Here is a 135,683-nt window from a genome sequence, read left to right as displayed (position 1 = left end):
GGATTCAGACATCTTGGATGCCTGGTGCAATTCAAAATAAGAGGGCTCAGGCTTACTTGGTTGCACAGGATGAGAACACATGGACTCATCAAGTCAAGTGAAACCAATCCAGGATCAGCGCACGTGATTCTGTAGAGACCTCTGCCATCGATCACAGAATCACAGAGTCACCATGACAGCCAGAGTGGCGTCGTTCTCTCCACTGGAGGAGGAAGTTCTCATGGAAGTAGATGAGAAGCCCGGACCTCTCCAGCCTCCTGTGATGATGATGCTCCCACCCACCCCGTTGCTCCTCTGCACCATTCATCCCACACTCCCACACCCATCGCACGTGTGCACCCCTGTGGTCAGGGGTAGAACAGAGTGTTGTTAACATGTCTGTACTCAGTCAGCAAGAGACACATATTTAACATATGAAGTAACAAAGGAACAGACTCCCCCCCGCCTTTCATCTACAGTTGGTGTGAGGGCCGCAGGGGACCGTCTACTGAGGAAGTCCTACATCACATGCATCACACATACAAAGGCGGCTACACCAAAAATTTCCATCACACAGGAAATCCCTTTATGAAAGCAATGGTAGCATTTCATTGTAGGTCATGACGCTGCCCCTGAGTTTATCTTCAGGACATTTTACTTAATCCATATGATGGCCTGGATTCTATTTACCCTGCACAAACACAAATTGACATTGTAGTCCCATGGACGAAGCCCGACCATACTATTGGGTTAGAATTAGAGTTAGGGTTAGGGTACTGGAACCAGAGTGTCCAAGAGAGATCTCCCATTGTTTTCAGCGTTCGGGATCTGATGAGAAAATAAACATCTGACAACCCTTTTCGGTCATGTCACCCAGGCATGTTGCCTCGCTTGCTGTGCTGGTTTTCAGTTTGACATTTTGATGGCACTGATGGGTTAGCATGAATCATATAACTGGTGAAGATAGACAATACAGAGTGGTCTCATCCGTTTTCTGCCAAAACCACTGCTGGACAATCAGTGGCGGACCTGACGAAGTCTCGTGATATTTCATGAAAATCTTGAACGGTCTCTCACAAGAATGATCTGCCCCAATCTCCCCTGTCCTGTTCCTGTCATTTCCTCTGTCATGCAAAAGCATCAGTCAGTTTCCAATATGCAGACATTTTATTACTGTAAGTCAGTTAAGCTGTCACCAAAAAAAGTGTGAAATTCAGACCACTGTATGAACGACACCATACAGACTCACAACACTTTATTTTTGTCAAAAAATAAATGAGTACATCCAAGTATGATTGATGTGTTTAACCAGTCTGCTTATCAGACAGCAGTTTCCAATATTTACACATAAAAAAATAAACATTATCTTTCTTGGAGGTGCTTTGACTGTCCCAATACCAACAAACCCCACTCCCATCCAATATATGTTTTATAGATAACTCTTATCTAATAGTTGTAAATAATCTAAGAGCATAATGTGTTTAAATTATTGAAATTACCGATCAGAAATATTTAAATTCTGAGAGTAGGTCTAGTTGAATGTGATTAAAAATGTGTAGTAAGCAGAAGAATAGTTTCCATTTGTGGGACTTCTGACTGAAAAAAGGGATGACATTGAATAAATCCTGGAATTCAGCCTGTTCTGGGGCAGATTAAATCTCCACTGTAACTTATGTCAAAACATATCCCAACTTCCCCTATCCCATTTTTGTGCAACTGGATCATGGATCCGTTCATCCAGGATAACCAAGACATCCCGGCTTAATCCTTTATCTTAGTTTTGTGCAGCAGGCCCCAGGAAAAGTTGCAGGGCAACACAAGCAGCGCACTCATCACAAGGTAGCTTTATAGAGAGAAATCAAACAATTTCACATGAGCGTGGAAAAGCTCACTTTTCACAGCAGAATGAGTCTGAGAGCTGAAGACATCCCAGAGACTTCTCAGAACCAAAACACTGCCACAGCTAACCATAAATACAACACGGCAATACACCTACAGCCAAACCTGTGCTCTTTCTCCTCTCTTGTTCTTTCTTCCTCTAACCTCTAACCAGTAAGCATAGATGTTTCCACTCCTGATCCTCCAGAGGTCTGTCCTCCATGTTCAAGATGTCTCCCTGTCTCAGCACACCTCAATCTAACGTTGTTGTCATGAACCTTGTGAATGAATCCAGTAAGGAGCCTCTCATTGCATTGTGTTTCAACTGGGAGGGACCTAAATCGTTCAGGGCGGTGGTTCTTGAACAGTTTGACACATGTGCTCTATAGAGCAAACATATGTGTTCCTGGTATACCCATCATTTACTGATAGCTCCATACAGATGCTTTAAAGATCTTTATCAAACCAGCAGGAGCCTTTGCCTTAAGGGCAATGCTGTGGTCAGACAGCGCCCTCCTCTGGCGACATATGACGGTAATCATCACTCAGTCAGATGTTAAATCTAAGTCATACGTCAAATATTAACATTCACACCCAAGTGTTGTTGAAGACTGTCAAAAAGAATGAATGTGTCCATCATATTTTTTTTAAAGCTACATGAGATTCAGATCATTTTCCAACCTGTGTAGGAATTCTGTAACTACATCTTCATTTACAAATCACCAGGTGGGGATGTTCTGCAGAAGCAGACTCAGGGGTGGAAAGCCTGATTTCACATTGTAAAGCCCTGAGCAGCCAGACTCCATCATGTACAGAGCTGTTTGCCCCATGTTGCTCCAGCAGAACACTTGGTTCTTAGAGAGCGAGGTTCCTCAGTTCTCTAAAAGTAGAAAACTGGGGGCAGATCTTTCAGCTCTCAGGCTCCTCTCATGTGGAACCGGCCCCCAGTTTCATTTAAGGAGGCTGACACGGTCTCTACTGTTCAGGTTCAGCAGAAGACTTTTCTATAAAACTTAATAAAGCACTCTGGACCATGTTCTGGCGACGCTGCTGTAGGTTTGGACTGCTGGGACGCTCCTTTCTCGCTCTCCATGTTTCATGATTACATGCCACTGACATCCTGTCTTTCTGTGTTGTTCGAGGCGTGTTGGGTTGTTGTGGCACTGTGTGTTGTTGTTGTTGTGTAGCTGCGGTGAAGTGTGCTGTTCTTGTGTTGAAGTGTGTCAGTGGATAATCTGTAGATCAGCTGGTGTCTCTGACCCAGATCAGAAGAGACTCCAACATCTGTGAGATGGATTATCTCTTTCTCTGTAACACGCACTCACACACACACACACACACACACACACACACACACACACACACACAAAGGCAAGCACAGACAGACAGCAGACACACGCACGCACACATTAGCGCGCGCACACACGCACACACAATCGTATCGGCGTTTGGCGTCAGAAACTGTCCGTTGAACTGCGGGGCCTCGGGGGGGCGCTGTGGAGCTGCTGGGGAGCCGCTGAGCCAGCAGGGAGTCCCGCTGGGGGGAGGAGTAACCGGACACCGGCTGTCGGGACGGCTGCTGTCCGCTCAGAGAGCAGCGGAGCCCGGCGACTGACAGCAGCAGCGGGACGGACGGGACGGCCACAGCGAGCACTGCCTGCAGCGGAGCGGCGGAGGCTCCGGTCCTCCCGGCGGGACTTCCACCGGCTCCTCGTCCGCTGCGGCTCGACCCGCTCCGGCCGCAGCGCCCGAGCTGTCCGGACGGGGAACGGAGTTCCGTGAAAGTGCCAGAAGTACCGGCGGGCCCGGTCCGGCAGCGGCGGCATGAAGAAGAACTGCTCGGGGAAGCGGGTGAGTGTCCGCGGCACCGGGCGGCGGCGGCTCGGGACGGCCGCTTTGTCCCGTTATACCGGGAGCGCGAGGACAAAAGGATTAGAGCCGCTCTTATTCTGAAGGAAGCAACAGGCACCGAAGTAGCGCTTCTGTTTTTCACAATAAAAGCCTCGTAAAAGTGATGGAAAGTGAAGCGACTTAACAGGCAGAGTCGGTGTCTCTTTACAGCGGATTAATGGGGTTACATAACACTCACCTGACACCTGAACGCACCACTGACTGGACACCCGGCACAGGGACACCTGAACGCACCACAGATTGGTCACCTGAACGCACCACAGACTGGACACCCAGCCCAGACACCAGAGATCACACTCATAACATCAATTCAGAGCCAGTCAGAATCAGTATGTCTTTATTGTCATTGTATCAAAAGAGTGAAATTGAAGTGCAATACTTGTGCAGTTAACTGTAAACGGTAGCAGAAAACTGTAAAAGTTGTACAATTGTGAAAGCAAAAAAACCCCAAAAAACACAAGTTGACAACAAACGAGGTCAACGTTCAATGGCTTTATACAGTTATTGGAAAGAGTGAAAATTAGATTTTCGTCATTTAGTAAAACAGTAAAACAACGCAACAAAAAGGCTTCAGAGATTACAACAGAATTGAAGTAATCTCATTCAATATCCAAAATCCTCAAGAACCTCTGGAAACCAGCTGAAACCTCCATGTGGTCCCTGTTGAGACTGTGAACATCATCTGTAGAAACACTCTCAGACCCCTACCTATCGACGGGTTTTGATTGACGGCCCTGCGGTTCTGATTTCAGGGTGCCATGGACGCGGCGCCTCAGATCGTCACCCCTGATAAGGTGGGCTGGATCAGGAAGTTCTGTGGGAAGGGGATCTTCAGGGAGATCTGGAAGAACCGGTTTGTGGTTCTGAGAGGAGACCAGCTATTTGTCTGCCAGAAGGAGGTGAGTTGCGGGGGGGGGGTTGTCAGTTTACACAGAAACATGAAAATCATGTAAATTTCATGTAGCTCCACTACTGGGTGCTGCTGTTTGTTGTTGTTATGAAACCACACACACATGAAAGAAGAGAACAACTCACTGTAAACAGTAACAATTGTATGAACATTCGTATGGAGAGAAGATTAAGTTGGTTTGCTATTACAATTACATTCAATATAAAACTTTTCAGTCCCAGGAGAATGTGAATTGGGAGTCATTCCAGTGTGGAAGCTGATGTTGTTCTTCAATTTTCGGCGTCTCCGAGCACTGTTGTCATGTAAACAGACGCACAACACACACTGAAAGTTTTCCGTTTTCGCTTGAAATCATTGCTGCGTAAACGAGTCCTGGGACACATCCTCTGCAGCGTCACTGGCTCGCTAGCCTCATCAATAACCTCTCCGGCTACGAAGGAGCAGCACAGACTAACGTCCTGTTACGACATCCACCAATGAACAATTGATCATGGGTGTTCACACTCGTTGGCCCTTTCACGACATTGGGGCTGGACTCTCGTGGTCCTTGCTGTTGGGGTGGTGGTGGAGGCCGTCACGGTGACGGCCCCTGGTGGCGATGCCTCGGTGCCTCTGCCTCCCCACCATCGCTGGCGTGCTCCTGCGCCGCACAGGGGGGACATCTGTGGTGGGGCGGGCTGGTTCTGCGCCATAATCCACCCCAGGGCGAAGAGTGAGATAACAGGGCTTGGCGAGTGACTGCTGCATCTGCGTGGGTGGGTGAGGGGGTGGAGGGTAGAGGTGGCTGGACATGGAGTGTGTGCAGGAGGATCAGGGAGGTTTGACTGGCTGCAGTATATGAAGTAAAGCACATTCACTATTAATTACAGTATACAGGAAAATAATAAATAGTAAGTAAATACCTAAAATAGGTTCAGATTGAGGTGTAAAACTACTCCAGGTCTTTTCCTGGACCGTTCTTCAGTCTCTTGATTCTGAGCCTGCAGAGGGGAGACTGATGGGAACACTCTGTGCAGGGTGTGTGTGATCAGACCTAAAAACACTCAGCAGGATGTGTGTGGTCAGAGCTAAAAGCGGTTTGTGCAGTGTGTGTGTGTGTGTGTGTGTGTGATTCGATCTGATCTGTTCAGCTCTCTTCATTACTCTGACAGAGTGGAATTCATCCGGAGATGAGTGTAGATGCTGCAGCCCTCCACTTCTTCTCCACTGATCTCCTGGCTGCGTGTGTTGTTCCCGTGTCTCTTGAGGTCAACGACAAACTTCTTTTTCTTGTGGAGCAAGTTATTCAGACACTTTGTATGTCTGATTTGTGTTGTAAATGGGATTGCGGTCATGTGTGGACACTGTGAGTACAAGAATGGACAGAGTGGGCAGAAGACACAGCTCTGAGGTGTGCCGGTGCTGAGGATGGCCAAGTCTCACATGCTCTGGTCTGTTGGAGAGGAAGTCCTGTCTATGTGCAGAGGTGATGATCGAGCTATAGCGGTCCGGTGGGGACAGAGGTCTTGATGCGAGTCATCACTCGTCACCAAAAGACTCGTGATTAATGCTGTTAATGCAACGGGTTGATAATCGCTCAAGCATGTGACTGCAAAGCACTTTGGGATGGAGTCATTGGTCGCAGCTGGAACTGTGGTCTCCTTCAGTGGTTTAAATCCTGCAAGTACAGAAAGAGAGAAGGCAAAAGGTTTGATTACAGCAAATAGCATATTATAGGCAGTGAAACAGAAACGCTGTAGAGGGCTGAGGAACATTAAATAGGAAGTTGGTAAAGAGGTTGGCTCTGTTTCTAAGCTCTGTTTCTTCATTTTGACGCATGACTACTGTGGATCCACATGACTTTGAGTGTGTTTGTGTACACCACAGTTGTATAAATGTAGGTGCATTTATACATGAACTGTATTTATAATTGTAAATATCTAACCATACAATATGAGTCGAAACATTTAGAAAAACCCATTTTTTTTCAATTTACAATCATTAAGTTTAATGCCTCATTGCACTCTGAATTCAAATTGTAGACCAAACAAACAAACAAACAATGTCACTTAAAACAAAATCATGTCATCAATTTATAGCCCAAAATGCCCACCTTGGGCAGATACAGCAGCTGGACACACTTGTGGCTTTATTCATAGAAATCAAATATTTTTCAAATAGTCCTTCATGCTCTGCTGCAGGTGTGTCTCTCGTCGGTCGCTTTGCTTTCACTCTTCTGTCCCGTTCATCCTAAAGCAGCTCAGTGGGTTTTAAGCCTGGAGACTTTTTGGCTTTGTGTAGTTCTGCCATCGCTTGGATTTATGTTCTGGGTCATTATCTTGCTGCAGGATGAAACCCAGAGCAGCTGGGCTCGTAGCGGAGGGTGTTACACGGCGCTGCAGAATGTTCTGGTTTTCGTTTTGCTTCATGGAGCCTCTCACTCTATCGTCACTGACCCTGGATCCGGAACAACAGGCCCAGTTCAACACACTTCCTCCTCCGTGTTGGACAGTTGATGTTACACACTGAGGAGGCGTCCTTTCTTCTACTAAACGGAGAACCTTCTTCCAGTCTTCAGTAGTGTATTGATGGTATTTCATGGCCCAGGCGAGCCTCTTTGTCTTGTTCTGACATCTTAGCAATGGCTTCCTTTCCACCTGCAGCTCAAAGTCTTCTCTTCACAGTTGAAACTGAGACTTTCTCACTTGGACCAGTGTCTGTCTGTTGCCTACCTCACAGCTACCTTTTAATGAGTCTTCTGATTCTGTTGTGGCTTTGGGTCTGCCAGACCTCTTCCTGTCACAGTTTCAGTTTCTGAGAGTCTTTTTATGGTGACGGAAACTTTAATCGCTGTCATCTTCACTTTCTTTGAATTTCTCTGTTGGACAGATTGAAGTCTTTTGAAGATCTGTCTCACGTCTATTGTTGACTGCCTTTATCTGGCTATTTTTACAACAACACATGATTTTCTGCAGTACAACGCTGTCTAAGTGATGCTCATGGCGGTATGATACCAGTGTGTTCTAATAGTGCCTTAATGCAGACAGAGGGGGTTGGACGTAATCCAGAAAAGTTGGAACGCCTGCAGAGTAGGTAACGTTCAGCGTGGGAACAACCTCCATTGAAGCAGCAAAGCTTTAAGTTGTTAACCCATTTCTTGTTCCCTGAAAAAAAGCCTTTTTTGTAGCATTCTGAAATGTAAATAATTTTATATTTTTGTGTAAGTTTCCTTTTTTTTTTTTTTTTGTTTAGTACCATTCAAAGCTTTTCATTAGACTTGAAAGACTTGAACTGAAATAGAAGATGTGAAAAACTGGGGTGTATGTAAATATGTCATGAAAATGTGACGATCAACATGCCTGAAATTAGTCATTCTCATCGTAATTAAATTTGATTACAGCTGTTGTGGGATTACTTCTATTCTGGGAGTAACCCCAGAGTATTTCTTTACTGTTTTGGTTCAGTCAGCAAACACAAAGTTTCTACAGTCAACCTTCTGCGGGAGTCAGATTTCAGCGCAAGCAGCAAGCACACTGAGTGCTCCGATTACACTGCAGCCAGGTAGGAATGACTGTCCATATCTGAGAACGTCCTCAGAGAACCTCTATAGCCCTGAAACAGTCTTCATATCACCTCCGTGACACTGAGAACTTCCCTTAAAACTTCTAGAAATCTGAGAAATCCTGTGAAGACGCTCTCTGAACATGTTCTCGTAGAAAGTCTTTAACACCAAGAACATCCTCATTGAACCCCTGTAACACTGAAAACTTCTCTCTAAAACCTCCAGAACATTCTCATAGAACCTCTGGAACACTGAGGATGTCCCTGTTAATTTGTTTTTTTTAATCTCTGATCTAACTTGTTTGAAATTTTGGAAACATTCATTACCGTTATCCGAGTATGTGCGTGTGGGACAGTAGAGACATTAAGGACGCCAGTTTGTGTCCTTTTCCGTTTCAACTCTCCTCATACTCTGTCTAGCTCGCTCTCTGCATCACCATGGTAACCAGAGTCAGCGGCTGATTGGCTGGCTGGACAGTCTCTGTCTCTCAGTTTGATGTCCATTCATTCTGATTGGCTGGCAGAGTGGAGAGGACCAATCGGAGTCCAGCAGCTGCAGAGACTTTCAGGGTGAAGTGTGTGTCTGTGTGTGAGTGGTTTCTGTGGCATCGCGTGTTGCCATTTGTGGAAGTAAAACAAGAAAAGGAAGCAGAAAAATTTAACTGAGACATCTTTATGTGGCCATAAAAGCAGAAGTTCCGATGAGTCGCTGATCATCAGAAAGAGGAATGAATCACACACACACACACACACACACACACACACACACACACACACACACACACACACACACACACGCACAGCTGTGTTTGTGTTATGGAGATGGTTGACCTGGCCCTTTAAGGACACACAGCTCTCTGGTATGAAGTGAAAATCAAAGCCTCACACTGATGTCATGGTTCAGTCTACACAAGCAGCTGACCGGTGTGTGTGTGTGTGTGTGTGTGTGTGTGTGTGTGTGTGTGTGTGTGTGTGTGTGTGTGTGAGATACCTCCCACAAAGTCTCAGTTTAAAGCTTGTTAATAATTGAAGCCGTTTCCATGGTGACAAACAGGTGGTCTGTGTTCTTCTGATAGCCTCGGGCTAACTGTTAGCAGGCTCTGAACGATGTGACTCACCTATCTGTCCACTCATTTCTGTGTGTGTGTGTGTGTGTGTGTGTGTGTGTGTGTGTGTGTGTGTGTGTGTGTGTGTGTGTGTGTCCAGGTGAAGGAGCTGGGTCGGGCCGATGAGGTCTTGGACCTGTCGGACTACGAGCGCTGTGAGGAGATAAGGAAGAACAAGAGTCGCAGCAAAAAGAACCACAGCAAGTTCAGACTGCAGCGCTGCAGCTCACCTGGAAACATGGTACTCACATCCGTAACAAAAAAAACACACACACACACACACAACCAGAAATATGGTCCTCAAACCTGTATCAATAAACACACACACATAAACCAGAAACATGGTACTCAGACCAACAATAACCACACAAAAACCACGGTTCTCACGTCTACTGCTGTGCTTCAGGTTCCTAACTTGGTGTTCCTGGCTGTCAGTCCGGAGGAGAAAGAGTCGTGGATCAACGCGCTGAATGCCGCCATCACCAGAGCCAAGAACCGGATCCTGGACGAGGTGCTGTGTTCGCTCAGTCCGCCGCTCCCGTTTCTCTGAGGTTCTGAACCAGTTTGTTGTCGGGTTGTCATGGCGAGACAGGCGTTTCTGTTCCACCCATTTTAAGGAGTTTTGGGAACATGGCAGCCGTTAGTTTGTTTTTTATTTTTTGTCCCGGATGAGAAGGAGCTCCAGTTTTCTGGCCGTACGTGAAGTCAGACTGAACCATTTCGAGGGTTCTGCTGCTCGGCAGCTTTCAGGAGCTGAAAAGTTCCATGTTCCAGCAGCAGGTTTCTGATGTTGGAGCCAAAAACGCCCCACTGCTCCTCCATGTCTCACTAAGAGGAGACTCCAAGGACAGACATCTTTAGCGGGGACAAAGTGCCCATTATGTGGTGCCTGCGTCTCCTGCTGTCCGATTTGATCTGGACTCCGATGTGTTTCCTCTCTGACGTCTGATGTGTTTTTCCTCTGACGTCTGTCTGCGGCATCAGTTTTCCACCCATCAATACCGTCGATGCTCCATCTGCCCCCCTGTTAGCTGAAGGCCTTTCATGTAACCTCAGAGAGGCGGGACCGGCTGCCCTCTCGCTGGCTCTGATAGGCTGAAACAAATGCAGAAGATGTCACTGATCCTGCAAGCTGATTGCATTCTGACATCTTCTCTGCATTCCAGGTGACTGTGGACGATCTGCAGCTGAGTCACCTGACCAGAGACCGCGTGAAGATCCCCCACAACCGCCGGCTGCCCACCCGAGGACACCTGCTGGCCGTGGTGGGTATTACACCCTCCTCATCCTGCTTGTTAGAAGTCCTTTGAAAGAACTTTATGAGATGTTTTTTTTCTTTTTACTAGAGTTCAGCTGCAGATGAAACAAAATGCAGCAATAAAAACAGGAGCATAGCCTCAAACAGAGTTCAAAGCCAAGGAATAAAAATGGTGTTTAAGAATACTTTTGAAAATGCAGATGTGTGAATGATGTGTAACGTGCCTCCTCCCTCTGCAGGCCTCCGCCTCCTCCTCTGATGGGATGCTGACTCTGGATCTGATCCAGGAGGACGGTTGTGATCCCTTCAGGGTTGATTTGGACAAATCGGCACTGGCTCTCAGTCCTGACTGTCCACGGTCAAAAACGGAAGGCGCCCTCTCAGCAGAGTCCGCCAAGGCTTCTGGGAAGTCTCAGAGCCTCCCGCGTCAGGTGGCGGTGGCCCGGACTCCCGAGTCGGGGAAGCGGCTGACCGTGGCTGAGAAGAACCGCTGTGCCTCTGTGGACCAGATCCTGATGAACTCTGAAGCCAAGCCCAGCGCGGCGCCGCTCGGCCGCCTGCAGGAACTCATCGAGCGGAAGCTGCAGGAGACGGAGCTCCTGCTGACGGAGGCACGGGTAGAGGGTGAGCGGACGAGGCCGCCTGAGGGAGTCGAAGCCGAGAGACTGCTAAAGGAGGCAGCGGCGGCCTGGAAGCACGCCCAGGAGGTACTGGAGGAGGTGAAAGAGCTTCGGGCTCTGTACCGCCAGCTGGACCACACCTCCTCCGCCAGCCCGTCAAACAGCACCAGACTCAACCCGGAGCCCCGAGTCTGATGTGAGCGGCAGGGAGGTCCGGACGGAGCAGGAGGTACAAACACAGTGAAGGAATCCAACGTGCAGGACGTGAGGTGCCGAGGAGGACCTCGGACATACTGCTGGTCTTCACAGTGACCCGAGGAGACTTTTCTGGAACTCAGCCCTCGTCATGTCTTCTACTGATTGGTCAGGTTTACATGTGACTGTAGCATTAAGCTCCACTGAATGGGGGGCGTTTGGGATCCACTGGCAACGGGAGCAGCGGCCTGAGTGTTCAGGACGTCCGAGGCAATGGGAGCCTGCAGGTTTTAGTCATCTCAGAATGAAAGGATGGATGGATGGATGGATGGATGGATGGATGGATGGATGGGAAGTGCTATGTCCACGTTCCTGTGGTAGGATGGGTAGTTTGCTTCCCGCATGTCCAGCGGCTTGCAGCTGCTTTTGCCTTAAAGCAGAGAGGATGGTGGGAGCTGTAGTTCTGTAGTGATCAGGTCAGTTAGGAAGAAATAAACACTGACTGAAACAAGAACGCGTCGTTACTGAGCCGAGAAGATTCACTTGGTTTAATAAAGTTAGAGCAGACCAACGCTGTCAGGCAATCTTTAATTTTCAATTCCGAAAGACTTCGTCTCCAGGAGGCAATTCGAGGCATAGAGAGCAACATTAAGACGAGTGAGAAGCTTGATAACTTGAACTTTATGTTCTCGGTGGAGCTCCTTCAGAGGTAAAACGATTTGTTTATCAAACCAAGTCTGAAGGACAAACAAATCCAGGCAAAACTATTTGCACTCGTGCACATATACGCCTAACAGGTGTGTGTGTGTGTGAGCCAATAGAGTGAAATGCTTCAGGAAATAGTATGCGAGCAGACTTAAGAGGCACAACGGTTGAAAGGATTCAGAAGTTTTATTCAAAAACAGTAAACTGGGCAGACAGAGGAATAAAAAAATAAAATCAACTCCGACCCAAAACCACCAAACCGGCACAAACCATGGCTATTTACACACCTCGGAGACCAGCACAGACCTCGTCTTGGATCCTGGATTCTGGGGGTCCAGAACTGAACCGACCCTCAAGCAGAGCCACAGACTGGCAGGTGGGAGGGAGCGGGGCAGGAAGGGGGGGAAGCCATTTAGACTTCCTCCAGGAGAACAGCAATCCAATCAGAGAACAGATTTTTTTTTTTTGGCCATGTTCGGACCAATCAGTGGTAATGTAGTGTTCAGAGGACAAATTAAACTGTGCTGCAGTACTGCAAATGGCCACTGGGGGCGCACTGACCGAACATAGATTTCAATCTTCTCCTGAGCTTTACTTTTCAAATAAACTTAGAAAAAGTGACTAACATCACACAAATGCATCTTGCACACAGTTATCCATCTACTGTGAAACAGCCTCTGATGTTTTGTAATGTGAATACATGTAATCTGATTACAAGTATTCTAATTACACCTAATTTTACTCTTTATTCTGATTACATGTAACCTGAACTCTGATTGGGACGTGTTGGGGTTCTGTTGCCAGGGTAGCGATGACATCAAGAGTCCGTCAGTCTGTGGCTCTGAGGCACGGCGGGTCAGAGGTTACTGGAGGAGAGGCAGGGGGCGGGGCTACAGGTGAAGGAGGGGTCAGTTATTCATCGTCGTCGTCGTCGTCATCACCTTCGTCCTCAGCGTCTCTCTTCCTCTTTTCACCACCGCGGACGCCGGCGGCGTCCTCATCTGAGGAGACACGCAAACACACACATGCACGTTATGAATGACTGACTGAGAGAACCTCTGGTTTACCATCTTTTCTGCGGACCCTGAATGCATCATGAAGACAAACCTGCATCGTCCTCTTCCTCCTCGTCGTCCTCTTCCTCTACATAGTCTCCATCATCCTCTTCATCCTGTGGAGGTGGAAGGTGTAGGTAAACAGAACGAGTGCCGCCCCCTGCTGGGCCCGGCCTGCAGCTGCACGCTCACCTGGATGCCCTCCTTCATCAGGTACGACAGCCCCACCTCGTCATCCTCATCATCTTCCTCATCCTCCTCCTCTCCCTCTGAGTCTTCATCATCCTCATCTTCATCCCCAGGCGGACCGGCCTCATCATCCTCATCTGTTAAATAAGTTTAAACAACATTATTCTGGAGCTGTGCAGGAAGTTCCCCAACACCACAGAAGGTTCAGGGGATATGGCATGTGTGTATGTGTGTGTGTGGATGTTACCATTCTCTGAGTCAGGCCCCTCGTTGTCGTCCTGATCGAACCCGTCCAGGTAAGAGATCTGCGGCAGCAGCGTGAAGACGCTCTCTCTGTAGTCGTCCAGCGCCGAGACGTCACAGCTGTACAGCTCCAGACTCTTGAGGTGCTTCAGGTTTTGCTGCAGGGAAAACACACAAACAGCGAGCTGGAACCGGGACCACCTCCAGAAACACCTACACCCCCCCCCCCCCCAACACCTCGAGGGGTGCCGTTACTGCACACTGCAGATCACCACAGCCACACACACTCCTCTGCTCATCTCAGCACGTTAAAATATGAACAGCAAGTTGTACAACAAGTACCGAAACATTGAATATATGAATATGCGTGTGTGTGTGTGTGTGTGTGTGTGTGTGTGTGTGTGTGTGTGTGTGTGTGTGTGTGTGTGTGTGTGTGTGTGTGTGTACCAGGGCTTTGAGGCTGCTCAGTTCTTTGATCTTGTTCCCACTCAGGTTCAGATGTGTGAGATTTGGACATTTTTCAGGCAGAGAGTCCAAACCTCCAGTGATGACGTTATCACTGACCTCCAGCTGAAAAAAGACAAAGACAGACACACACAGACACTTTACTCTCAGAATGACTTGATGGGACAACTGTCCTTGTTCAAAACTCAGTAATAACACAGTCAAGCATCACAAGTTTCACATGAGGAACAGTCTGATTATAATTCTAGAGTTTGCTCCAGGACTATTAAAACTCTCTTTATGTTTGACAAAGCATGGAAATATTAAAGAAGCGAGACCTGAAGCCTGAGGAACACACGCCGCATGTAAACCCTCAACATAACCACGAGGGGCGGCGGTGGTGCGTTCAGGTGCACTGACCTTGCGTAGCTTGGGGAGCGAGGGCAGCTTGGACAGCGAGCTGAGGTTGACGTTGACCATGCTGAGGATCTCCAGTTCTTTATACTCGTCTGTCAGACCCTCCACCTCTCCATTATCAGAGCGACAGTTGTCCACGACCAGCTCAGCAACCTGAACACATCATCATGACAAAAACAACACTGTGAGGACAACACACACATTTACAGTCGACAATCTGTCCACAGGACAACTGTCAGCAGTGCACTCCACAACTTCAGCCTTTATGAAAGTGTTGCAAGAAAGCCACTGTTGAAACAAAGCCAGAAGAAATCCAGTTTGCTCTTGCTCAGATGACAACAAAATGGAACTTTTTGAACCATGCCACGTGTGGCAGGAAACTAGCACTGCGCATCACCCTGAACACACCACACCCACTGTGAAACACGGCGGAGGCAGCATCATGCTGTGGGGCTGCTTTTCTTCAGGAGGAATGGGGAGGCTGCTCAGAGCTAAAGTAAGATAATGGAGCAAAATACACAACAATCTTGGATTCTATTCCAAGTTTACAATCATGCAGCACATAGTGTTGGTCGATCACATAAAAAATCCCAATCTGTGGTTGTAACGTGATGGAATGTGGGAAAATGAAAGTGTATCAATGCTCTCTGGTAAACATCCCAGTACTTCCTGGAGAAAGATTCAAAGCAGAATGGGTGGTTCTGGATTGGATTGACGTGTTCAGCAGCCAGTTACTCTGAATGTGTGTGAATCAGCTGGAGTTGCTCTGTGTGTGTGTGTGTGCGTTTCTGAAAACCTCCACCATCGATGCTCTTCAGGAATCCTCTGACCCCAAATGACTGCAGGCTATTTGAACACGCGCCCCCTGCTGGACACTACATACTGCACCACCTGGACCCACCTGGACCCCCTTGGGTGGACTCCAGAAATCCGTTTTTGGGTTTCCCCTCTTTGTTCATTATCGTCATCTATTCTCTCTGATTCTCTCCGCATGTGCATAAACATCCATGTGAGATTAATTAATGAGCTCAATATACTGTAAATGCGAGTGTACCCGCGTGTGTGTGTGTGTGTGTGTGTGTGTGTGTGTGTGTGTGCGCGCGCGCTCTGTGATGGACATGTGACCAGTTTACACAAAAAGTCAGCTGCTTCCGCGCCTCGCGATCCTGATCTCGACGAAGGCGGTAAAGATGGAGGGATGTTTTTACCAGCAGAGGAGAACGTAACCTGGTCACCAGCTAACACGGAAGCCAGTGAACCCGAAACACCGATTAGCCTCGCTAGCGCGAACCAGTTTAGTGCACGAGGTTACTCCGTGAGCGGCGGTCGTGGAGCGGGAGCGCGCGCCGCTCGGACCTGTGTTTTTCTATCGTGCGACACATCGGACGGTTTCCCGCGGATCGGCTCGTTCGGTAACGGTCCGCGCGGAGGTGTCGACGCGGCGTCCCGCTTCAGCTCCCCGCATGTTCGCCACTCACCTCGGAGGGGTTTCGGTCCTGGAGCTCCAGGTTGATCCTCTTCTTCATGTCCATGTTGGAGTCCATACCGCAAGAACGGAGCGGGACGCAGCGGGAGACGGTGGAAGTGAAGAGCGGCGAGAGCGGTTTCTCCAGCGGACATCAGGCGAACACTACACCGCCATGTTCGAAGCTGCCCCGCCTCCATTGACAGACCACGCCCCCTCCCTCATTGACATTCACACTCCTCAAAATCCCGCCATCCTATTGGTCCGCACACCGGGCTGTTTGTTAGCCCCGCCTCCGCACCGCGTTATGGAAAATACACATCTCCGATTGGATGAAATCACGAAGGCGTTACTTTGTTGTGACCAATGAGACACAGAATCTTGAGCATTTAAACTTTACTGGCGCTGACTCTTTGTTCTTATTGGCGCCACATTTCACTGAAATTACTCTTTTCCACTGCTTCAGTTCTTCAAAACAAACGAGGGAGAAGACGAACTTTTAACACTTCCTTAAGTTAAAACTAAATACAAAAAGATTTTAAAACAAAGCTGCCAACTTAACAATCTTTTCAAAGGACTGTTTAAAATAGATAATCAAGAGTCTTTCAAAATGTTTTAATGACCAGGCCCTCCAGGCCGAATCCTTCCAAAACAGCCCAAGCTTTTTAAACCAGAAATGAAACTTTTCTGCTTTGAACCACATTAAAAAACAGACTCAAATCCTTTCAAATAGGCCCAGACTCTTTCTACAAGATTGAAAGTCTTTACAAATGTAAAAAACAACAAAAATAAAATAAATAACATACTTATTCATATATTTAATATCTATTTCATTTATATCAAACTGTTTTATTTATTTAGTGTTTAGATTTGACAATGACTCTTTAAACAGAACTGGATTCTTTCAAAGTACAGAAAAAGAAAAAAAACAGGCCCTGTTTCCAGATTGTTTCAAGTGAAAACTCAGTTTTTGTGTTTTTCTTTCAGAAAAGTTTTGAGTTTGCATTGCAATGTCTCAAAAAACAATGTCGGTTTACATGAAAATGGCAGAAATGCTGATAAAGTAAGCATGCCAGACCGTGAGCTGGCACCACACGCACACATACACACAGAGAATGATATGCTGTATGGTGTGTGCACATTAACAATAGTGAGTTCATGGACATTTGTATTAATATTGTTACTGACAGAAAACAAAGCTGGATTGCTTTTCTGGGTGACTCTCAGCTATAAAACTACCAAGTCCCAGGAGAACATGAACTGGGAGTCATGTCACTCAGGAGGCCACCATTGTTAGTGTCCATTTAAGAACTATCTATTATGATGATAGCAATATTTGTACCCATTTACACAGAGTCAGGGTCGTTCCACCTTGAAAGTCATTTCAAAACGTTACACTTTCAGTGGCTGGTTGTTGTGTAAACAGACACTCAAAACACAACAAAAGTTTTTTTGCTTTCTCTTGAAAATACTGTCCTGTAAACTGGACCTTCGTGCTTCACATGACCAATTCATCTACACTGGTACATTTCAAACCAAACACAGACTATCAACAGCTGGAGAGCATGTTAAAACACAATCCTCTCCAAATACTTGGAAAAATTCATCATTTTACTGGTATTGGATGAAATAAAAACAGCTTTAAGGGAGCTAAAAGTCTTTATTTAAAACCCGTAAAACATCATTTACATCACAGGAATGATTGAAGTTGATGAAACATTGTAAAAACTGTTGATAAAGAATTTAAAAATGGTTGATACTTTTTTCAACGAGTCACTGCTTCACTGTTAACTGGAACAATTTAAAAACCAAAGATTCAATTGCATGGACTACCTGTCAAAATTTTCAACAAATCAAAGAAAAACCACAAACAGAAAACTGTGAGTGAATATTTCAATGTTCTCTTTAGGACCAGAGATGAAAGTGTGCTGCAGCCAACAAAAATCTTATACACCAGGATTCTTATTTTCATAACTTCATTTCCTCATAAATGTTCATTTTCTTTGGAAATCTTACATTTTATTGATCATTTCAGAACACAGACTTCATGAAAATTGTGTTTAAAAAAATACAAAAAAGATAAATAAATATGACAAGCTGTGATGTTATAGAATAAAAACGACTCTTTGGTAAATACCTTTAAAAAAAAAAAAGCAAAACGCGTAAACATTGTTTGAAATAACTGACTCTTCAGCAACTTCATGCGAGTATCCATGGAAACCGCAAATGACAAGAACTGCTGTGATTGGTTGATTGTCTAAAGCTTGATAACGATGGCCCATGTGTGTGATAGTCTGAGTGTGTGTGTTCCCTCAGTGTCAGTGTGTGTGTTCCCTTGGAGGCAGTGTGTGCAGCACCTGGTCCAGCAGCTGCAGTGCACGGTGCAGGTGCACCTCCAGCCAGCAGGGGGTGTCCTTGATGCTCTGTCTGGGGTAATCGCAGCCCCAGCCTTTGACGAAGCTGAGCCGCACTATGCACAGCCGGCGCAGGTCGTCCACGCTCAGACTGGCCGCGCACGCGCCTGCAGGGGGACACGTGAGCCATGGGTCACGGTGGACAGGTGTCCGAGAGACGGACGGACGGACGGACGGACAGGGGATACTCACTGTCAGCAGGGGTGGCCGCACCCGCACTGTGGGAACCTGGAATCAAACCGACGACCGCAGCTGCCTGCTGCTGCATCTGTCTGTGACACTGCCGCAGGTCAAACACCTGGGAAAACACACTCGAGTGAAACAAACAAACATGGAAGAAACACACAAAACACTCACTATATACACACACACATAGGTAAGACACGTGGTGTGACAGAAGCAGGATGGAGAGGGTTGACAGTGGTTCTAGACGCCATTAAAACTTTCTGAAACTGTCCAAACGGGTGAAAATGCACTCACAACATAATGAAACGTCCCTGATCATGGATAGACTTTTAAATCGAACTCTCCACACGGAGCTGAAGACTCTCCAGCTCTCCAGTTCTTCCTGCAGGGCGCCGACATTCCTTACCTTGATGCACGCTCCAGGGTAAATCTTGTGAACTCCATCCCCGGGTGCTCGGCCCGCCTCCCGGTCCAGGTATAAACTCTGGACAAATACTGCGTGATCGCTAAGGCAACGCATCCAAACGTCACCGTCCCCCCGGCACTCCAGCTGGACCCCTCGACCGATGTGAAGCCTGAAGGACGACACTGCATCACTTAGCGCCCAGACCGGAGCTCCCTGCTAAAGGCTGCTAACGCTGCTAATGCATCTTAATCCATCCATTCTTCTAACGCTGTGATCACTAAAAAACGTCACTCACACAAGTATCGTGCTCACCTGGCACGATGGCTGGGGGCCGTGCGATGGACATTACTCAGCTGTCCCAGACAGAAACGGTCTCCTCCAGAAGGGTCCACGTACCCGTCCACCGTCACCACGGGACAGCTGGACTGCACTTTAAACATCTCGCCGACCTGAACGTCCAGCTCAAAGTATGAAATGGAGCACCAGAACTCTGGGCCTGAGGGGCACCACACGGAGTGAGACAGAAGAGAAACTGTGGAACGCCACAGAAAACGCGCGAGACAAAGTGAGACGGTCGAGGACGGCTGTGTCACCTGGGTGGTTGGACACCGGTTGTGGGTACGGGGCCACGCTGTGATGCTGCGACCCTGCAAACACATACGGTCTCAATGTGAAGTATCACTACTCCGTACTGGATTACTCTGAGTAAAGCTGATCAGTACTGCAGTGTTTCACTACAGTTCAAATCGAATCAGGTCAAGTCGTCTTGGTCACATCTCCAAGAAGACGTCTCACCTCTAACCCTCATCAGTTCATGCTGTTCCTTCCACTCTGCTGTTTGGTTTCACTACTGAGGAATGTCAAGGCTTTCAGTGTCATCAAGGTTCCCTACGCTTGACCTCAGGTGTCGATGTGATGTTGATGGTCTTTATTTTGGTAGTTTTATACGCCTGTGACCTCGGGTTACTATATTGGTGGTTTCTATGTTGATGACCTTGGACGTCTTTGTTGATGGTTCCTGTGTTGACGGGTTCTGCCGGGTTTTTTGATTTAGACCCAGCTGTCCTTCATATTTCTGTAGCAGTGACTGCACAGTGCTCTGAAGACATTTAGAGCCTCCTGCTCCATGTCCTCCATGTATAGGCTGGACACGGTGGAGACATGAGAGAGTTTATGGTTCAGCTCATAGCTGTTCTCTCTTTAAGATGCCGCATTGAAACACAAAAATGGGTAATTCTCAGACCTGATCTGATGTTTTGTTGAGGAGAACGATGTATTTCAGCAGCTCCTTACAGCTTCCTTAGATTGAAAGTACATTAAAGGACACCGTGGCTTCAAGCCTTGGACCTTGTTATTAAAATCCATTCAGTCACTGCAGTATTACTGCACAGGCCTGCAGTATTTTCAGCATTACTACACAGTACTGAAGTATTACTGCACGGTTCTTACAGAAGTGAGTATTTGGGTCGTGGTGGTGATGATGTTGACCTGGTGGCTGCTGGTGACTCCGCCCATGATGCTGAGGTCCTGCAGAGCTGTAGGGGGCGGGGCTGTTACCTGTCCAGGTGACTGAGACACAAAAAGATCACCAAGTGATTCCGCCAATGTTGCTTTATACTCTAATTTCATTACACTGGTGTACGACTGATGCAGTGGGGTTGCAGTGAGGATACAGAGGTGATGGAGTCACGACGCGCTACAGGCGGAGCAGAACTCAGGTACCTGGTTTGGGGCTTCCAAGGTACTCGGAACTGTGCTGATGAGGGGAGGTGGGCGTGGTGGGGTAAGGGGGTGAGGCTCGGGCCCTGTGGTTGTGGTTGTGGTGGAATCCCTCTGAAGCTCCGCCCACTCCGCCGACAGCCATGGAGCTACTGGCTCCAGGAGACAGAGGCATGTTGCTGTACATGGTGAGGAGGCGGGGCTGACTGCAGGGGTCAGAGTGGGCAGGCGGGTCAACATGCTGGCAGTCCTGCAGCAACTCGTCTTTAATCATCAAGTGAGGACCTGAAAGAGGACAGCAGCCAAGATCAGAGGATCACCAACATAATTATAACAATAACCATCATCACTTCAATTAAAAGTACCTTTCAGGACACCCAATGTCACTGTACATAATAAACATGCTAAAAGAAAGAAAAAAATGAAACTAAGAAACATAGGGACAACATTTTAAAGCATTCTGGGAGTTGTGACAGACCACCATCATTTAGCATGAACATGTTTGTTTAAAAAGAAGCTTTGAGTTGAGTTTTAAAGAGTCCAGAGACTGAATGTCTCTATGTAGGTTGGGAAGAAGTTCAAGAGGTGGACGGCTGATTGGCTGAAGGCTCTCGACCTCATACAGGTGGAGGTCAATGTGGTGTGGGGATCAGTGAGAGAAGGTTGTGAGGTGCAGAGGAGGTCAGTGAGGCATGGATGGATTTGAGAGGGAGAACAGAAACGAAAAGAAGGTAGGCCCACTTTGAAACTTGAATCTCACTGATTTCTTGTATCCACATTTCTGTGTGGGTTGAAAACTCCATTTTTGGTGAATGATCCACACTTGATAGAAGAAAAGTTATCCCAGCCTCCATTAACTCCTTTTATGGGTGATTTGGGACCACGAATACCAATACTGGAAAAGTAAAGCTGATCAGTTTTTACCCCTTTAATCACATTTGGAACAGTGACTGAGTTGAAAACTGCTCCTTGAAAGCAATTTTTGATCTGATGCAATGAAGCGCTTCCTCCATTCAAGTACGAGTGCACTATTCTAAATGCATTTTTATTGGCTTAATTCTACATTTTTTTAGCGGTTTATTCTCCTGTTTTAATTGCATTTTTTCTTTTAAACGCTCTTTTATTTTCTTAATAACTTGTTTGATTTTTAAGATTTTATTGTATTTCTTTGCCGCTGTGAAGCACTTTGAATTATTTTGACTGGTGCAATAAAAATGAACTTGACTTTCTTTTTCATTCTGCAACATTTATCTCTGAAAAAGAGGAATGTGAACAATACTCTAGAGACTGGAACGCATCGTTGCGATTAAAGATACACTATGTGTGCGTCGTGTATTTTATGTTTGCTGTGGTGCAGTTACCTGTGCTGCCAGCAGGGGGCGTCACCCTCTCGTAGTGGTACGGATTGACACACACGCTGTCGTATTTGAGGTCGAAGGCGAACTGACAGAACGTGGCATGCTTCAGTTCGTTCTTGTGGAGGTCGGGCCAACGCCACAGCCGGGCGTAGATGACGTGAGGGAAGCCCTTCCTGCCTGCTACCTGCACAGGGAGGCAGACAGGCGTGACGTCTCCGTCACTTTACTGTCCCGTCCTCAGGTCCGCAACCGTTTGGACAATGTGAGCTCATAGAAACTACGACAGAACACAAGGAAGGAGCACTGAGCTCCAGGACGAGAACACAGCGACCACATGATAAACGTCTCGAGAGCTAATTCCAGTCTAACACAGCTGACAAGTCCTGACCGGAGCTAATAACGGGGAACAGAGCCGGTCAATCGAACCAGACCCCACAATGCTAATCAGAGCCCAGAACGCTAAATGTAGGTATGAAGAGTCAGGGCCTGGAATAAACACTACGTCTCCCAGAGCCTGGAAGTCCTCACAAAGGCAGATGTACCAGTGTGTACACACACACACACACACACACACACACACACACACACACACACACACACACACACACACACACACACACACACACAGTCTGGTTTAGGTAAGCTCCGCCCTTTTCCTGTGTTCCAGACAAAACAAACTCTTGCCTTCCCTGACTCTTCCTCCTCCTCCTCCTCCTCTGTCTTTTTTCTCTTCTTTCGCTGTCCTCCTCCTCCTCCTCCTCCTTTCTTTTTCTCGTCCTCCACCGCTGTTTCTCTCCTCCTCCTTCTTTCAGTCTAGATTTAAAAGCCATACTTCAGGGAAAACTTTCTTTTTTCGGTGAAGCCGGACGAGTTCAGTTGATATGAACTGTATGAGCATGTGTTCCCCTTGCATGACCCAGTGAAAGCCCTGCGACCCTGTACAACTGTGTACCACCCTGTGTGATCCTGTTTGACCTTGTATGACCCTGTATGACCTTGTGTGACCCTGTATGACCCTGTATTATCTTGTATGACCCCGTTTGACTCTGTGTGACCCACATATGACCCTGAGCGACACCTCCTCTGTGATACCTGCAGCCGGCCGTCCAGCGTCCTCTGGATGGTGACACACTTGCTGGGCTGGAGGCCGTTGGAGGTGACGGCGGTGATGAGGGAGTCCAGCTCCTCTTTCTTCTCCTTCAGCTTCTTCACTAAGCTCTCGATGGCTCGTTTGGCGAAGCCCTCGTTCTCCCCTCCCTGCCGGTGAACCATCAGACTGTGGATGATGCTGAGGCACGCCTCCGTGCCGCTGGGGGTGGAGCCAAGCATCGACATGCTCACCTGAGGAGGGGGAGAGGCGGAGAAGAGGGTGCTGTGAGGAGGTGACACACACAAACACAACTGGACAATTACATTTCTTACTTATATCAAGCTTTTTTTTTTGACACACCATAAACAGAAATGATCACACTTCCATCCAGGAGGAATATGCTTATGTCTGCCCGAGACGCCTTGAACATACTCGCCAAGTCCTCTTTACTTAAGCGTCAAATCAGAGACAGCCAGGTGCAGACACAGACATAGAGGAGCACAGACAGCGAAACGCACAAACACAGACAGGTACAGGCACACATATCGGCAGACAGACAAGGTACAAGCACAGGCAGACAGGAACAGAGACGGATACATCCAGAGACAGAAAAATACAGACGCAGACAGACAGAGACAGGGACAGACAGACAGACAGACGAGCCCAGGGACAGACACAGGCAAATAGATGGGTACAGAAGGTACAAAGACAGACACAGACAGACAGACACAGAGACAGAGAGAGACAGGTACAGACAGACAGACAGGCAGGCAGGCAGACAGATAGACAGGTAGAGACAGACAGGTACAGACGGACAGACACAGACAGACAGATAGACAGGTACAGACACAGACAGCTATTTTCTGAATGAAATTTATGAAGAGGACCGGTGACGTTGGCGTGGCTCTCCCTGACGTCATCACAGCCTGTTGAGTCTGACTGGTTGTTTGGGTCTCGCGCTGTCTGTCTGACTCTCATCAACAGTTCGATCCCACAGAAAAAAAAAACCTCCGGAGCATCGGCGGCTTCCCGCGGCGCCACTCACCCGAGGCTCGGCTCTCTCCGCTCCGCTGGGATCCGCTGCCCGCGTCGGAGGCTGCAGACGGAGCTCCGCGTGTCCTCCGCACCAGACAGCCCGTGTCTGCACACTCACCGGGAGAGGAGGGAGGAGGGGTGGGGGTGGGGGTGGGGGTGGGGGGGGTGGGGGGGGGTGACACAGACCCCTCCACCCCCCCACCTACCCTCTCTCCCAGACATAACAGGAAGTCTGGACACCCCTCTGTCCTTCCACAATAAAAATAAAATAAAATAAGGCTCTGCAAAGTAAAGGACAACTTTTGCTGTTCAATTATCAAGAAAACAAACCTCAACCTTAAAAATAGTCATTCACTGGGAGAACGGAGTGGATTCCGTCAGCAGTCAGCAAATATCTGATTCAATGAGCATTCAATAAATATGCCATTAATGAGCAATGAATACACATACACGACATCCACAACACGAATACACAATAAATACGCGATAAACACCGGGTAACTACACGACGGTATTCACAACAACTGCAAACAAAAATCAAAAATCCCCATTTTCTAAATACAAACTCTTATTCTGAAGGCACTCAGTCTATTTATGTTCATGACTCCTGTTCAGTGTGTGTGTGTGTGTGTGTGTGTGTGTGTGTGTGTGTGTGTGTATGTGTGTGTGTGCGTGCGCGCGCGCGTGCACACGTAGCTTCTAGGTGTTTATTTGAATCTTTCTGAGTTGATGGGTTTTTTCCAGCAGCTTACTGGAAGATCTGAAAGTGAAAGAAATGTTCTGCTCCCAAACTCAGATAAAACCCAAGTTAATATCCTTGATTTCTGTTCACTGACTTTCTGTCTTTCTGTGACGAGAAATTAAAATTCAATTTTTGACTTATATAAAGCTCTTAGCCACCACTGAAGTTTTCATTAAAGATTTTCACTGATGTTAAAGAGACATTCAACACAATAGACAGAAACGTGAATAAATTATAGCATTTGTGAAAATGGTTGACCCCAGTGATCATGGTTGAACATTGCGGTTGGTGCTCCACATGATCAATGTTGAAAAGCAGACTGTTTATTCTATACATAACTGAGTAATTAGGTTAAAAAAATAGCTGTTTTATTTTGTTTGACAGTGCAATATTTTCTGTTCAGGTGGAAATTTACAGTTCTCTGGAGAAATCATCATTAAGATGAACAAAGATCTTTCTGAAAAATAAATATGATTGGAGCCAGTTTACTGCTTTACCTTCAATCCCAATGATTTGTTGCATGCAGATACGAGCCAGCCTCCTATGTTGTTGTAGGATGTTATGATCAATGGTATCTCACACACTCACACACCTTGATATGTTTGAAGGATTTCATTTTGGGGTAGATGTGATACTAAGCAGGTTAGGGTAGGTGGAAGTGACATTCATCTCTCCTCATGCTCAGCCAACAGAACACATTTCTTGGAAAATTATTAATTGTACACATTAAACTGCGATTGAATAAAAACTTTGTACTGCTACAGAAATTCACATTTGTATTGTTTGGTAATAAATCTGTGCAGGATTCTAGGAAAGAGATGGAGTTTTAATGTTGTTCAGTGATAACTGATGAAACAATTTCAGAAATGTAGTATATGTATTATTGGATCAGGACACATGACATTAGAGTCTTTGGTAAATTCCCGTATTTTGAAATGATAGTAAACCTGAAATAGCTCCAGCTTGAATACTTCTTTGGTTTTTCACTTTCAAATTCCTGGACCTGATTATAGTGATATTTTCCTGGCGAGTGTCATGTCAGAGCAGAATTCGACTTATCCAACATGGCCACCGTCTTCTTTGCTGCCCTCTGCTGTCCATTCTGCAGTAGATGCAGCATGAAGAGCATGGCGGTCCATCTCAGGGGAAAGTCTGACTGCTGTTTATGCTTTTATGCTCATTAAGCACACTTTGACTGCTGCTACCTTTAAAAGACGACAGTATAGCGTGGCCGCCATCTTGAATGAGGACTCTCCTCTTCTATGGACAGAACTTTATGCAGTCTCAGTGAATTAGTAACATGTTAATAATATATATATATATATATATATAAATTGCAATAGCTAAAGACTGATTTAATCATGTGTACTGTTATATAATATATATATATATAAATTGCAATAGCTAAAGACTGATTTAATCATGTGTACTGTTATATATCTATGTGTCAACATACATATATCGTTACAGAGTAGTGATGTGCGATTGGTCAGTCCACCCTTCTGGACTGACCAATCACACACGCCGTATCAACCACCGAGAGACATGTTTATTATTAATAAGTCATAAAATAACTTCCGGTTTATGTTTTGGACAGTTTGTACCCTCTGACCTCCGATCCACATGTAACACGTCATCACCTCGTGCTGACAACAGGAAGACCAATGAAAGATTCCTCTGTTTCACACACACACACGCGCACAAACCAGCGAACAACTGTTGTGTAAAACCATGTGTTTATTCATCCAGACAGAATAAATCCTGAATTTTTCAGGAAGAAAAGAAGCTCCGCTACGGAGAAAAACGACCTGAGAGCCACCACGAGCTCTCCTCCTCACAAACACACACGCACGCACACACTTCCCCCTCCCATACACACACACACACACACACACGCACACATTAAGTTTGTTATAGTGTCAAACACAACGAGCCACGGGTGTTCGTGTTTCCGTTCCCACGCGGCCTCTTATCGTTGTGTGTGTGTGTGTGTGTGTGTGTGTGTGTGTGTGTGTGTGTGTGTGTGTGTGTGTGTGTGTGTGTGTGTGCGGATGCGGATACACAGATCCCCTTCCCCCCAGTCCGGTAGTCAAGTGTCCCGGTTCCTCAGTGGTCCCGGTGTCTTCCGGTTCTTTAACGCCAGCCGGTACAATATGTCCCTCCCGGTCCACTTGGCTCAGGCCGGATCAGAACCGGCCTTGAGGTCGGTTATCGAACGGTCCCCTCCAAAAATAAAAAAATCAAACGTCCGACTGAACCGTAATGCAGACACGGTCTCCGGTCCGGTATCAGCAGGGCATGCTGTCTGCCGGTCGGGGGAAGTCCCCGCAGTCTGCGGAGAACTGCAGCCTCCGCACGGCCTCCTTGATGAGGTTCCCGGACAGGATGAGGTCCTGCAGCAGCCGGTGCGGGTCGTCCTCCTCCACCGGCCGCCGCTTCTTGCTCCACGGTCTAATCTGCTCCCAGTCCCTGCGTTCTCCGTCCGCTGCCGGTACGCTGTACGGGCCCACCCGGAGGTGGTGGCCTCGAGTCCGGATCCGTACGCAGGGACCGGTAGGCCGTTTCTGTGTCTGAGCACCGGCCCCGCCGCTGATGCCGGCCACTGGTTTCACCCCCACGGCCCCTCCGGTGTTGAGGCCGTGCAGACGGGACACGGCCTTCGGGTGTCCGCCGGTGTTCCCGTGCAGCTGCAGCGCCTCCCCGATCCTCGCTACCAGCGCGTCCACCTCTTTGGGACTGACGGACACGGACTGCTCCAGCAGCAGGTAGTTCTCCTTCCGACACGGCATCACGGCGCCCCTCCGGTTCGGTACCGGCTCCGCGGCTGGTTCCGATTGGAGCTAATTGGGGGGTGACGAGGGGTTTGTTTCGGGTATTTCGGTCGCCGCCGGGCCACTCCTCGCTCTCCTCGCGCCGCTCAGACCACCAACAAACCTGCTGATTTGTAAACAATGGGTGACGCGTCTTGGACCGTACCAAGTCAGCCAGAAAAGGGGGGAGGGGCGTCTCGAAACGACAGCTAATCGCCGCGTCTCCGTGCACGCGCTCAGGGCCCAAAAGGCCAACACATCGAAACTTCACACGCACTTCGGGTCACACGGTTCGTGATCGGAGCTCCGACACCGAGCCCGGACCATGTGCGCTCCTGCCATCCCCCTTGCGTTTCCTGGCGGTGGTTCGCTCCATTCAAACGGACATTACATAAGTGTTCAGCGTGTGTTCAAAACAAACAAAGGAACCCGATGTGCATAAATGACCCGGGTTCGAACCCGAACCCGGGCCCGTTTCTCTGACCCGGACCTCACACCTGACGGGCCATCCACTTCAGACCACCTTATAATAGGAAGCATGCAAATATCTGCCACGGGGGAGACAACGACCTCAAAAACCCCTTTCTTTTACATACACACTGTGTGTGTGTGTGTGTGTGTGTGTGTGTGTGTGTGTGTGTGTGTGTGTGTGTGTGTGTGTGTGTGTGTGTGTGTGTGTGTGTGTGTGTGTGTGTAGGACAATTGCAATGCAGACTGGGTGTGTATCTGTGGGAGAACACGGTGTACGCTTGTGTTTCTAAGAAGCAGCAGCCAGCCTGAACCTGCTATGCACACAGACACACACACACACACAGACACACACACACACACACACACACACACACACACTCTTTCACAGAGCTGTGGCCATATAAGGAGCTACTATCAGCACCACGTGGCACTGCAGCCATTCACAGCTCTCCACAAACTGTGTACGTGAATGTGCATGTGTGTGCTTGTGTGTGTGAGTGTATGAGGGGGGGGGGTCGCTCAGGAATGTAGTGCAGTGAACAAGAGTTGAAGCTGTGTCATCATTACCTTCAACACCACAAGGAAACCAGCTTCTCTCTCGCACACACACACACACACACACACACACACACACACACACACACACACACACACACACACACACACACACACACACACACACACACTAACTGACTACTCTGACATAATGACTAATGTATGCGGTGGGTTTCCAGTGAAAAGAAGCTCTGTTACTGTTTGACAAACCTCCTGTTTACTCAAAGTGGAAACTGATTAATCTCGATCCAACTCATTTCACTTCACCGCAGCATAAACTATGTTCTACAGGCTTCAGCCTGTAACCACTGCTGTAATTAGCAATATGCCTAAATAGCAATAGCACTCCTTTCAAAGAGTTGTCTGCATCTGTGCATTTTGGCAGTTTATCTCAGCTGTTTTGTTTCCTGTAGTTTATTAACTTGTTTCTTTCAAGAAGTGCTAACAGTCTGATTAGAGCATCCTCCCCCAGTAACTCACATAACTCCGGCTGAACTTTATGAGTGAATCACTTCTTAGACTGACCCACATGGTGCTGGCAATAAAGCCATTATCATATAACACTGGAATTGTAGCTGTAAGTAACTAGTTAAATAGTTTTTCAAAAAGCGAAAGTTAAAAATTGTGAATTGCACAACAGTGGTTCTCTCTCTCTCTCTCTGGCACTCCCTCTTTCTCTCTCACACACACACACACAGTGAAACAGAAAACAGCCTCTCAGCTGCACTTTGATAGCAGTTGGAAGACATCCAGCCGAGTTCACAGAGTTTGTTTCCTCTTTCAGAAACTGTGGTGCGTGTGTGTGTGTGTGTGGTGGAGGGAACGCACATGGCAGGAGATAGAGCAGTGCTGTAGAGAGCTTAGAGTGTAAACAGAAGGGAGCCACAGTGTTTTGTGTGTACGTGCCTGTGTGCACGTGTGCGCATGTTTACTTCTGTCTTTGTGTAAAAGAAGACTGGGCCCTACATGGTGGGTCGCCTGACCCTGTTTCAACTGTTTTGAGATGACTCATAACCATGAGGTGAAGTTTTTGTCCAACTTTCTTGGAATAGGTTTATTTGTATAGGACACACACACACACACACACACACACACACACACACACACACACACACACACACCTTCTGTTGGAGGCTCAGACGGCCGTCCTGCAGCCTCCTTCTATGACGACACACACCCAGCAGCCTTAGCAGGTGCAGACAGGTCCACTGAGAGCAGAAGATTCTTGGAGAATCCTGCAAAACAGCGTCTTCACAGCATGATGCTGCCACCACCATATTTCACAGAAAGAATGGCGACTTCCTGGTGAGGTGCAGTGTTCTTTATCACACATAGCATGCTGCATTTGGTCCAAAAAGTTTGACCTCATCTGAAGCTTCTTCCAAATATTTGCTGCATCTCCATCATGGCTTGTGGCAAACTGCAGACTGGACTTCATCTGACTTTGTTTCAACGATGCCTTTCTTCTTGCCATTATTCCATAAAGGCTGATTAGTGGAGTGCAGATTGGTAGTTGTGATGTGGACAGATTGTCCCACAGGAGCTGTGGATTTCTACAGCTCAGAGCTTGGTTTGATGTTTTACTGGACACAGACAGATGTGAATGAAGCCTCCGTGGTTGGTCATCACAACCGTGAATGTAAGAAGGCCAGAATGTAGTTGATTCCAGGATGGCCGGTGAGTGAGGAGGAGCAGGCCCACTGGAGAGCCTTGGCTGTCATTAAAGTCTTCCTGTTGGCTCTGGTGGGTGACAGCATGGCTTCTGAATGAAAACTCAACATGCAGAAACTACCATGTGACAGTAGAGGGCATCTGTGAGCCAGAATATTGACCAAATACACACACACACACACACACACACACACACACACACACACACACACACACACACACACACACACACACACACACACACACAGTCTTGTATTTCTATCCTTGTGGGGACCGTCCATTGACTCCCATTCATGTCTAGCCCCTAACCCTGACCCTTACCCTAACCCTAACCCACACCACAACAAAGCCTAACCCTAAAGAAATGTTTTTGCACTTTTACTTTTTTCAGTAACAACAACATGGTCAAGAAAACACTGTTTCTCCTACTTAGGACCGGAAAAAGGTCCCCACAAGGCACGTCGTTCCACGTTTTGCTATCCTTGTGGGGACATTTGGCCCCGACAAGGATAGAAATACAAGAACACACACACACACACACACACACACACACACACACACACACACACAACAAAACAGAAACAAACACAATAAAACAGAAAGCAGCCTCCCAAGTGCACAGGTTAATCTGGGTGGTTTTCTGTTTGAAATTAAAATATTTCATTGAACTGAGGTTTGTGCTGCAGTAACAGTGATGTCCAGTAGAGGGAGACCTTCAATGGGATTTCAGGTTGAATTTTGACTTACATTTATTTTAATTTAGGTAAAACACTCAGAACGTTAACACTCAATTCAACTTACCAAAAAATAAATACATACATACATCACATTTCTGTTTTCTGCAGGACTTCCTGAGTCAATAGCCAGAGCTGCTTAGAAGGGTGGGGTTAATATCTAAGCCTAGTGGGAAGATGAGCAATGACTGAGGCTGTTTAAAATCGCTCAGGTAACAACTGGGGCTAGTTATGAATAATGTGGGTAATAACTTTAGCTGGTTAAAATAGTTTGGGTGGTAACAGCATGGGGTTAACTGGGTGTGGGTAATAACGTGTTGGTTAGAGGGATGGTGGTCATAACTAGGGCTGGGATGTGGGTAACAACTGGTGCCAGTTATATTTATATGGACATGTTAACTGGGGTTGGTTATAATGGTTTGGATAATAATATAGGCTGGTTAACAGGTTGTTGGTCCATAATGTGGACTGATTTGATGAATGTGGGTAATAATAAGGGCTACTCAGAAGGATGTGGGTAATCTCTGGGGTTGCTTCGAAGGATATTTGTAATAACTCATCCTCATGAGAAAGAGGTAGGTCAGAAATAGGGAAAGTTAGTCAAACGTTGGTAACAACTGGGTCTGTTTAGAAGAATGTGTGCAATAACCGGAGCTGGTTAGAAAGGTATAGGTAATAATTTCAGTAACCAAGTGTCGGTAGGTGAGGATGTTGCTGAAACAGAAAACTGAAATCCCACAAGTCTCATTAAACCAGGCATGGACACTTCAAGGACAAAGCAGAGAGGGGAAATGAAAGCTGAGGGAGGGGGAGAGAAGGAGGTTAGCCTCACCTGGTTCATCAGTGATGGACTGAAATGGGTCATCTCTCTCTCTCTGCCTCCCCTTTGTGAAATCTCGAAGGCAGTTCAGAAATGGTCCTGCAGTGGTAAGAAGTTACAAACTGCAGGACACAACCTGATCTGATGAGGATGGATGACATCCATTCCACTTTGGATGGTGCAGCCTCGCTTATCTAGAAATATGGCCAACTTTGTCACAGACTCACATTCTTACTACACACAGCCCAGAACAAGAACTCAGAGTCAAGGAGTCAAAGACCAGATCAGGTTTCCAAGCCCAGGAGTCAAAGACAAGGAGCCAAATGCCAGCAGTCAGAGTCAAGGAGTTATGGACTGATGCTCCTCTACTTGCTTCCCCTGCTGTCCTTCCTCTACCTCCTGATGCTCCTTCCTGCTTCTCCACCCCTTCTTCCTTCTTGGTTCTCCACCCCTTCTTCCTGCCCCTCCTATTTGTCATCCTCCTCCTGCTCCTCTTCCTCCTCGTCATGTTCTTATTCTTCATCCTCCTGGTTCTCCTCCTGCTCCTCCCACTGCCCCTCCTCCTGCCCTTGATTAAAAATCACATAATGCAATTAAACCTTGAATAAAACAATGTTGAGTGATTTGACATCTCATAATCTCTGATTTTATTAACACTAAATGATGAAAACAACACATGAAACTTTTTGAAGTGACAGAAAGATTTCAGGAAAATTTATGGGCTGACACACCGACACTAAATTTTGGACAGGTAGAACAAACACTGTCAAAAACCAATTAGAGGGATGTTTTATAGCTCACAGACATTTCACAGCAAAATGTATTTAAGGAGCAACACACACAAGCATGCACACACAGACAAAAAGACAAGTGGTATATGTAGCCTTTATCTTATGCCACCTCCTGCTGGGATATGTAGTTTTCAGTTGCCACCTGCTGGGGTATGTATCTTCCACTTGCCTCCTGCTGGGGTATGTATCTTCCACTTGCCTCCTGCTGGGGTATGTATCTTCCACTTGCCTCCTGCTGGGGTTTGTACCTTTCTTACCACCACAGCTCCTCCCCGGCGCTGCTGCGGGTGCTGGCCCTCTCACGGCCCTGCAGTCGCAGCATCTCCAGGACTCCCTGTGCATAGGCGTCCCTCAGGTTCAGACCGCCCGTCCCCCCCAGGGAGCCGCGGGCCAGCCTCCGCAGCACGTTGCCGTGGCGCTCCGCCGCCTCCTCCAGCTTGAGGGTGAAGTAGCAGGTGGAGAAGCGGTCGTTGATGATGGCGATGGGCAGCGCCAGGATCAGGATCCCAGACAGGATGCACAGGAAGGCCAGCACCTTCCCCGCCACCGTGTCAGGGCGCACGTCGCCGTAGCCCACCGTGGTCATGGAGGTGGTGGCCCACCACCAGGCAGTCGGTACGCTGGTGAAGGTGGTGGCCGGAAGGTCGTGCTCCAAAGCGAAAACCACCGACGCAAAGATGAAGATCCCCACGCTGAGAAAGAGCAGCAGGAGACCCACCTCCTCATAGCACTGAGCGATGGTCATCCCCAGAGACCTGAGACCTGCACAGACCAGGAGAGACCAGGAGAGACTGGGTCAGACCTGCACAGACTACGACAGAGCAGCAAAGACACAGCTATCAATGCAGAGTAAAGCTCAGAAGCTCTTGTAGCCTATACTACTCAGTTACTCTGATACAGCACCAGTATTTGGAGTGCAGAGCCTTCTGCAGGAACCTGCTGCAGAGAGAAACTCTTGATCTTGTTCGCTCTGTTCATCCTCACCTCCCCCATCACACACACACCACACACACACCATGATTCATTAGGGTAGTCTGAGCGTCCTCACCTTCATCTGTTCCGATTCTCTCACATCAAAGCGCCTCAAGAGTTTTTCCACATTGTGAATCACTCTGTTTTCCCCCCTCTCTCTCTTCCCTGCTCATTCTCACAAACCCACACGGCTCCTCAGAAGAATATTTTCCCAAACAGCAGGAACCAGCTGCTGTGTACAACAGCAGAACTCTTGAGAATATGATCACATCTAACTGAACGGAGTTGAGACAGCTCAAAGACAAATTTGAATATACAGAAATAACAATTGTCAACAAATGAGAAAAACTTGATGAGATGTGCGGCCGCATGTCGGACATGGAGACATGACGATGTTGGAAGTTAAAGTTACCCAGAGAAGCACTGAGGAGATGGTGTGTTCTGAAGTGACTCGTTTGTGTCATATTGTTCTATCACCTGTACTCGTCATTACTTTTACCGTCTTTCCATTTTCCCATGCCGAATGTTGAATAAAGACAAGGTTCAAGAAGACATAGATATATTGTATAGCTTATGTAATAATTTCCCTCAAACTGTTTTGTGTTTGGCACTGCCCTTCTGTAAGACAGGATTTCATAGATGCACGAAGGCTGTTCGTTACATTGGAAGGATTGAATATTTGGAATCTGAAATGGTAATTAAAAAAAAAAAGAACTGAATGTTTCTAATGCTATATTTGAGTTCTGTATTGGCCAAATTTCAGATTTGTAATTGCAAATTTGCAATGTTTTATAGTGTTTACAAGAGTTCCAGCAATACAAACTTTCACATATCACAGTATTATTTAAAATACTATTTGCTACGACTGTATTGTCGTAATTTGTAGTGTTGTTTGTTCCTGGCAGACCACAATCAGAGTGAGTACATTAAATTGCTTACATTGCGACTCTTTGTCTTTCTGAGTGCAGATCAGAGATGGCAGCAGATGTTATAGATTTTTCACCCTTAGGAATTTATGTATGTTTGTTCCTTTTTGTTTTTGTCCTTTGTTTTCTTTTTCCGGTGGACAGCGAACAAGTTCTGGGCTGAGGCTGCTGGCGGTCAGGGCCTATATGGATGACCTCATTTTAGGCATGCACAGTGCGGTTGCTAGGAAAGCTCCAGAACAACATCGAGCTGACTCGCATGAAGATCAAGCCGAGCAAGTCCAGAAGCATCTCCATCATCAAGGGGAAGTTGACAGACCACCGCTTCCACATTGGAGAAGAAGTCATTCCAACGGTCTCTGAGAAGCCGGTGAAGATGGTATGCTGCCTCCCTCAAAGATAAAGAGTAAACAGAGCAGCTCAGGAAGGACATAGCCAGCGGCCTGGAGAACATTGATAGGACCCTGCTTCTTGGTAAGCTGAAGCTCTGGTGCATGCAGTATGGACTTCTTCCACGTCTCCTTTGGCCACTGACCCTCTATGAAATCACGCTGTCAAAGGTGGAAAAGCTGGAGAGGATGGTCAACGCCTATGTCAGAAAGTGGCTTGGCCTTCCCAGGTGCCTTAGCAGCATTGGGCTTTATGGATGCTTTAGGGATGCTAGAACTTTCCATCTCCAGCCTGGTAGAGGAGTATAAGTGCGCCAAGGTCAGGTTGGAGATGACCCTGCAGGGTACCTGTGATCCACTTGTGGCCCAAGCAGCACCCATCCTGGCCACTGGGAGGAAGTGGACCCCGCTGGCAGCAGCTGAGCAGGCAAAGGCAGCAGTCAGACACAGGGACATCATGGGGCACGTTCAGGAGGGGAGGAGTGGTCTCGGTCTCTCTACTAGCACACCCACGTGGAAAAAAGTCAATCCAGCTGAGAGGCGCGAGCTAGTGGTTCAGGAGGTACGCCAGGAAGAAGAAGCTGGAAGGCGATCAAAAGCTGTGGCACAGGCAATGCAAGGGCAGTGGATGACTTGAGAAGGAGTGGAGAAGAAAAAACTCTCCTGTAACGATCTATGGGAGATGGAGGCATTCAGGGCAAGCTTTATAATCAGGGCTGCGCACGATGTTTTACCTTCCCCCACAAACCTGAGCCAGTGCTATGGTGAAGACTCCACATGCTCCCTATGCCAATGTCCGGCAACACTAAAACACATCTTAGTTGGATGCAAGACCAGCCCAAGCCAAGGCCGGTACACCTGGCGACACAATCAGGTGCTAAGGTGTCTTGCAGCAGTGCTGGAAAACCAACGCACAAGAACGAACGCCCTTCCTCAGCCACCATCACATCGGCAGCCAACATTCTTTGTCTGGGAGGGTCAAACAAGCTGCAATATTACCAGTTCAGGTGACATTGGACAGCTGGGTAAGGCACGGGACTGGATGTTGCTGGCAGACCTGGACAAAAAACTTTGCTTTCCACCGGAGATTGCATCCACCAAACTGTGTCCAGACCTCGTTCTGTGGTCATCCTCGCATAAGCTCGCTTATATCATTGAGCTTACTATACCCTTGGAGAATACAGTGGAGGAGACCTATGAGCAGAAGATGCTGAGGTATTCCGATCTCGCAGCAGACGCCGAAGAACAAGGCTGGAGTGTCAAAGTACGCCCAGTGGAAATAGGCTGCAGAGGCTTCGTAGCCACCTCAACATCTAGGCTACTTAGGGAGATGGGAGTGCGGGATAAGGCTCACAGGCAGGCTGTCAGGGACCTCTCCAGGGCTGCTGAGAAGGGGAGTCAGTGGCTATGGAGCAAGAGGAAGGACTTGACCTGGGGCTCCAAATGTCTGACGGCTGATGGGGGTGAACCTGGGACGCTAGGATTCACTGCTGAACCCTCTGGACGTGTCGTGGGCTTGTCAGCGAAACACTGAAGAAGGAGGGCGCCCACTTGACAACCCAAAGGATGCTGTCACTCATTTGCCTGCCACAGTGTCTCATCGGTGCCATTGGTATCTACTGAGGGATAAAAACATCTAGTCCTACATAACTAATCCTTATATTCCCTGACCTCAACCAGAACAGCAGAAAGTTTCCACTTCTGAGTCTGATCTGCAGGGTTCTTCCTGTTAAAACTGAATTTTTGCTTTCCACCTTCTCCTTTGCTTGCTCCTATGGAATAGTTGGATTTTCTTCTGAAAAAAAGTCCCGTAACATCACTGTGTTGTATTTGGAGCAACAGAAATAAAGTTGAATTGAACTGAATAGTCTCTTTGCAGTTTTTCATCATGTACAAATGTATTGTTGCATCAGCTGTCGTCTTTCTATTTGTACACACTGCTAAATTTGTTATTTTGTTCAATAAGGAAAGACACGTTGGAACCAACAGAAGCAGAACTGGAGGTCTGGCTTCTGACCTGTGGAGTGTCGGCCCAGCTTCAGCATCCGGAGTGAGCGGAGGAGGCGCAGCACCTGCACGACCCGGCCCACATTCTCCAGCTCCGTGTTTCCTCCGTGCAGACTCTCTACCACCAGCGTCACGTAGAAAGGCAGGATGGCCAGCAGGTCGATCACGTTGGGGACGCTGCGGCTGAAGCGGCACTTGTCCTTGACGCAGAGAAAGCGGAGCACCAGTTCGCTCGTGAACCACGCCACGCACACGTACTCCAGTGCATCCAGCAGCTGCAGCGTTCTGTCACCAAAATCCTCCCCCATGTCCAGCGAAATGAGCACCATGTTGACCACCGACACCACCACGAAAAAGATGGACAGAGATCCGAAGGTCCGGGCAGCGCGCGATGACTCCGGCTTCTCCAGGAATTCCCACAGACGGTGCCGGAGAACCGGGCAGGCGGCGTCCACAAAGTCCTCTTCGCCATTGTGAGCCTCAAAGTGGCATTCCTCCTCCATGCTCTCCCTCTGCTCCTTTTGGCGGTAGTACCACTCACGGCAGCAGGCGTTGATTCGAAACTCTTCGATGCCCCAGTACTCCATCTCCTGCAGGAAGGAGACCCCGCACTGGTCCTCGCCCACATGCAGGCGGCCTGTTCGATAAAAGTTCATCACGTACCTGTGAACACAACAAGGATGGCAGTTAGAGCTTGTTATCGTCGCCCACCTGGTTAATGTTATCATTGAAAGCAAACGCAGCAAGCAAAGCGCAGTGCTGCACAGCGGGAAGTTAGACACTGGAAGCTCAATGGTTCCAACTGACAGACAAAAGAGATGAAATTTAGAATAAATGAAAAAAAAAATTGAATTGAAGTAAAAACAAATTTGATTTTAAATCAATGGATCCTCTATCTTATAGCTCAGCTGTTCACAGCTGTTTCTTGGAAGAATCACTGGTACAGAGCAGCAGTGGTTTTCCTGATTGGCTTGTGGTTGTTCCCTGGCCCAGACAGAAAGTCGGAACTGGCTGATGGAGTCTGGCTCCAGTGAGGTACTGAGACGGACTCCAGCTATACCAAAAGTTAAATGTGAGATGGAGTTTACTGGTGGGGCAGCGATCCCTGGTTTGAACCTGTAGCAGGGCATCTGGTCGCTACAGCATTAATAATGCGAAGAGACGTTCAGCATGACTCACGAGAAGAGCTGCACGATGCCGAGAGGCCGTTCTGCTGCCTGAGGACAAATCAGCCGACTTCAGGTTAACCCTTCAACCAACACGGTACCGTGTCAGATTCATGAAACTACTGTGCTCGGTTCCTCGCACTCTCAGCCCAACCTTGTTCCTCCAGGACTTTATAAACAATTGGAGCTGAAAACAAACTTACACTAATGTCACAAACTCAAAAACACAAACAAGAAAATTAAATTACAAGCTAAAACTGAACCAAAAGAAAAGTTTCATCCTGGGTTGAAATCAAGCGAGTAAAAATGTGTTTTAGGAGCAGTTTTAAAAGCGGTGAGACAGCCTGTCTGATTTGCAGAGGTATGCTGTTCAATCGTTGTGGACGTGTGGAATGGGTTCGATTCCCTCTGACTGCCTTCTGAAACATCAGTACTTCCAGGAGTGTTGGATCAGCCGACTTGAGGCTGAGAGCAGGAGTGTAAGAAGGAAGCAACCAGGTCAGAGGGGTGAGATGTCTAGATCACTGAAAGACCGAGAGGTACCATAACCGGTTCGTCATCTCCCTGAATGTTCCGTGTCTGACTGACGGATCACGTTAAAGAATGTTCCATGTTAGAGTCTTCATTTTCATGAAGGTTCCATGTTTGGTTCCTCACAGTCATCAATGCTCTGTGTCTGATTCCAGATCTTTGTGAACATACCATGTATTAATTCTCTCCTTCATGAACTTTTCCATGCTCTATTGTTCACTTTCATGAAGGTTTCATGTTTGGTTCCAAAGACTTTTATGAAACTAATAATTGACTGATTGTTCCCTCTTTTAATCTGAAACTAATTGGAACAGAATGCAATGCACATGTCAAAGCAACAGGAAACAAGAAATGACATCATTAATATTTTTAGGTTGCAATGAGGAATAAAGTACCATTATATAGCAATTTTATGTGTGTTTCTTTGTCAGAAATAAACAAACAAAACCTTGGTCTATTTTTAATCTAAATTTTTTTAGTTAGTAAATTGTGCTTGTTTACATGTCCACACCGTCTCTGACAGGAAGTGCTGGAGAAAAGCGCTCCACCTACTGGAAGGTGTGGGAGTTCCTGTCAAAGAAGAACTCGTTGTTCTGCAGGTCGGCTTCGTCACAGAGCTCCTGTGCCGCCTGTGGCCCGTGGCGAGCCAGCATCCCCAGCCGGGTGTCCGGGTACGAAGCCAGCAGCTGCTGCGGCAGCACAAAGCGACGCCCTCCAACATTGATGACGAAGACATCGGGAGGCGCTCCTCCGCAGAACGCTGACGACTCGCTGAAGAAAACACTGGAGTCCAAAGAGACTGGAGAAGATGGACCACTCATGGTTTAGAGCGCGGAGCTACAGGAGACAACAACGATGATCAGTGAAGGGATTGTGTTTTCTGCTAGAAAGAGTTGGTCTTGAAACTAAATTCTTATGTAAAGAGGTGTAGTTAAACATGGCCACGACTCTTTAGGAGGGTTTTACGGTAATAAAACCACCAGACCTTTACAGCTTCTGCTATCTGTAGAACAGCTGCAAACAGCTAGGTGGAACACTGTGGTAGTGAGGGAGCATGGCTTCCACTCTCAGCTCAGCGGATAGGACCAGTATGATTTGCATCTCCCATGATGCTTCAGGGAGGTTTGGATGTGTGTTTGAGGATATTTTTATCTGCTCAAAGAAGAAAAGTGTGTCACTCAGCTTCGTCTCCTCCACTTCGAAGGAAATCCTCAGTTAACCTGAAACCAGGCAGCTCGGCATGAGCCAGTCAGAGCAGAGAGACTGCGAGACAGAGACAGAGACAGAGACAGAGACAGAGACAGAGACAGAGGGGGGTGGAGAGAGACAGAGAGAGACAGAAAGAGAGAGACGGAGAGACAGACAGAGACGGACAGAGAGAGACTGAGAAACAAAGACAGACAGAAAGAGAGAGAGATGGAGAGACAGAGTCAAAACGGGGTTGGAGAGAGACAGACAAACAAAAACACAGACAGAGGAGTGAAGAGAGACAGACAGCGAGAGACGGAGGAGGAGAGATAGCAAGACACAGATACAGAGACCATCTCTGTCTGGTCTTTATCTAATCCTTTATTGTTGTACTGTCATCTTTCCAGAACAAACACAGCGTCCCTCACAGTCCCATAAACACTGATAAATAAGGTAAATAAGTACCTGTATCCACACTTCCTGATGCAGAGAAAAGTCCAATGCAGCTCCAAAGAGCCTCCAGCAGATCCTCAGGAACCAGAGCAGAACCTGTATCAGAGGTGCTAATCAAGACCAGGATCTGGACTGGGATCCAGCTGTGCGTGCTGTCTGTCGGTGAGGATGTTTAAAAGTGGAGCAGAAAGTAGGGAGGGTGATTAATGCCACTGCGAAGACTCCTGACGTCAACGACCAGTTTTACCGAAACAGACTCCTCAGTGTCAGAGCCGAGGGTGTGGGGTGTGGGGCGGGGGGGTCTGCCAGTGGTAAGAAGTTCAGGACAAGGGGGATGAAGAAAGTGATTAACATGATGAAGGGGTGCGGAGAATGAGGATTCGCTATGAAGTGGAGGAGGAAGGAGGATGAGGATGTTTATTATGAGGAAGATGAATGTGAGGAAGGTGAAGACAGGGAGCAAGAGTTATATCCTCAGTAACGTAGTGCGATTTTCTGACACTAGTGCCCTCCATACATCCATGAGGATGTTGCTAGGCAACATGCTGCTGTTTGGGTGAAGGGTGAGGCGCTGCAGCCACAGCGCCTCCATGTGGAGAACAGCAGGAGGAGTCAGACGGCTGCAGTGACTCTTCAGGATTCTTTTGTGTGACCAGTACACACTTCACCCAGAACATTGAGACCATGTCCCTCTGTGGACTCCGCCCTCCCGCCTCCCAAACGTGTCGCACGTCTCACCCGTGCTCCACTGGAAGGAGGTCAGAGGTCAGAGGCCTTGCTCCAGTCTGGAACAGAGCATGACACCACTCACACACTGGACTGTCTCTTTCTTCCCATGAGGTATGCAGGTGGCATCTGGGTCAAAGGTCAGAAAGGTCTGGCTCATCGTATCCTGAAGACCTCCAGGCATGAGATGATCTCTGTGCTGTGTGAGCGCCTTATATGGCGGCTGGTGCCACCTGTGTATGAGTGTGTGTGTGTGTATGTGTGTGCCCTGCATCTGTTAACTTGACTCATCTTCACAGGAACACTCACGTGCACACACACACTAATCGGATATGTGTTTATTTTTAATTTGTTTCCTGTGTGTGTCTGTTTATTTGTTTCTATTCTTTGATCTGTCACTCGTTTAACCCCCCCAACCCTCAGCTTTAAGCCCCGCCCACTCCACTTGCTTCCCACGCGCCCTCTGTGCCCTGCGATTGGCTGGCAGCAGAGGTTAACCAATCACAGAGCTCCGTGCTGCGGATGCCAGTGAAGTCCACGCGGTGTCCACGAGCTGTCCGGTTTTCTCGGTAACCGGAGCGACCCCCCCCCCCCCCCCCCCCCCCCCCCACTCCCACACACACACCCTGCTCCCTCCAACACACACACACTCTACCCCCTCTCTCTCGCCCCCTCTCGCTCTCTCTCTCTCACACCCACCCGCTCCACCCCCAGTCAAGTATAAAACCGTTGCCGGTGTGTTTACCGACAGAAAAAAACAAAAACCCGGAGACGTTCAATTAAATTTCTCCCACTTTTCCTGAGAGAGTTTTCACCGGGACCCCCCGTCCTCCCTCCATCATGGTTCTGTCTTCGGGAAACAAGCTGCGGCTCTTCCAGCTGCAGTTCTCCGACCCGGGCCGCTCCTTCTACTGCAGCGGAGACAAGCTGTCCGGCTCCGTGGTGCTGGAGGCGGCGCAGCCCTGCCGGCTGGCCGGCCTCACCGTAACCGCCGCCGGCTGCGCCGTGGTGGAGCCCCGCGGGGGCTCGAGCCGCAAGAGCCGCCGCCAGCAGGTGGAGTACCTGAAGTACGAGGAGGAGGTGCGGCTGGAGGAGGAGCTGAGCCAAGGTGAGGAGGAGGAGGAGGAAGGGCTGCGGCAGGTGTTTCACTGCACCATCCACCACGAGCTCACATTCTGACATCCTGGAAAACTCTGCTGCATCCATGATGGACTTCTTCCCTCTGTGTTTCAGACTCTGACGGCTCCTTCTTGCTTCCTGCTGACAAAACCTTCCACTTCCTGTTCGGATTCGAGCTGCCACCTCCAGGGTGAGCCTCCACCAGATATAGATGAGCTATACATTAATTATAAAGGAATCAATAAGGATGTTAAAAGTAATCTTTGTTCTCTTTCAGTCGCCTGGTGTCGTCTTACAAAGGAAAGTTCGGTTCGGTGCGTTACTACGTGCGGGCTGAGCTTCTGCGGCCTTCCCAGCATCCTTTGCATTGTGAGCGGGAGTTTGAGGTGGAGGAGCCGCTGGACGTGAACAGACCCGACCTGCTGGTAAGATGCAGTCATTGGCTCAACCAGTAATCAGCGAGTCGCCATTTGCCTCGCAACTCAACGTGTGCGTCTCCCCAGGCCCCGGCGGCGGCCTCCGTTCAGAAGAAGGTCACCTGCATGTTCATCCCTGACGGCCAGGTGTCCATCAGCGCACAGATCGAGAGGAAGGGCTTCTGCGAGGGCGAAGACATCAGCATCAACGCCAAATTCGAGAATACATGTTCCCGTATTGTGATACCGAAGGCTGCCATCATTGCCCGCCACTCCTACGTGTCAGACGGCCGCACCAAGGTGAGCGCTGCACCGGCATCCCAGATGAGAGCGCCGTCCAACAGCGGCACAGGTGTGAGCCCTGCTTCTGTCACCCTCTCAGGTGTCGCGTCAAAAGCTGTCGGCCGTGAGAGGAAACCACATCATCTCTGGGATGTGCGACATGTGGCAGGGAAAGATCATCCGGGTGCCCAAGCTGCGGCCCACTCTGCTGGGCTGTGACATTATCAGAGTGGACTATTCCCTCGCGGTGAGTACTGGAGGAATACACAATTTCTGACCAATGTAAAGTCACTTAAGCTTTAATGCTGAACATTGCTGCACCCAACAGATCTACCTGCACATCCCTGGCAGTGAAAAAGTGATCCTGGAGCTTCCCTTCGTGATCGGCACCGTGCCGTACGGCGGCGTGGGCAGCAGGACCAACAGCATGAGCAGCCAGGCGGGGTCCTCCAGCAGCTGGGCCTCCTTCCCCTCAGCCCCACCCAGCTACAGCAACATCCACAGCGACCTGCGCATAGACGGCCCATGCACGCCACTGCTGTTTGATTACGATGGCGGTGAGGACGGCGAGGACGAGGAGGAAGGCGGCCTCTTCATGAAAGCACCCCAAGGTTCCTACCCGCCTCCGCCCGCCTACAGCGAGGTGAGACAGCTCGGCTTTGGCATCATTATAGCTGTGATTATAGGGTGATCCTAAGTGTGTGTGTGTGTGTGTGTGATCAGCAGGTGAACCAGGGCTCCGCAGACCCTCCTCAGCTGGTTCAGGTCTTCTGAGGATGCTGTCCAACCTCCAGGAACGGAACCTGAGCTCAGCATGAAAATGTCGACTCACCTGCTGGTGACCTGAAGTCGCCACTCAGAAATGTTCAGTCAGTAACTCGGCAGATTTCTGCCGGAGGCTCAGTGGTCTTCTGTCAGTAAATCATCGTTTTTCTGTCAGTTACTCAGTAGTTTTCTTCAAGTAAGGCAGAAGTTTTCTGTCAGTGACTCAGCAATTATTTTTTTTTGTGAGTGACTTGACATACGTTGGCACTTTTTAGTTGTGTAGATGACACTATAAGAGTAAAATATTTTTTTAATGTATTTGTTGATTATTACGTGTTTTTTTTTACTGGATAACAAGAAGTGACATTGTATATATTTTTATATTTTTGCTGTCACAATAAAGAGGTTAACATCTTTTAATTGTTTTGTGTCTTGCCTATGAAACTGTTGTTCACCTTCACACATGAAATAAACGCACTCTTACTTTTAAATAGATTTCACTTAGATAGAGCTTTTCCACTGCTTGAGCAGCCTCCAAAGAACTTTACCCTGTTAATCACATTCACCCATTCAGACATTCACTCACACACCAACGGAGGCGGGTGCCATGCCAGGCCCTCAACCGAACCATTGGCAGCAGCTTGAGGTACCGTGTCTCGTTCAAGGACACTTTGACACGTCGAGACGGGGAGGTGGGGAATCGAACCTGCAGCCCTTCTTGTGTGTTTTCGTGTGGGTGTGTTATAAAGTGTGAATGTGGGTATTACAGTGTGTGTCATAGTGTATGTCTATTAAAAGAGTGAATGTGAAGTAATACAGTGTGTGTTCCAAAGTCTGCCAGGTCTTTCTAAAGATACAATATGAACAGCTGCGGCTGAAGTAAACAACTGATCATGTTGCGCACACTCACACACACATACACACATGTCCATATTTAGAGGGTGCACCTGCAGATAGAAAGCAGGGCAAAGGGCAGACCAAACCACTTCAGGGGACACTCCTAAACTAAACTAAATCTCATCATAGTCCATTAAAAAAAAGTTTTTTCCGCATTATCCCATCCTATTTCTAAACTGTGGTGGGCAGCCTTAGGAGGAAACTCCAGGGAACTGATCTGGGTCAAGGGTCTTGCTCAGGGACTCACAGTAGTGACCTAACCACTGTGGAATTTGAACTTGTGAACTTCCAAGCTGAAGTCCTCTTCTCCATGAGACCACCGCTGTCTTCTGGTTCTCTGTCCTGAAAGTGGACCTGCGTACGGTTTTGGATCTTGGATTTATGACTATGGTTTAGAGTGATCTTCTCTTAATTGGAAGGTTGAAAGTTCAATTTCCCATGTGTCCTTTTCTGCAGGTGAAAATCTTTGAATAAGACCTTGAACCCCAAACTACTCCCAATGGCTGGACTGAGTGCCAGAGAGAGAGGACTACCGCATAGAGACAGGATGAAAGGAAAGAAGCTCAGTGCAGTAGAGGTCTCCAACAGTGTAAAACTTGTAGCAACTTCACTAGAAAATGGTCTGGGTTGGCCAGAACGAGCTCGAAACTTCAAGTACAGGGCATGCTACTTCCTGTGTGGTACATGAGACTTCCTGCAGGGGGAGAAACAACGTCCTAAGGGGGACATTGATGCCTGCACAACCTCCTAGACCCTGACCCTGACCTCTCCCTGAAGTCCCTGAAGGGGAGATATCTGGGGCACAGCTGAGGTGAAAACAGTACTGACCCTCCTGCAAGGGAGTATGTGCCCATGACTAACGCAGGTTTCCTGTCACAAGTCCATTATCAGCTGAGCTGGGTCTCGTGCACGAGGTTGGCATCTTTTTTTTTTCTTTAATCTGTGGCTCAGCTCAAATATCAGCACTCACTTCTGTCACTCCCTTCATTCACATTGAAGGTAGTAACTCCATAAATTAGATCGGGACAGTAAAGCACATCTGAGCAGAGCAGAATATCCTCAAAGTAGCACCCATTTTTTTCATTTTTATATGTGTGGAGGACTTTTTGCTCTCTTTCTCAGTTTTGTCAGAACCTTTAGTTTGCTAAACTATTCAAAACTGACCTGTTTAATTTTTAGGACATCGCTTTTGATATTGACCACCTCTGAAAAGACGTCTTTTCGTGACCACAGATCGTCTTCCAAAAGTCTCGTCCAGAAAGCTGTTTATCCCTTGTACGGCGTACGGCTTTGATTCATCCTGTCACAGAGTGTCAGAAAACCGAGAGGGAGTCCTCTTCTGCCATGTCGTCATCGTCAGAGTGTTTTCCAGTCATAGCACAGCTGTCAGTGTCAGCAAAGGGTGTGTGTGTTATGATTGCTAGTGTCTTTGTGTGTGTTATGATTATCAGTGTGTGTCAAAGTGCCTAGTGATTATCTGTGTGTGTGTTCCAGATTTTTGTTTGTTTACTGTCCTCTGCAGTCCTCCAACAAAACTACAATTTAGGGGCCACATTAACGTCGTCTCTTAAAGTGACGACATGAACTTCTCTGACTTTTACATTTGGAACAATGGAAAGTTAGAAGACACCAAGATTAAAGTGAAAAAAATACCTCAAAAGTCACGGAAACTTCTCCATTTTCCACACCTGCTCACATTCAACATACAGCATGTCAGACATTCTCTCCACTCATGAAACAGCACTATATATAGCGAGAGAAAAGAAAGAATTTGAATGCAGTGAAGGTCTCCCAGCAGTCTGACCCTACAGCAACTTCATGAGAAAGTGAAGGCGTTGCTGTGGTCGCACCAAAAACTACAAAAAAAAAAAAAAATAAAAAATAAAATAAAATAAATAAATCTCCATTTGGTGTGAGGCTGCAGCAGGTCAGAAAATGTAACTCTGGAAGTGATGGATTTCACTCCATTTATTGGTTCACATGTGTGATAAAAGCCTGTTTTACAGTGCAGGAACCGTTTCACACATTCGTCACAAGAAGAAACTTTTTTTCTTACAGGCCATAAAAACATTAAGAAAAGATTAAGATCTCCATTAGCATGCATAAAAACATCAAATACGAACGTTTCACAGAATCAGTGCATTTTAAATGATGTTCGGGCTTCAGAGGATGAAATCTGCTGTGAACTCGTCACCGAGGAGTAATCAGATTACTCCTTTCAGACTTCAACCTCCAATCAGGACGTTTCATTAAAATGATATAAAAAGAACTACAATAAAAGAGCAAAGTGACGTTTTGCATCCAACAAATCTCTGTCAGACATCAGACGGGCCAATGGGAGCCCAGCTGGCTGCTGATCGGTGGCGGCAGTGTTTCAGTAAATGGCCTCGTCCATGTTGTCGTCGCTGTCTGCTCCAAACTCCTCACCGTTATCAAAGTAGGACATGATGTAATCGGTCTCCTGAAACACAGAGCTGTAGTCAGCTTCAACACTTTTTACCTCGTTTAAGGTTGAACCAGTTTTCATTGTTTTTTTTCACTTGAGCAAATTTTCAATCTTTTCTTCCTTCATAATTTACCAGGTTTTGCCCAAAGTAGCTTTTATAAAGTTCCAACAATTTTAAAAATAAAGTGTTCACCTCCTCAAACTCCTCTTCATCGTACTCCTCCTCTGCCTCGGCCTCCTCCTCCTCCTGCTGCTTCTTCTTCTCCTGCCCCTCCTCTTCCTCGGAGCTCTCCTGCTCCTCCTTCTTTTCCAAAGTCTGTCACACGTTAAAAAAACAAACAAGTTATTTATTTTGGGAACACTGTTGTTCACAGCAGCACTTTTACTTTGTCTGAATGTGAATGGTGTGCTACAGCTGTGTTACAGTGAAAATATGACTTTTTTTGCATAACGAAGTAAAGTAACACATTACGCTTAAAATATCTGGAACTAAGTCACTTTACCAGACTACAGTAACGCTCTTATCTGTGTTTCTCGAGTCGTGTTTGCTTCTGTGTAAACTTCTGATCCTTCCAGCCTGCACTGTGCAGCCTCAAGATTCCCCCGATCCTCGTTTCATCTCGCTCCGACTTTGGTTGACCACACGATGTATAGCTCACAAAAAAGATCCCTTTACACTCTCCTAAACACCGAAACTTCTCCAAGTGAAATCCTGCATAACACTTGTGATGGTGTCTGTAAATCAGCTCTACGCGGACAGGAAGGATCGCTGATGTTTGTCCAAGTATCCACATGGCGAATTAAGAAATTGTAAAGTAATAACTTGTGAAATTACTAGCAGTCTCATTACTATTTACAGAAGTAATGAGTACTTAGTAACTAATTACTTTTCAGTGAGTAGTTTTAGTAACAGTATAAGTGTGGGTTACCTCCAGTTTGAGGAGAACCTCCTCCTTCTCTTTCACTTTCTTCTTCTTCTGTTCGGGCTCACCTTTGAGCGACACACCTGAGGACACACACCAATGTAGCCATGCATCACACATGAACATTACACTGCTGAGGAAACACACACACACACACACACACACACACACACACACACACACACACACACACACACACACACACACACACCACACACACACACACACACACACACACACACACACACACTCTAACACCCCCCCAAGGGTGCATCTGAAAATACCACAAAGTCAAAGCATAAAGAGAAATCAGAACAGATTGTGCTCAAACAACAGACAGTACTCAGATTAAAATGCATATTCCCAGTTGAGAAGGTTAGCTGTGTAAAAATAGCACACATGGTAGCTGAGCAGTGCTTGTTTTCAGTTCGTGGTGAATAAAGAGACTGCACTGCGTGATCACATTGCACGGTAACTATTACACTACAGTTTTCAACCACAAGACAAAGAGTAAAGAAGGCACTGACCCACTCGGGAAGGTTTCTTGACCTGAATTCGCAGCTCTTTTGGAAGTCTCTTCCAATCTGAAAAGGCAACAAGAATAACCACACAAAGTGAAACAATGACAAGAGCTGGCCAAGAAAAGCATCAGCTGATCTGGCACAACTTCAGCAGTGCAGATATATAGAATCGTTCCTAAGAAATAACAGAAATGATTTCAAATGTCCAGGCGTGATATATTTTTGATTACAGTGCCACCATCTGGCCGATGTCTTTGACACAGGTGGCGAGTGAAACTAAAAAAAGGTTCAGGGATGGAGGATGAGGTGACGATGAATGATAAATAAAGAAGTGAATGAGGGGGCGGAGTCTCACCTGGAGTCCAGTCCAGCAGATCGTCTGTCTGTTCACTGCTGTGATATTTATCAGAGTAACGCTCCACATCTGCACAAAAACACACCGATTACACCAGAAAATATGTGTGAATTATGTACTAGCGTGTGTGTGTGTGTGTGTGTGTGTGTGTGTGTGTGTGTGTGTTTTCTGTTACCTCGCTGTGCAGCAGCTGGCTGGATGAAGCAAGGCAGACTCTTCATGGCTCCTCTGAAGTCCTGCTTCAGGGCCAACAGATACTCCGCCTCCTCTCCACCTGTCAGGGGGAGGGGCTTCTGCTCCATCACCTAGACAACACCACAGCAGTAAACTACACATCCCAGAGTGCACTGCTCTCAGACAGGTGTGATTTTCAGGTGTGTTCAGGTCTTACAGGGAACACAGGAGTGGGCTGCTGCAGGCCAGCAGGAAGACCTTCTCCTCTGTTGAGGACCACTGAGTCCACATTAAAGCTCAGGGTCCTGAAGCCCCGCCCACGACCCGCCATCAGGGATGCTTCACAGAACCAGAACAAAGATCTGGATCAGGTGAAGCTGCTGTGGCCCTGTGTGGACTGGATTTGACTGGATGGAGGAGGACCTGAAACCTGGGAGAAGAAACAGAGCGGCACAACATGTGAAGCAGTTTCCTGATTACAGAAACAAAGAATAATGTCTTCTTCCTGATACAGTGCACCTTCACTTCAGTAAAACATGCAGAGGATAGCCATGGTAACTAATGAATTATGGATGACTGAGCCAAAAAGACTGAAACATCCCAGTTACTGAAGCCATCAACACATTTCTGCCTACCTACCACAGACCAAACAGGACCTTAAACTCACCACAATAGCACGGGACCCTGAACTCACCACAGACAGAACGGGACCATAAACGCAGTATAGAAAAGATGGGACCTGAACGCACCACAGGCTGAACACGCCACAAAAATACAAAGGACTCTGAACTCACCACAGAAAGCACAGGACCCTGAACTCACCACAGGCCGAACGAGACCACTATAGAATTCACCAAAGAAAGCACAAGACATTGAACTCACCACAGAAAGCACAAGACTTTGAACTCACCATCGGAAAACATGGGACCGTGAACGCACCACAGGCAGCACGGAACCAGATACGCACAAAACCCAGCACCCTGAACTCACCATAAAATACACAGGACCCTTAACTCACCACAGAACGTACAGGACCCTGAACCCACCATAGAACGTACAGGACACTGTATGCACCACAGAAAGCCCGGGTTCCTGAACTCACCACAGACAGAACGGGACCTTGAACTCACCATAGAACGCTCTCCAGTCAAAGCCAGCGGAGCTCCGGCCGACCAGCAGCTCACACGGAACCCGGAGATCCCAAACACTGCTCCGGTCACAGTCCTCCGTGTGTCTGTTTACTTCCCCGCCATGTCTGCTGCTGAACTCCTTCGGGTGTTTCTTCCCAAGTGTTCTGGGCCTTTACTGCCACCTTCTGCTGCGGAGAAACATTTTCAGATTAAATCCTCTATCCCATAATGAATCCGGCTTCAAAAGAAACGCACAAAAACTCACACATCCTGCGGGTGGTGAACCTGAAATCCCCCCTTTCCTGTGGCTCCTTCAGCCCATCACTCCGTGTTTCATTCATTTCATTTCATTTATTCTTTCTCCATGGTAGTACATGAAAGCAACAATTACAAGTAGTTACATTTTACAAGGTGCACATACATACCATGACAAGAACAGGGGTAGGGTGGAGACCCAGTCTTTTTTATTCCTACCCCTTTCTTTTTAGAAAATCAGTTAATTTCTCTTAGATGACCTCAAGCATTCTAAACAAAAGCATAAGTAACTACTAAAATATATAATAAGAACATACTTGCATGCATTCAAAAACATACATGGACTTGCTTACACATTTTATTCCTTTTCATATGAGATACATGTCTTTTCTTTATATTTGCATTTAAATTGATTAATGTTTGAACAGCATTTTAATGTCCTATCTAATAAATTCCACTTTGTGACATCAATCACAGAGACACACATTTCTGTGAGAGTTGTCCTTACACCTCTAGGTTTAAAGTCCAAGTTTCTTCTACTTGTTTCACTGTTTAATGTTAAAAACATTTGCAACTGACGAGGTAACAGATGCTGCTTTGCCTTATACACGGCCTTTAATGTTTGTAGATCAACTAAATCCTTTAATTTTAATAATCCTGACTTCAGAAATAGTTTTGTAGTGTGCTCTCTTGGAGCTACTTTATTAATTGTTCTTATGGCCCTTTTTTGTAAAATCACTAATGGCACTAATGTTTCATTTGGAAAAACTATATGAGTCAAAGATTTATTTTTATTTCTAATGTCAGTTCTGTTTTAATTTAGGTAATAACTTTATGAATAACTTTATAAGAATAATGAATAAGTTTATTTTCAGTAAAGGCCTCATTTTGTTCTTTTGGGTTAGGGTATTGAAGCACATCCTTCTGAAAATGTTCATCACTGTGCCTTGGACAGATGGGAAGTAGTTTAAGAATAACATCTTTACCAACGTCATCTATTCTATTCTATAAATGCAGACTAAAACAAAAGCCTAACTGTCAAAACTCCAAGGTCCAAACATCCTTCTTCCCAGATCTTTCCATTCAGCACGGCGGACATAAGGCCTCAGCCATTGAACCTGCTCAGTTTCCCCTTCACATTGTTCCAGAAACTGCTCCCAGAATGCAGAGTAAACATCCCGCGGTACCCCAGCACCACCGAAAACTTTTTCATTCACAAAGTCCATCTTCAGAGTCACATCCACACTGCAGTCTTCAACATGCTGTGTTTCTCTGGAGTCTCCAGCTGAGACCGATGAAGGAAGTTGACTGTGATTATGTCCTGTTCGTTTTCCTGCTGGAACAACACACACATAAAAGACATAAAGACAATAATGGTCAATGAGCTGAGTCGGAAGAAACACTGTGAGTGTTACATACAATATTTACTATGAATAAAATCACATTGCAATGTGTCTGAAGCACAAAATCATTTTAAATTCAAAACCTTAGAGTTCAGTTTGCTTATTTTTATGTTTTGGGTGATTTCTGCTTGCAATGATTCATCTTAACTGTTCTGTCTACAGTGTAAAAAAAAGTTAATCTTGCTTGTAAATTATCGCAACTGTCTTGTCTTATCTCTTCTTTTTCAGGGTGGTGTGAAGTTGTTCCATACGACAGAGAGTTTGACCAATCAGAGACCAGAGCAAACAGTTGGACCAATCAGAGGCCAGCAGCCGACAGCTGGACCAATCAGGTGAGGGCGGGAGTTTTTAAACGGGACAGAAGTCAGCTGCTCAGCGACAGACAGTTTGGAGCTCGGAGCTACTCGCGGTGACTTTTCTTGTGTTGTACCGGAAAATTCTAACACACACTCACGGAGAGGACACACTCTAGGAGACTAGACTGTCGCGTCTGTCCGGACACACCGCGCGGAGCAGAGCGGCGACATGGAGGAGCCCGCTGCTCAGAGCCGCTGTGAGTGCCCCAGACAACGTGTGGGTGTGTTTCATGGTGGCGTGTGTGTTTCACGACTGTGTGGGTTTGTGGTTCATGATGGTGGTAGTGGTGTGTGTGTGTGTGTGTGTATGTGTGTGTGTTTGTGGTTTATGATGATGGTGGCGTGTCTGTGCGTGTGTTTCACCATCAGGTGGCGTGTGTATGTGTTTCTCATGGTGGTGTGTGTGTATCTTTCATGGTAATGGTGTGTGTGTGTTTCATGGTGTGCAGATGTGCGCCTGACAGCAGAGCAGATGGATGAACAGAGGATCCAGAATGTGGCCTATCAGTACCTGTGCAGACTGGAGGAGGCCAAAAGGTCAGTGTGTTTAAGTATGCATAAGAGTGTGTGCGTGTGTGTGTTCATCAGTGGGGTCTGAAAGCAGCGACTTGGATCCACAGAAGATGATGATACACATGTCCTCCTAGCCTGGATGTGGTTACCATGAATCTGCCCCGCTCCTGACCTCTGTCTTTACAACTCCACAGGTGGATCGAGGCGTGTTTGGGGGAGGAGCTACCGGCTCCCACCGAACTCGAGGAGGCACTGAGGAACGGAGTTGTTCTCGCCAAACTGGGCCATCGGTTCGCTCCAAATTCAGTCCCCGTGAAGAAGATCTTCGACCCGGATCAGCAGCGATACCAGGTCACTTGACACACTAAACAGCAGGCCAGGCCCCATCAGCAGAAAACCTGCTTGATTCAGTAGCCTCAGAGAGGCTGTGGGTCTCCCAGCAGCCTAAACCTGCAGCTGCCTCACGAGGAAATGGTCCAGGGTGGTTTGAACCAGCCTTAACGGCAAGTTTTATGAAATAGAAACAGAGGTCTTTAAGCCTAACCTGAGAGGAGCCTGATGGCTGGAAACTCTGCCTCATGCTCTATTTTCAGACCTTGTTTGCATAACGTTTCTAGTGAAAAAGGCTTCGTTTTTAGTCTTAACTCCCAGGTTCCTCACAGTGGAACATCCAGTGATGTGTAGATCATTTCCCTCTCAGATTTTGTGAGCCAAATATGGTATCTGTCGTTTTATCTGAGTTCATATGTGTGTGTGTGTGTCTGTGTGTGTGTGTCTGTGTGTGTGTGTGTGTCTGTGTGAATACAACACTACCTAACAAACGGTTGTGCTGTTGTGTCTGCTGCATTCAGGCCATGGGGCTGCAGTTCCGCCATACTGACAACATCAACCACTGGAGAAACGCCATGACGGCGCTGGGACTGCCCGCGGTCAGTGAGCTCTTTGACTGGACAGAATATGAACCGGCTGTTCTTACTGTTGACTGAGTCATTGCTGGTGTTGTTTGTATTTGTGATGGTATTGTTTTGGTGATGCTGTTGTTTGTCGTAGCACCCCCCTGAGCTCAAACGACAGCGTTTGTGTAGTTTATATATTTTATTCATTACTGTTTGTGAAGCTGGTGTTGTCTTTGTGATGGGGTTGTTTGTGTTGTCAGATCTTCCATCCTGAAACTACAGACGTGTACGACAAGAAGAACATGCCAAGAGCCATTTACTGCATCCATGCACTCAGGTCAGTCTCTCCCTGGGTCTCTCTGCCACCCTGGGTCTCTCTCTTTGCTCCCCCGGGTCTCTCTGCCCCCCCGGGTCTCTGCATTGACCACTGTGCCTCTTTGCAGTCTCTACCTCTACAGGCTGGGCTTGGCTCCGCAGATTCATGATCTCTATGGAAAAGTCAAGTTCACAGGTAAACATGTGAAGGTTCAGGGTGGGACTTGCACCCCAGACTCTGGACCATGGTTGTGAATGATGTGAGACAGTTTTGATTTGTCATTCAGTAAACCAGTCAAACTTTCCATCCAGTCAAAATTAAACTTTCCTTTGCCCCAACCCAACATTTGTCAAATAGCGGTCAATTAAGAACCATCTTTTAGAGGATAAACATGCTAAAACCCCCTGCTGTGGACCAATCCTGTGTGTGGTTTGTGCAGAGGAGGAGATCACCAACATGAAGCTGGAGTTGGATAAATATGGGATCCAGATGCCCGTCTTCAACAAGATCGGAGGGATCCTGGCCAACGAGCTGTCGGTGGACGAAGCAGCAGGTGGGAGCAGTGCTCTGATTGGCTGTGAGCTCAGCCGTAGGTTTTCAGGAGTAACCTGCGCTCTCTCATCAGTCCATGCAGCGGTGGTCGCCATCAATAAGGCGCTGGACAAAGGGGACGTGAGCGTGACGGCGGCGGCCCTGAAGAACCCCGCGGCGCTGCTCAGTGACCTGCATGAGCCGCTGATGAGCGTCTACCAGGCGCTGCTGCAGGAGGAACGCAGCAAAAAGGCCCAACTCGCCACGGTGAGATCCCGATACGCTCTGGAGACGCCTTGTGCTGATCAGAGCATGCTAATGAAGTGTGTGTCTGTGTGTGTGTGCTGCAGGCCTCGGACACTCGGGATAAAGACATGTATGAAGAGTATCTGACTCAGCAGGAGATCCAGAAACATGTCAACACCTGTAATGGTAAGACTCAGACTCCGCCCCCCCTCCAGTGAGTGAGAGCTGGTGACCGGTGGTGACTAACGGCTGGCGGTGCGTCTCAGTTCGCTCGGCTGTGGAGCAGGTGGACGAAGCTCTGGAAGATGAAGATGAGCTGGCTCTGCTGTCGGCGCTGCAGCTGCCATGCTTGGCCCTCAGGGGCCTCCATACCTGCAACGGCCCCTGGTACCTGGAACAGCTGGCCTCAGACCGACAACAGAAAGCTATGGTACACACACACCAAAGGCCCAAAATTATGTAAAATTATGTAAAATTCAGCAATTATGTAAAAAATCAGCCACAATACACTTTGACTACAATGCTGTTGGTTTCACTGCAGTGGAACATTTGTGTCTCTGCAACAATAAGAAAAGAATGAAAGTCAAAACGACAGTGTTTAAAAATGTCTTCTCTGTCTCGCTAACCTCTGGTCCAGGGCCAGGGCTGTGTTGATCCTCTGGAGCCGGACGAGCTGCAGGAAGCGGTTTCCATGGCCAACCAGGATGCTCAGAGAGCTGCGAACGGTGGGATGTTGCCCGGCTGTGGCCGCATGCTTCAGTACCTGCATCAAAAACACCTGCTGACCGTGTGTGTGCGTGTGTGATTTTCAGAGCAGACAGCGCTGCAGCGTCTAAACAAATCCCTGCACGGCAACGACCCCAGACACACAGTCAGCTGCTTGATGACCCCTGACCTCCAGCTGCCGGAAGTGTTTCCATTTGCTGCAGAGTTTTATCACAGAGAGCTGCGACTGCTGCAGAGGCGGAGCCCCGAGGTAACTGCCTGCTGAGACAAACCCGAGACCCGAGATGTTCCACATGGCTTATTGTTCTGTTGCTTCAACAAAAAAGAACAAATATTTAAAGTCCGTCTCTCCATCTCCCTGCTGTGGTCTAGATAAAAACATAAAACCGCGTTCAAGTAACCTGTTTTTCGTGCGATACCTGTTGTCTCCTCCAGGGGAAGCTGGACCTGGAAAAGCTCTATTGTGCTCTGGAGATTCTCTCTCCTGTGGCCCTCATCAATCAGAGCCTTAAGGCGGGGCTGTTTCAGCAGTTCAGCAGCTCATTGGTCAGTCCCTCTGTGGGGTTCTCTGATGTAGACCCCGACCTGCTCGACAAGTGAGTCTCTGAGGCCCCGTTTACACAACAAACAACCGAAAACGCCACTGTTTTCACATTCATTTGGTAGCATCTTGAAAACGATCTCCGCACTCATGGATGCGGTAGAACTGCTGGAAGTCACGTTAGAGGGTTTTTTTCAAGTACGACCATGCAAACAGGACAGTGTGAAGTATTCCTCCACTGTTATTGTCCATCTAGTCCAGGGGTCTGCGACCTGCAGCTCTGGAGCCAGCAGCTCTGTAGTCGCTCCATGAAGCTTTCACAACATGAAATGTGAATGAACACTGAAGTTACATTATTATAGTTACATATCTCAGTACTATTGAAAAGGATATTCCAGTTTTTGTTCAAACTGTATTGGGGAATATGAGTAAAATATGTAAAAAAGCTAAAACCACAAGAAATGGGGGGGGGAAAGGAAGATAGAGCAGGTTAAAAAACGGAAAATGTCTAGATTTCTAAAATAAAATAAAATGTTATAAAATGTAATAAAACATGTTTAGAAAAAAACATGCAAAACTGATAAAAAGGAGGTAAAATGGCTGAAACGGCTACATTTCAAAATTTTCAAGAAAAAACATCTTAAAGAGGAGCAAAAGTGTTAAATTCGAGTAAGAAAATTGCTTAAATGTGTTAAAAGGTTCATTATTCTGAACTGTAGTTAAAACTTCATGGATATATCCTAACATATCATTTTTGTATTTGAATCAAAATTATATATAAAACGCCATAAGATGCTTTAGCCTCATTTTAAAGGTTGAATGTGCTTTAATGACTCCAAATCAAATTGACATAGTGGAAAGTCAGAAAAATGGCTCTTTTGGTCCAAAAGGTTGTGCAGAACTGTTCGCTATGGCAGTGATTTGCATGTGTGGTACAAGAGGTTAAAAAAACCTTACTTTTGTGTGAACAAGCTCCCAAAATGCAACACCTGTTTGAAGTTTTGTCTTGAAAATGTTGTGGAAGGGAGTCCTTCCCTTTTCACACACTTGCTGAGGCTCTGACACTGCTGTTCAGGTACTTTGAGCATCTGCTTGGCGTGAAGCAGCGAGCGAGCGGAGAAATTCTCACTTACAATCAGCTGCAGGAAGGAATCGGCTTCGTCAACGTCTCGGTGCAGGACGAACATCAGCGTAAGTCAGCAGCACTCGCGGATCCACAAACCGGCTTTGCTTGTGTCCTCCGTCTGACCTCTGATCTGACGGCAGAGCTGCTGGCGGTGGGCCTGATGAACAAGGCCGTGGTTCGAGGAGACGCCCAGCAGCTGCTGTCTGCCCTGCAGACGCCTTCCTGCGGACTGGAGCACGTCCTGCCTGAGCACGCCTGCAGGTACCTGACGCTGCTGACCAGAGCCCAGCAGCACAGAGCTCAGGTAACTCACCGCGCCCATTTGTGTTCCGAGTGAACCCGGGAGCTCCGTCCTAACGCCACGCGGCGTCCCACTGTCCATCAGGTGCGCAGAGACCCGGGAGCCGAGCTGTGGTTGGCTGATATCCAGGAAGCAGTGAGGAGAGCCAATCACGACAGTCAGGACGCTCTGAAGCGTGAGTCTGAGTTTGGACCCCTGGAGAGCTGCGGCGCCTGAACGCTTCCTAACGCCTGCTGTGTGTCCGCAGTGTGTCTGTGGCTGGCTGCGGTGAACCAGGCTGTGAGGGACAACAGAGACGAGCAGACTCTGAGGGTTCTGTCTCTTTCTGACATGGAGCTGAGAGGAGTTTTAGCAGAGTGCGCTGCGGACTATCAGAGAGAGCTCAGAGCGCTGCAGACACACCTCGCCAACACAGGTAACACACACACACACACCAGCACACACTCGGGTAACACCATCAATGCACACAGGTGAAAGGTGAGTGTGTGTGTCTGTGTTTGTAGGTGACAACAGGAGTCCATGGGTGTGTGTGCGGCTGCAGGATGACTCTTTTTATTATTTTCACCTGAATAAACTGGAGGGAAGCTGGCAGAGGCCGAAAGACTTCAGACACAACTCCATGTTCATCGACCAGCACCAGATACAGGTCACACACACACACACACACACACACACACACACACACACACACACACACACACACACTTGAAGTGCGACCTCCCGTTGTGTGACACCACATGCTCTCCTGCAGGAGGTGGTGTCCGGCGTGACGGCGCGGCACCAGCGTGGCGTGCTGTGGCGGAGTCAGACACCCGCCGCCATCACTATCCAGGTGAGATGATCGGATCCATCGAAGCCGCCGCCTGAGCTGTAACCCCCGGCGACCAACGGTCCACCGTCTCTGTCCTCAGGCTCACTGGAGGATGTTTGTCCAGCGGAGGGCGTATCGAGACCGCCTGGCCTTCCTCCGTTCCCAGACCAGAGCTGTCGTCAAGGTAACGGCTACTTGTCCCCCTCTGTTTTGCGTTGTCAATCGGCGGTGGTGGAAACGATCCCGTCCCTCACCGTCCTGTCTGTGAGCAGATTCAGTCGTTTGTGAAGATGTGGCTGCAGAGAAGAAGGTATCGCGCTCGGCTTCGCTTCTTCAGACGCAACGTGAGTCCAGTGATGGTCGCCCCGCAGTCAGCTGTTAGCTGTTTCTGACAAGTTTTGTCTGAGCAGATGTGGTTTCCATGGTAACGGGCTGTGTCCACAGGTTGCCGCTGTGATTAAGATTCAGGCGTTCTTCAGAGCCAACAGAGCTCGGGAGCTGTACAGGATGCTGGGTAAGTCCGCTCCCGATGGTTCCCGGTGGCAGGGAGTCCAGGAGGACTCATTACTAAGCCCCGCCCTCTCGTCGGTCTCAGTGCACTCGGCCACGCCCCCGCTGTCCGTGGTCAGGAAGTTCGTTCACTTACTGGACCTCGGCGACGGTGACATCAGAGAGGAGGCGGAGCTCCTCCGTCTGAGGGAGGAGGTGGTGAGGAGCATCCGCTTCAACCGGCAGCTGGAGGCAGACCTGGACCTGATGGACCTGAAGATCGGCCTGCTGGTCCGCAACCGGGCCACCCTGCAGGTGACAGCCCGACGGAGAGCCCACACCTGTCTCCGCCTGTTCCACACCTGTCTCCGCCCGTTCTACAGTTGTGTGTCTCTGTGCGCACTCAGGAAGTGGTGTCTCACTGCAAGAAACTAACAAAGAAGAACAAGGAGCAGCTGTCGGACATGATGGATCTGGAGAGAACTAAAGGACTGAAGGCTCTGAGCCGTGAGCGGCGGGACCGCCTGGAGGCCTACCAGCACCTGTTCTACCTGCTGCAGGTAACACACGCACACTCTCTCGCACACACACACCTGTTGTACCTGCTGGACGTGACGCACTGCGTGTGCGTGTGCGTGTGCGTGTGTGTGTTTGCCTCAGACGCAGCCGCTGTACCTGGCCCAGCTGATCTTCCTGATGCCTCAGTGCCGCTCCACCGCCTTCATGGAGATGCTGATCTTCAGTCTGTTCCACTACGGCTCGGACCGCCGCGAGGCATACCTGCTGCTGCAGCTCTTCACCCAGGCTCTGCGATACGAGATCAGGTCAGTCCCACCAGCTGGGCCTGTGAGATGTCCCCCTGGACTCGTTTGACCCCCTCCCTCCCTCCCTCCCTGCTTCCGGCTGTCAGGCTGAAGGTGGAGCGGCCTCAGGACGTGGCCACGGGGAATCCCACCGTCATGAAGATGGTGGTGAACTTCTACCGCCACGCCCGGGGTCAGAACACCCTGCGGGAGATTCTGGGTCCGGCTCTGAGGGACGTCCTGCTGGACCGGACCCTGTCCATCCGCACCGACCCGGTGGACGTCTACAAGACCTGGATCAATCAGACCGAGACGCAGACCGGACAGAGGAGGTCAGAGCGGTGAAAGCCCGTCCGTCTGGCCCGTCTGTCTCGCCCGTCTCCCTCACCGGTCCGTCTCGCCTGTCCGTGCAGCTCACTGCCTTACGAGGTTTCTGCTGAAGTTGCCCTGAGTCACCCTGAAGTTCAGAGACGCATCGACATCGCCATCATCAACCTGAAGAACCTGACGGACAGAATCCTCAAAGCCATCACCTCCAACCTCCACAAACTGCCGTAAGAGTGTGTGTGTGTCAGTGTGTGTACAGACTGCAGTGGGTCTGTGTGTATAGATATGATCAGTGCAGTACGTGTGTGTGGGTGTGTGTAGATGACTCTAAATCTGTGTGTGTGTTGCAGTTACGGTCTACGTTACATGGCGAAGACACTCCGAGATGCTCTGCAGACCAAGTTTCCTGACGCCAGCGAGGACGAGCTGTACAAGGTGAGATAGAGCTGCTGTCCCGAGACCCGCAGTGACTGCTCCAGGAATCGAACCTGTGATCCTGACACTGGCGTGTTACGTGTGCACCGCTGCTTCCGAGCAGATCGTGGGGAACCTGGTCTATTACCGCTACATGAACCCGGCCATCGTGGCTCCAGACGGCTTCGACGTGGTGGACCGCTCGGTCGGTTCTGCCCTGCAGCCCGAGCAGCGCCACCTGCTGGGCACCATCGCCCGCACGCTGCAGCACGCCGCCGCCAACAAGCACTTCCACGGGGACGGCTACCACGTCCGAGCCCTGAACCAGTACATCAGCAAGACCCACGGCACATTCAGGTCCCGCCCCGACCCCCTTTCACCGCAGCTGATTTGTCCGGGTTTAAGTCGGGCTGCACCTCCACAGGGGGGGCAGGCGAGCCTCCGGTTCAGGTCCTGATGGTTCTGTTTGTGTCTGCAGGAGGCTCCTGGTGTCGGTCTGCGACGTCCCCGAACCAGAGGACCGGTTCGGAATGGACGAGTACTCCGAGCTGCTGATCGTCAACAGGCCCGTCGTCTACATCTCCGTCAGCGAGCTGCTCAACACCCACAAGGTGAGGCCCGGGGGGACCGAGCTGGGTCTGGGTCTGGCTCTGATCCCGTTCTCTGGACCTGTAAGCACACCATCTCTGTGTCTCTGCAGCTGCTGCTGGAGCATCAGGAGGTTTTGAGTCCAGACCCGTCAGACCCTCTCAGTGTGCTGCTGAAGGACCTGGGACCAGTTCCCACGCTGCAGGACCTCATCGGTACGGCGGCTAAACAGTCCTGCTCGTTTCAAATCTGCCCACCTTCCCGACCCTGTGGATCACTCCGTCTCTTCCCCCACCTCAGGAGAGTCTGCATCAGTGGATCCAGGATCAGAGTCCAGCAGGATGGAGGTCTCGCTGACTCTCACCAACAAGTTTGACATCTTCAGTGACACAGACAATAAACCTGATACCCGAGGACTCCTGCTCAGGTCTGTTGGAGCGTTAGCCTGCCCTGATCGGGTCTGTTAGCACATTAGCAGTTCCTGCTTGATTAATATTTTCTTTTTCCAATTCTTCAGCACCAAGCAGCTGATCATCGACGTCATCAGGACTCAGCCAGGTGATTCTCTCGGCGTCATCCTGAGGACAACACACTCGCCTGACCAGGTGAGACCACTGAACTGGGAATCCTGAAATCCACATCCAGATCTAAATTCTTTAAGTGGTGCAAGACAAAATAATGAAAGAACTGTGCAGACACCACTCATTTTGATTTCTGCTTTAAGACCCCTGACCTCTTGGTGTTTTAACGTTGTGTTTACTCGCGGCGGTCAGGAGGCCTGCCATGACTGGCTGATACAGCGTCGGCTTCGCCAGGACAACCGAACGCCTGAGAAGCTGAAGAGAAACCAGTCGTTGATCGCCAACGGCAACCTGAGCTTGGAGGAGAAGAAGCGGAAGATCCTGAGGAGTCTCCGCCGTTTGGAGGGAATGGGAGTCCTGAGGGCGCCGCACGGCGAGGACCACATCCTGCAGATGATCGCCAAGGTGACGCCATGACGCCCTCGGCGCCACTTTGAAATCGGCCCCACCTTTTTCTCTGCTGCTGATCACCTCGGTTCCTCCTCAGGACATCCGTCAGCAGCGGATGCGGCGCCAGCGGCGGGGGGCGGAGCTTGCGAAGCTGCGTCAGACTCTGAGCAGCCTCCAGGTGAAGAGCAGCTTCCACAGCGAGCAGGTGGACTACTACAGACACTACATCAACAGCTGTCTGGATCAGCTGACCTCCGGGTACGTACACACGCACACACACACTAATTTGCCGACGTGTACTCGCTCGTTCCCACAGCCTTCAACGTTTGATCATTGTTCTGTGTTGCAGCAAATCGAACAATAAGAAGGCAGCAGACAGTAAAGGGAAGAAGACGCCTCCTGCTTTGAGCTACAGCGCCGCCCGTCTGCAGGAGAAGGGAGTGCTGCTCGAGATTGAGGACCTGCCGAACACACAGTGAGGACACACGATAAACACATGTAACACACACACATAGACACAACATATGCATGTCACTCCATAAATGCCACTTTTAATGTGTTGCTGTTGTTGTAATGTTTTTGTCTGTTATGGCAACCAGTCATTGATGGTGTTGATTTTATAATTTTTTTTGTGTGTGTTGTGGGTTTTAACTTCAGCTGTTCAAATGTACTTGTTTGAAGTTGTTTTTTTTAATTTTCTTGTCTGTTTTGGTGTCGTTGACTGATGTTTCCTTGTCTTGTGTACAGGTTTAAAAACGTGGTGTTTGACATCGTTCCTGCAGCAGAAAAGGGAAGTTTCACCGTCAGCGCTCGCTTCCTGGGCGTCCAGATGGAAGAGTTTGTGCTCAAATATCAGGTACAGCTGCGTCCCAGCGCCTCACAAACTGCACACCCAGTCCGGTACTGGTGACTTAACTGCATGCGTTTGTGGTTCAGGACCTGCTGCAGCTGCAGTACGAGGGCGTGGCCGTGATGAAGATGTTCGATAAAGCCAAAATCAACGTCAATCTGCTCATCTTCCTCCTCAACAAGAAGTTCTTCAAGAAGTGAACTGAGCGGCACTCACCCCACTCCTGTCTTTGAGAACCATGTTAATGCTTTAATATCCTACAGAGTGAGATATCCCTACACTCCTATCTTTGAACACAAATTCACTCCGTTTTGATTGAGTGAAACCTATTTTATACATGTTTTTCATCTCACTACGTAATCTGTTTTTAAATGCATAGTGGTATCTATGTCTGTTTTATCTTTGTCTTCATGTCTGTTGTTTTGTCTAAAATAAAGTTTCTTTTTATTCTACAAAGGCTAATTCTCTCTAGTGTAGTCTGTGTTCTCACTCTTACAGTCTGATAAAAAAATTGCCACATAGATGCTCAGTGCCATGCTTGCAAAACCAAGACCGTTTAATTCCATGGCACCACAGCACAACCATCAGTGGGGGGTTACCATAGCACGACCTCCAAATGGAAAACATACAAGCCAGTTGTATTTGTTGTAGTATATCCTCCTCCATACTCCATTCTCAGAACTAATCTTGAGTTACTTTAATGTAGATGTTGCTAATGGAAGTCTCAACATTGCGTTTAGTTCACTACTGTCTTAGACACTACTGTCTTTAGGCAGATGGAAAAAAGCCCACTCATTTTATTGATCTTGTTCTCACTAATGGTCTTGACAGCGATCAATGGACAAGTTGTTGGACCACTTAAGAGTCAGTGATTGGTATGACACAATAAGTCAACAACCTGAATTCCTGGTAGACCGAGGACCTTCAGATACATCTTTCAACCCAAAAGCAAAAGAAAATGTCTCTTCATTCTGTTTTTATTGAATCAGCCATCAGAGATGATACTTGACAGACTTCATTTCAATTCATATATATATATAGCACCAATTACAGCATAATTTCTAGACACTTACAGAGAAAATCCAACAGGAGGGGTCTATATTATTGCACGGTGGAACAGCATATGGTTAATTAGGGGTTCAGTGTGTTGTTCGAGGGGAAGGGGAATGGAACCTGCAACCTTTCTATTGAGAGACTTCTCTACCAATCAAGCTACAGCCGCCACCAAAGCGGTGCAGTGGATGGAGTTTGAGTGACACATCAGGGCCAGCAGAGGGCGCCAGACGTCTTTCCAGGCGCCGCTCTTATTGTGAAACTCTCCGGGCGGAAGTGGTGTGGGGCTCTGTGCGGATGGCAGAGGCCGCGGCTAACTCGGCTCACCGAGCTAACGGAGCTGCCCGGCCGGTCGGATGGCCGCAGACGGCCGCTGGAAGGTGAGTTCCCCTCCTGAATTTCTTCTTTTCCCACAAGGAGGGGAAACATGGCCTGTCGCACATGGAGCTGCGCTGTGCGCGTGCTCACCGAGAGCCGCTGCATTAGCTTCCTGCTAATCGGGCTAACAACATCACAACATCCGAGAGCTAGCTCATCTGACCGCGGCTCTTGAAACTCTCGCGGGTTAAACCTCGAACCCCCGTCTGTGTCTCCAGAGGAAGACTTCTGCAGAAGAAGACGTGAGTCCTCGTGACGTCAAACGTGCCGCAATGATGCCACAGGCAGCGTCCTCACCTGAGACAGGTGAGTCCAGCTGTCCACGGGGTGCACGAGCAGCTGGGGAGGAGAGCTCTAAACTGTGTATGCGTGCGCGTGCTCAGGTGGGCGGGCCCCGTGGAAAGACGTGGGTGCCATGGAAACCAGTGACAGCGAGCTTGGACAACTGGACATCGACTTGGACAGGAAGTCCAAGCGGCTGAATCTGACGTCCAACAACGTGCGCGCCATTCTGCATGTAAGTGAGGTGAACTCTGTCCTCGGTCAACACGGACATGTCCTCGCGCATCTGTGATCTCGTTCCAGGAAACAGTAACCTGTCCTCTGCTGAGTGTCCCCATTAATGTGTCATCTGTCCCCTGTCAGGAGGTGATCACCCATGAACACGTAGTGGCCATGATGAAGACAACCATCAGAGACACTCAGAACCTGCCGATGTTTGTAAGTCCCAATGCATAGTGTGTGTGTGGGTTCTCGAAGCCAATGATATTTATTGAGGAGCAGACCCTTTGTACTGTATCTCCTCTCTCTAAGGAGGATGAAGGACTGACTGACCTTATTCACAGTTGCCTACAAACAGGCTGTTATCTCCCAGAGGCAGCCGGAGGTCTCTGTGCAACCCTCCCTATCGAGAAACGCGCTGCCGATCCCCAGTGGAGGCTGATCCATCTCCAGCCGGATGTTGAAGGACTCAGTCCCCAAAACCGACAGTTGCTGTTGTTTTCCTGCTAAGCTGAGGAAACCCGTGATCATCTCTGACTCGCTGTTAGAGACTAACCTTCCTCTTTGCTCTGCTGCATCAGTGGTTAGCTAAGTTAAACCATGGATTTCACAACATCCTCTTCGTCTTTGGACCAGGGTGCTTGGTAACCCAGTGCAGGAATGTCAGCTTCCTGTCAGGACAGGAGTAGATCTCACCAGTGACAAAGTGGTGTCAGACTTGGTAGAATTTGTTTTTTGTTTAGACTGTTTAAAGCGCAAACACATAGTGCTTCACTTCAGACAAGTGTGCGTGTGTGTTGATATTTCATATGAAATTTTATACTCCTTACCCTTATTTGTTTTTCTATTCTGTAAATATGAAAGCTGGATCTCTAATGGATCAGTTAAAGGTCTGTTAAACGTCCTGTGTCTGTCTTCTCTCTCATCAGGAGCCTAAAATGACCCGGTCCAGACTGAAACAGACCATTCAACAGGTATCGAAGGTCTCATTTCTGTCGTTCCACTGTCGCCTCTGATTGTGGAGCTTGAAAAGTCTTTTAAACCCGTATGTTTACATCTTGCAGCCACCAGACTGGAGTGGGACAGCAGTGAACACAGCCAAGGTAAGCTTTTCCTGTTTCTGTCTCACTGTTGATATGTATTTGTAAATTGTAGTTGTATAGAGTGAGGACAGAGTCTTTCTCTCTCACTCTCAAATGGAAGGAAAGTCTAAGGAGGAGAGAAACTTTTCTTAAAATATTTTATTAACTGGTTTTTGTGAGAAGGTTCTTCTCTGTATTTGCGTAGCTGTGTCCAGTTTCAGGTTATGGAGTAAATTAGAATTCCCCTGCACATTTACAAGTTCCTGATGTTTCTGCAACAATAAGGCCAGAATTGATATCACTGCCAGTGAGTGCATACAGGGCAGGACAGAAGTGTTTATTAGTTGGATCTCTTAACATCTGATAGGCCAAGAATGAATCAACAATTCTGTGTTCAACCAAGAGATGGATAAAGCTTTTCTGCCTGTGATTTTCAGTACAATGGTTCATTAGAGTTTTTTTTTTTTAAGTTTAAGCAAACTATTAGGTCCAGAGTTCTGGTACCAAGGGTTTTAGTAACATCAGGACACTGGATGAAGTTACTCTGGTCTGTACTGGGCCACGCAAAATTCAAAGAAAAAAAAGGTAGAAGTCTTTTTTAAGCTGATGTCATGTTTGAGCTTAAGGTCGAACTTTCTGCAAACTGGATGATAACTTGACAAAGTTTGTGAGCACTGGGCCCTGAGAAGTGTCGTGCTCTGTCGCTTTCTCCTGCAGCCTCCTCAGTTTGTGGACATTGATCTCGAGGACGATGAAGACTCTTCTGAAGAGTATTGTCCTGATGAGGATGAGGAAGATGAAGAGGATACAGCAGAGGAGGTGAGTTCACCTCCTTCGCCTGTCAGCCACTAAGCAATACAGACGTTAGCAGAGAGACCGTAATGACTCAAGTATGAACACCATAACCCAGTCACAACGCATGAACACATTATGTAAACATTAAGAACATTAACGAATCTGTTGACACATTAACGTGGCAGCAAGTCAACCATGAGCACAGCAGTGACTCTCTACGTCAGCATTTACTGAGTTAAGTGTTCTTCTTTGTTCTCAGAGTCTTCTCAGTGACGCCGACAGCCTGACTTCGCCTCCCAGAATTCACCAGGGCTTTCAGGCCAGACTACTGGCCGAGCGGATTCAGGGACCACAGCAGGTACTCTGACCTCTGACCCTGCAGGAGACCTCTGACCCTGCAGGTACCTTGATCTCTGACCTGTTATTCAGACAGGCGCAGGCGACCTGAGACATGAGGTGAACTCGACTTCAGCTGCTGAAAAGATTTCCTTTCTGGAGAGACTGAACACTGTGGAGGCAGAGCTGGACTACAGCTCCGCCTACAGCTACCAGCCGGTAGGTCCCGCCTGATGTTTCCCCTGTCTGCCGCCTCCCTGTCCGCCTCTCACCTGACACTCCCCCGTCTCTCAGTCTCTGGACAGGAGGAACGATGACGACGGGGACGAAGGCAGTTTGGCGTGCCGTACACGCTCCAAACTGCCTCTGGTGAACGTTCCCCTGGGGCAGCTGGAGGCGGAGCTTCTGGCTCCTGACATCACGGCCGACATGTACGAGGAGCACAGTATGCAGGGGCAGGAGGACCGCCACTGGACGGAGTGGCTGCAGAGTCTGATGGCACCCGACTGTGAAGGTCTGTGTCTGGTCTTTAACGTTCGACGCCTCGTCTTTTGACTCAGACGAGTTGTCTTTTACTTCTCGTTTCTCTCATCGCCTGGTTGCCTTTGCTGGAACTCCTTGTTGTTTTTTATTCAGAGGAGGCCGAAGACGACGATGACCCTGAATATGATTTTGTGAAGGACCTGGCTGAACCTGACCGGGAGGACTACAGGACAGACCGAGCTGTACAAATCACTAGTAAGAGATCATAGGGCATGAATTATCTATTTTACAATGTATTAATCACTGCCTGTGGCTCACTGACACATCATTGTAACTGTTTTATTGAATTCCATGGAGATGCTGTCTCACTTTAGTTTATGCTTCTTTGTTGCTGTCAGTTCTGGTTTGATGGTTGTGTAGTTAAACGTTATTCTTTGTTGTCATCTATTGCTGTAGTTTTGATTGTTTCTTGTTGCTGTTTATTCTTGTGCTCACAAATCTGTTATTGTTACTTATTGTTTTTGTATTTAATTCTCAGTAGTTGTCATTGTTGGTGCGGATAGTTGCTTTTTCATGGATGTCTGGCTCTGCGTTTTTCAGAGAAGGAAGTGAACGAGCTGCTGGAGGAGCTTTTTGACACGGTGAGGCCAGCAGGTGTGGAGCACATGTCCTCATTTCTGCCACAGCTGGTTGACCCACTGATGTTTGCTCACTGCAGCTGCAGGAGGAAGAGCACGGGGAAGAACATGAGGAGGAGCAGGTGGAGGAACAGGTGGTGCAGTCTCAGCCCAGACCAAAGTTTAATGTCCCTCAAGCTTTACGGTAACTACATACACTCGCATTCCCCAGCAGTGACGATGTTTTCTCTTGCGCTGAGTTGTATTCATGTGTAGTGATGGTCGGAGCTCCCTCCGATTGGGGCTTGGCGTCGTCTAGTAGGGACTGTTCATTCTCCTGATAGTACGTCGTTCCCCCTAGAGGGACTGTTTGGTCTCCCATAAGCATCTTTAATTTGTCCATCGGGACGGGGCATCCTCTTGTAGAGCCTTTAATGTTCTTCCGTGGGGATTATTCGTTCTCCCGTAGGGACGGTGCAGCAGAGTCGTGCTGTGTCCGTTTGGGTCGGGAGATACAGTAACGTCCCTGCTGTCGCTGCTTTCTCTGTCAGAACATGACGAAGCAGCTGGTTTGACAGGAAACAGTCTCCACCCTGCTGTGCGGACAGCCGGCTGAGTGGTTCAGTGACTGCTGGTTTCCATCGAGGACTGTCCCGTGTGTGTTCTCTGTAGTTTCGAGGCACCGTTAGCCAACATGTTGACCGAGCGCCGGCAGACGGTCAGAAAGCGGTACGAGGCTCTGCAGCACAGAAAAGCCTTACAGGACACCACCAACTGTCTCCATGGCAACGCTGCCCCAAAGGACAAACCCACCGTGCCCACCCACCAGCTGACCTTTCTGTTAAGTCTGGACCGTGCCCACAAACTGCAGCTGCAGCAGCAGATCCAGCAGGTAGAGTTACAACACTGCTCGCCACATAGATCCTGGTCTGGGTCTGGGACCCGATCCTGGTCTTGAGGCTCTCTAGAATAAAGCCACGATGTGACCAGAGCTTTTCTGTGCAGCATGTTCAGCTGCTGACAGAGATCCACCTACTGACCCGGAACATCTCCGCCTTACTGCCCCAGGCCAACACCACCAAGCAGTACCTGGTAAGTCAACAACGCCAACACTGCATGGTTCGCGAAGAACAGAAAACTACCTGATTAGTAACAAATGTCAAGTTCCACTTGATTAATGAACAATAACACTGTCTGGTTGGTAAACTCTACCTGGCTAGTAAACAACAATACATGGTAAATAACCAAAATTAGTTCAAGCTAACATGGCTATGCTAGTTATACATAAGTCTCGCTAGTGACTCCTACCCTCTAGTCTATTATACTTGATGGAGGACATGTTGGATCATAGAACTAAACTCTGAGTGGCTCCTCCTCCTCCAACAGGAAGAACTGCAGCAGTTTGCCCGGCGTCGTGAGGAAGTCAACCTCCCCTCTACATTCAGAGTGTGTAACCTGACGGGGGCGCTGGAGCTCCTGGAGGAGGTGGAGAAGAGAGAGGAGCCTCCTCCTGCTGCTCCTGCTGCTCCTGCTGCCTCCGCCTCCAGGTGCCGCTGGCTCCCCACCATGACTGCTGCTACCAACAGTAAGTTCCTGCTCTGGGTTGTGGTCCTGAACCCAGAGGTGGGAGATTGGAGCCTGATCAAGTCATCTCCATGCCATGTTTTTGCTCTGACCATGTATCACACCAGGTGAATCTAATCAACCCTGCTCCTCAGCTTGTCTGTGGTACATGGTGAGGGCAAAAACATGGCATGGAGATGACTTGATCAGGCTTCAATCTCCCACCTCTGCCTGAACCTGATTTTGGTCCAGGTTCTAATCCTGCTTCTACTCGTTCTGTCTCTGGTCTGATGTGGATTTTCCTTGTGACTGTGATGTGGTCCGTGCCGTGTTGTTGGTCCTGCTTATGGCCATGATGTTGCTCCTGGACCTGACGGTGTTTCAGTTCTGAGCCTGGTTCTGGTTTTGTGCAGGCCTGGCGTTCCCCCTCCTGCCTGCACACACTGCCTGGCTGTTCGCCACCCGGCCCGTCTTCCTCTACCCAGAACTGCTGCCCGTCTGCAGCCTGGACCCGGCCCTGCACAGCAAAGCACACCGGACTTTTTATACAGCAGGAGAGGAGGGGTAAACACACACAAACACACACTGTGCACACATGTGGTAGACATGGGAGTTGTGTACATGCTCCACACGTTGTACATGGATTAAGCACACACAGTGTACCCACAGTAATGTGAAGTAAGCCTGTAGATTTTAATACATTTCAAATGTTCAAGAATAAAAACGATGGACATGTTGCTGTGTTTTCTAGTAGACTAAACATACAAAAACAACTTGATTTCAACATTGTTAAAGCGCAACACTGTAAATATTGGTGATCAATATTGAAGAAGCGTGACACACTGTGAAACATACACTGTACTCCTGATCCAGACACCGAAGTGATGCAGTCGGATCACTTCCTGTTATGATCACAGTGATGAACGCGACTTTTCCCATGATGCTCCTGTCAGACTCATGGCTCTCGGGCTGAAGCACTTTGAGCAGACTGTGCAGCCGGAGCAGCTGATCAGCTCCTACCTGCTCTGCAAGAACCCGTGGAATTTAAAGAAGCACCTCCGAGACCTGGGCGGCCCCAGAACGCCGCCGGACCACCCGGTCAAGGTGACAGCACTGCGCCGCCGTCGTCTGTGGAAACCCGTGGAGGAGCGTCTGTAGTGAAGGTCAACTTTGTGTTTTCCAGATGTTCCTGAAGCAGGGCGTTCTTCCTCCGCTGCCCCTGGCCTGCAGCAGAGTCCAGCCTGGAGACCAGCGCCCCCCGGTGGACAGAAACACCCCCAACATGCCCAACTGGCTCAAGGTCTGTCGGCTCACGGAGACTCGTCGTATGTACTGCAGCGCGCTAACTCACCAGACTCCCGGTCGCCTCCCACAGAGCAGCCAGCAGATCATCCAGAAGACGCGGCTCGGCGCCTCCGGTTACTCCCCCTGTCTGCCCCCTGATGTCACGCTCAGACTTCATCCCTATTGGCTGAAAAAGTCGTCGCAGCCCCGGACGCGGCCCCGCCCCCACCGGCGCCTCTTCAGGCTGGCGCACACCGCCTCCCTGCTGCCGCTGGCCAAGGCGCCGCCCGACGGACAGTTGAACGGCCAGTCCTTCAGCTCGCTGGCTCCTCCCGTGCCGTGCGTCGGCTCGCTCTCCGATTGGTCCGCAGCCGCAGGAGCCCCCGCCCTGGCCCCGCCTCCCGTCTGTGGCGCCGTTCCTCTGGCCGGGGTTCATCCGGACCCCTCCCACCACGTCCTGTCCTGCATTCCCATTGGCGACAGCCTTCCTCCCGGCGCCCTCCCCTTCCCCCCCACGCCCGGCCTCCCCACTTCAAATACCACCATGCCTTGCTCGGCTGCCGCGCTGAAGCCGGGTTACGTCCTCCTCCAGATGGTGTGGAGACCACCTGCTCCTCCGACCACCTCCCAGCATGCAGCGGGGCATCACCTCCCCACGCCACTGGCGCAGGAGGGAGGGGAGGAGCAGAGGCAAGGCGGGACGGGAGGAGAAGAGGTGACCGGAGGTGGAGGAGGCGGAGAGGAGGGGAGGAGGGACGGAGCAGCGGGAGAAGGTGGAGAAGAAGGGAGGAGGGATGGAGGAGCAGGTGGAGAGGGAGGGAGGAGAGATGGAGGGGGAGGCGGAGGGGAAGAGAGGAGGGATGGAGGAGGTGGTGGAGAGGAGGGGAGGAGCGATGGAGGAGGGGGCGGTGGAGAGGAGGGGAGGAGCGACGGAGGAACGGGAGACGGCGGGGAGGAGGACAGACAGGCGGGCGGCGGGGGTGGAGACAGGGAGGAGGAGGACGAGGAGGAGGAGGACTTCGATGACCTGACGCAGGACGAGGACGAGGAGGAAGTGATGTCATCGGCGTCGGAGGAGTCGGTGCTGTCGGTTCCCGAGTTACAGGTAAACCCCCAAGGCGTGTGTACGTGTGTGCGCTTATGTGTGTGTCAGCTGGCTCAGTGGCGCCTTCTCCTGTCCGTCCTGCAGGAGACCATGAAGCAGCTGACCTGGCTGGCAGCAGAGCGCCGCCTGTGCGGGGACGGGGACTCAGAGGAGGACCACTCCCCGACCTCTCAGGAGGAAGAGGACGAGGACGAAGACCAGAAGGAGGAGGAGTCGGGGGACGGCCGGAGCCCAAAGGCCGGCCTCGACGAGGAGGCGCTGTCCGGCGAGGGGACGCCCAGAGGAGGACGGAGGTGTCCGGGACGAGGACGAGGTCTGACCTTCCTGCGAGGCGCTGGAGCAACAACCACCCCACCAACAGCAGCAGCTCTCTAAATGTCCCCGGCGTCTCTGTCCTCGGCAGGCCGAACTCGTCCTCTGGGAGGTCTCAGGCGGACACGTCAGGAGCGTCTCAGCAAGGACACCACCAAGCTGCTGCAGCTGCTGGATGAAAACATCGTTGAGAACGACCCGCATAGAGAGATTAAAGACACCGCCTTCGCCCAGAGTTACCTCAACCGGGTGAGACGCTCTGCCCGTCCGTCCCTCTGCTGCCTGCCGTCTGTCCTCTGGCCCGGAGCTGTGTTTGTGACCTGGCGTGTCCACAGGTGCGTGAGGCGCTGCAGGACATCCCCGCTCAGGTGGAGGAGTTTGTTCTGCTGCTGAACCAGTTCGAGCAGGCGGGAGACGAACAGGAAGTGACGCTGCTCTTCAGGAAGCTGCGGTTCATCCTGGGGAATCGCACCGACCTCCTCCGAGACTTCGCGGCGTTCCTGCACCCGGAGCAGGCGTTACACTGCGGCCTGGTGAGTCTCACGGGTCCGCCTCGCATGTCTCTCGCTCGTGCATCAGACACATCTCAGGTGCGTCTCTGTGGCCTGTGATTGGTCGTTCGGTGCAGTGGGAGGAGCAGCAAGCCTTCGAGCGCAGCCGGCGGTTTCTGCGGCAGCTGGAGATCAGCTTTGGAGAAAATCCGTCTCATTACCAAAAGATCATCAAAGCTCTGCAGACCGGTCCGGACCTGAGTCCAGGAGGCATCCATGAGGTACACACACACACACACACACACACACACACACACACACACACACACACACACACACACACTGCTCTGCCCCCTGCACACACACTGACACATGCCTCTACTCAGGAATAGCACTTATTGACAGAGCCAAAACCATTTAAATACAGAGATTACGCTTGGAAATCTTTGAATTTTTTAATTTTCCATCGAATTCTATCGATAAAGAAAAATGTCCCCGGTTAAAACTCCACTTGGAAAAATCATTCTTGACCTCCAAGAAATAATAAACACATTCATAGAATTCTAGAAAAAAAAACCCTGTATCTTCTGAACTGAACACACAAGATGAGCAATTCAAGGCCTTAGAAGCATCCGTCTCAATAGAAGGACTACATGAAGCTGTCCATCACATGCCTGATAAGAAAAGCTCCAGAACCCAGCGGAGACCCTGCATATTTTAGGATGATTGAGAGGATTAAGGAGTCTTTCACCTTCTGTCCTTACATGAACTGCACAAATAAACCGGCTCAAGACCCCACACTCCCGTCTAACCGTTGGTCAGCATTACTAATCAGTGGAGCCCAAGCGAGCTGTACAGTCTATGAACCCTTCTAAAATACCTGATGGTCAAACGCCACATTTACATTGCAAGTCTCCATGCTCGGATCAGATTTGCTGCCGAAATCTGATCAGTTTTAATGGACTTTTTTTTTTTTAAATAGGTTTACAGGTATTTTAGAATGAAATCTTCTGCATATGTTGCAGTTATTTATTTCCTCCTCTCAGACACACAGCGACTGTAGTCGTGATGACGTGAGCAGTTTTCCTGAGGAGCGCAGGGATTAAAATCAGAAACAGATGGTCAGACTGGCCCCGGTGCATCTGGTCTGGCCCTGAAGTCAAGTGTTGAGTACAGGAGTTCTTACTGGAGCCGCACATCACCAGGAAGCCACGTTTTCAGTTCAACTTTGATATATTTTAGATTCAAACATGTTGATTGTAGATTTTGGATGCCGGGGTTCTACAATCCGGAGATATGTTATTAATTAAAGAGCAAGAAAGATATAAAACAGTTATAAATGGTTGGCCTAATTGTTAGAGCCTTGACCCCATAGTCAACCTGTAACTGGCTGAACCGTGTAACTATTGCTCTTATTAACCGTGTTAGAATTAGAAGAGAAAGTTTTAAAAAGAATTCACTGTTGGTGCTTTTTGGTTTCCAGCTCAAAGCCCAAATGGCGACGCTGCTGAAAGGCCACACCCATCTGCAGGCTGAGTTCTGGGTGTTTTTCGATGAGCTGCGCCCGCCTCCAGCCCGACCGGGACAGTTTGAAGATGCCCACTGGACGGAGGAAGGAGGGGGCGGGTCGGACTGCGGGGACGGCGTCAGCCATTTGTCAGGGGGCGGAGCTGGCGGAGACTTCGAGGAAGTGACGCTGCCTGAGCTGGAAGAGGAAGAGGAGGGGCTTAAACATCAGCCGATGACCAGCCGGCGCCAGAGGAGGAAGATGGACACCAGCTATAAGGTGTGTGTGTGTGTGTGTGTGTTTGTGTGTGTTTCCAGGCCTGTGATTGGTCGGATAACGTGTTTGTGTGCGTTTCCAGGGCTGTGATTGGTCGGATAAAGACTGGCCGTGCCTCTGTCGGGATGTGAAGATGCGCCGACATCGGAGGAAAGGATGCCCTCGTTGCCATGGTAACAAGGTGCGTATCCCTCAGCGGTCAGGTGTGGTGGTTAAACTGCGAGGCTCACCCGCCGCTGTCACCTGCAGGCGTCGGGGGGCGTGTCCCGGGCCATGAAGAGTCTGGACCCCCTCTACACTCAGATCGTCTTCGCCCACGACGACCCCGCAGACAAAGACCTGGACCTGAAGGGGGGCGACGAGAGTCCCGCTCCAGGTGAGCGTCAAGTAGGCTCCACCCGAGGCCCCGGGCCTTCAGCTGGTCACAGTCCACCGCAGTGCATCATGGGAAAGTCTGCTCCCACTCACAGATGACAAAGAGGAGGAGGAGGAAGAGGATGAAGAAGAGGGCGATGAAGATGAGGAGGAGAGCCCCGTGATGAAGAGGAAGAGAGAAGAGGCCCCGCTGTTGCCGTCCGCCTCGTCCACCGGTCCTCCTCGGCCCGGCCCTCCTCCGGACCCGCCCGTCTGCGCCAAGAACATCTCCCTGACAGCGAGCGGCGAGAAGGTGATCCTGTGGACCAGGTACTGCTTCCTCCTCCTCCTCCTCCTCCTTCTTCATCTCCATGAGGAGCAGCTCTCATTGTTGTTGTTGTTTCCAGAGAAGCGGACCGAGTCATCTTGACCACATGTCAGCAGGAAGGAGCCAATCAGAACACGTTCCAGGCGATCTCCAGTCTGCTTGGAAACAAGACTCCCAGCGAGGTGATTGGTGGTTTTATTGAGCGTTCGTGGTGCTTTCAGGTGCCTCGCCGCCTCTCCCCGGTGCTTTCAGGTGTCTCACTGCCTCCTCCCGTTCCTTTCAGGTGTCTCACAGATTTCGGGACTTGATGCGTTTGTTTCGGACAGCAGCTCGTCAAACCAGCTCCGAGGACGAGGCTCCGCCCACTGAAGCAGATGACTGACCAATGTCGGGAGCCAAAGCTCAACCATTTATTTGGAAAAAATGTATTGATAAAGACTGCCTTTATTTAATGTTTTTGTACAAATGATTTTTTTAATAAATGTGGTTTTCATCCACCAGTTCAGTGTGGTGCTTCAAACTGGGTCTGCTCACGTTGTTGCATAATCATACTTGATGGAATAAATCTGTATTTTCTGGTTGTTTTGCAATTCTTAGGTGCTCCCAAACAGACTAACATTTTTCTGTCATCTGAAACTGTTTTGGGATCTACTGCTCAGGCCTAATGATGAAAATCTGGATGTGTTTGGTCATTCAGGACAATGAGTGCAGTCATACACAGTAATTACATTCACTTTTATTTACAGAGCATCAATAACATTCATCAAAAGGAAAACCATCAATTCCACATGAGCAACGCTGCTGAACCAGAGTCAGACGTGGAGACTTTCTACAGAACCAGACTCTGGTTGGAGATTATACATACTATAAGCGAACATCCTACAGCAAGTTGATCCACTGACTGCAGAGTTTATAGAGGTTCAGATCAGGAACTTCTACTTCTGTCATACTCAAGCTATGCTGCTATGCTAATTATTCAAAATTAGTTTAATGGATCATTGAAATTCTGTTTGACTTCATTTTATTTACCAGCATATCTGAAACTTCCTGCTGCTGGCACATGGAACATTTCAAAATATTCATAAAAAAAGCTTTTTCATTTTTTTATTCAGTATAAAAAAATTTAGACTACAAAGTTTTGACATAGTTTAATCATACAGTAAAATAAGTGGGTGAAGCTGAATATTTCCAGCCTTTGATTGAGTTTTGATCAGAGCTTATCCCCAGAATCTCTGTTTGCCGGGTGGAGGCAGCACCTCCTGAGAAGCAGGGAGGCTGAAGACGGAGCTGGCCGCCTCCACCGTGAAGATGAAATAAAAGTTTGCGACCATCATGGCGACGCTGGGAAGGAAGGAGAGGCCGAACCCGAAACCACGGATGCTGCTCCCGAAAGCCGCCGCCGCCCAGTACACCAGCCTGCAACGAAACAAACGCACCCTCCGTCAGACGCTCGTTTACCGCGGGGCTCGTCCGGGTTCGGAAGACTCACCGTCCAAAGGCGAAGTTGATGGTCAGCAGTGGGAGGAGCTTCAGCTGCTCCTGGCTCAGGTACATCGCCATGACGACCAGCTGCAGGAAGTAGATCAGGAACAGGGAGACGGAGTCAGCGATGAACCGCTGGTGAACTCTGACCTCCTGGAAGTCTGGCTCCTTCACGATGTCGTCGAACAAGGGCCGAGTTGCGCCGCTGCGAAGACGAAAGACGCCCAGAACCAACCAGCCTGAGAGGGCGAGACAGACGGGTGAGACCCGGCAGGGGGGGGGGACGGGAAATGGGCGGGACGACCGCATACTCACCGAGGACGATGGGAACGGTGGCGAATATGGAGCAGCGCATGGTGTAGACGAGCCTGAGGGGGGCGCTGTCCAGCAAGGGGGCGTCAAACGGCAAGAAGACGAAGCCGCCCCACACCATGAGGGGGAAGAAGAGCGCCGACGTCATCAAGGACACGCCCATTTTCAGGACGTCCCTGCCGAGGCAGTCTCCCCCACCTGAGAGACACAAAACTGTCTTAACTCCGCCCATGAGACAAACGCGCTTTAACCCCGCCCACCCGAGGCTTCTTACATGGCGCTGGCTTGGTGTCATCGAGCCAGTCGCCCGGGAAGCCATGTTGATTGTAGTCCTGAGGTCTGAGGAAAGGACTCCTCTCGGAATCCCACAATACTTCGGAGTGTGGGTCTATGGTGGGGGAGGGCAGGACGGTCACTGCGGGGCTGAACACCTGAGCTGCTTTCTCCGGCAGGTAGTTTCCTCCGTGCTCCTCCTCCAGGTGTGTGGGGAGTACGGCCTCCAGGCTGCCTCCCCCCATCTCCCCCCTCCCGGCCTTCAGCTCTCTCTCGCTCTCCGTCCAGCTGGACATGTGGAGGGAGGCGTCCGACATCACACTCATCCGGTCTCCTTTCCCCCTCTGCAGCGTGTCGTGCTTCATCATGGCCGACCTCGCCTCCTCCTCTTCCTCCTCAGACTGTTTTATCTTGTCGTCCATCTGTCAGGGAACACGGGGAGATCCTGGTCAAGGGGAACTTCATGGTTCGGTCAGTAGTAACAGAGAACAACGATGACATTCATACAATAATCTGAGAAAGAGAGCAGGAACGAAAGATTCTACTGAGCCGAAGACCTGACGGGAGCATATTTAACTGGAAATACAGAAGGATCCGTTCAGTCAGAAGCGCCTGAGAGTTTTCAATGTTCTCAGCGTTCTGCTTCAGGACACATATGGACCGAAGTGGAATCGAACCTGCAACCTCTTGACTGAGCGATGTGCCAGAGTGAATATCAGAGCAGACAGGGAAGAGGGAGGAGTGATGAGGAGAAGTGACTAAAGGTGGATGAGATTACAGCTGTCCCCGCCCACTGCGTGGCGTCACCGCCACTGTTCAAATAAAAACTTTTTAAACTGACTTTTATTTTACTAAATTATGCTCCAAAAGTTGTTTGTAGTATTTACGACACGTTTGCACGTGACTGACCAGCCGCTCCGGACCAACGCAATTAAAGTAAAGACCAAAACAAACTGCAGTAAAAACAACAACAAACACCTTGACCGCCCCGAGCTAATATGCTACATGCTAACGGAAGTAGACTAAAATATATGAAAAGGATGCCCTTTGAGACCTGATCCTGGCCTTAAAACCAGTCGTAGTCCTAGTCCTGGTCGTGGTCCCGGTCCCGGCGCTGGTCCTGATTGAGATCCTTGTCTGCTCCTGCGGTAGTAATCAGAATCAGAACCTGAACCCTCAGTCGCCCCCACAGGTGTCGTCAGGTGAGTTCTTCTTCTTCTTCTTTTTCTTCTCTGTACTTCCTGTCACAGAGCTGCTGCCACCTGCTGGTCAATCCTCGTAATGGCGAATTGAAGACAGTCTGTGGAAAAGCCAAATGTTGAGGTTTTAAAACCAAAACACTTTAATATTGAGAAATATATTTCTATAATTCAAATACATTTTATTAATATTTCAAGAAATGCCACACGGTGAACTCAGAACTCGTTCAATTAAATAAATTAATTTAGAAAAATTTTGAGCTTGTTTATCTTTAGTTAAAAGTTAAAATAGATGGTGTTTATGTAATCCCATAAACTGTTCTTCATTGTTTCTCATTGTGCTTAAGATATAGTTCATATTTTTATTTTATGACCATTATTGTTATTGTTAATCTTTTATCTCATTCTTTGTTGCCTTTCTAGGTTTTGACTGCTTATGCTTGTATGCATTATCATTATATTAATTTTATGTTTTCCCCCCTTCTTCCTTCTATTTTTCATTATTCGATTGTTTTATTTTTTTATTTATAGTTTAATTGTATTATTGAATATTATTGTTGTCAGGGACAATATTGCAATGTTCTTCTCTTCCTGCTGTTAAAAAAATGGTATGCACTGCAATGATATTCATTGAATTCTTTAATGTCCACTACTGTATTGTCAGTTTAAATGATGGTATAAATGTGCAAAAAGAGGATGAAATTATTTTCTAGGTGGGATGACAGACCACAAGATCTTCTGGGAATTTTAAACTGCACAAACCATACTTTATTATTCCCTTTTGGGGAAATTCTTTGTCCCACCTTCATACCATGCTATCATGAGGATGTGGGTAGCCACATTAAGGCCCTCCGGGAAGCTGATTGGGTGTCACAGGTAGGGATTTGGTGTGGTAACGTAACCATTGTGGGATTTGAACCTGCAAACTCCCAATTTCAAGCTCGCTTATCAGCGCCAAAATAAAAAAATGTGTTCTAACTAGACTATACCTAAAGCATCTCAGTCCTCAACCAAAACTAAATATTGTTTATATGTGTATCCATTGCTAACTTTGTTTTTTCTGTTGACAATCTCAAACTGTGATGAAGAAACATGCAAAGGGACATTGCCCCAAGTTCTTGTGAGATACGACCCTTGAACTTCAGTTAGTACGTCAATTTTTCCATGAATATCCTGAACCATCTCAAACCATTGCTCCGTATTTGGTGTTTTCAGTTGGTGCTACTTCATAATTATAACCTTTTTACAGGCAATGAGTTACATTTAAACCAGTTGCCTGTCTTCCTTCTGCACGGCCGTATCGTTAACTGCCAACAACAAAGAAATCTGACGCAGAATTTTTGGGATTGCACCATTTCAATATGCAAACACAGCTTTTTAGCTCAATGACAGTTATGAAGCACAACATTTACAAATGTCCACCCTTATTCTTGCTGATCGCTGAAAACCATCTGCAGACAGGGAATCTGGCGGCAGCTGTGGCTCGGCTGGTGGAGTGGTATGTCTCGGCCTGATTCCCTCATCTCCCCCTGAACACATGTCAAAGTGCCCATTAGCAGGCCTCTGAACTCCAGACTGCTCCCAGGGGAAAGATAGAGCACCTTAAATGTGGCAGTCCATTGCTTTAGGGCAGTGGTGGGATGGAAGAGAGATGGATGGGCCCAGGCTCGGGAGTTCACAGGTTTGAGAAAGACCCTTGACCCACACCAGCTCCATGGAGCACCATGATGTGGAAAAAAGGAATTTCCCCAAGAGGATTAATAGTTAAACACGTATTGTTCAAATAATACCTTTATTAGACATGACTGATGACCCCAAACCTTTCATAGAAATAAATACTAAAATAGAAAATGTATACACTCCATTTTCTCCCATTCATTCATCATCCTCCTTCATCTTTATTATTCTTTCTTTCCTTCTGGAGACTCTGCTGCTGCTGCCTGTGTCCCCTCCTCCTCTTCCTCTTCCTCCTTTACCAACGGCCCCTGACTTTCTTCATTTTTTGGATATTGTTTGCTCTTCAGCTGTTTCTGCTACTGGCTAGGTAAAATACAATAAGATAAAACAAGACATTTCCTGTATTTTGTCCCCCAGTTTAGAAATGTGAATAATTGCAGCAGAAAGTGGACTGTTAATAAGACAACAGCAAAAGAAAAAGTGTACAAACAATCAATAATAAGCATAAAAATAATCAGAACATTAACAATAATATATCATCGAAATGAAAATATTGACATTATTTACATTTTCACAGTGGTGGTAGTAGGTGGTAATATGCCATGACAGCCCATGTTCCCATGGCTGATGTGTGTTTGTGACAGCCACATACCGGTTTTAAATGACGTCTGTGTATTCTAAGTGATTTAAAGATGCCTGTTGTCTTTGCCTTTCATACAGATGATTGTTTTCCAGAGAGAAACATTTTTGTGTTCTAATGATAGTGATTTATGTTCCACCCCTCTAATGTTTGTGGCTCCACCTCTGGGAGGGACACCGGTTTGTCAGCTCAAAGATCTTCCTGTGGGGAGTCTTCATGTTCTCACTGAAGACATTTAGCCATCTGAAGGGAGGAGTTGTGCACACTGGTTACTCATTTATTTTGGTCTTATGAACATACAAGAACTTTCATCAGAGAGGTGTGCCATTTGGATTTAAAGAATTTAAAAATAACCTTTGCATCAAATTGTATGTGATCAGTCTGCTCTGTAATTTAACCCAATTTTCCGTTCATCGATCTAAATTTAAAAAATTTAAAGGGAATCAAACTTCATGGCAGTAAGAGCGTATACCAGGCAGGTGACACTACTGCATGCACTCAAAAACAAACAAACAAATGCATCATTGTTTTCTGTGGATACTTGTGACTTGAATTAAAACTCAATGTTTGAATTTCTCTCTCCTCTTTGTGCGTCTGCTCAGACCGGGGTTCGTTTCGGTGTGGCACCGGAGCACTCCGTCGACCTGGATGTTGGGCGGTGCCGGTTGTGCGGGGTTCCACGTCACACAGCAGCTGTTGTTCGTCCCTGTGTGGCGGGGATGAAGGTGTCGGTGTCAGTCACGTGACTCGACGCCACACCCCGATTGGCTGATCGGCATCACGTGCGGCACTGACACGTTGTCATAGAGACTGTCTCAGCCCACAGTGACCACGTGCGTCTCGCGGTGAGGAAATCAAACAGCCCCTGGCAGATGCTGAGGGGCGGGACTTGCAGCGCGAGCACTGGAGGGATTGGCTGAGCGGTGCAGCAGCGGGCTGCGCTGTGATTGGTCAAAAGTACAGCGGCGCTGTCGGTCAGGGACAAGCCCCGCCCCTCTGGACTCAGACTGCGGACTGCTCCGGGACCAGAACCGAGCGCGTTCTCACAGGGACTAACGGGAATCGAACAGTGATCAGGAGCCGGTCAGGGGGCGGTTCGGTCTGTCGGACGGGATGTCCCGGCTACTGGAGAGCAGGCGGCAAGACAGGATGAAGGAGATCAACCAGAAGGTGAGTTCACCGGAAAAAAAGAAAGAAAGAAAGAATAGGACTTACGAGCGCGTGCACGCTCAGTTTTCTTATTGATAAGTGCAATCTCCAGACGAACCGGGACCCGAACCGGGTTGTGAACCAGGAGCGGGTCGCCCCGCTGCGTTTTCCGGAGCGGAGAGTTGTCTTCAGGCTGGGGCGCACTTTGTTCCGCTTTGTCCGCTCACATCTGGAGACGGAGGCGAACCCGGAGTCATTTGTTCCGCTCCCGATGCTGTCTCGGCTGGCTGATCGATCGATCGATCGAGCCTCGATCGGCCCGGCGGACAGTCGATCGAGCCTCGGTCCGGAGGGACGGGGGAGAGCTTTGTGCGGAACTTTTTGGGATGAAAGTTGGTGGAGCTCTAAAAACGGGAAGCGGACACTTTTTTTTTCTTCTTTCCGTTTAGATGTTTTTTATAGAGCAGAGCGCGCGCCTGCCCTCAGTGTGTTCATTTTCTTGTGGGTGTGTGAGTGAGTGTGAGGGTGTGTGTGTGAGCGCGTGTGTGTGTGTGAGAGAGAGAGAGACACGGCTTTACACACAGTTCGTGTGTTTGACTGAGTCCGTTAGCTGCAGCGTGGCCGCTTTGTCCTGCAGGAGGAAACCAGTGGGGGGAGGGGAGGCTGTGCGCGTGCGTGTGTGTGTGTGTGTGTGTGTGTCAACATGCTTGAGGAGCGTGTGAGAATACAGACTACAGAAAAGAGAGAGAGAGAGAGAGAGAGAGAGAGAGAGAGAGAAAGAATGTACCGCTTTGGCAATGTAAATGTGTGTCTGTCATGCCAATAAAGCTTCTTTGAATTGAATTGAATTGAATTGACAAAGCTTTAATAAGCACATCTGAGTCTTATCTCAAACCACTGGACTCACCATCGTCCCTGAGGGGTGGTGTGTAGTTCAGCCTCCAGTAAAACATACATAAGGTGTGCAGTATTTCCACTGCCTGGCCTGCGGTGCTGTTATGGACTGGTTGGAATAAAGGAGTTTATTCCAGTCAGCTTACTCTCAGTGAACTCCACTGTTTGTTTAAAGTGCTTAATTATATCAGCATTTCTTTTTAATTTAATGTTCTGTTTGCTTAATTTATCATATCTTTAATGAGAATTTCCCTCGGTCCCTGCTATAAAATGGGTTAATTGATATTTGAATATTGATTTCACTTGGACAGGTTGGCGTTGCTCATTGCCTTTTGAAACACGATCTCCTGCTGTTTAGTTTTCCATCTTTCTGCATCTGCGTCTGTGAATGTGTGAACTTATCTTAACCTGAGAAGAAGTTGAGCAGCTGCCGTTTCATTGGGTTTGTTCAAAGATTAAAAGACGTTTTCATGAAAACTTCACCAAGACGATTAAAAATCCCAATAAAAACATGGAAGCCTGTCAGGTGCTCCACGTTTAGGACACATGTTGAGAACAGCAGCCTTCGGAGCGGTGGCACCATGCTGGATGTCTGCAGTTTGTTTTTTTTCTGGGCGGTTTGGAGCCGACCCTCCATTGTGGCTTCACCTCAGTCTCATTTCATCTTCTTGACCACCCAGCGGAGGCTCTGCTGCTCCGTCCTTTCCTGTTTGTGCACTTCACAATGTCCATGTATACGGTCCTTTTGTCTGCGTTGTAGCCGCTCGGCCTGTTTCTGCCTCGGACTTTAAAAGATCTCTGGGAAAGGCTGGCCGTGACCTGGTTCGAGTTTCCACTTTATTGTCATATGTACATCGGAAACCATGTTTCCCTGCACAGCCAAGTTCTTTCCCGGCTGTCCACAGAGAATGCCGGCATTAAAAACAACAAATAAAAGAGCATGTAAAGAAACAGTGTAATTAAAAATAATATATATATGTGCCATGTTAATGAAGCAGTGTGAAATTATCAGAGCAGCTTGATTAGAGTTCAGTCGATTGTGAGGTGTCGTGTGTTCGTCCTGGTCAGCTGGGTCCGGACCGCCCGGAGCGCTGCTCTGGTTCTGTGCTCTGTCCCGGACGGCCTCGGCTTCCAGGCCTCCTCCAGATGTTTCAGGGTCGCAGTCTTCGCTCTGCGCTGCGTTCGGCACTGCAGACGTTCAGCCTCGCTCCATGATGAGGGGTTCCTTTAACGGCCAGAGCAGGGAGTTGTGATTATCACTCAGATTTAAGAGTTTAAGAACTGTTGAAACCAGGGCAGCATTCAGTCCCAGATTCTGTGTGCTGGAGGACACATCTGGCCACCTCTCGCCAACCTCTGGATGAAGCTTTGGAGGATTCTGGTCTAAAAACTCATTCAGTTCATTATAAGTACAGTTAAAGTCCCCTCCCAAAAACAATACATCCTCTAACCTCCTCACTGCACCATTATTTTTAGTGGATATATCATATATTTGTAGATTTATTATGTATATTTAAATCTTTTTCTGTCTCTCTTGCATCATTTCCGTTCGCTCTTTCCACTCTAAAATGATGCATTATGAGTCAGATGATCACACATATGACATAAAATCGAACACTTCCTGATTCGTGAGGCCAAGCTCTTCTTTATGATTTTCTGTTTTTGGTAACTCTTTACTTGAAGCGCCCCTGTATAACACATTATAAGCACATTATAGCACTGTATAGCTATAGTTATAAACACTCATAAATGATCACAATGCTTTATAACATCAGGACCTAACCCTAACCCTAATCTTATGCTGTGTAGTGGGTGTTGTATAATGAGTGTTTATAACTACTTATAATGTGTTATACCGGGGCCTTCAAGTAAAGTGTTACCATGTTTTCTTGCACAGGTATAAAGCTCCTGAAACTCTTCCTCCAGCTGGACAGCGTGCACTCATTACTGTCACTAGTTTTTCTGTCTGTACTCTGCTGGCCTCGGCATCACTGTGCACATCTTGAGATTTGTTGGAGTAGGTTTCCATAAAACCTGCTCCTCTGTCCGGGTCCGGGTCCAGTACCTGTGGAATCAATTATTTCACTTTCTGTACTTTCTTCCTGGCCTGACTCCTGAGAGCATATCAAAATATAGAAACTTGTCCATAATATTTCTGAATAATAACCGGAAGCATTGATTTTACCTGGTGGAGCTGAGGAGCCGTTTCTTCTTCATTGGTGTAAATGGTGTGAGGTCATACCACTTTGGCGCTTCGTCTATTTGCAGGAGACGAGAGGAGGACAAAGGTCTCTTTCTCCCCTCCTCACTGAGCTCTTTCTTCATTGATCAGCTGATGGCTGGTGGCTCCTCTCACAGGCTGACTCGGTTTCATCCTTCATACTCTGATTGTCTTCAGCTCACAGTCACCGAACGTCGACGTTAATCCGTCCGCTGGTCCCGGCATTACAGGGTCCAGTCTGAATCAGGAGCCTTATCAAAGCCTGATTCTAAAAGTAGAGGCTGCGTTTGCATTCCTAACTCAAACTGGGAGCTGGTTCCGTGTGAGGGGCCTCCAGGCTGCATTTACATGATAATGATTTAAAGCAAAAAGGCAAAATTTTCCTTGAGTTTTGGGGGTTCGTTGCCACTGCAGCGTTTCCCTCCAGAGTATCACGACTCCCAGTCCAGATTCTAATTGGACTTCATAGTTTTATCATCGAGAGTCTCTGGAATACAGTCCCTCCCGGATGTTGCGTAGCCATAATTTCAACAACTGATTTAAATTCAACCAATCTCCCTGAATTCTGTGCGACCTTGAAATTTTGTCAAGTTGTGGTGATTTGACAGAATTGCAAGGTCGCTCAGAGTTCATGGAGCATCAATTGTTTCACTTTCTGTAGTTACTTCCTCCCCTGGCTCCTGAGAGTGTATTATAATGCAGAAAGTTGTCCATAATATTTCTGATTAGGAACTTTTGAACAATGACGTGAAGCACTGATTTTACCTGGTGGAGCTGAAGAGCTGTGTCTTCTTCATTGGTGTAAATGGAGTGAGGTCATACCACTTCGGGTTTTGGTCTATTTGCAGGAGACGGGAGGAGGACAAAGGTCTCTTTCTCCCCTCCTCACTGAGCTCTTTCTTCATTGATCAGCTGATGGCTGGTGGCTCCTCTCACAGGCTGACTCGGTTTCATCCTTCATACTCTGATTGTCTTCAGCTCACAGTCACCGAACGTCGACGATTACCCGTCCGCTGGCCTCACCATCTCAGCTCACATGGCCTAAAAGTCCCATTAGAGTCAAGATCCACTGGACTTTTCTGTTGGATGTCAGAAGTCAGTCGATGAATCAGTGAACTGATTTTTATTTGCTGAGCACTTCTCATGCTTGCTGCAGCACAAACCTCGACCTAAAAGCGGAGGCCTGTCCCACCGCCCCTCCAGAACCTCAGGCTGTGTTCTTTACATGACAGAAGCATGTTTTTACTGTGATTTTGACGTCTGGAGTGAAACTCAGCTCAGAGTCAAACATAACGTCCAGGTTTCTTACCTGATCAGATGTGTTGATTGACAGTTAGCTTTCACAGGTGTTTCTCTCTTTCAGGACTGATGACTAAAACCTCAAGATCTATAAAAGGTTTCTCTGACATTCAGAATTTAAGATGTAAAATATACAGCTCTGTATCATCTGCATAACAGTGAATGAATGATGCTCCATATGATGTTTCCAAGTGGGGGCACGTATACGTTAAAAAGCACAGGGGACCAAGACTGAGCCTTGGGGAACGCCTTATTTTATTTAATGGACTTCTGATAAACTTGGATCCAGCATGAGTTTTCTCTCTGACTGACAGTAGATGAACCTGTGGAGGGCGGCGCCAGAGAGCGTGACCAGGATTGTCAGTCTGTATCGAAGGCTGGTCTTGGATCTAGTAGAACCAGGACTAAAATCCATTCTGATTTTTATCAGGGCTGTCATCTCTTAACAGTACTCCACCCTAAAAGCAGATTAGGATTCCTCATGATGGTTGATTCTCATGATTAGTTAGTGAAATTGTCAAGATCTAAATTGTTGTAGGGGGTTTACTACTACTTTTAAAATCCATACTAAACATTTTTCTGAAGAGAATAATTCACAATGAATAAAAGACTGTTTTATTTCTAAATTGATAAGACTGAATTGAATGAAATCGTGTGTAGGTGGAAGCGACTGTGCTGTCTCTTTGGACGGCTCCTCCGCCCCTCCCCAGGTGTCCAGGTGTCAGATTCCTTCTCTGTTCCTCCTTTGTTCTGCTCCACAAAAACAAACTGACACCATAATCCAGAGCAGCCTCTCTCTCATTCATCCATTCATCCAGAAAACCGGCTGATGGTCACATGACTCCGCGAGGAGCCTGGATGGCACAAAAGAGGGAGAGTTCGGGCCTTCCAGCCGACTCTGATCGGTCCCATGATGTGTTTCTCTGTGCAGAACAAGGAGAAGGAGCGTCTGAAGGAGAGGGAGAAGGAGGCCCGAGAGAGGGAGGCCCGATCCAGCAACGGCCACCTCTTCACCTCGCTGACGGTGTCCTCCACCACCCTCTGCTCCTCCTGCAACAGGAGCATCACGGCTAAAGAGGCTCTGAGCTGCCCAGGTAAAGGCAGCGTGACGCACAAGCAGCTAGCATGCAACATGCAGAATATGTACAAGCTTCACAGAGAAACCATGGCTTCTGTGGCGTTCAGGGTCCTGGGTGTGACTCCGGCTCTGCAACGACTTTCGGTTTGGTTATGAGAGTCACTCGAGGCCACATGGGGTTCAGCGGCGGGATGTTTAACTGCAGCGAAGCGGTGAAACCTCAACGGCCACAGGAATGTGATCGGAAACCCCTGCGGCGCCGAGCTGTAGGCTAAAATCAGAAAAGCCGCGAGGCGAAACTCCGTCAGGCGTCCAGGCTCCTGTCTGGGACCAGAAACAAACCGCACGAGATCACGCAAGGAGACTGTGATTAAAATTTCCCTCAATACACAGAGACGGCATTCAGAAAGTCCCTGCTGTATTTGAGCAGGCTGAGGAGCGCGAGTTCAGGGTCTGTAGGTGGAGTAGACTCACCCGGGTGAAATATCCCAACCAGGTGGATACGCCACAGAGGTGGAGTGGTTTACTGGAACAAGTCTGGAACTCTGCAGCATTTGGTGTTGAAGGAGGAGAGAAGTACAAGTAGCAGAGTCACCGCTCACCACATCAAACACAGCCGTCTTCCTAAAGAATATTTTGAGCCTGTCAGTGCTCGTAATGTGTAATTTTATTGTATTATAGTAGAAAAACCCATGTAAAATCAAACTAAAGTCTGTATTTTTATTCCAAACTCCTCAAAAACTGATGTTTGTAATTATGTACATAATCCCCCCACGCGACAAATAATTAAAGAATTATGTTATTAATATGTTATATATTACTTTGTTAGGTTTGTGGCTGAAAAGATGACGTTATAAATGTCTACCAGTGTGTCAGTGAGACGAATCACACCTGAAATGCTCTCATGACGAAGCTGCAGCAGCATGTAGACGTATTTCTTTTGAACTGATTATTGTTTCGTTTCGCATTGAGAAACAGGAAAAAAACAAATAACTTAACGCCTGCCTGGCTGTGTGTGTGTGTGTGTGTGTGTGTGTGTGTGTGATTTGCCTTTGTCTGCAGTGTGTGTGACAGATGGCATGTTTTAATCTCCCGTCACAATGAGCAGACGGTCACACATGCTCACGCTCACACACACTCACACACATGTACAATGCACGCATGAACACACACAAATGCCACACACACAAAGACACATTGATGTGGGTTTTATTTCTGACGGACTTCTTTGAGAGCTGAGAAAATAATTTTTTGCAACTTGTTCAAGTGACTGAAGTGTCTCTGCCTGTCCTTCTTTGTCTCTCTCTCTGTCTCTGTCTGTCTTTGTCTCTCAGCCTGTAATGTCACCATCCATAATCGCTGCAGAGACAGTTTGGCCAGCTGTGCCAAGATGAAGCAGAGGGTGAGACACACTGTACCTGTCTGTCAGGTTGTGTCCTGCTGTCTTTCTGTCTGTCCCACGTCTTTGTCTGGACTGACCTGTCTTATCCTTCAAACAGCAACAGAAGCTGGCGCTGGCCAGAAACAGTTCAGCCCTGCAGAACGTCGCCCTGCGGACCAAAAGTGAGTCTGTCAGTCTGTCTCAGGATGTCCATCAGTCTGTCTCCACCTGTCAGTCTGTCTCCACCCGTCTGTCCTCACGCGACAGTAACCCTCCGTTCTGCTGTTCTTCAGCCCCGATGATGAAGGAGCGTCCGAGCTCGGCCATCTATCCCTCCGACAGTCTGCGTCAGTCTCTGCTGGGGTCCAGGCGGGTCCGCTCCGGCCTCTCGCTCGCCAAGAGCGTCTCCACCAATAACATCGCCGGGTGAGTCCCAGCTCCCGCCTGATTGGTGGAGACCTCGACACTGATCGGCTCATCAAAGGTTTATATGATGTTTCAAGAGAAAACATAGCTTTTGTGGTTTCATATCTGAAGACACGAATCCAAACCATCATATCTGAAGAGTTTGAGCAAGACTTTGAAAACGATGTAGCTTCACACACACACACACACACACACACACACACACACACACACACGCACCTGTCCGCCTCTCACACACCTGTCTGTCTCTCAGGGGCTTGGAGGATTCGGTCGGTCTCAGGAGGATCTTGTCTCAGTCCACAGAGTCTCTGAACTTCAGGAGCAGGACTCTGTCCATGGAGTCTCTGACGGATGAGAGTGAGTGTGTGTGTGTGTGTGTGTGTGTGTGCGCGTGTGTGTGTAAGTGACCGCTGAGCCGAGCTCGCTGCTTTGTGCAGGTGAGTGGTGGTGGAGCCCCCTGCTGGAGGAGCTGCAGGTGGAGGGCAGCTGTGTCCAGGCGGACAGCTGGAGTCTGGCTGTGGAGCCCAACTTCCTGCAGACGCTCCACAAAGACCTGATCAAGCAGCAGGACGTCATCTACGGTGCGTCCGGCGCTCGGAACACGGCGCACGGCCGACGAGCGGCACATATTCACATCTTATACCCGTCCCCCCCATCAGAGTTCATCCAGACGGAGTTCCATCACGTGCGGACGCTGCGGATCATGGAGGGCGTGTACCGGCGGGGGATGCAGGAGGAGGTGATGCTGGAGCCGGGGGTGGTGCACACCATCTTCCCCTGCCTGGACCAGCTGCTGGAGCTGCACTCCGGCTTCCTGGCGGAGCTGCTGAGCAGGAGGAGGGAGGGGCTGGCGGACGGCAGCTCCACCAACTTCACCGTGCGGCGGCTGGGAGACCTACTGCTCAGACAGGTGAGGTGCTCCGCCGCCGCCCGTCCACCGACTCCACAGGCGGACGGCTCCCCCTGCTGGAGGACGGGAGGGACGCCAGTCCTCCAGGAGCTCAGAACTGACATCTGATGCTGATTCTTACTGCAGAGACAGACTTCTGTCATTGACGCCTGTGTGTGTGTGTGTGTGTTTGTGTGTGTGTGTGTGTGTGTGTGTGTGTGTGTAGTTTTCAGGGCAGTCCGCTGACGACATGAAGAAGGTTTACTCGGAGTTCTGCAGTCGACATCCGAAAGCCGTTAAACTCTACAAAGAAGTATTGAGTCGAGACCGACGGCTGCAGCAGTTCGTTCGGGTGAGCCGCTCCACCTGCCCCGTCGGGCTGTTCACACACACTCACACACACACTCTCACACACACACACACACACACACACACACTCACACTCACACTCACACTCACACTCACACTCACACTCACACTCTCACACACACACACACACACACACACACACACACACACACACACACACACACACACACACACTGACGTGACCTTGACCCGGTGTGTTTCTGCGTTGGGTCGGCAGCGTGCGTGTCGCGGTCCGCTGCTCCGCCGTCACGGCGTCCAGGAGTGCATCCTGCTGGTGACGCAGAGGATCACAAAGTATCCAGTGCTGATCCAGCGGATCCTGGACAACACGAAAGGTGACCTCTGACGACCTCCGACGACCTGTGGTAACCTCCGACCCGTCCCTGACCTCTGCCCTGTGACGACCTGTGCCGCAGGCAATGAGAAGGAGGTGCAGGCCCTGAGCCAGGCGCTGGCCAAGCTGAAGGAGCTGCTGAGCGCCGTGGACCTGGAGGTCCTGGATCTGGGTCGGGCTCGGAGGCTGCAGGAGATCCAGGCCAGGCTGGACCCGCGGGCGCAGGCGGAGGTCCGCGGCGGAGGCGTGTTCCGGGGGGGAGAGCTGCTGCGGAGGAAGCTGCTGCACGAGGGAACGCTGCTCTGGAAGCTGCAGGGCTCCCGGATGAAAGGTGCCGGCCGGAGCTCTCCAGCCGCCGCGACGCCGCCTCCTCTGGGCGAAACCTCACCGCCGCTGTTTCTCTGCAGACGTACAGGTGCTGCTCATGTCGGACATCTTGGTTTTTCTTCAGGAGAAGGATCAGAAGTTCACCTTTGCATCACTTGTGAGTCACACAGCTTCTCGTGGAATGTTGCTCTTTAAACGGGGCTTTAATCACATCAGTCTAAATGTCTCTGAATGTCTCAGGACAAGTCTCCAGTGATCTCGCTGAACAACCTCATCGTCAGGGACATAGCCAATCAGGAGCGAGGGATGTACCTGATCAGTGACTCCACCCCTCCGGAGATGTACGAGCTGCACGCCTCCTCCAAAGAGGACCGGCGGACCTGGATGAGCCGCATCCAGCAGGCCGCCCTCAGGTGAGCGCCGCGCCGCCTCACACACTCTCTGCAGGCGGTCGGAGGAGCGCCGGGCGTCACGGTGTCGCTTCTGTTCTGTGTTCACTCACCAGCTGTCCGTCGAGGGACGACTTCCCGCTCATCGAGACTGAAGACAAGGCCTTGCTGCGGAGACTCAGAGGTACGGCGCTCCGCCTCCTCCCTCAGCCCTGATCGAGTCTGAATCGAAGAGTCCTTAATGCCTCGACTCCTCCTCCATCCGTCCAGCCGACATCCAGCAGAAGGACCGCGAGGTGCTGGAGCTCCTGCAGGAGCGCGTCACGCTGTTCTCCGACCTGGTGCAGGCCACGGCGCACGGCGAGTCCGAGGGAGAGACGGTGGCGGAGGTCAGGCCCCCGTCCTCCAACAGGAACCTGTTCAGGGCCGACACTCCTCACGCCCCCCGGGCGGAGCCGCTGCTCCTGGCGGCCATCAGCGAAGGTGAGGGGGGGTTTCTGGGAGGAGCTGGCGGTTTCAGGAGGAGCCCGCCTCACGGAGACGTGTTTCTGTTCCAGTGGACAGGCTGACGGAGCTGCTGTCTCACTCCAGCATCCAGAAATCCTCCGTCGTCAACGGGAGTCCAGACCTCAGCAGTGAGTCAGCTCTCTCTGTTTAACGTTTAGATTCAGAGACGAGGCCAGAGGAATGTCCGTTTATTCCCGCTGAGTTTCAGAAAGTTTCCAGAGAACCAAGTTGAGACTGGTACGACGGTGGAGGGGTTTAGAGGGAAGGAGGGAGAGTGGCGGGGAGCACGGAGGAGGATTCCGTCCAGAATGCCGCTGCCGATCTAAACTCCAGCTGTTTGTTTCTCAGACGGAGACTCTTCTTCTCTGAACGGTTCGTTCGACTTGGACGGAGGTTCTTCGAAGGTAAATTTTGTAGCTCCTTCAAACGTATCGATCCCTTCGGTTAATGGTCGCTTCCAGTTACATCCAGACTGAAACAACTGGCGCATTATTGCCTTCATATTTCAGACGTGAGGACGGCGGTGTGTGTACTTGATCTGTCAGTCTGATATTTTTGGTATTTCTGGTTGTTTGTCTTCTTCAGGACAGAAATGGAAACCAGCTGCAGGAACGAAGCCTGAACGAGGTAAAAGCCGCTTCCAGAGGAAACCACTTCCTCCTGACCTCTCTTCACTCCTTCAGCCCCATTTTTGTTTTTTTCCTAACTAGACATCCCAAAAATAAATCGATGTGTGAAATGTTTTGAAAAACAGTGAAGGTGATCGTCTTTAATTGTTGACGATTTGTCTCCAAACAGGAAGTCCGTCAGCGACTGGTCAATGTGAGCACGCAGCTGTTTGCCCTGCAGGTGACGCTACTTTTTCATCTCTACGCCTTTCATCGTGTTCTGAATCCGCCGGCTTTAACTCGCTGACTCCGCCCCTTAAAGGCAGCGGTGATTCGTCAGGACTCCATCCTGGAGCTGTCGCTCAGCGCTGGCCCCGCCCCCTCCGCCACCCCGGCGTCCGCCCCGGCGCCCCGCCTCAGCCGCTCCGTCTCCAGGGACACGGGGCTGGACGCCGCCGGCGAGGTGGGGCTCCTGCGGCGGCAGGTGGCGGTGCTGCAGGACGAGGTGGCGCGCCTGCGCCGGAGGGGGGAGGAGTCGGTCCGGGAGGCGGCGAAGACGAGCGTCAATGGCGAGGCGAGCAGCGCCACCGCGGGCGAGCAGGGGAAGAACAGGCGGCGGGGCAGTAAGGACCTGGAGTTCCGCCCCCTCGCCCCCCTCGCCACCGAGGATCCAGTCGACCAGTTAGACGGCGTCCAAGAAGGGAACGATGAAGAGGAGGAGGAGGTGATGAAGATTTCTCCTCGGTCCGACAGTCCCAGAGGTAAACACCAGTTTCTGTCTTTTTCCATGGTAACGGACATCAACATCACCGTAACCTGTGACCTCTGACCTCTCAGACCTACAGGACATCCCGGAGGAGAGCGAGAGTTAGCAGCGCCCGGAGCGACGCCGTCGTGTTCCGTCTCCCCGGAGTCTCCGATCGAAACCGCGGGAGTGGGCGGAGTTATCGGGGTGGAATCCGGGGCTTAGCTGCGTAGGTAGGGTTTGGTGGAGGCGGGCGGGGCTACATTCAGTCCAAAGCTTGACGCTTCTGTCTGCTCCAAACCAACCGATTCATCCGTCGCCGTGTTTTCGATGATTCTTTCAATGTCTGAGTATTTCAGTCTCTGGATGTTTGAATTTGTCTGAGTCTTTGAATCTCTGAATCCTTGAAGCTTTTGTTTATTTTTTATCTCTGATTCTTGAAGAGTCTCAGGTAGAAAGCTGTAGTCAAATGAAGCAGGAACCTTTTCCTTTCTTTGTTGGTGAGGACTGTACATAAACACTGAGAAGATGTAAAACTGGTCCAGATCCTGGCCTGATGCGGATCACGGTGGCTTTCTGTGTGGCTCATTTGTTTGATACCGATGTGTTTATTTATTCTTCAAGCTGATATCAAGTCAAACAGCCACCACACTACATTTCCCACAATGCCTTTGGATCTGAAGCCACTCGTTTAGACTGAGAGATTATAATCTGTTTATTTATACAGAGACATGAGAAGTAAACATAGTTTTAGAAACGTTTGATTCTTCACTGTAAGGAGTGTTGATCCAAAAGAAGAATCTGTTTGTCTGTTTATTTGTTTGTTTGTTTGTTTGTTTGTTTACCAAAAATCTGCTGGATTTAGGAACTGAAAAGCTGAAGTAACTGAATTTCTTCATGTTTGATGAGATATCAAAACAAAAGCCTTTGAAACGTTGGCCTGGGTGGGGGCGGAGCTTCCACAGATTGTGGGCGGGATTTAATGCTGAATTGTTTTCAAGGGAGCATGTTAGCATGTTTTTTATACTGTGTCAGACTCGCAAATGTGTGTGACGTAAAAAAAAAAAAAACTACGAAGAATCTTTTTGTCAACGTTTATGATGCAAAATGTCTAAATGTTTAAATTTTACACTCATATAACGCCGTCGCCGAGGGCTCCGACGCCAGGTGGCGGCAACTTGGCTGCACTTGAGGAGGCTGATCGCGGAGAGTTGTGGAAAAAGGAGGCAGAAACACAAGAAGGAACTGAAAAATATTTGTTTTTCAACGCTGACTGAAACATGCTGAAGGTCATGAACACTTTTACTCTCCTGTTTGTGCCACAGGACGTAGATCCTTCGTGATTTTACTCTTTCTGATGTAAACTCTGTGTCTTTACTGAATGAATTTAATCAGGAATATGCTATGCTGTCTTTCTCCTGTTTTATTTTTGTAATTGTTTTCCATTTCTGTGACTTTATGATTTCGAAGTATTTGCAGAAGCGCCTGCTTCGTACCCGCTGGCAGGTGACATTATGACGCAGTCGTGTGTGGAGGCGTCACTCAGTACGGATCGATGCTTTAACATGTCATCATGTTCAACTGCGATTAAAGAAAATATTTACCTCCAAATCAAAATAAGTGCCGTGTTTTTCATCAGTGGTCTGGATGGTGCCTGTATTTAATAGATAGATGTGGAAATGGACATTCTCTCTCTTTCTCATTTATTTATTTTATGTTATAAATATTAATGTGTTTATGTAAATTCTTGTGAATTCATAATCTTAATATGCTATTTAATATTGGTGTATTTGAAGAATTTGTATATTTTTTTACTCTTGGTTTTTTTTTTTCATATTTTTGTGTAATGTGGAACTGATTTGATGACTGAATTTCTCCATGTGGAATGAATAACAACTTAATCAGCAAATACTGAATTTGTAGAAAAATGATTCTAAACATCATTTTTCACCACATAGCTCCATCTTGTGGAATAATGGAACATTACAAGCAACAAGAGAGTTTTTAAAATTCCTCCACGAAAAGTTTATTTGGACATTCATGACAAAAACAAATTAATTGGAAACTCCTTAAAACGGAGTTTATTTCTCAGTCTTTAAAAGAGTGCGGGGATTTCATGCTTCATATGTTGGGTAGGAGTCGTTGTTTACTGTATTTTATTGTATGGAAAATATGTCTTAAGGGGGAGGAAATTGACATTCAAGAAGATGGGACCTAGGACAGAGCCCTGAGGAACACCGGAGCAGAGGTAAGATGCCTGAGAAGTAAAAGATTTTAACTGAATGAACTGAGTGCTACTAGAAAGGTATGACTTGAACTATTTACAACACTGAATATCTAACTCTGTGAGGAGAGGCCTATCATTTTATATGAATATTTGGGTTATGTTTATTGTGTAACAGTTAATGTAAATATTTTATTTATCTTCCTTATAATAACAATCAGTCCCATGTGAATGTTTCTGTTTCATTCCTTGGAGTACTTGATGTTAAATGTATATAAAGTTAGTTTAAAGAAGAGTTTGGACCCGTCAAAGTGAAGTTTTTTTGTCTTCTATTTGTCCAATTCGTCTTATTCTGAAGCCGACGAGCAACCCGACGTAACTTCCGGTTGGGTGAAACCAGGAAAAGGGCGTGGCGTGCGTCACTCGGGTTGAGGAGCCAGGGACAGAAACCTGGACACGGCGTGAGACCTTTCGGACCGGCGGAGACCCGAAGAGGCCAGGAGAGACCCGGAAAGACCCGAGTGCGCGTTTCGCCCGTACGGACCGCGGACCTCAGGCTGAGCCATTGAATTTGCCTCTAACAGAAAACCAGGAAGTGACGCAGCAGGTGGAGAGGCAGGTGTGCTTTCTAGCGAGGATCCCAACAGGTAAGCGCCGGTCTCCTACAGATGTGTGTGTGCTCCGCTAACAGCCTCGTGTGCGACTGCTGACATAACTTTGAATTAAACGCACGAGCCAGGAGACGTAAACAACAACAAACACGTCATTTTCCTCCGCGTTCCGCCTGTCTCGCATGACGTCATCACGTAAGAAATGTCGGTTATGACGGGTGCTGGGCTACACAGACAGTAATGTTCAATATCAACACAACACGCATCCAGTGAGACCGTAACACACACACGTAAACACAACTTTACCAGTGAGACAGCTCCACACACACTCGCTCTCTCACTCACATTCAGTTGAACAACTACACTCACAATTACACAACCACACCCACATCCAGTTGGGCAACTGCACTCACTCTCACACACAGGCACCCAGCCACACCTACATCTGGTTCGGCAACCGCACACAAGGCCACACAGCTACCTGGGGTGTTGAGTTGAACCGATTCCACGATGCACCGTGATTCAGATGTGCATCGATGCAGCAACAAATCACAATAGATTATAACACATGGTTGTTGTTTCTTAAGTTTCCAACAGCGGACCAATAAAGTTCTCAGGTTTGTAAATAATTAGCCGGTATTATGTAACGTCATCAATATTGCCTGCAGGTAGGCAGGAGAGGAGCCATGATTCTTTGGTATTGATTAGAATGACAGAATTAAGGCAAAGGTAGGCAGCTGCCTGGGACACATAAGAGCTGACCGACTGTGCTCCACAGTAATGTCTTATTTATAAATATAGATAATGCATGTCAGCACCCTCTAGAATCACCACTGCACTCTATGCAACATTTTATACGATCGATATAGGACCCAGTACAACTTTGATTTATATCTGCGCACAAAAGAATAACTCTATACATAACCTACATTTCCAATAACATAACTGCTACAACTATATACAAATGCTTTCTGCAACACCTAAATATACAACTATGCAAGACTTTGTATGAAATGTTTAGTTAGCATTTATGTTAACATTAAAATGTTTTCTCTTTTGTAGCACATTGCACTGTATGGATGTCATTTTAGTATTTGCTATTGTAAATATACTTTCTCTCACACTCACACTCTCGTCAGTCTTAGCTACCAGCATCTGGCTGCTGTTTCTGGTTTCTCTGTGATCAGACGTTGAGTGGGTGATGACGGGGAAACGTCTGTTTCTGTGTGTGAGGAGGTGAGCGGAGGACTGAGCAGCATGGAAGCCGTGAAGAAGAAGATCAAATCGCTCCACGAGCAGGCGGAGGAGGCCAGAGAGCGAGCCGAAAAGCTGCAGAGGCAGGCGGAAGGGGAGAGGAAGAGCCGCGAGGAGGTACGCAGCACATCTACAACCCCGTCGGTTCCACAGTCGAACCGTCTTTAAAAGACAATGTCAGTGAGCCGTCGGCAGTCATTACAGTTTTAATCATATCCTTACACACAAAATCTTACAACAAATTGAAAAGTAGTGTATGGAACAGTTTCTTTTACTACTCATTAGATATTCTCCTTTTGTCCTCCTGATGTGTGTTATTATGGTCTGCTGTGACGTGTATAATGTAAAGGACATTTTAAATACATACAGCCCAGTTTGATCTTTTCTGTGCAGGACTGGTAAAATAACGTCATAATAACCTTTAAATGTAAAAACTTTGCAGTGTTTCTTTGTTGTGTGACAGAGTGTACCTGAAGAAAATGTCTACACGCAAAACTTTTCAGAAACGAAAATGTTGTGTCAGCAGGACCTCGGTGTCGTGTTGTGTTCTGTTCGTTACTCTGAAGAAATCAGGAAAAAAAAGTCACTGTTTTCTTTGAAAGCACCATTTGCTTGGCAGTTTTGCAGACCGGATTGGATCCCCATGCGGGCCGGTTTTGGCCCACAGGCCATATGTTTGACACCCCGACTGTAGAAGAACATTTGTTGATAAAGTGTGTGTGTGTGTGTGTGTGTGCGCGCACGCTGTGCCGATAAGGAGAGGTGGTCGTGTTCATGTGGCTGCTGAGACTTGAACTGCAGTCATGTGGCGACTTTGATGATCGTCAGATTTCTGCTTGTCTGAAGACTTTCAAAATAAAATAGCATTAAACTTTGGAACAGTTCGCTGTCACACCCTTCAGGTTCAAGTTTCCTGCAACAGTTTGACAGAAGATTCTCTCTGGTTAAGATGCAGCTCAGTGTTGAGACCCTCATGTGTTTCTTCAAGTCTTCAGCGGCCATAAAAGAAACTTCCTGATGGAGTCATTTTTTAATTTTATTTCAATTTCATTTATTTTATGCAAAAAACAATAGTCTGAAGGCCCTTTCATAGAGAAAACCCCAACACTTCCACTTGAGCAGACAGCAGAGAGGAAAGGATAGAGAGCAACAAGCGACAGATTGTCAGAATAAATGATCAGTTCGTTTGTATGAACACAGAGTGAGGCATGTTGCTGTGGAGTGTGTGTAGTGCTGGACTGAAGCACGCTGCAGGCATCACACACTCCATGTATCAGTGGAAACACACTGCGAGATAAACCGCAACAGGAGAGCTGTAGACTGTGATAACACACACACACACACGCAGTGCAGAGTCAGAGTGTGTGTATCTCAGCGGAGGCCACATTTCCCGCTCTGTGTAAATAAACAAGCAGCAGTTCACCCTGCGTGAATCTGTTTTCTGATCAATAGTACCAGACGCAGCGCTGAGATTGAACAGAGAGCAGAACAGAGAGCAGTCATTCGTCTGAGGCCATCAGACGCTCACCTTTAACCAGATTCAAACCACTTCAGGATTTGGTCTGTGAGGAGAAACCGTTCATTGATCAATGCCTGGAAGAAGTGGGAAGGAGGTGAAGTGTGTGATTGAAATAACCACCGAGTTTATTCACCTTCTGCCAAAAGACGGTTGTGTCAAGTAATGAAGTCAATGCCGTGTGGAGGTTTATATTTTCAACATCTAAAGTTACAGTTTGCAGTCGGAGTGAGGCTGGAGGAAAGCGGAGTTCTGGACGGAGTTCTTCCCCTCTGTGTGTCTGCAGGCGGAGGCCGAGGTGACTGCTCTGACCCGCCGGCTGCAGCTCGCCGAGGACAGTCTGGATCAGGCTCAGGAGAAACTGACTGACACTCTGCGCAAACTGGACGAGGTGGAGAAGACGGCGGACGAGAGCGAGAGGTCAGACACGACCGACCCCGATCCGTCTGATCCCAGGGCCTTATCCACTTTACTGTCACTGCTAAAAACAACTCGGTGTCTGTGCCACATTTTAAGCATATGAGGAAATTCAGTGAGCTCCAGTGTAAATGTCGCCTCGCCGTGTGTCTTCAGGGGGATGAAGGTGATCGAGAACAGAGCTCTGAAAGACGAGGAGAAGATGGAGGTGTTGGATGTTCAGCTAAAGGAAGCCAAGCGGATCGCCGAGGAGGCGGATCTCAAGTATGAGGAGGTAACTGCTGCTAACAAACCACACAGCCGCTGCGCCGCGACACGACGACGCAACGACCACCGTGTGACTCCACAGCGACGCCACACCACTGCAGGGCCACAACGTCACACAGCGACCAACCACGCCACTGCAGCTAATGTTACTGATGGAAACGTTTGATTGACAGGTAGCCGGGAAACTGGGGAAGCTGGAAAGACAGCTGGAACGAGCTGAAGAGAGAGCCGAGCTGTCTGAGAGGTTGGTCTCACACACACACACACACACACACACACACACACACACACACACACACACACACACACACACACACACACACACACACACACAACCCAAACAATTTTAACTCACAGTTAAACTGTCAGTAGAACTTCCAAAAAGTTGTCAATTTGCTGCATCTAAAGAATAAACACACCTGGGATCAGACATGGGCGTATTTCATTGGGTGACTTTCATGGGAGTTGAAGTAATCGAGATGAGGCAACTGTAAAAATGCAGCAATTCCAAGAAAAGTGTATTCATCTATGGTAAATAACACTACGGAACAACCTTTCCCTGTTCCAGGCTTGAAAGGGTTTTTTCCTAGTTGCTTCTGCTAAAAGTCAGAGGAAAGCACCGGTTTCACCCTCTAAACCTTGCCGAAGCCTTTGATTTTTTTCATTTTCCACAGTATTTCATGAGGAACAGGACAGTAATCCTCCTCTTCCTCTGGGCCAACGTCACTATAATTATAACGATTCGTGACATGAAGAGTCATTTCAGTGATTCTGGTTTAGGGCGATTGGTTCATGCTAACCCTAACCCTCTGTATATAGATACACCTTTAGCAGTAAAAGCAAATTCCTGTCATTTGTGTGCTTTATTCACCTAAAATGAAAGCTGTGAAAATTGAGATTTTTAATTAAAAATCACTTATTTCATTTTCAAAGACACGAAAGCAAAGTATGAATATCCTAATGACCATAAGTTTGATCCATCAAGATCTAGAAATGAGGAAAATGTACTTTCGAACCGGGAACAAAATGTGTGTTATATAGTGTAATTACATGAGAAAATACTAAGAGAAACGGGTCAGAATGACCACATGAACACAAAAACTTGAGCAGTGACAAAACCATTGTCTGTGGACGCACTGTGTTGCTGCATGCTCAGTTGGTAAGAAAAGGTTGTTCGTGATCGGTGAGCATGATGGTGAGTTCCTACAGCACCGTTCAAGGTGAACTACATGAGATCGTCTGACGCTCGAAACTGTTGAAAGCAGCTTCAGCGTGTTTTTTTTACCTAACTCAGATCATATGTGCTGCATTTCAGCTCACATCCGTATCGTGTCACAACTCCACCAACTCTAACGCCGTGGCGTTTCCTTCCTGCTGTTTCCTTTGACCCCTGTCACATTTCGACACTCTTCTGTTTTTTTCTCAATCCACCAATCAGTAAGATGCGGCAATTAGACGAGGAGCTGAGGAGTTTCAACCTGTCAATGAAGAGCCTGCAAGTATCAAAGGACAAGGTACCGAAGACGACCTGACTTTTAACCTGCTGGCAGTCACTCCTGTGGCTCCTCCTCCTCCTCCTCTTCCTCCTCCTCCTCCTCCTCCTCCTCCTCCTCCAGCAGCTGAGGGCTCCAAACACCACAATGTACCAGTCTTTACCCTGAGAGAAATTTACATGCAAAAACCATGCAGCATGAAGTGTTTTCCACAATAAAAACAGGAGCCGTTGCCCTGAGCACACACGGAGTAATCCCAAGACCCAAGAACTGAGAGCTCTACAAGGCTCGTAAAAGCAATTCTGTTAAATAGGTAGGACTCAGAACGTCAGAAGAATTATTAAAATACTAAAGATTCTTAAATTCAGTTCAGACGCTGTTTAAACAGTGAGAACGCAAAACTGTTTTGGGTGTCCCTTCACAAAACGGTGTTCAGAGCCACTCGATACAACTTTTTGAAACTATTCCCACGGTGGATCTTCTCAGAAATGCTCCGGCTCCATCAAAAAACACAACTTCTGGACCTGCTCAGTAGATGAACAGCAACAATGGCGACCTCCAGAGTGTCAGGACTGCAGTGGTGTGTGGTTTCATTACTAAAACAGACAGCAGCGCTCACTAGTGGCCCAACAGGAAAACTATAATTTTAGCATCTGAAGGTGAGCTGAATGGTCTGGGATCGGACGAGGAGGAGGAGGAGTGACGTGAAGCAGTGAACTGTTCCTGCAGGTGTGAACTGAGCAGAGTGAAGCTGCTTTCACCTCTAATCTGTTCGCCTCTCTGTCTCAGTCTTCTGAAAAGGAGGACCGGTATGAAGCGGAGATCAAGAGTCTGACCAAGAAACTGGAACAGGTGAGTCAGGGGTGACAGCAGTACAGTCAGAAACACACACACACACACACACACCTGAACCTGCTGCTGTGTTTCAGGCTGAGAGCAGAGCTAACTCTGCAGAGTCTGTCGTGGCCAAGCTGGAGAAAACCATCGACCAGCTGGAAGGTCAGGCTGCCTCTCCGATCAGAATTATCCATCCTGGAGTGATTGCTCAGCGTTTCCGCTCGTGACGTATGTATATATATCTGCTTTCTGTGTGAACAGACAATCTGGCTGCAGCCAGGGGCGAGAACATGGAGCTGCAGGCGTCTCTGAATCAGACCATGGAAGAGCTCAACTCCTACTGAACTCTGAAGCCCGTCGGCCCCAAACACCCCCGGTGCTTTTCAGTGGGACGCCTTGAAACGTCGTGGCCAAAGGGTTGTGTCACTCCCCCGCGTGCTGGGTGGGAGGAGGCCACAATCCAGAGCTGCTCCTCTTCCTCCGGCTGGAGACTCCAGGTGTGCAGGGAGGAGCAGCCGCCTGCAATGATTCCTGCCTCTTTACATTCCTCCGACACTTCAACATGATAGCTTCACTCTTTGTGTTCTAGGGGCCCAATCTGTAACCATTCCCGTGTTCAATCCCCTTTAACAACGACTCACAACTTCAGTGTTTGAAATCACCTTTTCTTTTTTTTTGCCAAAACAACTAACGGAACAGGATGTTGGCTCTAACCGGTCCATCGGGTCTTTTCCTGGTTGTATTGGGAAGTCAGCTGCCAATCAGATCTGAACGCTTTATTGCCAATTATGTTAATGGAGGGACCAATCAGAAGTCAGAGACCACCTTTTAGTTGACTTGATATTCCGACGTGGTGGAGTCACCGCCGCTGTCACAGCTCATTGTAAGACCAGATTTTGTATAATAAAAGCACCATCTTTAACTCTTGACCTTTTGATAGATTTTTACTCTGCAAATGTTACCCTGTTTGTTGGATACTTCATTTCATTTCAATTTTATTTCTATAGCTCATAATAAGAGAAACATACGTGAAGTTTGCATTAAAACTTTTATTCTATCAGTAGAAACTCACACTCACATTTCAGAAACTTTAATTCTCGGCGGAAGCCCCTGGAATCGGACCATGTTTCCACGGTGAGTTTGTTTTGAGAAGTCGGTCTGCACGCGCTCGGCATGGATTCAAGTGATGGGGGTCAGCTGTGACTGACCCCTGAAGAGGAAGACGCTTCTTCGGCCAGCTTCAGGACTGGCCGCAGCTGGTCCTCCAGCGAGGGGGCGTCGGCTTCGTTAGTGATGATCCAATCAAATTCAGCGTGGCTGTCCAGGCCGCATTCTGACTCGGCATCATCCACACCTGAAACGCCAACGGACAGGTGAGACACGGGACAGGCAGAAGCACTCGCACAGACTGGTGTATGTACCTGTGGTGAAGCTCCACCCCCTCTGCATCCTGGTTTGTTCTGAACTTTGAACTCTGACAGTCCGAGTCTGTTGAGGAAACTCCGACCTGAACCACTGCAGGTCTGACAGCCGCCGGGCATCGCTCACCATCTGACCGACCAAACACACAACAGCGCCCAGTGATGCAGTTATTCTGCAGTTGTTTTCTTGTGATATCTTAGAAAACTGGTCCGGTGATGTGGTTGTCGTGATCCGAATGAACAGATCAGAAAAATAATCTACGCAACCTCGTTTAGAGACAGCCGATTGGTTGTTCAATATTTCAGGATAAAGCAGTTGAATCTGGAAACGGATGAAGCTGTGGTGACGTACCCACACAGGTTGGTGGGCTTCTCTGGTTGCTAGGCGACAGAAGAAGCCAGGGTCTTGGTTCCGTCGACTCTCCCCCCAGCGGATCATGTCGGCCCGGTACTGCTCCTTATAGGGACCTGGTCCTAGTAGCTGGTCCAGGTCCAGACCGTGTTCCTGTGGAACCAACAGAACTCAACTCATGTTGAACCAAACCACTGTGGCAGTTTAGGAAGACCGGATTCAAACAAGAACTCCCAACATCAGCGCAACAATGACGCCAGACACACACAAACGCACCCAGACTACGACCGCAAAGCTGAAAATTTACTTTCAAGGTTTTCATATCAAACTTTTACAATGTCTCAGAAATCTTTGCCTTTCAATCCAACCTGAACAAGGTGGTGCCAGAGAATCTTTCAGAGAGGACTCCTCAAAGTCATGAGTTTTGGTTTTCCAGAAGTATTTCTTTTTAATACTTAGACTACCAAATATCTTATTTCTTCCTCTAACCATGCTTTGAATGAAGACTTTTATCAAGTTCCCCTTTCAGCAGTGTGGAGTTTAAGCTCGTCTCGAAGGCTGTACAGTGGCTTTCCACTTCACAGCGAGAAGGTTGTGGGATCAAATACTGGTCCAGCCTTTCTGTGCAGACATGGAGTTTGCATGTGTGAATGTGTTCCTGAGATGGACTGGTGACCTGTCCGGGCTGTACCCTGTTAGCAGACCAGACCTGTCCCTGTTTGCTGAGATTAGATCCAGTGCCCTGCAAACCTTCACAGGATGAAAACAGCTGGATAACTTGTCTCTGATAACATCAGAGCTGTCCATGTTTGCACACAGCTATGATGTAAAGACTAGAGAAGTGGACTTGGGTTCAGGAATCTGCAGGTAACTGAGCGAGACCTCTGACCTCTGGAGAGGCTCCGTGTGGCTGTGCTGCACACTGCATCTTAGAAATTGGACATGCTAAAGGAGGAAACGGAATTTCCTCAAGTATATGGGGATCCCCATTGGGATTTCTACTGCAGTTCGTCGTTGACTCTGACTTGTCTTCAAAACCCTGACTGGCGGAGGTGGAGGTCTGACCTGGGCGTACTGCTGTTTGAGGGGTCCGGACAGACGCAGGATGCAGCAGACGTCGCCTCCCAGACTAGACAAGAACAAACAACAAGTTAAAAACAATTTCCACACTTTATAAGAACAAATAAACAACTTTTCATAAGGGGCGCCCCCGCGGTGACGTCACATCAGAGAGGTGCACGCGCTCACCGCTCATGAATCCAGTCTGTGACGTAATCCTTCCCGGACTTCCGCTTCCCGCTGAAGACCAGGACCAGCCGAGGCTGCGAGACCCGGACCTCCATCTCCCATCGGGTCCAGGTCCAGGTCCGGGTCTCTCCGCCCCGCTGCTGGAGCTTTATGAGTGTACTCCCCGCCCCGCAGGTCGGACCACCGCAGCCCCCGCACCGTAACTCACCGCACGCTGTCGCCCTTCCACAACCAACCTCTGCGTTATCACGTCAGTCAGACCCCGCGTGACTGGACGCAGCTCGTGTGACATATAAAGACTCCTTTCAGAGACACGTCAGAAAACATGTAGTGAATTTATACAGGTACGAGTTCATTTTTGTATTCCAGCGTATCTTATTTACAAACATTACGGCAACACGAGATGTTGTCTACTTCCGGGATGAACCATTATCGGGGTTTCTTTGGGGGGAGGAAGGCTGTCCTCTGAAGAACTTACTGAAACATTGAAATTTCCCCACCAAAATCAAACCTTTCACTATTGGCCTGGTCTTTATTTCAGTTTAGATCAGGCCTTTTGTACAATGGATAATTTAAACATAAGCACTCTAAAGATTACTCCGTAAGAGCATCCATTGTATTTGAAAACTTGCTCGAGGTTTAGCTCTAACATGTATTATCATCATTTACATTTAAGCATAATAAACATCAGTCATAGATCAAGTGAACTGCCTGAGAATGAAAAATGCTTGAACAGATTGTACTACAGCAGCACCAATCTCAAAATGCAATGGTACAATTTGATCATCAGCAAACATAATCATACAATCTGAAAGAAACTGGAAGAAATTCAGAAGTTCAAAAAAATATATACGGTCACGTTTTCAAAGAAGAATGAAATCCAGTTAAAGTTTTGTGTTGTGATAAATACTCTGGGAGAATCAGAGGAACTGCAACTGAAAAAACTTCTGCTGGTTGCTCTTCATGACTTAAAGCTGCTTTTTGTTTGTGTGTGTTTGATTTTAAATTGTTTCATTTTTTTGTGTACGTCCATTGAAAGTCCATGTGAACTTAATCTTCGGTAATTTTATTTCCTCTCCAGTTTGGATTCAGTTTGCCGTTTCCCATCATCTCACCCCCCTGCCTTCAAGAAGTGGCCTCTTCCGTGCTGACGTCACACGCTTAGACAACAATGGCGGCAGCACTGTTCAGAGGGAGAGCTGCAAGTTTAGTTGCAGGAAGAAAAAATGTATTTTCTGCACTGCAGGTGAGTAGAACAGAAAGCCGTTTATTCACACCGGTATGTGCTTTACTGCTGAGAGCGTGTTAGAGAGGAGCCGCCAAAAACTGACGTCTGAAGCAGGGTTTACTCTGTCAGCTGCAGAAAGTAACTTTAGGAAGGGTTCGACCTTTCACCGAGTTATTAGTCTCGGTGAAAGGCTATCACCGTCTTCTCGTGCACGCGCAGATTGCAAGTGCATGTGGCTTGTGATTGCAGAAAAATTGATTGCAGTGATTGCAGGGAAAATTCAGCTTCAGATAAAGACTTCAGAGAGACATAAGTAGTGCACCTTACCATTTTTTCGCAGGTGTTTTGTTTGTTATTTGTGTGTGTGTGTGTGTGTGTGTGTGTGTGTGTGTGTGTGTGTGTGTGTGTGTGTGTGTATACACACGCAGATTTGTGCATGTTTACAAGTTACTGAGAATTTCTCTCTCCACCTATGAAGTCTCTGGACAGTCACATTAGGGTGCAGCTCAGGGGAGTTGATGGAGGTCAAGGGTCATGCTCATCAACCCACAGTGATAATCTGTCAGCTGTGGGACGTCGAACCAACAAACATCAGATCCCGAGTCCATTTGGTAGATGAGCTGGAGGATGTTGAATGGAGATTGCCTGAATGTTTATTCTTTTATTAAAGTGTAACTGATTCGCTCTTCAACAGCGAGCTGGAGGAGGTGGCGGCGATCAGTCCCTTTCTCCAGGATAAAGTTCACACAGGGTACTATAGTGAGCTGTTGATAGTGTGTGTGTTGTTGGCACGGAAGTTGTGTGCTGGTTGTAATACAGAGCCTTGGTATATTGTTTATTTTGGAGTATGAATTAGGCTTACAGGCATTTAATAAGTACTTGTATTGGTACTCAAACTTGTACTCGTGGTATCGGTGCATGGTTGGAAAGTACTTTAGCAATCACTGGATCTTTGACTTCAAAACAAAAACACTGAGACCATCAACACGTGAGGATGCAAACAGATGTTTTCTCTTTAAACTTTCGGCTCCACATTGTTGCTGCTGCTTTCTTAGTGATTGGGTGATGTTTCTGTTAAATTCTCAGACGTTGTCTGTGTTTCAGCTCACTCGACCTCAGTCGAACTTCTTCGCTCCGGTTGAAGATGTCATGCTGCCGAGCGGGAGCTTCAACAACAAAGTGGCCTTCATCACGGGCGGGGGTACGGGACTGGGCCGGGCCATGACCACCACCCTGTCCCAGCTGGGAGCGCAGTGTGTCATTGCCAGCAGGTCCGCCTTCACATGGCTCTCGCGGCTCTTTATTTTCACCATCCTGTTTCACATTTCTTTGTTGGATGTTTAGGAAGTTGGACGTCCTGCAGCAGACGGCAGAGGAAATCGGGAAGGAGACTGGAAACAAGGTCAGAACAGCCTGAAGTGAGTTCACCCAGTCCGTCCTGTCAGTCCTGGCGTCACCTGAACCCCCTCTCCCTCCAGGTTCACGCTGTCCAGTGTGACGTCAGAGACCCTCAGGCTGTCTCCAAGTGTGTGGACCAGATTGAGGCCCTGGCCGGACTGCCTGATGTGAGCACACGCGCACACGCATCTGTTCTATCACACTTCAAAGTATCACTCTCACCTGTCCTGAGGTACTCGGTAACGTCGGCGTGTGTCGTTCAGGTGATCATCAACAACGCTGCAGGAAACTTCATCAGTCCGTCAGAACGTCTGTCTCCGAACGGCTGGAAGACCATCACCGACATCGTCTTGAACGGGACCGCGTTCGTTACTTTGGAGCTTGGCAAGAGACTGATCCAGAAACAGAAAGGTGCGGTGTTCTGATGCTGAGTGAGTGTGTGTGTGTGTCAGCGTTCATGTTTGTAATATCTGTTTGTGTTTGTGTCATTTGCTGGTGTTTATCAGGGTTTGCTCTGGTCGGAGTTTGTTTGTTTGTCTGAGTGTCGGTTGGAGTGTGTGTTTGTTGTTCTGTCTTGTTTTTTTTGTGTACTGGTTAAAGTGTATGTCTCGTTGTCAGAGTTCATGTTTGTACTATTTGTGTTTGTCGGGATTTGTTTGCAGGAGCTTATGTTTGATTTTCTGTGTTTTGTTTCACTTTTGTTCTACAAAATGTGTTTGTAGTGTGTTCTCAGGGGTTTGTATTTTGTTGTGTGTGTGTTTGTATTTGTAATCCACCGGTGTTCTTGTGGGACTTTGTGTTTGTGGAAGGTTGGTTATCTTTGTTAAATTTTTACTGTTTGTCTGCTCAGGAGCCTCTTTCTTGGCCATCACCACCATCTACGCAGAGTCCGGCTCTGGTTTCGTGGTTCCCAGTGCGTCTGCCAAGGCTGGAGTTGAGGCGCTGTACAAGTCAGTTTCCCGATTGCTACTCCGACGCCATCCTGATCTGTTGGTGAAGGGTTCCTGGTCTAACGTAGTCTTCTGTCAGGTCTCTGGCTGCAGAGTGGGGGCGGTATGGTCAGAGGTTCAACATCATCCAGCCTGGACCAATCAAAACGAAGGTCTCACCCAGCTGACAGTAACTCAGAATGTTTCTTTGTTTGTTGTTCTTGTTTACCGCTTTATTTTCTTGCTGTGGTCAGGGGGCCTTCAGCCGTCTGGATCCAACTGGAGCCTTTGAAAAGAGCATGAAGCACCGGATTCCCACCGGCCGACTGGGGACCAAAGGAGAGATCGCAAACTTGGCCGCCTACATGAGCAGTGACTTCGCCACCTGGATGTCTGGAGCTGTGAGTCCAGTCCCGATACCCGGTCGGTCCATGAGTCCGGGGCCCCTGATTGTTCCGTGGCTCCAGGGTCCTGATTGGTCCGTGACTCCAGGGCCTCAGATCAGTCGTCACCCTGATGTCCCGTTCCCTGCATCCTGATGACGTTCTGTAACTCAATATAAACTAAATAGTGGTGGAACTCAATTGTAATAATTAATCTAATTAATAGAGACTTTTTAAATTAATTTCTTGTGATTAAAGCATTAAGATCCCAACCTCAAAACTGTCCCATCTTATCTCCAGGGTCAGATGGATATTGAAGCCTGGTATATCGACTAGGCAGGTTTTAAGGCCCGGATCAGGTTGTTTTCAGGACCAGGGTCAGGCGAGTTTTGGGTTTTGAGATGAAATCTTTGTGTTTGCAGGTGATTCGACTGGATGGAGGAGAGTATGTGTTCATATCAGGAGAGTTCAACAATCTGATTAGTGTGAGTTTAACACTGCGTTCTGCTGTCTTCATTATTCACTTCATACACTTGTTTCAAAAACAAAAGATGACTGTATTTCATGGAAAAGATGATTAGATGGGAGTTTTGTAAAGTGATGCATGTGTTCATGCACTCATCTGTTTTTGTGTTTCAGGTGACGCCAGATCAGTGGAAGGCCATGGAGGCCATGATCAGAAACACTAAAGGGTCCTAAATAAAAATGATTGAAACAATCAGATCTCTGCAGGTCCACCGTCTGCTCCTGACACTGATGAAGAAGAACTGATTGGCACTCAGTCACTATATAAAAAAAAAAAATGAACAGGTTTTTTTTCCCTCTTCAATTTGGTTGATCAAATATCTGCTTATTTGATTGATAAAACGCAGGAATTAAATAGTTTTACTGCCGTTTTCTTTCTCCAAGAAAACACTCACTCGATGGTTAGGCGTAGACGCATGTGGCCTTATTTACCGATGTTTTACCTCCACAAAAACAGGCACAAATGTGATGATTGTGAGCTGATTCATGAAGAAGTGGCACTGTGGATTGCCTGCGCAAACTAGTTTCCATTTTCCATTTTTGATGCATATGCAGTATCGGGTGTGTCCACCTGGGCTGGGAAAATTTTAAAAGGACTACTTATGTCAAGGAGATGATGCCAGAAGCATGAGAGAGGATGATGAATCCAGATTTCCCTCTCGTGTGTCCACCTTCCTGGTCTGGCTGAGGCTGACGTGGAGCCTGATGGAAAGAAAAGCCAAGCTGTGCCTACTGTAAACCACCAGCTGCACAATTTCCTTCAGGAAGTTTAAAGTCTGAATTATTTGATCTGTTGTTCTGTTTTCCTCTTTAGTCAAAATGACCTTCCTGCTGTAAAGGGATATCACAGCGGTTTAATGTATGCAGTTGAAACATCGTGACAAAACTAAATCCTAAAAGTCTTTCCTGAGACTTCCGTTGTGACTTCTGTCCTGCGATCATGAAATCCGGGAGTCTGGGATAAAGACAGAAGAAACACTTGTTGTCCCTGGAGATGTGACTGTGGGTGAACGTCTGCTTCCTGTCAAGTAAACTGAGGAAACGTGGGCTAAAAACCTGAGCCGTGTGAGTCCAGGTCCACATGTGAACCCGACCTGCAGCTGAAACGACCAATCTGCAGATGTGTGCTCTGAAGCTACCGATGGCTATAATTCCAGATTGATACTGCATTTCTCTGTGTTAAGTTGTCACTAATTTTGATTGGAGCTTGGTTTTAGTTTCACCATGTAAATGTGATATTGTTGAGTTTTATAATACAAAGAATTAAACTTTTTTTGCGGTTCTGACTTCTGTGTTCAGGTATGAAATCATTTCTGAAAAATGATTAACTGAAATACGATTTCTCGTCTGATTTTTAATGTCAACAACTTGAATTCACAGTTGAAACTTGGCTAATTTCAGCTGTCTGAGGCAGGCACTCATCCTCTGGGGCCGTCTTCCTGATGTGTTGTTGGATTCGGTTGTTTCATCTTGGTTTTTAATCTCATAACACTCATCCTCTGCGTCCCTCTCTTCTCTTGATGTATCGTCTCTGGAGTCTGGACTCATGATGAAACCCTCCATGCTCGGTGGTTCGCTGTCTTGTTTTGATGCCTGCGGCAGCTTCGATCTCCTTTGGCCAGCTGATGATCCCAGCTGGGTCTCTGATGGCTGGTATTACAGGCGTGTTGATGGCCCAGAGCTTATTCGTAACATTGAATTGACTTCTCACTCTGCAGGTATTGGTTTGTGGTTTACTTCCTCCTGGTTTCCATTAGCCTGCTGGATCCTACTGTACTTGTAGTTATCCAGGACAATCCCCCATGTTACTCTCTGGTAGGTCAACCCCTTCAGTTCAGATCATCCTACCTGTCTTTGATACCATCCAGTCTAGCTAATACTGTTAAAATAATCAGTTTTCCCCAGAGAAACTCAACCAACACCAAGCAGACAAGAGGCTGCAGGTTTAAATCCAACTGGAAGTTTATTGTACGGGTCAGTTATTCTTCACTGACGACAGCAGAGACAAAAGTTACAGATACAGGCAGGAACCCTGAACCATTTGCACAGAGACGACTGAAGCTTTGCTGCTGGACTCTCCGGAGGCGCTGCGATGCTTTCTGGTCGGTCAGTGAGTGTTGATGCTCTGCTGGCAGCAGCTGATGAGTGTGGTGACCAGTTTCTGCAGAACCTCCGCCCTCATCTTACCGATCTCCAGAACCTCCTCGTGGTTCACCTTCTCCTCGCGGCTGTAGTCCAGAGAAACCTGCGTCGGCACCACAAGCCTCTGTTACACCCTGATCAGGGAGGAAGGAATTCACTGTGGACACACGTTGAGAAACTGACCTTGTTGGTGATGAGCGACAGACCGAGGACTCTCAGTCCACAGTGCTTGGCCACGGTCACCTCGGGAATTGTGCTCATACCTGCAGACAGGAGTAAGTATTTCAACAAGTCACCAACACCCTGTCTCTCACCTGTAGTCTTTCTCTCGAGCATCTCGGTGTCATGGCATCTCACCCACGGAGTCGCAGCCGAGGATGTGCAGCATTCTGGCTTCAGCCACGGTCTCGAAGTTCGGTCCGCTCACCATACAGTAAACTCCTTCCCTGATGAATCCACCGCATCCCAGCTCCGAGCCGATGTCCATGGCCATCGCCCTCAGCTCCTTACTGTAGGCATCCGACATACACGGGAACCTGATCCCAAACCTGGAGGGAAACATCGAGCAGGACTTTCAGCTGTCTGCATACAGACGGTTCAGGACACCCTGGTGGGAACGCTCACAATGCTCCATGTTCTCACTCTCCATGGGTGACAGACTGATTGATGTATTGTGAAAGAGGTCTCGTTATGTAGAAGAGGTCAGCAACAAAAAGTCATGACTGCGAGCTCTACCTTTGTTTTTCTGGATTTACTGCTGTTTATGGCCTGGTAACTGTTCCCGTAAATCACTGAGTTTACAGGACATTTTCACGTGGTTTGGTGTGTGAAAAACTGCAGACATGTACTTTAAGTTCGTCATGTTCAAAACACATAACCAATCGTGTCAGAAAGTTCTGCGGCTGCACAGTATATGCAATCAATGCACAGCAATATCTTCTGCACTGTTTTTAATGTATTGATCTCTGCATGCGTGCGTAATTACATTACAAAAATGACCAACAGCTCCCTCTAAAGGCCTAACATTTCAGTGTTTCTGTCTTTGCCAGGTAAACAGGAAACTTTTGAAAATGTGAAACCAGAGCCTGAATGTTGGATTGTTTGAAGCTCCAGCTGTTTCTAGCTCCGGTCTGCCTCTCAGGCCGAGGTGTTCGGTGGCTGCAGATGTGGTGAGAATAGGACTGCTGTCCTTACACTGAGGTTGGTACCATACACACTCCAACTCACACACTCCTCTACTTTATTATATGTTTCCTGTAAGGAAAACACTTCTGCTTATATCCATTCAGTCGATGGTTGACCATGTGTGATTGATTTGAGTAGCACAGTGAACAAATTTAGCTCCATGTGTGAAGGAAGTTCTTTGTGTCCATGTCCTCTGTGGGTCCCCGTGTGTCTCACCGCTCATCGTTGGGCCCACACAGAGGATGTTGTCCAGCAAATCCAGGCAGGTTGATGTGGTCTTTGATCAGCATGATGTCTCCTACTTTGAAATCGGGACAGATTCCCCCAGAAGCATTGGTCACCAGGAGAGACTCCACCCCCATCAGCTTAAAGATCCTCACTGGAAAGGTCACCTGAGGGGGACGGAGGGACACGGACGTGTTGTGTGGCAGCGGACGTGTGAAGACATGGAGGACGGCGAGGACGAAGACTCACCTGACAGAGGGAGTAACCTTCGTACAGGTGGAAGCGTCCCTGCATGAAGACACACGGCGTGTTCTGGATGGTCCCAAACACCAGGCAGCCTTCATGTCCCGGCACTGTGAGGGGGAGACCCGGACGTGAGCCAGCGGTAGTGGGGGTCGGGGGTCAGAGGTCAGAGGGCCACTGACGGGCGCGTGTGACTCACCTGTGCTGACGGGGAAGTTGGGGATGTCCTGATACCTGAACGCCTGCTTGTTCGCAACGCGGTCGGCCAGGAGGCCGAGTCCCGAACCGCAGATCACCGCCACCTTCGGACGGAGACTCGTCTGGTTCATCAGCCACTCGGTGGTGAGTTTATAGTCCTCAAAGGAGCAGCAGCTGGAACACACACGCACATGCACACACACACATTGATGACATGCTATAGAAGTACAGACTGCTCAGACAGTAAAAACATCAAACGCTTTTTAAAAACAAAATAATAAAAATGAAATGAAACAGTAAAGTCTCAGAAATGTTTCAGGCCTTTTAAATACACGAATAGAGGTGAAATTCATAAAAATACTTTAAATAGGAAATAAAGCTCAAGTGAATGTCGGCTTAGGGAAAGAATGCATAGAGAGCATACAGTGCTGCAGCAGAAGTTCAACTCGGGAGTGATTTGCATTTTTGAAATCAATGGACAGAAATCTAAAAGTTTGTTCTGGTAAAAAAAAAAAAAAGTTTTAATTTACTGTGAGCAATTCACATTTTGAAAGATGCATCAGATTTTCAAGCCTCTCTACCCTCTGGTCTGTATTCCAGGAGTTTTGCAGATTAAAATGGATTTACTGACGAACATCTGGTCTTGATTCAGTGGAAACAAACATCGGTTTGCTCCGCTTTGGTGTTTGTGGGGAGAAGGACAGCGATGATTATCATCGGAACCTTCTCAGGCGTGTAAAAACCGAAAAGTGAATCTTCAGCACATTTTTACTGGAAAAAAGTTTCACTGCAGCTCAGGGTTCAAAGAGCTGAACTCCACCTGAATTACTTGTGAAAGGCACCATCTGTAGAAACACATTCAAACTGTGGTGGAGTGAAAAACATCTCCGGGTTAAAGGACGACGAGCCGCTGCGAGGAACTGAAGAGAGTTACAGCAAAAGTGAAACATCTTACCAGGAGTCTCCTTTAGTGTGCATCGTGCAGCCTTCACCAGGACAGGAAGGAAGAAAGAGAAGAAGAAGAAGACACAGTGTCAAGTACTAACTCCGAGCTCTCCTCTGATTGGCTGAACCCCAGTCTGCAAACACACCTGATGTCTGTGAGTCCCAGTCTGCCACCTTTGACCTCTGCAGTTTGTTCAGCCCGTGGGTTAAAGTCCAAAAACAGAATCAAGTCATAGATTCAACAAAAATTATGTGCACGTGCGCGCTCACACACACACACACACACACACACACACACACACACACACACACCATTAAGTATGTGCGTTTGTGTTGTTTGACTAGATGTGTGTGTGTGTGTGTGTGTGTGTGTGTGTGTGTGTGTGTGTGTGTGTGTGTGTGTTTGTGTGTGTGTGTGTATTTTAATGAGATGAAAAAGCTGTGTCACTGTGGGAATGCTACTGCAAGAATCCAGCACATCAGTTACCATAGAAACTGTGTTACCATAATAGCAACTGTGTGTGTGTGACTGTGTGTGTGTGTGTGTGTGTGTGTGTGTGTGTGTGTGTGTGTGAGTGAGAGAGAGAGAGATACCAAATCAGTTTCTGATAATAATAATAATAATAATAATAATAATAATAATAATAATAATAATAATAATAATAATAATGTTTGTTACTGTTATTATTAGTTTTATTAGTAATATAACATGTTACAACCCAAAGGCAAATATAGAATTCATTTATTCACTCATTCATTCATTCATTGTTGTGCTCTTCCAGACTATGTGTTCTTTTTATTGGACCTCTGATCAGGTTGTGGAGAGGACAGTATATTCTGGGATTGGGGGGGAGGTGGATCTGCGGCTGAGGCTGAGGCTGAGGAGAGGAGGAGGAGGAAGAGGAGGAAGAGGAGGAGGAGGAGGAGGAGTGTCGGTGCGGCGGCTCCTTCAGTCAATCAGTAAACAGTGTGCGCGTCGGGAAGCCGAGCGGTCGGTACCGGACAGCGGCGGACGGAGGAGACGATGCGGCTTCATCCTGACAGCGGTGAGAAGCCACGAGACGCGCTCCTCTCCTTCATCTCCTCTGCGCCTTCATCATCCTCAGCCCTCCTCACTGCGGAGCCTCTCACTCCTTCATCTCCTCTCCTTCACCCTCTGCTGCTCAGCGCTCTGCGGGTGTGTGTTACTGTTGTGTTACTGTTTGTGTGTTTTCCAGATGCGCGCCAGATGTGTGATGATGATGATGAGGATGATGATGATGATGCAGCAGATTCATTACATGTGTTAATGTGTGTGTATATGTGCGTGTGTGTGTGTACGCGCGGAGATAGAATTTTTGACGCACAAACTCATGCAGTCAGATCACGCGCGTGCACGAGCCTGCTGCCGTTAAATATAGAAATGAGTGCGTCAGAGAGGTGGAGTGACGTCGCCACGCATTCCTCCACAGCCCACCTGCTCCGTCACCTGCGGGACAGGTGACCGGACCCTCGTGACTGAGCCGCTCTGGGTTCACAGCAGCAGCAGCAGCAGCTTCCTGCTCTGTGTTTCAGTCAGGCAGCACGACACAACAGCAGAACGGCCGGGGTGACACACAACGTGACACAACGTGATGGAAACACAACACAATCAGAACAAAACAGCAATACGTCAGGACGACACGCAACACCCACAAACTCAGCGCGCGTCTGTGTGTACTGGTATTGTAGTGCTTGAGAACAGTCTTGATCTCAAGATCAGTGTCTGTTTCAAGGCCTTTATAGCCTTGACTTGGTCTCGGCTCCTTAAACACTTGGTCTTGTCTTCGTCTTGGGACGCTGTGGTCTTGACCTCTCGGTCTTGACTTCTTAAAATCTTAGTCTGGTCTTGAGCTTGAATCGAACTTGGCCTCTTAAACACTTGGTCTTGTCTTCGTCTTGGGATGCTGTGGTCTTGGTCTTTACTCAGACTCAGCCCCTTCAAGTCTGGGTCTGGTCTTGAACTTGACTCGAACTCAGACCCTTGATGACTTGTCTTGCCTTGGTATGATCTGGTCTTGGTCTTGACTTGAACTTGGCCCCTAAAAGTCTTGGTCTTGTTTTGGTCTTGGGATGCTGTGGTCTTGGTCTTTTCTCAGACTTGGGTCTGATCTTGAACTTGACTTGAACTCAGTCCCTTAAAGGTGCATTAAGGAGTTTTTCAACTTTAATAATACTTATTTTCCACCATAAATATGTTACAAATGTTCAATGATGTGTACATTGTGCCCTGATACATTCATTGTAAGTACCGCTAACAGCGGTAAATTGTCACTTGAAAGTTGCAGTGCTGGTCCAGGACCAAATTTTTTTTGCTGAGAATTTGAGATGAAGTGACGTAATGTGTGCTCCCGCTGGCCTGATATCCTTAAGTTTCATTTTGTCCGCCATTACTCTGCCAGACGCTTAACGAGCAGCAACCGAGCAGTATGACGATGGATCTTCCAGAAAGTAAGAAAGGACTGGCTTCTGGCACTGCCACAGCTCCAGCACAGACCCCACCAGGTAACAGAAACTGAAATTTTACTCGAGCACTACTAAAAGAGCAATGAAGGAGTCCCCCTCTTCCATGGACGCAAGCCACAGACACGAGCTTTTCATTAAGCTGCAGTTACGCCCAAGGCCTGCAGGGGCCGATGTTTCGCATAAAACGTGCAAACTCCTTAATGCACCTTTAAAGACTCGGTCTTGTCTTGGGACACTCTGGTCTTGGTCTTTACTGGGTCTTGGGTTAGGTGGTCTTTACTACAGCACCAGAGTGTTCCTCTGCATTTCAGAAAGTCTGTTCAACAGCTGAATGGCTGGAGGTGAGTTTGATTTGTTGACCACCAGCTTTCAGTGTTTGTTTGGTTTTCACATGAAAAGGTCCAGAGTCCATCTGTTACTATACACCAGATGTGTCCGTCTGTGACAAAGCAGATGAACTGACATCTGAACACAACAAAGACGTTCATGATTTATTAAATCGACAACAAACATCAACCGGGACCATCACAACAGTACAACACCAACATCTATACTGCAACAACAAAGTAACTGTGACTTAGAAACAGTTCAACAACAGCAACAAAATGCAGGGGTTAAACACAGAGGCCAAATTTTCACTGTACATTTGTTGTACATGTGAACTTCTTAATTGACTCTGACTCTGTAAAGTGTAAAACTCCCGATGTTATTGTATCGCCTCGGTTTTGGCTGGCCTGTAACAAATATTCTGAATTTTGGCAAAATTGCAGGTAAAGTGAGTTGTAGTAGTCTATATATTTTTAATTGAAGCCTGTTCAGCACAGGCACCAGCTTTAGTAAAGCCTTTTTCACTGTTTGAATTCATTGTCCTATTCATTGTCCCTTAGTTTAGCTTAGCTTATCTTAGCTTAGCTTAGCTTAGCTTAGCTTTAGCATTGATGATAGCCTGTTTGACATCCCCCTCTTTCTTTTGCTCAATGTGTTGGATGTTTTCTTTCCCGTCTGTGTCTTTTATCAGAACAGAATCTGTATTAAGTGTAAGGTTTTGGTTTGTTTTTAAGTTTATTAATTTTAAATAGAAACAAAGTTGAGGAGAAAACTAACAATAACAAAGCAGTGTAGTGAAAACAGAAGTAACAAAAGGATCAGCGTACCAAGACTAGAAATACAAGAAGTAACGGCAACATCAATGAGGCGCAAGTGAGTATGTGCTTGGGAAATGTCAAGTCTTGAGAAAAGTCAATCAGAAACTATCTTCTGAATCTGGTTCTGCAGAAAGTCTCCTCCTCTGAGTCTGTTCTGCAGGAACCGTTTCTTAGTAAAAGTGCCTTGAAATGACTGTGTTGTTTTTGTGTTATATAAATAACATTGGCTTGAACTGAAGAGGTCCACTTCTCAGAACATCTGGTAAATCGGTAAGTCTGTTGGTGATGCTCCTCCTGAATCACATCACAGTGTCTGGAAAATGTGTTTAAGATGTGTGATTTCCTTTTCAATCCATGTGGAGGTTTGTTTCATTACATACGAAGTCTAGATTATCCAAACAGGTTAGAAATAAGTAGTTTCAAGAATGGAGTTTGTGATTTTGTGGTTCTTTACCAGCCTGTCAGAGCAGTGTTACAGTTGCTTCAAACATTTCATAGTGTTTCATAGATTGAGATATAAACAGGATGTCTGGGATGTGAATGTCTGTGCAGAGTGTTTGTTCATTGTCTAACCAGGTCTGAGTTATTGGGAGGCTTCCATTTGTAAATATACTGTAGCTGTCAGGCAGTAGTGGTAGAAATGTGGGGTATTGAAGCCACTTTAGGTTTCAGATTTTTATAATGTTGCCATTTCAATCCTTCCTTTGACAGTCAAATTACATTGATTTTTTCCCTCAACTTTATTTATGAACATTTTTCCAAATTTAGTAGATTTTAAGCCAAGTGGGAATGGGTAGGGTTTGAAGAGGTTGGAAGATGTTGGAAGATTCTCCTCTCACCCACCTCCTCGATGGTCTCCAGGACAGAACTAGCCTTCCTGACCAGCCTGTTCAGCCTGCTGCTGTTTCTTTGTGTCCTGGAAAAGTCCCAGCAGACTGCTGGAAGATATAAGAAGCTTCCACAGTGATCTGCTGATATTTTTAGAATTTCATTTTCATTCTATCATTTGAGTATTTTTCCTTATCAGTCAATCGTGCAGAACTCTTCTCTAGTACATCGTAATTTTACATGAAGTATGTTTTGTGTGTTTTTCTGCAACAGGTCTTGGAACTTCCTATGGACAATGGTTGGTCAGTCCTGAGTGAGCTGGAGGTGTGAGGAGAGGTGAAGGATCATGGGAGATGGGGCCCCTCTACAGACTGAGGGGAATGCCCTTCTCAAAGCGGTCATCCAGGGGAAGCTACGGCTGACCCGCCTGCTGCTGGAAGGCGGAGCTTACATTAATGAGGGCAACGAGCGAGGTGAGACATCCATCTCTGCGGCCTGCCTGGCGAACTACGATGACCCTCAGACACGACAGCGAATGGTGCGGTACCTGCTGGAGAAAGGAGCGGACCCTAACATCCCTGATAAGAGTGGCCGAACGGCATTGATGCATGCCTGTGCCGAGCAGGCGGGGAAAGAGGTTGTGTCGTTGCTATTGGAAAATGGAGCTGATCCCAGCCTCAAAGACTACTCTGGTTCCTCTGCCCTTGTCCACGCTATCAACCGCGGAGACCGTGACACACTGCAGGTGCTACTGGACGCCTGCAAAGCCAAAGGCAAGGAGGTTATCATTATTACCACTGACACATCTCCTTCAGGTACCAAAAAGACCAAACAGTATCTTAATTCCCCGCCATCCCCAGGGATTGTGGACAAATTGTCTCCAGCCTGTATGTCACCATCTGAGGTGGAGATTGGAACCTCTTCACCTGCAGTAGACAAAAGTAAAGATGAGGAAGGGATTTTCAGCTTTGCACTGACCTCGGCATTGGCATTACCTTCAGCTCGACCACCCCCTGAGAAGAGACCGCCTCCGCGCAAGCTTCTGAAGAGGCTGAACTCAGAACCGTGGGGCCTGGTGGCACCGTCGGTCCTGAGTGTGGTCTCCCAGGATCGGGTAAATGCAGGCCTGAAAGAGGAGAGTGAGCTGACTCGGACCATCTCCGAAATGAATGGTTTGTCCATAACAGAGCCCACCAGACCCTTGTTGTCTCGACGACACAGCATTGAGACACACGATCCTTGCTCTCCTAAACTCATCGACCGGTCCTGTTCAGAAGACTGCGCAGCACTTTCAGGTCTGTCTTGGGCCGACAAAGTCCAGCAGCACCAGATCTTGTACCGCAGGAACACAGCACCTGAGTCTCAGGAGAATGCTGGGCTATCTGGGGTGGTGGTGACTCGAGCCCTGGCTCACCCGAAACTGACCCGAATGGAGCATTATGAGTCAGACACCCATCTGAGTCCAGACTCTATCCCAGGATCCCCGGATTCTGGGCGGATGTCTGTAGAACGAAGAAGGTACAATGCTTCCCCCTTGTCTTTGGTCACCAGTTCCTCCAGGGAGTCTCTGGAAAATATCCCCTCCTCAGTGTCCCCAAACATGATGCGCAGGCGTCCCCCGGGACTCCTGGAGCGCCGAGGATCAGGGACTTTGCTTCTTGACCACATCTCTCACACCAGACCTGGATTCCTGCCACCGCTCAATATCAACCCCCAGAGACCCATTCCTGACATCAGGGCCAACGGCAAGCCCACCTCCCCCATCCACGCCGGACACAAGATCCTGGTGCCAGTAGCCCCAGCCTCGCCCAAACGGGGCCATGACTTCAAGATGAAGAAGAAGCTGATGAGAAGACATTCGATGCAGACGGAGCAGATGAAGCAGCTCTCCACCTTCAAGGAGATTCTGGCCGAGAAGGTCGTTGAGTCCAATGGGGATTGAAAACAGAAGAGCAGCAAGCACGACGGACAGCTGCAGACAGATGAAGACTAAAGTTCACTGAAAAGCTTACAAATCTAAAGTGAACTCAAGCCATGTGTTGGTCTCACAGTGTGCTGCAGCAACACAATCTCCTTTTACCAAATACAAGGTTCGGTTTAACATTGTCTTTAGAAACTTGATTCAAGTCAGACTCTACAAAACTTTGAAGTTTGATATAAGCTGCATTTGTTGTTAAAGCACAGCAAAAAAAAAAAAAAATCAACTGAGCTGCTTCTCTGAATCTCAGCCTAAAAACATAAACATAAACCTCCACGTTCATGTTCGTTATGTCATACAGACGAAAGTGAATCAAACCTTAATAAACAATGCAACGATCTGTGTGAGCTGAATGGAGTTTAGAGGAAATCAGGTGAGATGAGAATGCACAGCTCTGCTGAGGATTTTGTATTGCTGCAACGTCACAAGATGTACAATTTTCATGCTCCAGCAGGTTAAACCTAAGTTTAACATTACTGGTTAACCTGGTTACATTTGGTGGCTAAGAGCTGAGGGATATCCTCGGCTGGGGTTAGGATAAGTTAAAAATATTGGTTACTATGGTTGTTAGTTAAATCTGTGAGTTGAGCCTGGTTTGTTAACCTTGTTGTTTAAAGCCCTGTTTACACAAAAACACGTTTACACGTTTTAAAACACGTTTACACGTTTTAAAACGTCTGTTTACATGAAAACAGCAGAAACACTGATAATGATGTAGTTCTTATGTGAGGACATGAGGCTGTTTTTGAAATGAATCCACACACATGCGCACTACAGAACAATACGCTACAAACATTAGCAATGAGAGGACATGGATGTTTTAACGGACAGAGGACCAAGTAGGTTTGTTATCTTGAGCGGCGCTCAACTCCAAAATACCAAGTCTGACGAGAACATGGACTCATGACGCTCTGGAAGCAGACGCTGCTGTCCGTCTACTTGTGCATGTGCAGAGGAACTGCTCACTGCGGCTGTGCTGCGCAGTAGCAGAGTTTCAGAAAAGTTGCGTCTTCCCCCATTTTCTTCCAAGCGTTTTCCAAAAAAATTGCACCTTTAGAGCTGTTTTCAAAAAGTTGTGTTTTCAGTGGCTCCAAGCAGCGTTGTCATGTAAATGGGGCCTAAAGTTAGTTGATCAACATAGTTAACCTACTTTGAGAAGTTGTTGTTTTACCTAGTTATTTATCCGCATTGAATAATATTAAACTTGATTTTCTGGAAGGTCAAACCTTTAAATGAGACCTAGTTATCCGAACTGATGTAAACTGTTTGGAGCATCTCTGATTAGACTCTCCAAAGTTTGAACTCCTGTTTACTCGTCTAAACTCAGACCAAACCCCAAAGAAACAATCGCACTTCTTTGATGCTTTCGCAGGCATAATTTGCACTGAAGTCGTTTCCCTTCTGCTGCACAGTGTTTACCGATGATACACCCTTATTGTTCAGGTTAGCAGCTGTTAATAGTTTCAAGTGTTCAGACTGAACAAGTGAAAAAAACCTGCTGCACTGTATGTACTGTAATAATCTTTGGTGAAAATAAGACCCAGACTTGACTTTATTTTACAGAAATACACATAACAGCTGTATATTGAGCTGAGTCTTTGATCTGGTTTGTGTTGAAATAAATTGATGTTAATTTTTTTTTTTTTTTGGTTTATAAAATACAAAGATCTGTGAACCATTTCAACCAAAACCTACTGAGACTGTAAATATACTGTAAACTTGCACCTGTACTGTAATGTTGCTGGTTCAACACCAGAGGGCACTAATGGATGTGAGAGCAGCAGAGAAGGTGTCAGAAAAAAAATAAAAATAAAAACATGAATCCATCATGAAGGGAATGAAATCATTTGAGTGATGTTGTGCACAAACATCTCAGAGCAAATGAGAGGATGAAGAGAGGAAATGAATTAAGGTCTGATTGTAAATCACTGTTTGCTATTTCGATCTGACAAAGTGAAGAACTTCATTATTATTTTCTGAACTTCCTAATTTTTTTTATTTTGGTTCTGGATGACAGCTTTTGATTTTCATTGCAAAAAATGTCATAATCCTCCCCTCAATTATAAATGATTGTAAGACAAGTTCAAGAACTGTACAAGAGAAGACGTATGACCGTCAAATTAGGTGGAAATGGCATGAACCTTTATGAAAACATGAATGCAAACACAGAAAAGATTTTTCTTTTCTTTTTAAACTAGATTTCACTTGGATCAACCATATCTGAGCCCAAAGTTTCATTTCACTGATAAGTTGCTCTGCCTTATACATGGTTGTGTGTTAGCCAAGAGGGGAGCAACGACATGGAAAAGCAGCAAAACGTACCTCCAACACAAACTTTTCCGATGTCGTCAAAATGTCCCTCGCAGATGTCTGGGCCGTGATCTGGCTGGTCGAGGAGAAGGCGCCACTATTTCAGATTTTTACTCCCACTTGAAGACAGAAGATGAAGTCACGTTTCAGCCTTTTACAGGTAAAATGACCAGAAGACGGTCACCTTGACTGCTCACGCGTTAAAACCCTGCTGATGAAGTTCTTGGATTGTCAATCTTACCGATGCAACAAATGCATCAAACAAGACAGATTCTCTGCAATCAGCTGTCTTGCTGATCAACTCTGTTTCTCAATGTATACCTGAGACTCTGGTAGAACCAGGGAATGTCATGTACCTCAGCATTAACGTCTCTCCCAAACGGTCAGATCTGAAACTTAAACCAGCACCTCCTTGGATGGAGACCACTTCCTGTGTCACTGAGGAGGAGAACTGCAACAATCAAATGAAGGCTCTACCAAAAATTGACGACATTTTCTCTGTGATCCCAAGAAAGCCTCCAAAAACCTGGTTCAACATCTTTCACTCTTGTGTCTCAAAATGACAACAAACCATCTGGTATAAGTTTAAAAACTCTCCAGAACACCAAGAACAGAGGTGGCTCAGAACTGCCACATTTAGATAATTATTAATTCATTTATGTCACAAATGTACGAAGCTTAAGCGTTGCATCAAAAGTGTTAGAGCAGTGGGAAGAAAAACTCTGAGTGTACCAAGAGAATATGGACACAATTTGAACTGAATGCATCATTTGCAGTGAAAAACTGGGAAATGAAAGTTTTGAAACTTTGCAATCTAACTCCAGACCACACAAACATACAAACCTAAGAAATCTGGGTCCCTCAAGAGAAAAAAGTTGAGCATCACGGCAGTCAGGGATCAGTTTGGACTCCAACCAGAGAACCCAGTGGAAGCGCGTGCACGTGCCACTTTGCTCCAGCAGGTGGCAGCAGTTCTTCATGTTTAACCTGACGGTCAGTCTTTGCTTCCAGAGGATGAGTTCAGTAAAGAAACATTTAATACAGACTGTTCATCATGTTTTCTAAAAAGGAATGAAACCTGATGCCTTGAAAAAACAATTCTACATACAAGCATTTACAAACTATGTGGTAAATTCTAATGACCAAAACCTGGTCATATCCCTGCATCTATCAATCTGTCAATCTATATTTTTAAACATTTCTTTGAATCTTTCCCCTTCTCTCTCTCTCTCTCTCTCTCTCTCTCTCTCTCTCTCTCTCTCTCTCTCTCTCTCTCTCTCTCTCTCTCTCTCTCTCTCTCTCACACACATTTCTTTCTGTAATTTTATTAATTTGAATAAATGAAAACACTCAAGGAGCTTCACACTTTGACCACTTTAGCATACTTACTCTAACACCTCTGTGTGTGTGTGTGTGTGTGTGTGTGTGTGTGTGTGTGTGTGTGTGTGTGTGTGTGTGTTCTTGTATTTCTATCCTTGTCGGGGCCAAATGTCCCCACAAGGATAGCAAAACGTGGAACGACGTGCCTTGTGGGGACCTTTTTCCGGTCCTAAGTAGGAGAAACAGTGTTTTCTTGACCATGTTGTTGTTACTGAAAAAAGTAAAAGTGCAAAAACATTTCTTTAGGGTTAGGCTTTGTTGTGGTGTGGGTTAGGGTTAGGGTAAGGGTCAGGGTTAGGGGCTAGACATGAATGGGAGTCAATGGACGTTCCCCACAAGGATAGAAATACAAGACTGTGTGTGTGTGTGTGTGTGTGTGTGTGTGTGTGTGTGTGTGTGTGTGTGTGTGTGTGTGTGTGTAAAAGGTGGACATTACTCCAATAATGACATTTTTTTTTAAATCCAGTCTGCTACATTTGCACAATAGAACTCCTGCTGGTTGGTTTGCAGCCAGGTCTCTGCTGCAGCCAGAAAAACACTCCAGCCAGAAACAGTTTGGAACAGCTTGAATGGTGTTAATGCCTCCCATTATCTGAGATCCCAGGACGTATTTATCTCCGGTCCCGACACCGTGTTGCTCATCAAACCTGCCCAGAACAGGAGAGCATCATGTCGAGGGTGTCTGGATGAAGTGAACGGTGTTTCCGGAGCGATCTGCTCCTCTGGGGCAGATCCAGATACCAGCTGCAGCAGAAAGACACAGACCTGACAGAGAGAACCGAGCCTCGGGAGGACTGCTTCTCAACCCGGGGTGTGGGACCCCGCCAGGGGCCACCAGCGATCGCAGGGGGGGTCCAGGCTTTTCCTGCTCTGAGCTTTTCTGTATCAGATGTGAGAGAAATGAGAATAAAGCTCCACCAGTGACACACGGCATTCGTGTCCTGTGGTTTCACTGTGGTGTTTTTCAGGTTCCCTGTTTACACGACAACGTTTCAAGTGAAAACGCAGAAACTTTTTGTTGAGAATTGGGCGTTTGTTTACACACCAGCAGTGATCAGAGCCACTGAAAAGAGCATTTTCTTGAAAAACGTCTCCACGGGTGAAACTTTTTGAAAATGCTCTGACTCCGTCTCCATAAGGTAAAACTTTTCTGAAATGAAACTGATTTTTATCGTTTATATGTACGTATGTGCGCTTTTAATGTTGATGGTGCTCTCTATATGTCCTGTCCTTATTTATTTTCCTTTTCTCATCACGACTTCCTCTCATTTATTAAATTGAGGAATCTCTTCTGAGAAAAGGTGACCCTCACCCACCCAACGTGGCCCCTGGAGCTCCGCGGCGCCCCCAGTGGACGCCCTGCTGTACAGCCGCACATGAAGCGAGGTGAGCAACATGTTCCTGGACCTTGTAAATCATGCAACGAGTAAAAAGCGGACAGCAATGAAAAAGGACGTTTGTATTACATGGCGGGTTTGTTTATTAACCCTCCATCACGGCGGTGAGAGTGATCACTGGCACGCTCACACACTCACCCATCAATTACCAGCAGCTTTTGGGCAGATTGCAGCTCCTGCAGTCACTGCCTGACACCATGGATCAGTAAATAATGTCTGTGTGAGTGTATATGAGTGTGTGTGTGTGTGTTTTAATTCCGACACAAAATGGCAACACTCCAATCTGCTCCTGTTCTCTGTTGGATTTTATTTGGCTCGGGCTCGAATCTAATTATTTCCACTGTGATGGATGAGATGGATGAAACATTTCAATATGCGTGGAGAAAACAGAAACACTCAAAATATGAAAACACCAGCAGGAAAAATATGGACGACAAAACTCTTCTGCACCAGACAATCATTTAACGCACAAAATACTGCAACATGCAACTTCTTCAAAATGTGAATTTTTTTTTTTTTTTACTGCACAATATTTTAATTTCTTAAAGAAATCTTTTAATACTAAAAACATCGCTATTTCGGTGAAAGCCTCTCATCATTTGTAAAGACTTACCTCTGGAACAGTCACATCTATCACAGTATTTCACCACACACACTCCGTTTACATGGATTTACTGCAGGTTTTTGGCATATGACTAAAAAACAAAACACACTTCTTCCCTGAACAACAAATACTGGATTTTAAACCTTCTTCAAAGCAAAATGTGCCAATTTAGCTGAATAATAGATGCACTTTTATAAAACAAACAAGTCAGTCTGCAAAACATCCTGATTTCATGCACCAAACTAAATTCCTTTGCAACGAACAACTATTTGTCTACAAGTGACTGTTAAATTCTACAGTTTAACTGTACATTATAGTTAATATTCTACCTAATACAATCATTCCACTTATTTTCAGCAGAACAAAACGAGTTCAGTTCAAGTCATTGTGAAAAACAGGAATTAAAGTGTCAATTTGTACTCAAATTACTGAAAGAGTTGATAGAGACTATTGACGGATTACTAACAGCAGAGTTACATCTGACCGTGGAAAATAAATGTGTCTAACACACCAGTGGGACCTGTACATGTTTTTTTGACAGACTGATCATCTGCTCAGCTGTTTATAGTCCAGACAATCAGCTGATCACTGCTCAGCATCTCCTCTTGTTTAGACTGAATAAAGCGCCTTCAGCCCTGACGACTCGTAAGAGTTCACACCTCTGATTTCACATCGCACTGAAACCTGCAGTCTTCTGTAGCTCCTGAGGCTCCATTTACATGACGTTTGAACTGAAAATGCATTTTTCAGAACAGTTTCGTGTTTAAACGACGCCCGTTTATACAGAAACGCTGAAATGTAGTTTTCATGTTTGCTCATGAGTCCAGGCTGCTGTATGTTGTTGGAATAAAGAGAAGAGAGGGAAAAACTTGTGCTTAGCTTCTGTTTTTCTAATAAAACATGATTGATTATATGGTCTCAGTCGCTGTTTTGTAATTTTCTGTTACATGTTGTTGAGTCCAGGTTGATTTATGGCTGTGATTACAGTGACTGCATTAGGAATCTACTTTTCTTCCTGATAAATACTCCGTACCTGAGCATGACTGAGAGATTCCTGCAGTTTCTCCTCCTGGAGCGTTTCTTCATGAAGCCTCGGGCGCCACTTCACCGGCTTAACTTTACACATTTAAGACGGAAACAATCTTTCTCTTCTCCCATTCTTTAATTAAATGGCCTGAACAGAATGGTTTAACCCCCGACTCCCCTCCTGCTCTCTGCCTTCAAGCAGTCTCCACATCCAGCAGGTCATTTTGCTAATTTTTTTTTTCTGTGGCTTTAATTATTTTTTCGCTCCGGTGCCTCCAAATGTCAGCGTCCGCCATCAGTCCGAGGCCGGCGGCTACCGGGAGGAGGTTCGCGGTCGGGTGGGGGTGTTTCCCCGGGAAGCGAGCGAGAGGCGGCGGAATGATGGAGGGAAGGAGCGCTGGAGGGTGGAGGTGGACGGAGGGAGGAAAACACTGCATGTAGCTGACAGGAAGCTGAGAGATGGAGACACTCTGAAGACGACTGAACCTGATCAGGTCAGACGGCTGAAAGGCAGCCTCCTCTCTCCACTCCATGTCTGGTCAGACGTGTCGGCCATGATGGGAAACGTGCGATCCTTCAGTGTGTCGTTGAGTTCGAGCAGATTGTCTCCCAAAGGCAAGGCAGTGGGTTTAGATCCCCCCATCTCTCCCTGTCAACGCGTCTAGGTGACACTGAGGAAGAACTTTAACTCTGAATTGTTGAAAATTATGTTGGAAGTAAAGCCAGTTCACCCCTTTAAGAAAGGTTTAATTCATTTTTAATTTATTTATTTTTTTTACAAATTTTAATTAAAGAAGTATTTTTTTAACATTTTCAATTAAACAGAAAATAAAGATATCACCTCTCTGTTTGAAAAATTTATTGAGTTTATTTGTATTTATTTCTGTCCCGGCCCATAGCTGGGATTGGCTCCAGGACCCCGTGACCCTGAAAAGGATGAAGCGGCCAGGAATGAATCATTTCTTCATTTAATTTGTTTATTTATTATTTTTTATTTTTTTGTTACATTTTTAATTAAAGATTAGTTTCCTTTAAAGGTGCACTGAGGAGTTTGCACGTTTTATGCGAAACAGCGCCCCCTGCAGGCCTTGGACGTGATGCAGCTTAGTGAAAAACTCGTCCCTGAGGCTCGCGTGCACGGAAGAGGGGGACTCCGTCTTCGCTCGTTTAGTAGCGCTCAAGTAAGATTTAAGTTTCTTTTACCTGGTGGAGTCTGTGCTGGAGCTGTGGCAGTGCTAGAAGCCAGTCTTTTCTTACTTTCTGGAAGCTCCTGCTCAGTTGTTGCTCACTAAGCATCTGGAGGAGTAATGGCGGACAAGACGAAACCTAGCCAGCCGGAGCGCGCATTACGTCATTCCTTTCAAATTCTCCCCAAAAAAATGCTGGTGCCGGACCGGCACTGCAACTTTCAAGTGACAATTTAGCGCTGTTAGCGGTACTTGTAATGAATATGTCAGGGCACATTGTACACATCATTAAAAATGTGTAACATATTTATGGTGGAAAATGAGTATTTTTAAGGTTGTAAAACTCCTTAATGCACCTTTAAAGAAAAGATTTTTAAAAATTACAAAAAAAAAAGTCACTTTAATTACTTTATTTTCAATGTAATTTTATTTTTTCGACATTTTTTAAATTAAAAAAAAAAACCTTCCATTTTCAAAGTGGTGCAGGTTCAGCTTCAGGACCACATGCCGCCCTGAACACATCTGATCGCTGTGTGAAACGGATTCATTGATGGAGTGAAATTCTGGAAACGTGACGTCAGATGTGCAAAAATCAAAAGGGAGCTTTTATGTTTACACCGTATTGTTCTCTCTGTGTTGTGAGGTTGGTCATATCAAAGCACCAGCTTGTGGCCTGAGATGCAAACTGCAGCATTTTAATGGTATACTGGAGGATCCTTAGAACCAATCAGAATTGTATGGTTCCAACTCGGGCAGTCAATGTGGGAACGCGTTTGCGTGATGACATATCATGTCGAGTCGCTGCCTCTGTGCGCGCTCTGGTTTTGAGCCGCGCATGCGCAGAGCATTGTTTAGGAAGTGACATGCAGTGGGAGCGACCAAAGCACCTCATTCAGTAGCGGCTTGCTCCTCCCGGCACCTCCGAAGATGGCCAGCCAAAAAAAAAGAACATTGTTTGAGATGGCAGAGGATAGAAGAAAGGCCATAGAAACGAAAGGCAAAGCGCGTGTTTTACTCGGAGATTCCTTTACGAGGTGGCGGACATTCAAAGCACAAAAGAGATTTAGGACTGATCACGACGTGGGGAAGTTTCTGCTGGACAGGTAACCTGCTTATTATCCCATTCAAATGTGTTTCTGTTGCATAAACACGTAAGTCACTACTTTACAGATCGTATTCTTATGTGTGATTGGAAGAAGAGTCCGACATTCTCGATATTTCAGAATGTGAAATGTGAAATGTGAAATATCGATAGTTTCAGTAGTTTCAGTTGCTGACTCCACTATTACGAGGGCCTACGAACAAGCCCCGTCCGGACCGGGTGGACACTCCTGTCGGTGCTGTGTCCGCGGACAGGCTTCGGTTCTACTTCTGGGATCTGTGCTTCTTGTGCTGGACCGTCCAACGGACTGTACTCAACATAGTCCTAAGCTTTACTTCTTATTGTCTCATGCTAGTTGTTGCCAAAGCTGTCCGTCCCTGGGAGAGGGATCCCTCCATACTGTGGTTCTCCCCAAGATTTCTTCTTTTCCCACTGGGTTTTTGGAGTTTTTTTCTTACCGGATGTGAGGGTCTAAGGCGGTGGTTGCTTCGTTTTGTCTCGTTACTGTGAATTTGACATATTAACATTATGCTTATTTACTGTTTTTATTTTCACCAATCAGTGTAACACCTTGAAGCCCTCTGAGGCAACTGTTGTTGTGATACTGGGCTATACAAAAATAAATTGATTGATTGATATCGGCGTGACGTCAAGCACCACGTGATCTTCCTTAGTTACCAGGCCGGAGGGACAAACAACGTGGAAGGGACCGTAGCAACAGTAAGGGCTTGCACAGTTATTAAAACTTTTAGCGTTTTGTTGTGTTGCAGAACAAGTTTATTATTGGTCACTGGTGCCAGGTGTGGCTTACCAGTATCAGGATGGGTTGAAGCCTGAAGCTTTTAGCAAGATATAAGGCAAAGCTTAACATGGTCGGGCTGGATTTGTGTCCATACGAGCACACAGCGGATTCCTGGCTAAATAAGCTAATCCAAAACAATGGCCTCGTCTGGGGTACCCAGATGTGTACCACTACCTCATCAAAGCTCCTGGTAAGTGCAAATGTTGCTATAAAAGGTGTCTATTTAAAAAAATGTATTTGACGAACGCAGTTTGATTAAAATGAGGATGCTAACAAGCTAGCGTTAGCTTGCCTGCTAGCGCTTGTTTGTTACCACGCTTAAAGGAACAGGCTCATATCCTGGCACACCAGACTGTCTCTCCATGGTCAGAGATACATGGGGAAACACGTATTTCTTTAAGTCTTTATATGTGTGTAATACATAAAGTCAGTCTGGCATGCCAGGCTAACAGGCTAACAGGCTCAGCTCACATCCACCCATATAACACTAGTCTAGAAACAGAAATGGCAGCTCTAAACTTTCCTTTCTTACCTGTTACAAAGTGTGCAGAACAAACATACGTGTAGTCCGATTTCGGTAGCCAGTTTTCCCGGTGTTTTGCTGTCGGCGGTTCTGTTTATAACAGCCACTTTCTCCTCCTCTCTGGTTCAGGAGCCTCGCTTGGTATCATATAAAATGACAAGTGAGACTGTTGAGCTACATTGTTGGTGCCGTTTAACACAACAATACTTCACCATAGTTTTATATATCTATATCTCTCAATCTATAACAAATACTGAGCAAGAACAAACTCCACACAAACGCTCTGCCTGCAGCACTGTCCGTGATTGTTCGCCCCCTCGCACTGGTTGCTAAGGACCGCGCATACCCTAACGTGCTTAGTTCCCCGGATGTCCGTGGTCGAGAATGATTACAAATGTGTTATAATCCTGTGCGGAAAGACGATGCTCCAGCTGCGCGGATGTAAACAATCTGACATGCGGCTAACATGCGCGCTACCGACAGTCCTCATGCGGAGGGAGCCGCGCATGTGCAGCGCTCCAAAAATGGCAAATCGACAATGTTGTACGAAATAGGCGGAGAATCCACGATTATGCCTTTAAGCCACTGAAGGTTTTCTGAAATCGCAAAATCGTTGTTTTGAGTCCATCAACATGTAAACAAGGGTCTGAGATCAGAGATTTTCAGGAAACTACCTTTCTCCGTTATTGAAAACCATCCAGTCATCTTAGGCCCCTTTTACATGCCGTTTCAAATACGAGGGCATACCCAAATGAAACCGGAATTTGGTTGTAACTTTTTATTTCTTACATTTCAAAATAAAACACCACCGTCGCCTTCAAAATAATTTCCATTAGCATTCATGAAATGCTCCAGCCGTGTTTCCCACTTCACCAATGCATCGGCAAACCCGTGCGTGATTGTGCCTTTAAGAACCTGCTGCGTTTTTTATTGCACCTCCTTTTCGTCTGCAAACCGCCGTCCCTTCAGCTGCTTCTTCAACTTGGGGAACAAGAAAAAATCATACGGGGCCAGATCCGGCGAATAATTCGGATCGGGGAGGAGAGTCATCCCATTCTCCGAAACTGCGTGACGTGCAGGGCCGTGTGTGCATCATTTAGGCAGAGACCCGGCGTGGCCTCAAATCCTGGCTCATGATCCTCTGGCAGGGACCCCAGGAGACCCCCGTCAGATCAGCCGCCTCTCCAATGCCCCGGCGTCGATCTGCCATCACAGCCGCTTCAATTTCCCTGACAATTTGGGCTGTGCGGGAGGTGGAGGGTCGTCCTGATGTGGGCTGATCCTCAACGGACATCTGACCCTTCTTAAACCGCCCGAACCACTCACAGACCTGAGTCTTCCCCAGAGCATCATCCTTGTAGGCTTGCTGCAACCAGGTGAGTGTTTCTGCTGCTGTTTTTCCGAGCAAAAAGCAAAATTTAATGTTCGCATGCTGCTCCAGCTGTCCAGTCAATGTCGAGAAATCGCAGTGCGGCGCGGCACTCTGTTACTATAAATAGCGCGTGACAGACGTCAGTGTTACTCTGGGATCTCAGATTTTTCACAGATATGCACGAGGCTTACCTGCAGCACATCTGACAGCCAGAAGTCGAAACTCATTATTATTAGTATTTTATGACCGAATTCCGGTTTCTTTTGGGTTCACCCTCGTACATAATTTTTCAGGTTTTTCTTTCGGAAGGTTTTGCGTTTCCACAGCAGCGACAGCTTCTAACTCTTTTCTGTTGTTTTCACTGCATTTTACTCCAACTCTCCATCAGCTGCAGACATTTCTCTTCCTCGTAGGAAAGAAAAACCAAACCTTTGCTGTTATTCAGCGTCTCCAGCAGTTGTCCCTGACGTGTCGCCATACTTCCTGTTTCCTGATTCCCTTATCAGTCCTTTAGCTGGTGGAGTCTGAATGCCAGCGGTCTGATGTTTCCAGCCTCTCCTCCCTTTTTTCAGTTTGTTTGTCTCTGCTGATTAACTGTCTCTGGCTGACCTCTGAATCCAGACCAGATTAAAGCTGATTGTAGCTTGAGTTTCATCCAAATATCGATTTTTTTTTTCTTTTCAAGTCCCAGAATCGTTGCATCCTCTGCCTGTGTGACAGATCCTTTCAGTGGAACAGGTCGGTTTGTAGATGAAGGACGATAAAATGTTTGATTGTTCTGGACGTTCATTGCAGGTTTTCAGTGGAAACACAATCGTAGTTATAAAGTCAAGTTTGTATTCGACTGAAAATCTTCCATTGGACTGTGCATCGTGACCAGGAAATAAAAAGGTTTCAGTGAATCAGAACCTTTTTCCTCCTGTCCAGATGAAGCTATAATGTCAGTAATTCGGGTCCAACAGCTACTGTTGCAGAACCTTCTGTTTTTCTGTGGCACAGCAGCATTCCGGTGTCATACAGTGACATCTAGTGGTCACAGATTGTAAAATACTGGTGTCTTTGGCTGATAGGCTTTTAGAAATACTGTATGTTGAAGCATTCTCTACATCGTGCTGCTGTCGGTTTAGACTGCTGGGGTAGCTTTTGAATGCTTCATACTTTGACACGACGGCTCTCCATGTGAATAACTCTCTGTGTTCTCTCTCCCTGAGACGTCCTGCAGGAGTTTCCAGATGATTTTTGTGGCGTAAACGAGGCCTGATTGGCTTCACTTCCTCTTTGTCTTTACTGCAATTATTCTCACCTTTTAGCTGTTTTATTCTATATAAAATTCCTTGAGCTTTGCTCAGTGACGGATTGCTGATTGATACTTGTCATTTCTGCTTCTCATCTTGTTTGACTGTCAGTCCATGTTTTTGTTGAAAGAATTTTTTTAAATAACTTTCCTTCATTCGAAGTAAACATTTGCGTTAATGATTCAATGACAGCTCAAGGTCCAAGTTGATTCTCCCACAGTAACTCATTGCTGTCTGACCTCTCATAGCTGGGATGTGATCCATTAACACCCAGTCATATTTTCTATATTGTACCAGATGGGAAAATTCAAACTTATATGTTTACGTTTTTATATTTTTAGTCTTTCTGTCTCTTTTTGACCGTTTAACTTTGCCCTCAGAGGCTCTCAGTTCTGTTTGCAGTGGTTTTCTCTGATTTTGCTCATTTCCATCTCTTTCTGGGGATGCATCACAGGCAAAGACCAAAGATCTGCAATCTGTTTATTGATCCGCTGATGACTTTACAACATGTAAATTACTCTTCCTGCTCTTGAAAGGAAGGGGATGAGAAAATAAGTGTCTCTGATACGCGAGCAGATTAAATTTTCTCTGTTTGCTCCGGGGATCATTTTCAGCAGCTGCTGGAGGAGCAGATGGATTTCTTTATATATGGAGCCTCAGCTTGTGTGACTCTGCAACTTTATTAGATATAATGAACAAACTGACATCAGTTCATTTGTTGATAGAAGAGCAGTTGTGATTTTCTCCTCCAGGGGTTGAACAGTTTCTGTGACAGTAGAGGTCAAAACGCAATCCTGTATCCCCTGAATGCAGGACTGTAGAGTAAAAACTGAAGTGGCTCTGACTCCTCTGCCGTCCAACAATCCTCCACTGTGAAGGAGAAGGATTAGAGCGAGTCCTCGCCGCTCGCTCCGCCCGCAGTGAAGATAAACGGCTTCACGGGAAGGCGACACGCTGTTGTTTCACTGTGATACGGCGCCGCTCCTCTTTTAATCATTTAGTGTCAGCCGACCGACACGTCACCCTTCAGAAAAGTGACATAAATTGCTGCAGCTTTGTGCTCTCATCACTTGGCAGTATGAGGGATCCGGAGCTGTCACGGCTTTCCTCACCTTCACATCACTTCTACAGCTTCCGGAGGACGTTTGATGGCGACGTGTGCATGAGTTATATGAGATTTCAATCACTGCAGGACTAGGAAATAAATTCAAACCAACTATATCTGCACTGTTTGGTGTGTGATGACATTTCTTATATTGATAATCGGGGATTTAAATAGACTTTTAATTTTCCTCTTGTGTTTTGAACAGTTTCTTGGACATCGTCTGGTTAATCTGAGTTCGGGTTGAAAACGCTTCGGCTTCGCTCCAGACGGGGAACAATGAAGGTGAATGGATGACAGGAGGAATAACAGGGCCTCCAGTAAGCAGGATGAATGGATGAAATGGGATGTGAAGGGGAGGAAAAGAAAGATGAAACACTGAGATGAGGGGAGGGATGAAGACGGAGGACAAATACATCCAATGAGATAACGAAGGAGGACTAATGGGCGAATCAATGGGAGAGCGGAAGATGGGAGATGAATGGATGAAATGCAGGGTGAGAGGAGTGACTGGAACGAGGATGAATCTGGATGGATAGAGAAGGGCGATGACTGGATGAAGTAGAGGAAGGATAAATATGAGGGAAGATGAAATGAGGAATACATAAACCTTGTGAGGAAGAACATGAATGAAAGAATGAAATAAAGGGCCTTTGGCATCAGAAAAGAAGATGAATGGATGAAATGAAGGAATAGCATGGGCTCTGGTGAGGAAATGAAATGAATGAATGGATGAAATGGAGAGTGCAGAGGAGTGATGAGAGTGATCACATCTTCGCTGCTTTCTCATGTCTTCATATTTCTCTTGTCCTCGTCACTCTCACGCTTCGCTCTCCGTCCTTTAAAGAGTGTTTTTTATGGACAGTGCAGACAGATA

At 47.6% G+C, this 135,683-nt stretch overlaps 16 protein-coding genes across 19 annotated transcripts; 8 read left to right on the top strand and 8 right to left on the bottom strand.

Moving 5' to 3' along the window:
• Window positions 1-3,420: 3,420 nt before the first annotated feature.
• On the top strand, window positions 3,421-11,988 carry plekho1b (pleckstrin homology domain containing, family O member 1b). Its single transcript, XM_030102226.1, has 6 exons — window positions 3,421-3,708; window positions 4,521-4,667; window positions 9,425-9,565; window positions 9,731-9,835; window positions 10,491-10,589; window positions 10,822-11,988. Exons 1-6 carry the CDS (start codon window positions 3,682-3,684, stop codon window positions 11,395-11,397), a joined length of 1,095 nt encoding a protein of 364 aa, XP_029958086.1. The 5' UTR covers window positions 3,421-3,681; the 3' UTR covers window positions 11,398-11,988.
• A 281-nt stretch (window positions 11,989-12,269) lies between these two features.
• LOC115396371 (acidic leucine-rich nuclear phosphoprotein 32 family member E-like) lies at window positions 12,270-16,120 on the bottom strand. Its single transcript, XM_030102229.1, has 7 exons — window positions 15,929-16,120; window positions 14,454-14,603; window positions 14,037-14,159; window positions 13,594-13,747; window positions 13,350-13,483; window positions 13,210-13,273; window positions 12,270-13,103 (listed from the first exon to the last, which is right to left on the bottom strand). Exons 1-7 carry the CDS (start codon window positions 15,992-15,994, stop codon window positions 13,015-13,017), a joined length of 780 nt encoding a protein of 259 aa, XP_029958089.1. The 5' UTR covers window positions 15,995-16,120; the 3' UTR covers window positions 12,270-13,014.
• A 1,299-nt stretch (window positions 16,121-17,419) lies between these two features.
• Window positions 17,420-24,239, bottom strand: LOC115397189 (mothers against decapentaplegic homolog 4-like). Of its 2 annotated transcripts, none has more exons than XM_030103404.1 (10): window positions 23,449-23,619; window positions 23,091-23,339; window positions 22,002-22,182; window positions 20,644-20,925; window positions 20,371-20,490; window positions 19,515-19,568; window positions 19,234-19,417; window positions 18,922-19,090; window positions 18,522-18,627; window positions 17,420-18,436 (listed from the first exon to the last, which is right to left on the bottom strand). In XM_030103404.1, exons 1-10 carry the CDS (start codon window positions 23,449-23,451, stop codon window positions 18,234-18,236), a joined length of 1,551 nt encoding a protein of 516 aa, XP_029959264.1. In that variant the 5' UTR covers window positions 23,452-23,619; the 3' UTR covers window positions 17,420-18,233. The 2 variants fall into 2 exon arrangements, with proteins under 2 accessions (XP_029959264.1, XP_029959265.1); XM_030103405.1 differs by lacking the exon at window positions 23,449-23,619 and adding an exon at window positions 24,134-24,239 and having other exon boundaries at window positions 17,422-18,436.
• Window positions 24,240-26,587: 2,348 nt separating this feature from the next.
• gbp (glycogen synthase kinase binding protein) lies at window positions 26,588-27,811 on the bottom strand. Its single transcript, XM_030103673.1, has one exon. It carries the CDS (start codon window positions 27,652-27,654, stop codon window positions 27,154-27,156), a length of 501 nt encoding a protein of 166 aa, XP_029959533.1. The 5' UTR covers window positions 27,655-27,811; the 3' UTR covers window positions 26,588-27,153.
• Window positions 27,812-32,858: 5,047 nt separating this feature from the next.
• Window positions 32,859-39,529, bottom strand: kcnv1 (potassium voltage-gated channel modifier subfamily V member 1). Its single transcript, XM_030103480.1, has 3 exons — window positions 39,261-39,529; window positions 37,022-37,674; window positions 32,859-33,479 (listed from the first exon to the last, which is right to left on the bottom strand). The coding sequence occupies exons 1-3, from the start codon at window positions 39,527-39,529 to the stop codon at window positions 32,971-32,973; spliced, it is 1,431 nt and encodes a 476-aa protein (XP_029959340.1). The 3' UTR covers window positions 32,859-32,970.
• A 2,288-nt stretch (window positions 39,530-41,817) lies between these two features.
• LOC115396674 (thioredoxin-interacting protein-like) lies at window positions 41,818-44,016 on the top strand. Of its 2 annotated transcripts, none has more exons than XM_030102651.1 (7): window positions 41,818-42,183; window positions 42,309-42,384; window positions 42,472-42,619; window positions 42,698-42,910; window positions 42,993-43,139; window positions 43,221-43,535; window positions 43,616-44,016. In XM_030102651.1, the coding sequence occupies exons 1-7, from the start codon at window positions 41,916-41,918 to the stop codon at window positions 43,664-43,666; spliced, it is 1,218 nt and encodes a 405-aa protein (XP_029958511.1). In that variant the 5' UTR covers window positions 41,818-41,915; the 3' UTR covers window positions 43,667-44,016. The 2 variants fall into 2 exon arrangements, with proteins under 2 accessions (XP_029958511.1, XP_029958512.1); XM_030102652.1 differs by having other exon boundaries at window positions 41,916-42,183; window positions 43,619-44,016.
• Window positions 44,017-46,507: 2,491 nt separating this feature from the next.
• polr3glb (RNA polymerase III subunit GL b) lies at window positions 46,508-50,238 on the bottom strand. The gene is made up of 8 exons (XM_030102852.1): window positions 50,104-50,238; window positions 49,191-49,403; window positions 48,975-49,104; window positions 48,800-48,868; window positions 48,451-48,507; window positions 47,930-48,006; window positions 47,194-47,316; window positions 46,508-47,015 (listed from the first exon to the last, which is right to left on the bottom strand). The coding sequence occupies exons 2-8, from the start codon at window positions 49,302-49,304 to the stop codon at window positions 46,929-46,931; spliced, it is 657 nt and encodes a 218-aa protein (XP_029958712.1). The 5' UTR covers window positions 49,305-49,403; window positions 50,104-50,238; the 3' UTR covers window positions 46,508-46,928.
• Window positions 50,239-52,160: 1,922 nt separating this feature from the next.
• Window positions 52,161-62,935, top strand: iqgap3 (IQ motif containing GTPase activating protein 3). Its single transcript, XM_030103381.1, has 38 exons — window positions 52,161-52,314; window positions 52,567-52,654; window positions 52,825-52,981; window positions 53,482-53,559; window positions 53,787-53,863; window positions 53,970-54,037; window positions 54,282-54,395; window positions 54,468-54,640; window positions 54,724-54,805; window positions 54,886-55,049; window positions 55,257-55,344; window positions 55,432-55,595; window positions 55,781-55,941; window positions 56,962-57,077; window positions 57,153-57,316; window positions 57,398-57,488; window positions 57,561-57,728; window positions 57,817-57,959; window positions 58,065-58,145; window positions 58,225-58,308; window positions 58,397-58,468; window positions 58,569-58,638; window positions 58,720-58,928; window positions 59,021-59,173; window positions 59,274-59,437; window positions 59,524-59,748; window positions 59,830-59,970; window positions 60,094-60,178; window positions 60,282-60,514; window positions 60,636-60,768; window positions 60,858-60,960; window positions 61,046-61,172; window positions 61,263-61,350; window positions 61,519-61,731; window positions 61,814-61,974; window positions 62,066-62,191; window positions 62,464-62,572; window positions 62,653-62,935. The coding sequence occupies exons 1-38, from the start codon at window positions 52,287-52,289 to the stop codon at window positions 62,764-62,766; spliced, it is 4,815 nt and encodes a 1,604-aa protein (XP_029959241.1). The 5' UTR covers window positions 52,161-52,286; the 3' UTR covers window positions 62,767-62,935.
• Window positions 62,936-63,901: 966 nt separating this feature from the next.
• gon4lb (gon-4 like b) lies at window positions 63,902-75,531 on the top strand. Its single transcript, XM_030103479.1, has 31 exons — window positions 63,902-63,999; window positions 64,216-64,303; window positions 64,381-64,514; window positions 64,643-64,717; window positions 65,428-65,481; window positions 65,563-65,601; window positions 66,298-66,399; window positions 66,635-66,733; window positions 66,805-66,930; window positions 67,006-67,225; window positions 67,348-67,449; window positions 67,795-67,835; window positions 67,913-68,016; window positions 68,484-68,703; window positions 68,817-68,903; window positions 69,198-69,396; window positions 69,788-69,938; window positions 70,328-70,478; window positions 70,558-70,674; window positions 70,750-71,439; window positions 71,578-71,763; window positions 71,848-72,076; window positions 72,167-72,324; window positions 72,411-72,608; window positions 72,704-72,847; window positions 74,050-74,352; window positions 74,432-74,530; window positions 74,599-74,725; window positions 74,820-75,033; window positions 75,111-75,213; window positions 75,315-75,531. Exons 1-31 carry the CDS (start codon window positions 63,976-63,978, stop codon window positions 75,411-75,413), a joined length of 4,683 nt encoding a protein of 1,560 aa, XP_029959339.1. The 5' UTR covers window positions 63,902-63,975; the 3' UTR covers window positions 75,414-75,531.
• Window positions 75,532-75,749: 218 nt separating this feature from the next.
• Window positions 75,750-78,331, bottom strand: tmem79b (transmembrane protein 79b). The gene is made up of 5 exons (XM_030102922.1): window positions 78,153-78,331; window positions 77,100-77,520; window positions 76,829-77,023; window positions 76,521-76,752; window positions 75,750-76,447 (listed from the first exon to the last, which is right to left on the bottom strand). The coding sequence occupies exons 2-5, from the start codon at window positions 77,518-77,520 to the stop codon at window positions 76,249-76,251; spliced, it is 1,047 nt and encodes a 348-aa protein (XP_029958782.1). The 5' UTR covers window positions 78,153-78,331; the 3' UTR covers window positions 75,750-76,248.
• Window positions 78,332-81,621: 3,290 nt separating this feature from the next.
• On the top strand, window positions 81,622-94,341 carry arhgef2b (rho/rac guanine nucleotide exchange factor (GEF) 2b). The gene is made up of 21 exons (XM_030102921.1): window positions 81,622-81,784; window positions 87,109-87,271; window positions 88,590-88,657; window positions 88,755-88,818; window positions 88,930-89,062; window positions 89,316-89,419; window positions 89,500-89,643; window positions 89,722-89,972; window positions 90,178-90,303; window positions 90,538-90,655; window positions 90,737-90,985; window positions 91,062-91,138; window positions 91,222-91,394; window positions 91,487-91,554; window positions 91,641-91,853; window positions 91,928-92,005; window positions 92,226-92,281; window positions 92,463-92,504; window positions 92,676-92,726; window positions 92,808-93,246; window positions 93,323-94,341. Exons 1-21 carry the CDS (start codon window positions 81,728-81,730, stop codon window positions 93,355-93,357), a joined length of 2,709 nt encoding a protein of 902 aa, XP_029958781.1. The 5' UTR covers window positions 81,622-81,727; the 3' UTR covers window positions 93,358-94,341.
• Window positions 94,342-95,849: 1,508 nt separating this feature from the next.
• On the top strand, window positions 95,850-102,776 carry LOC115396296 (tropomyosin alpha-4 chain-like). 2 transcript variants are annotated; one of them, XM_030102098.1, is made up of 9 exons: window positions 95,850-96,101; window positions 97,302-97,436; window positions 99,122-99,255; window positions 99,409-99,526; window positions 99,693-99,763; window positions 100,958-101,033; window positions 101,802-101,864; window positions 101,942-102,011; window positions 102,111-102,776. In XM_030102098.1, the coding sequence occupies exons 2-9, from the start codon at window positions 97,323-97,325 to the stop codon at window positions 102,191-102,193; spliced, it is 729 nt and encodes a 242-aa protein (XP_029957958.1). In that variant the 5' UTR covers window positions 95,850-96,101; window positions 97,302-97,322; the 3' UTR covers window positions 102,194-102,776. The 2 variants fall into 2 exon arrangements, with proteins under 2 accessions (XP_029957958.1, XP_029957957.1); XM_030102097.1 differs by having other exon boundaries at window positions 97,299-97,436.
• A 100-nt stretch (window positions 102,777-102,876) lies between these two features.
• Window positions 102,877-105,031, bottom strand: pmvk (phosphomevalonate kinase). The gene is made up of 5 exons (XM_030102099.1): window positions 104,871-105,031; window positions 104,688-104,751; window positions 103,623-103,775; window positions 103,271-103,400; window positions 102,877-103,203 (listed from the first exon to the last, which is right to left on the bottom strand). The coding sequence occupies exons 1-5, from the start codon at window positions 104,963-104,965 to the stop codon at window positions 103,043-103,045; spliced, it is 603 nt and encodes a 200-aa protein (XP_029957959.1). The 5' UTR covers window positions 104,966-105,031; the 3' UTR covers window positions 102,877-103,042.
• Window positions 105,032-105,994: 963 nt separating this feature from the next.
• On the top strand, window positions 105,995-110,619 carry decr1 (2,4-dienoyl CoA reductase 1, mitochondrial). The gene is made up of 10 exons (XM_030102094.1): window positions 105,995-106,116; window positions 107,203-107,369; window positions 107,443-107,500; window positions 107,577-107,663; window positions 107,760-107,907; window positions 108,347-108,446; window positions 108,526-108,598; window positions 108,680-108,826; window positions 109,231-109,293; window positions 109,448-110,619. Exons 1-10 carry the CDS (start codon window positions 106,042-106,044, stop codon window positions 109,505-109,507), a joined length of 978 nt encoding a protein of 325 aa, XP_029957954.1. The 5' UTR covers window positions 105,995-106,041; the 3' UTR covers window positions 109,508-110,619.
• A 758-nt stretch (window positions 110,620-111,377) lies between these two features.
• pnp4b (purine nucleoside phosphorylase 4b) lies at window positions 111,378-114,347 on the bottom strand. The gene is made up of 7 exons (XM_030102095.1): window positions 114,282-114,347; window positions 113,328-113,500; window positions 113,135-113,238; window positions 112,877-113,052; window positions 111,833-112,023; window positions 111,659-111,738; window positions 111,378-111,578 (listed from the first exon to the last, which is right to left on the bottom strand). The coding sequence occupies exons 1-7, from the start codon at window positions 114,302-114,304 to the stop codon at window positions 111,441-111,443; spliced, it is 885 nt and encodes a 294-aa protein (XP_029957955.1). The 5' UTR covers window positions 114,305-114,347; the 3' UTR covers window positions 111,378-111,440.
• A 4,659-nt stretch (window positions 114,348-119,006) lies between these two features.
• ankrd34a (ankyrin repeat domain 34A) lies at window positions 119,007-120,711 on the top strand. Its single transcript, XM_030102093.1, has one exon. The coding sequence runs from the start codon at window positions 119,075-119,077 to the stop codon at window positions 120,668-120,670; it is 1,596 nt and encodes a 531-aa protein (XP_029957953.1). The 5' UTR covers window positions 119,007-119,074; the 3' UTR covers window positions 120,671-120,711.
• The last annotated feature ends 14,972 nt before the right edge of the window (window positions 120,712-135,683 follow it).

The sequence above is a fragment of the Salarias fasciatus genome, chromosome 11 (genome assembly GCF_902148845.1).
Source record: "Salarias fasciatus chromosome 11, fSalaFa1.1, whole genome shotgun sequence".
NCBI lineage: Eukaryota > Metazoa > Chordata > Actinopteri > Blenniiformes > Blenniidae > Salarias > Salarias fasciatus.
The sequence above is the reverse complement of the archived record's forward strand: the minus strand, read 5'-3'. Positions and strand labels throughout refer to the sequence as shown.

Coding starts and splice junctions, on each gene's coding strand:
- pnp4b (XM_030102095.1), bottom strand. CDS start 114,304: ATGCACACTAAAGGAGACTCCTG. Junction 111,739..111,832: donor CCTCGGCTGCGACTCCGTGG/GTGAGATGCCAT, acceptor TCCTGTCTGCAG/GTATGAGCACAATTCCCGAG. Junction 111,579..111,658: donor TGTCGCTCATCACCAACAAG/GTCAGTTTCTCA, acceptor GTGCCGACGCAG/GTTTCTCTGGACTACAGCCG.
- gbp (XM_030103673.1), bottom strand. CDS start 27,654: ATGCCGTGTCGGAAGGAGAACTACCTGCTGCTGGAGCAGTCCGTGTCC.
- tmem79b (XM_030102922.1), bottom strand. CDS start 77,520: ATGGACGACAAGATAAAACAGTCTGAGGAGGAAGAGGAGGAGGCGAGG. Junction 77,024..77,099: donor TGACACCAAGCCAGCGCCAT/GTAAGAAGCCTC, acceptor TGTGTCTCTCAG/GTGGGGGAGACTGCCTCGGC. Junction 76,448..76,520: donor ATCAACTTCGCCTTTGGACG/GTGAGTCTTCCG, acceptor GTTTCGTTGCAG/GCTGGTGTACTGGGCGGCGG.
- LOC115396296 (XM_030102098.1), top strand. CDS start 97,323: ATGGAAGCCGTGAAGAAGAAGATCAAATCGCTCCACGAGCAGGCGGAG. Junction 99,764..100,957: donor AGAGCCGAGCTGTCTGAGAG/GTTGGTCTCACA, acceptor TCCACCAATCAG/TAAGATGCGGCAATTAGACG. Junction 101,034..101,801: donor TGCAAGTATCAAAGGACAAG/GTACCGAAGACG, acceptor TCTCTGTCTCAG/TCTTCTGAAAAGGAGGACCG.
- decr1 (XM_030102094.1), top strand. CDS start 106,042: ATGGCGGCAGCACTGTTCAGAGGGAGAGCTGCAAGTTTAGTTGCAGGA. Junction 108,447..108,525: donor GGAGTTGAGGCGCTGTACAA/GTCAGTTTCCCG, acceptor GTCTTCTGTCAG/GTCTCTGGCTGCAGAGTGGG. Junction 108,827..109,230: donor CCACCTGGATGTCTGGAGCT/GTGAGTCCAGTC, acceptor TTGTGTTTGCAG/GTGATTCGACTGGATGGAGG.
- arhgef2b (XM_030102921.1), top strand. CDS start 81,728: ATGTCCCGGCTACTGGAGAGCAGGCGGCAAGACAGGATGAAGGAGATC. Junction 81,785..87,108: donor TGAAGGAGATCAACCAGAAG/GTGAGTTCACCG, acceptor TTCTCTGTGCAG/AACAAGGAGAAGGAGCGTCT. Junction 88,658..88,754: donor GTGCCAAGATGAAGCAGAGG/GTGAGACACACT, acceptor TCCTTCAAACAG/CAACAGAAGCTGGCGCTGGC.
- ankrd34a (XM_030102093.1), top strand. CDS start 119,075: ATGGGAGATGGGGCCCCTCTACAGACTGAGGGGAATGCCCTTCTCAAA.
- plekho1b (XM_030102226.1), top strand. CDS start 3,682: ATGAAGAAGAACTGCTCGGGGAAGCGG. Junction 3,709..4,520: donor AGAACTGCTCGGGGAAGCGG/GTGAGTGTCCGC, acceptor TTCTGATTTCAG/GGTGCCATGGACGCGGCGCC. Junction 9,566..9,730: donor GCAGCTCACCTGGAAACATG/GTACTCACATCC, acceptor GCTGTGCTTCAG/GTTCCTAACTTGGTGTTCCT.
- polr3glb (XM_030102852.1), bottom strand. CDS start 49,304: ATGGCGGGTCGTGGGCGGGGCTTCAGGACCCTGAGCTTTAATGTGGAC. Junction 48,508..48,799: donor TCTGCTGGACTGGACTCCAG/GTGAGACTCCGC, acceptor TTGCCTTTTCAG/ATTGGAAGAGACTTCCAAAA. Junction 48,007..48,450: donor CAAGAAACCTTCCCGAGTGG/GTCAGTGCCTTC, acceptor GTGTGTCCTCAG/GTGTGTCGCTCAAAGGTGAG.
- LOC115397189 (XM_030103404.1), bottom strand. Junction 20,926..22,001: donor GCCCCCTGCTGGCAGCACAG/GTAACTGCACCA, acceptor GTCCTCTTTCAG/GTCCTCACTTGATGATTAAA. Junction 18,628..18,921: donor ACCCTGGAGCGTGCATCAAG/GTAAGGAATGTC, acceptor GTGTTTTCCCAG/GTGTTTGACCTGCGGCAGTG.
- pmvk (XM_030102099.1), bottom strand. CDS start 104,965: ATGGAGGTCCGGGTCTCGCAGCCTCGGCTGGTCCTGGTCTTCAGCGGG. Junction 104,752..104,870: donor ACAGACTGGATTCATGAGCG/GTGAGCGCGTGC, acceptor GTTCTTGTCTAG/TCTGGGAGGCGACGTCTGCT. Junction 103,776..104,687: donor TCAAACAGCAGTACGCCCAG/GTCAGACCTCCA, acceptor TTGGTTCCACAG/GAACACGGTCTGGACCTGGA.
- kcnv1 (XM_030103480.1), bottom strand. CDS start 39,529: ATGAGTGGTCCATCTTCTCCAGTCTCTTTGGACTCCAGTGTTTTCTTC. Junction 37,675..39,260: donor AGGAACTCCCACACCTTCCA/GTAGGTGGAGCG, acceptor TTGTGTTCACAG/GTACGTGATGAACTTTTATC. Junction 33,480..37,021: donor GCTGGGCCGACACTCCACAG/GTCAGAAGCCAG, acceptor TGGTCTGTGCAG/GTCTCAGGTCTCTGGGGATG.
- LOC115396371 (XM_030102229.1), bottom strand. CDS start 15,994: ATGGACTCCAACATGGACATGAAGAAGAGGATCAACCTGGAGCTCCAG. Junction 13,274..13,349: donor TGATGAAGGAGGGCATCCAG/GTGAGCGTGCAG, acceptor CCACCTCCACAG/GATGAAGAGGATGATGGAGA. Junction 13,104..13,209: donor GGAGGAAGAGGACGATGCAG/GTTTGTCTTCAT, acceptor GTGTCTCCTCAG/ATGAGGACGCCGCCGGCGTC.
- gon4lb (XM_030103479.1), top strand. CDS start 63,976: ATGGCCGCAGACGGCCGCTGGAAG. Junction 68,904..69,197: donor ACACCACCAAGCAGTACCTG/GTAAGTCAACAA, acceptor CTCCTCCAACAG/GAAGAACTGCAGCAGTTTGC. Junction 72,609..72,703: donor AGGCGTTACACTGCGGCCTG/GTGAGTCTCACG, acceptor CGTTCGGTGCAG/TGGGAGGAGCAGCAAGCCTT.
- LOC115396674 (XM_030102651.1), top strand. CDS start 41,916: ATGGTTCTGTCTTCGGGAAACAAGCTGCGGCTCTTCCAGCTGCAGTTC. Junction 43,140..43,220: donor GAGTGGACTATTCCCTCGCG/GTGAGTACTGGA, acceptor TGCACCCAACAG/ATCTACCTGCACATCCCTGG. Junction 43,536..43,615: donor CTCCGCCCGCCTACAGCGAG/GTGAGACAGCTC, acceptor GTGTGTGATCAG/CAGGTGAACCAGGGCTCCGC.
- iqgap3 (XM_030103381.1), top strand. CDS start 52,287: ATGGAGGAGCCCGCTGCTCAGAGCCGCT. Junction 52,655..52,824: donor AGACTGGAGGAGGCCAAAAG/GTCAGTGTGTTT, acceptor ACAACTCCACAG/GTGGATCGAGGCGTGTTTGG. Junction 55,596..55,780: donor TGCAGAGGCGGAGCCCCGAG/GTAACTGCCTGC, acceptor TGTCTCCTCCAG/GGGAAGCTGGACCTGGAAAA.